This window comes from Adiantum capillus-veneris, chromosome 19 (genome assembly GCF_014529385.1).
Source record: "Adiantum capillus-veneris isolate H3 chromosome 19, ASM1452938v2, whole genome shotgun sequence".
Lineage (NCBI taxonomy): Eukaryota > Viridiplantae > Streptophyta > Polypodiopsida > Polypodiales > Pteridaceae > Adiantum > Adiantum capillus-veneris.
The window spans coordinates 81,507,442-81,612,441 of record NC_140949.1 but is presented as its reverse complement, the minus strand read 5'-3'; the positions used below and the strand labels follow the sequence as shown (position 1 = coordinate 81,612,441).

At 43.7% G+C, this 105,000-nt stretch overlaps 4 protein-coding genes and 1 long non-coding RNA gene across 12 annotated transcripts; 3 read left to right on the top strand and 2 right to left on the bottom strand.

Annotated features, from left to right (window-relative positions):
• Positions 1–15,526: 15,526 nt before the first annotated feature.
• Positions 15,527–20,558, bottom strand: LOC147434325 (uncharacterized). Of its 8 annotated transcripts, none has more exons than XR_015185357.1 (4): positions 19,989–20,555; positions 19,851–19,869; positions 19,672–19,763; positions 15,527–15,767 (listed from the first exon to the last, which is right to left on the bottom strand). It is a non-coding gene; the product is annotated as an uncharacterized LOC147434325 (long non-coding RNA). The 8 variants fall into 8 exon arrangements; XR_015185353.1 differs by having other exon boundaries at positions 19,672–19,778; positions 19,989–20,553; XR_015185352.1 differs by lacking the exon at positions 15,527–15,767 and adding an exon at positions 19,071–19,518 and having other exon boundaries at positions 19,989–20,558.
• LOC147434326 (MFS-type transporter clz9-like) lies at positions 15,774–19,519 on the top strand. Its single transcript, XM_086490849.1, has 2 exons — positions 15,774–17,675; positions 17,768–19,519. Exons 1-2 carry the CDS (start codon positions 17,579–17,581, stop codon positions 18,148–18,150), a joined length of 480 nt encoding a protein of 159 aa, XP_086346975.1. The 5' UTR covers positions 15,774–17,578; the 3' UTR covers positions 18,151–19,519.
• A 426-nt stretch (positions 20,559–20,984) lies between the features above and the next one.
• On the top strand, positions 20,985–78,146 carry LOC147434324 (putative E3 ubiquitin-protein ligase XBOS32). The gene is made up of 10 exons (XM_086490847.1): positions 20,985–21,889; positions 22,058–22,117; positions 22,799–22,870; positions 22,944–23,116; positions 23,227–23,387; positions 55,531–55,589; positions 55,711–55,757; positions 55,852–55,995; positions 56,072–56,163; positions 77,123–78,146. Exons 1-10 carry the CDS (start codon positions 21,713–21,715, stop codon positions 77,641–77,643), a joined length of 1,506 nt encoding a protein of 501 aa, XP_086346973.1. The 5' UTR covers positions 20,985–21,712; the 3' UTR covers positions 77,644–78,146.
• Positions 78,147–79,444: 1,298 nt separating this feature from the next.
• Positions 79,445–79,971, bottom strand: LOC147434323 (uncharacterized). Its single transcript, XM_086489616.1, has 2 exons — positions 79,799–79,971; positions 79,445–79,637 (listed from the first exon to the last, which is right to left on the bottom strand). Exons 1-2 carry the CDS (start codon positions 79,969–79,971, stop codon positions 79,445–79,447), a joined length of 366 nt encoding a protein of 121 aa, XP_086345742.1.
• A 10,701-nt stretch (positions 79,972–90,672) lies between these two features.
• On the top strand, positions 90,673–91,367 carry LOC147434322 (uncharacterized; the record flags this gene model as incomplete). Its single annotated transcript, XM_086489615.1, has 3 exons — positions 90,673–90,804; positions 90,848–91,282; positions 91,314–91,367. Coding segments are annotated over 3 exons (621 nt in total), but the record flags the coding sequence as incomplete, so codon positions are not given.
• Between the last annotated feature and the right edge of the window lie 13,633 nt (positions 91,368–105,000).

Here is a 105,000-nt window from a genome sequence, read left to right as displayed (position 1 = left end):
AGGTAGAAGCTCCCAAACAAAGTGATGCGAGGTGGTTTGGATACATGCCAATCTGTCATAAACCAGTTAGTGTCCGCTATTATGGATACGTAAATAGATAAAAGGTCAGTCACAATAGTTTTTGTTGCCATAAAATTCTGCCAGAATCATAATAGGTATTCTAAACCAGAGAAAAAAGCTTTTGTGCCATATTTTCTCAGAGTTCACATATTGAACTTAGAATCACCTTAGAAGCGCATGCCAGCTCCCGGGTCATATCAGTAGCCGACTTCTCATATTAGTCTGCCCAAAACAAATCAGTTGACATAGATTGCTAATCCACAAGAAACACAAACCATGAATCAGTTAGAAGGGAAAGGCAGCTAGTCCTTTTGTGTACATTGAGGAGGACAGTCATGTCCTACTATAGCAAACATGACACTTTATTATAGAGTAACCTGCCATACCAAAAACCAGCCAGAATAAGAGTAACATAGCAAACTAATTTTGTCTCTTACAGAGGTTTTTTGACACTAACAAACTGCATACATTTGTGTGTCAGCAAAGTAGAATGCACCCAAACAAGAGGTATTTATTATGAAAGAGCAAATAGGATTAGTAGTTGTAGGTATTTCCTCAAAAAAAGGGGTCATTAATAACATCTACAAAACATGCAGGAAAGAACCTATATATTGGCATGAAGTTAGAGTTATTAGCCCCAGCCATATTGGGCATAGCATTAACGCCTCTGAATATAGCAATAGGCAACAACTTGCAACACACTCAAGCAACAAACCATAGAGCAATGATAACATGCAAGTCAACCCTAGGTTAGTATGAAATAACAGTTGTTAGTGGTAAGTAGAGGAACCTACATTCGTCCAAAAAAAAATACAGGTGGTATTTTTGCCAAATGTAGTGCATAGTAGGGGGCTACCCAGAGCTAGCTTATGCTCATTACCAAATAACAGAGGTGTTCCATAGCCCAAGCTACGGCCACCATTCCTCAAACAAACCAAAGGAACTGTCTGCTAACATTTGCTGTAGATTTAAGTGGTAACTCTACTGACCTTTAAGTCCTTACCACAACTAGATGAGGAAAAATCCGGCTAACCATAGAAGAATCATCTTCCAGGGAGCCTTTTTTGATTTGGCTACAAGTTAATGTCATTATGAAGAGCAGCCAATAGTGGCCATCTTCAAAAAGGAACCCACCCATACTACCAGAGACCATCATATTCTCAAACATCGGTCTTAGAAATATAGTTTTTTCTCAGTAAAAAGGGAAAGCAGACATCTGCATTTCCTCCATGATACATCAAACCACACAGTAGGGAAAAAACTTACTGGCTATGTAAAAGAAGAAGAAACGGGGAATAGAGAGACACCAAAAAGGTACCGGCCAGCACCTATAATCACTAGAGGATTGCCTTAACTCAAAAATCCAAAAGATTCAACTATACAATAGTGAAAAAGAGCACCGGTATGCAACAAATACTATCTGTTTCTTATCCATCAACATTGTCTGCATCCTATACCCCAAGACCAAACCATGCAATAGAATTTTCCAAGAGGCCATTGATTTATGACAATTTTGAAAAAACCAGTAACCGAGTATGATGCTACCTCAGATGATTCAGCAGTGGCTTTTTTGCTGGGGGCCATAGAGCTTGAGTGCACTTTGATAGGGGAAGGGAGCCGAAACAGAGCAACAGACACTACCAAGGAGCAACCAAAGATATATGCTGAATGAAAACTAAGTGAGCAAGTGCTCACCTTATGTATAGATTGCAAAAGATCCCATTCTCTTTAGTGCCACCCCCAGCTGGCCTTGGAGCCCTGGCCTTGGAGCCCACCATGAAAACAGCTAACCAGGAAGCGGGTTCACCATAGCAGAGCCCTCATCAAACTCCACCAAAACCCCATAAATCCGGGCGGTGTTACAGCTTAGAGAATGCCCAAAAGTAGCGCGCGTCAGATTGAGAAGAACCCCTCATTCCCCTCCATAATGGCATTCAAGACTAACCCGTCACGCCTGGCAAGTAAAATGAAAAAGATTTATAATGAAAAAAGTATATTATAAGGCAACTATAGCCAAGTGGCTTTTACCACCTTAACCACCAATTGCCATGGTTGGATGCTCTATTGAGAGCAGGATCACAAACAGGTGAATCAATTCTCATAGCCAATGATTCCAAAAGGTGAAAGCAAACCCTCGGATGAAATAGGACCTGCCCTCTAATAAGTACCCCATGGAAAAAAGACCTTTGGGAGTGGATAGCACAAGCTACAGAGCTCGATTATCATTGTCAGAGCTAGATACAGAGTAAGAGAGAGAATCCAAAAAGGGGGAAAGGGAGTCAAACTCGGTCAGAGGTAATTTAAAGGAAAAGAGTTAATTCAGTATAATTAGTCTAACATAGCTTTAGCATGATGCATACACACACACACACACACACACACACACACACACACACACAGAGAGAGAGAGAGAGAGCGAGAGAGTGATATAGAGAGAGAGAGAGAAATAGAGAGAGAGAGAGAGAGAGAGAGAGGGAAATAGAGAAATAGAGAGAGAGAGAGAGAGAGAGAGAGAGAGAGAGAGAGAGAAATAGAGAGTGATATATATATATATATATATATATATATATATATATATATATATATAGAGAGAGAGAGAGAGAGAGAGAGAGAGAGAGAGAGAGAGAGAGAGAGAGAGAGAGAGAGGGAAATATATATATATATATATAGAGAGAGAGAGAGAGAGAGAGAGAGAGAGAGAGAGAGAGAGAGAGAGAGAGAGAGAGAGAGAGAGAGAGAGAGAGAAATAGAGAGTGATATATAGAGAGAGAGAGATAGGGAAATAGAGAGAGAGAGAGAGAGAGAGAGAGAGAGAGAGAGAGAAATAAGATGCATTTGGGCATGGCAATGGATGGAGTCAATCCATTGGGCTTGAGAAGCTCGTCATGGAGCCCTTGGCCTGTGTGCCTTGTCAATTACAACCTCCTGCCGTGGCTTGCCATCAAGAAGGGTCATTTGATATTAGGCTTGATTGTGCCTGGTAAGTTCAAGGCAAAAAACATGGATGTTTATCTAGCACCACTAGTTGATGAGCTCCAGGAGTTATGGCATGGGATCTACATAGCAGATGCGGTTGAACCAGTAGGACAACAACATGCAAGGATCCATGGACTTCTTATGTGGACTATGCATGATTGGCCAGGATACGATGAATCGTCTGGTAATGGTGGATGATTTACAAAATTCTCGCTATTTGCAAGCACTTTGTGTAGTACTGAATCATGCTTGAATAGATGCAGGGCTTACAACTTCGGGATACAATGAATGTCCAATTTGCGGGCCGTCTTTGGATGTGCGCTATTCTGCCTCGCTTCGAAAGACAATTTCTCAAGGCCACCATCGTTATCTTCCAGATGGCCATCACTTGCGCGAAGGTCAGCTTGGTCGCGTCGAATGTCGTCCTATGCATGTACAAGAGTGGCGTCGCCGATGGGAGCAACATGAGGGGCAACCTGTTCCAGGAATGAAACATTTGTCCATTCTCCATACGTTGTTGTACTGGGGTGATCTACTAATTAACCATTTGCTAGATCCAATGCATATATTCAAGAATGTGGGAGAGCTCCTCTGGAAGACAATCATGGGAATGAAAGACAATCGAGCTTCACGAGATGATTTGTAGTCAGTTGGAAAGATGCCAGAGCTGTGGCCTTTCACCAATGCAGCGGGCCAAACAAAGCTTCCAAGAGCGCCATGGGTATTGCTAAAAAGCGAGGAATGACAAGTCAAAAGGGTGATTTCAGAGTTCAGGACGCCAACAGGATGCATGCGGTGTCTCAAGACAGCATTCACCTGTGACGATCAACTGTCAGGATTGAAATCGCACGACTGGCATAAGTTCTTGCAATTTATTCTTCCAATTGCAATCAAGGGGTGTTTAACGGAGGAAGTGTGGTCCTGCATATACAAGATTTCAGAGCTAGTGCGTTGGATCTCTTCCAACGAGATACGAGAGGAATCCATTGCAGTCGCAAGGGCTAACTCCATTGAGGCAGTTTGCATGATTCAGAAGTATCTACCCACGAGCTGCCTAACTATCCAAATGCACTTTCTCGTCCGTGTAGTAGATGAGGTTGCAGTGGCAGGTACAGTCCACAGTCGTTGGATGTTCTTTCTAGAGCGGTTCATGAAAACACTTAAGGGTTTTGTTCGCCAAAAAGCGCGTCTAGAGGGGAGCATGGCAGAAGGATGGCTGGTGCAAGAGTCTCTTGTCTTGACGATCGAATTTCTATCCGTTTCTGACCCAGAAATGCCTCGACTATGGAGCGATGAGGAGGATGCAAGATTGGTGGGAGAGAAGCCGCAGGGGCAAGGGGTGACGAAGAAAATGGATGGTGCCATACGAGAAAAGATCATGAAGTTCTTAATACTAAATTTAGAGCCAATGCAAAAATGGCTTGAAAGGTACGAAGAAGAGAAAGAGAGACGCAATAAGGAGCGACACGATTTCAGACGAAGCCGAACGACTAGAGGCTTACCCTTGCCAGACCATCTCGCTCCTCTACCTGAATTCCCTACAATGGCATGGTTGAACAAGATAGTGAGAGCAGCTCGACAGATCGGAGAACCCATATCTCCAAAAGAGGAAGAGATGGCTATTGGATGTGACTGGAGATATCATACATACATGGCACTGTGGTCGCATGGAAATCATTTCAGAACATAAAAAATTGACAGCAGAAGAAACACATTTGACAGTGGGGCAATGGTTAGTTTCATGCAAAAGAGCAGGGCCAATGCCAGAGACACGAATGAGAGCACTAGCAACCTGGATTACTATGGCCTGGTGTCAGATATCTTGAAAGTCAGCTTTAGATGGTTTGAAATGTTTTTGTTGGATGTGAAGTGGTTCAAGGTGATTACTTTTGGTCACAATGCAACGGTACACAAAGATGGAAACAAGCTTTTGCAGATAGATTCTACAAAGGTTTGGACAGATGCGAGCGACACGTTTGCTCTCCCCGAACATTGCGAGCAAGTGGTCTTTGTACCGGACCCTCGAGAGCGACAATGGTGGTTTGTGGTTCAGGTTGCTCCAAGAAATAAACAAGTATTTGAAGGTCAAGAGCTCCTGGAGGAAAGTTGGCCAGACGACGCAGATACTACTGTGACATTAGATGAGATGGACGAAGGTATGGCAGAGGAAGCTGACAGATATACGAGGGATGACACAGACGAGGCAGATATGACATTTGTAGATGAAGATGCAATGGATGAAGACAATCCACTAGAACGAGTTGGGACAGAGTTATGTCTGCAGTTAGAGATAGACGATGATACGATGCAAGATCTTATCGATGATGCCTCACTAGTTGAGGCCTGTAAGTTTTTGTGTGAAGACGTTGATTAAAATTAAGCTCTTTCATAATTTAAACAAAGGTGTTATGACACTTTCTTTTACTTTCTATGTGCAGGACTTTAGTATGGCAGACCAGTCGCCAGATCCCGCTTCTATGAGTGCGGATGCATTTATGGGCTTCATCACACGGATGACGCTCACTCAGATGGTAGATGTGTCTCAGTATTGGATAGCCAAAGGTACGGGTACTACGCCTCTGGGCTTCACACCCGAGGGTCCAACGCCTATGGGGGGGACGCCTATGGGTACGACGTCTACGAGGTCTCTCATCACAGCCGCTTCGACACCTAGGGGTACGGCAGAGGTGGGTACGTCAGCATCTCTGCAGCATAGGCGCACTCGCCGATCTCGGCAGTCGTCAGGTGGAGGTGGTGGTTACTGTGGAGGAGGGTCCACAGATGCTTCAACCCCTCCTCGCTCACGACCCTCGTCCTACCCAGGCACACCTCTCAACACACCTCTTAGCACACCTCGGACACCTTGGGGGGCACACGATCCTAGTGCCTCCAAGGTCTATACTGTACGGCCAGATGGACAGGTTGACATGGATAGTGTCGGGACTGAGATGAGACAACGGGTTCGTCAGCTCACGGAGGTGCAGTTTTCTAGCACCATCATGACGTCTTGGACTCATCAGGATCACAGCAAAATCAATTATATAGTGGAGACCGTCATGAGAGAGTATTGGCCTGCTTCGGGTTCAGAGGAGCTTCTGAGGAGGTGGATCACGAATGTTTCACGGGACACCGTGAAACATCCTCGAGATGCAGCTCGTCGGGCTTTCAGACAGGGCTCGCCGAAGCCTTCGGGCATCTCACATGAGTCGTGGCAGCAGATCACGGAGGATGAGGAGACAGTGGACATGAGGTTCAGACAGCAGCGTCTCGCCACGGAGGTACGTAGGACGACCAGGGGCACATCTCATCTTGGCAGCGAAGGCTTTGACACCTTTCGCTATGAGTTTGTGAGTTTTCAATCCAATCCTAGCTATGGCGTTTTTTTTCAAGAGCGATGAATCATGTATTCTTAATTACTTTGGTTTTTGTATAAACGCAGAATCATGCAATGCATCGAGCCTCGACACGCCAGGAGGAGACAGATGGATATCGGAGAGGCATTTATGAAGTATTGAATGATATTGTTTTCGCATGAGAGCCTATAGACTAGGAGGCCTTAGAGTCTCGCTGATCAATTGAGGTGAGACGTTTGATCGAGACAAATAATATGTGTGAGTTGACTTAATTAATTAAGTATATGTGAAGTAATATCATACTAATTTTGTGACTTGTCTCTTTATGTGCAGGTTGTGATGCGCGAGTCATCAGTGGATTTCTATATATGTTTTGTGAGACATAGACACATCTCTGTGTTTCTTTCTTGTATAGACATGGTTATGGTTATTGCTTATTGTTTATGGACGTTATGGTTATGGTTATTGTTTTGTTTATGGTTATGGTTACCGTTATGGTTTTGATCAATATGGTTATGGTTATGGTTTTAATTTGGTTATGGTTTTGCACAAAGTTCGTTTCATTTCTTCCATCAAGTTGTGCCTTAAATCTCATGTGAGATCCTACATGGATATCATGTAGAAGGCGTATACATATGGTTTTTTTTTTAAATTTATGTTAAAACGAAGGGAACTCTGCCGAAATTTTTGCGGGAACACGGTTGATTTTGGTGCTACTCGCTTTCTTGGGCAGAGGACATGCAGTCTGCTATAGCTGTGTCCATCTTTTCACTGGGCACAGGCAAGCTGCCTATCCTCTGCCCAAGAAAAAAAAATTCTGATATGGTCGTCGAAATACGCGTTGATACAGGCATCAATACGCGTCGAAAACAGGTTCCTTCGACGTAGATATCGATGCGTATTTTGATTGTTTTTCGATGAAGTTTTCGACTGTTCGCGTCAAAATCTGCGTCGAAGGCACCTATTTTTGTTATAGTGGTTCTCAGCATTTGTCCTTTTGTATTCAATGAAGTATACCATGATATAAACTTTAAGCTCTCTCTATGTTGACATGGCATTTCTTACAAGGTCCATATTTGACTCCAAAATTATCCTAATGTCTGCTGTAGGCAAAGCAACACTAGCGGTAGAAGCAAAATTGCTAAAACCTGCACCATTATCCATAGAATCTAGGAGTACATCATAACCTTCAACAATGTTCCATACACCCTTGGAAATGAGTATATTCTGCATCATGTAAGCCCGCATTGGAAAGTTGTCTCCATCCAATTTCTCATCAGTAGACAACATCGTTGGTCTCATCCATAGTGAAAGACTGAACTTGATGTAGAAATGCCCAAACTAAGTAGAAACTGAAGGGAAACTATATGTGTTATATAGCACAAACCACAATAAATTTTTGAAGACTTGTTTTGCAAAAATTTGTAGTGGAGAAAATTCTGCACAAAAGGACAAAATTGCATGTGCAATACCTGTAGTAGTGGAAACAGAGGGCAAAATGAGCTTGAATCCAAATTTTGAGGAAACCAAGGTCTACAAGATTACTTAAAGTATTTGTTGACCTACTGACGCTCACCAAAGCTCACCAAAATCAGAGAAAGTGAGCAAGAAGGTGTTGGTGCCCTTGCCTCAAAGGACACAACCTACTCTAATACCAATTATTGGAGTTAGGGTTGCAAGGATGCACACACAGCTTGGAGATGGAGTAGAAGCTCGAGGCACACAATAGAGAATATATTATTAAGTGTGCAAATACAAAATAAAATAACAGCTTGGAGATGGATTACTTAAAGTATTTGTTAGCCTACTGACTCTCGCCAAAGCTCACCAAAATTAGAGAAAGTGAGCAAGAAGGTGTTGGTGCCCTTGCCTCAAAGGACACAACCTACTCTAATACCAATTATTGGATTTAGGGTTGCAAGGATGCGAGATGGAGTAGAAGCTCGAGGCACACTTAGAGAATATATTATTAAGTGTGCAAATATAAAATAAAATAACTGCATATATACAAAGCATGGGGGAAAAGAACCTCCTAGTGAGGGAAAAAAGTGCCCATGCGGTCATAAGTGTATTCACACACATAACTACAATATACACAGCAACATCTAACAAGTACCAAAACCATACGATAGACTCCTCATTTGCACTAGACCCGGTTAGTATGAAATACCTGAAGAAAATATGTATTCACGTTTGAAACAAGACTAATGCAAACTATTGTATAAAAATTTGTGTGTTGAAAATCACGCAAATAATTTCACCGATGTGATAGTAGCATGCCAAAACCTTGAGTCTTAGATTATATCATTAAAATGCAGTTGCAAATATTATTTTCTCTTTCCCACTTATTTTTATTTAATACAAAGCACACATGCCTACTACTCATGTTCTCTTATGATGTGCACTCTCACCATTCCAAGCTTCATAACTTGTACACACACAACTTCAAAATTCGAGCTCCAACCAAGTTGAGCAAGCAAGCTCCAAGTCCACAACATATACAAGAATCACAACTCTATTACCACTTGTTCGCAAGATGCGGATGTGAGAGCATAGAGAGAAAGGAGACTGTGAGAGAAAAAGAAATGTAGAGATGGTGGAGCTCCCATAGTAATGTTTTGCAACTACATATTGGCGTTATCTCTATAGACGACACAATGGGTTCAAGGTTACTAGGAGTCCAAATGCGACTGGCACAAAGGCGTAGAGACCTTTGTATCTGATAGTGCTAGCATACAAATATGATTACAAAGTATACTCTCCACACATGTTTACATGTTAGCAGATTATGCCTTATACCCTATAGTGTATGTGCACAACTATGGTTACAAATCTTCCGACATGGTTTGTAGTGTAAGCGTACAAATATGGTTATAAAGTTGGATCTCAATATGGTTTACATGTACTTCACCTTCTATTCACACAAAAGTTGTGCTCATGTTGCGCACATAGTTGACACTTAGATGGGGTTCATATGAGGTGACAACAGAGCAAGGTGCGGGGGACATACTCCACGTCTTACGTCTAGTTAATAGAATAGGTGGAAGATGGTTTTCGGACCCATGAGATCTGGTTTCCCCCCCAAAAAAATAAATTTGGTGTTCGTCCATCCAATTTTTTGATGAGAAAAGAAAAGGAGGATCTTTGAGCTTGAATATAATTGAGGCGCCTTTTTTAAATTGCTTTGCAGTCAATGTGCATTTGCCTCCGCCTCAAAAAGATGGAAGCAAGAACACAAGGATTTTTGCTAGCGGCCTTGCCTAAATCCACAACCATAGTCCACAATGAGATTACATTAAGTTAGTGCTTAAATGTCGTTCAATACACATGGGATCAGATGGCTTGCACAACTATTTGATCAAGTTGTGGGGCGGCCAATTCATGCCACCAAGAATTCTCCTCAAATTGTTAGTTGGAACTTGGAAGTGCTCTAGAGAGACGAGCTCATGCGACCCGCCTTCAGCGGGTCTCGTTTGCTCTTACCAAGGGGTCATCTTATATAGTTTTTCAAGCTCAAAATGTGAGTATGTACCTAAGTGTGTATATAAATATGTGTGTGTGCGCGCGTGCGTGCGTGTGTGTCTATCCTTATATATCTTTATAGCACACACATCACATTCTCTCTTTCTCTCCCTTGCAAAAAAATAGAATTCAATGAAGTCAACTTCAAGTAATTCATGTATTGTACAACATCTTGCACTATAACATCATCATCTACGTAATTGAACCATAATTAATAGTTTTTTTCTCAAACCATAATTAAAATCAAGCAAGGAGTTTGTCTGTAGAGAGGGAGAGGGAGCGTGAGAGAGGAGTACATTCTAAGATGTGTGTCAAGCTACATAAATTCCAACACTCAATGTATGTCATGCTACATAAGTGACCATCACCATCAATAAAACAAGGTCTTGGAAGCATCACTTGGTGTCCACACTATCCAAGGTCCAATGCGATGCACACTTTGCCAAAGGCGTTGAGGAGGGTGACCCAACACATATATGTCTATCCTCTAGCCGAGACAATTGTCACCATATGAATATCGCGTATTAAGAGGGAGTTGGTCCCCACCTCTTGAATACTCACATAGGCATGACCATTATCATGTTCACCTAACCTTTGACCAATGTTAGAAAAAAAATAGGGTCTAGTGTATTTTAACCAACTGAAATTGTAAAATCCCAATTAAATCTTGAGCTTGCCTTTAAGAAAATCGGGAGAATTTCAAGTTTTTCTAACCCTCCTTGTGACTTTGATGACTCCTTGTGGGTATAAAACCCCAAACTAATTGAGTCTGATTCCTTGACTCATTGTTATAGAGGCTACTACCCTCTCACCAATTCTCTGTAGGTGTTGCCTCCCAAGGAATCCCTCCCCTTGCGCTCTTGAGCAGCCTGCCCCTCCATGCAATAGAGTAGAAAAGATTCTGAGTCAGACTCCGAAGAGAGAGCAAGCCGAGTGTGCAGTGTGCTCTGAGCATAGGCTACTCATGCATGGAGAGAGAGCAAGTCGTGTGTGCACTTAGATATGAATGGAGATAGCAGTGCCAACGCCAAGAAGTGCACCTAGAAGCCAAGGTAACCGTTATAACTTATTAGGCGATTCGCTCGTCACCCCATCCTCCTGTCCTGCAAAATTTTTCTAGCCTCCACGTGGCATGCCAGAATCCAGTTCACCATCAATAAAATCAGGTCCTGGAAGCATCACTTGGTTTCCGCACTATCCAAGGTCCAATGCGACGCACTATTAAGTGGGAGTTGTTCCCCACCTCTTGAATACTTACATAGGCATGGCCATTATCATGTTCACCTAACCTTTGACCATGGTTAGAAAAAACCCGGGGTCTAGTGTATTTTAACCGATTGAAATTGTAAAATCCCAGTTAGATCTTGAGCTTGCCTTTAAGAAAACCAGGGGAATTTCAAGTTTTTCTAACCTTGCTTGTGACTTTGACAACTCCTTGTGGGTATAAAACCCCAAACTAATTGAGTCTGATTCCTTGACTCATTGTAATAGAGGCTACTACGCTCTCACCAATTCTCTGTAGGTGTCCCCTCCTAAAGAATCCCTCCCCTTACGCTCTTGAGCAACACGTCGCTCCATGCAACAGAGTAGAAAAGATTCTCTCTCTCTCCCACGTTCGCCTAACCTTTGTAAGTTTGTACCCTCACCTCTCTCTCTCTCTCTCTCTCTCTCTCTCTCTCTCTCCCCCCACGTATGCTACCTCTCTCTCTCTCTCTAGAATCTTTGTCATGTGCCTTTGTGTGTGTCTTTCCAAAATTCCCTTTGCCATAGCTCTTACTTCCCAAGGCCCACATCTTCCTCTCCCCACCTTGGCCACCAATTCCGCCCGGTTTGAGTGCTTCTTCTTGTTCGTGAGCTTGATGGGGCAGGTCGACTCAACTCAAATTCTCAATCATTGAGGGCTACCAGTAGAGCTAGTGATGGAGTCCCACACATTCCAAATATGAAGTTGAGAGAGAGAGAGAGAGAGAGAGAGAGAGAGAGAGAGAGAGAGTACCCCTACACCTCCACACACACACACACACACACACATATATATATATATATATATAGAGAGAGAGAGAGAGAGAGAGAGAGAGGGGGGGGGGGGGGGGGGGGGGGGGGGGGGGGGGGGGGGGGGGGGGGGGGGGGGGGAACTTTGTTGCTATGTCAAGTGGTTATTTGAGTGAGAGTTGAGGTGTTGGTTGGGACTGAGGTTTTTACTGCCATAGAGTGTTAACACCATGCATTTTCATTCATCAATTTTATGTGTGCGTATGTGTGTGTGGATAGAGATGGCTTGATTGTGCAGGTGTTTGTGCCATGGTCGAGGGACAGCCCGGATTCTCTCTCTCTCTCTCTCTCTCTCTCTCTCTCGTGTGTGCTTCGCTTATAATTGAAGGAGCTTTCTTTGTGTCTATAGTCGATCGCATCGTCACCATAGAAGGAGCATGGCTACTGGTATGTGGAAGAGGGGTGGTAATGGCATCGACATCATTGCTTATTTTATTGGTGAAAAACTAGGTGATGAGCAAGGATAAAAGTAGTAACCAACTCGATGTCATGAAATAAGGAGCACGTAGGCTACTACCAAGTGCAAGAGGTGGGGCGGTAATGAGAGAGTCTGCTTGAGAGCAAGGTGATATGGTGCACCGAATCACTAATCCGTGACCTTGCGAGCAGGTCCATCACTCCATGGGAGGTGATGTTGTCTCGCAAAGTGATGGAGGGCATGACGATGATGGTTTGGTACCATGTGGCCCGACATTCCCATATTCCAACTCTCCTGTTTTGTTGCTCTTCTATATACGGCAAGCCCATCGAAGGTATTGCGCGACCCCTATTAACCACAACTTTGCTCCACCGTCTTTCCCTCCCAACCTACCATAGCTACATCAACCCCAACTCCACCCCAATCTGAGGCATGAACATGCCCAGTTGCGACATCATTCGCAGGAGGGTCTCGCTCGATAGCAAACAGTAAGCGAAATGCTTTATTTCAGGCTCGATAGTAGTTGGGGAGGATTCCCAGCTTTATGCTCATTGAAAACAACCCACTCGCTTGAGCTCTTCCTTGCCCATGCCATATTGTGGACACATGGATACAATGCGAGCCTTGCGTAGAATGCCATCCGCAAATAGACATGCCCATCTTCGACCCCAGCACCTCCCCTACTGTACGGTACATCAATATACTCGACGTTCACTGCGTTGACCAGCTTGGCCATTGCTATGCCTCCGACAGGGCCCCACCCTTCACCTTGTGTCCACCCTACAAAAGAGCCTACACCGGTGGCGCGTCATCTCTGGCCAGCTTGTGAGGGACACTCTCACTTTGTGTTGTAGAGATAGCCTCCTCACCATGCCCTTCAGCTGCACCACCACCGAAAACGGAGGGGGCTTCATCGGATTGCTAGGCCTCAGCAGCGGCCCTCTTGGATTCCCCACCCAACTCCAACGCAAGGGCTACTCCAAGATCTTCTCCTACCACCTGCCTGGCGTGCATTCCTCTGACATCTCCGCTCTCACCTTCAACGGGCCCATCGCCCCCGCTATCGCATTCACTCCGCTATTGCATTGTAAGAGATGAAATCCCACACAAAAATCATGCCAGCTGCGCATTCTGCTTACTGTATGTCGATAGTTGTGGTAATGGCGTGTGACCCTCCTCCCCCCCTCCTCTTCGCCACCGCCTTGCTCCACCCTCTCCCTCTGCTTCACCACTTCCTGCTCACCTTGAGGCGACCCCCTCTTAATTACCCTACCGGCCCTTTTAAAACCATCGCAGGTGGCGCCCTCTTCTCTATTGTATCGCATCACCATTTGTTGCGCTCCCTCGTGCAACAAACATTATATACGTTGCCATGAGCAACTGTGTATAAATACTGCTCCCATCCAGCAAAACTCCCTCATGCAGGTGCGAAAGTCGCCCGGAGCCCAGCTTTGCAAAGACCCCGGGGGGGGGGGGGGGGGGGGGGGGGGGGTAAATACCTAGGAAAACTGGATGCCAACATGCAGCTCGTACAACAGCTCGGCTCAATAACAACTCAACTCAACAGGCACACTTGTATAACAACTCGACTCAACAGCAGCTCTCTGATCAACAGGTCGCCAATAACAATGGACTCCCTCTCTCTCTCTCTCTCTCTCTCTCTCTCTCTCTCTCTCTCTCTCTATCTATTCTAGAGGGCACTCCCCAACTTCCTCCAAGACGTTGTTGCATGTTCGCCTTCCTAGAAAGCAGCCCCGGCACCCTGGTTGCACCAACTCCGCTTCAAAAATTTCCAAAATACCCTTTATCTATTTTGGTTGGATTATTCAAGATTTTCTAATCTTTATTCTTTTTTGACAATTGAGATTCGTTTTTGGGTGCTTAGCATGTAATTTGCGACAAATTACCTCGCAAAAGAGCAATTATGTCTAAAAATAATGAAGCGATTCATCTCCAAAGCCCTCATAACCAGCTCAAATTCTAGTTTTAGCATCTAGTATTGATAGACAATGAGTCTTCTTATGAAAAGCTACAAATTCTTTATCTTTGGAGAAATTTAGTCTCACAATTAGGGGTATTTTGAAAATTTTGAAAAATTTGAGGGACATTTTGGGAAATTATGACAAGATATTGGGGGTATTTTAGGAATTTCCTTAAATCAGAGGGGTATTTTGATCATTTTCCCAAAAAATATTTCTATATTTTTCCTACATTGTGCAATATGGCCGGTTGTGCTTGTGCTCTCTCTCTCTCTCTCTCTCTCTCTCTCTCTCTCACATGAGAGGGAACTCTCTCTTTTTCTCTCTGGTCTACCCCAAGTTTCAAAACCTTTCGACTACTATCAGCATTTGAGTGTTTGTTGCACGTGCTCATCCCTAGAGTTCCCCCAACTTCTAAGGTAAGAGATTATGAGTCAAACTCCGGAGAGAGAGCAAGCCGAGTGTGCAGTGTGCAGTGAGCATAGGCTACTCATGCATGGAGAGAGAGCAAGTCGTGTGTGCACTGAGCATACAAATGGAGACAGTTGACTCCCCATCAAGGCAGCAAGCCGGCTCTCTCTCTCTCTCTCTCTCTCTCTCTCTCTTCGTGTCTCTCTCACACGCACACACATGAGAGGGACCTCTCTCTTTTTCTCTCTAGTCTACCCCAAGTTTCAAAACCTTTCAGCTACTGTCAGCCTTTGAGTGTTTGCTGCACGTGCGCATCCCCAGAGTTCCCCCAACTTCTAAGGTAAGAGATTCTGAGTCAGACTGATCCGAGGAGAGAGCAAGTCGAGTGTGCAGTGTGCACTAAGCATAGGCTACTCACGCATGGAGAGAGAGCAAGTCGTGTTTGCACTGAGCATACTAATGGAGACAACGACGCCGACGTCAAGGAGTGCACCTGGAAGCCAAGGTAATCATTATAACTTATTAGGCGATTCGCTCCTCACCCCATCCTCCTATCCTGCAAAATTGCTCTAGCCTCCATGTGGCATGCCTGAATCCTGTTCTCCATAATAGAGTAATATAGATTATGAGAGAGAGAGAGAGAGAGAGAGAGAGAGAGAGTACAATCCCAAGAGGCCTCACAAAAAGATGTAACCGAAGGAGTTTGAACACAAGACATGCCAGGGTAAAGGGGCCAATAGGGGAAGAGGTACCAGTGATGTAACATTTTTAAGTGACTAGAATAGATCAAAAAAAGTAAGAGAATGTTCCAGTAAAAGAACGAGATTACAACGTGGCTTTCAAAAAGCCTTGAGAAGAAGCTCATAAATCAAAACAAACAACCGAGGCCCTCGGCAAGCCCTTCATTGTACTACAACAAGATTCTGTGTCCGCTTTCACACCCCTGCCAGTCATTACAGCTAGCGAGCCTCTTCTAGTTATTATTACCACTTGCACCTGCACTCAACAAGGACGGATGAGCAATCAATAGAATCCACACATGTCAATATTTCATCATAACCAGTCATGCACATTAAACGAAGAATGGCCTTCAAAAGAAAATGTGATCAATCCCAATCAGTCAGCTTTCCCTCCAAAATCACCTTAGCAAGAAAGCGTTACAACAAACAACTATAAAAGGTCACTTAGCCATAAACCAAACTGTTTCGTTAGCAGACAACTCCCACACAAATCACCTCTTGCAAGCACTGAAGCAAAAAACACCTTCTCACACATATGATCTCCTACAAGCATTGAAGCATAGAACACCTTCTTCACACAGAGAACACCACATTCACACACTCCATCATACATCAACACCCTCATTCCTGGGTGCACCAAACACACAGACATCAACATCCTCACACATAGAGCACCCTCAAACACAGACATCAGCACCCACATTCCTAGGTGTACCACTTTGCCCCTATGTTGTTGTTGTATCTGCAAATCCTCAGAAGGACCAAGGTGCAGTATGCTTCAAATAAAGAGATGGCATCTACATTGCCTTGTGAGTGCAAGGCTTGCTTAATAGAGCGACATTCACAACTAGAAGGATTGCTTTGCACATCTCTGTTGTTGCACAAAAACGGTGGTCATGTATGTTGTTGTGGCAAGGTACATGTACTTCCCATATTTTTATGCAAAATACCAAGAAAGAAGCCTCCCTTCATTAGTCCAAAACCATCCTCATCAAACACAGCTCCGAAGGTCAAAAATTCAGAGAAAAACGCTCCCAAACCACCACCAAAGCGAAAGTTCTCAGTTAAAGAGTACTCTAATCTACTTTCCTACTTCCAAGGCTGACTATTCAAAGGTAGAATATCCTCAAACATGGTTCTCACTACCCAACAAAAGATTCAATGATGCTTAGTTAAGACACTTATTACTTATACTTAATCTTGCTACATCATGTATGCAAAGTACATGGGGAAATCAAGACAAAAGATGCTAGCACCAGGGCAACTACAAATGAGAAGACTATCCAAATAAATCTCTATATGGTGCTTGCGGTTAGTGTCATCTGGAGAGCTAGATCAGAACAATGGGAACAGAGCCGAAACATCAAAAAAGCGCTCTTCAAGAGTGAAGAAGTCATCAAGAAAGCCTCCACCTGCTATTCAAGCTAAACCTTCATTTCCCAAACCCAAACCTCAAGCAGAACACCAACTTGCAACTCCTCCCTCAACTTCTCAACATATCCCTGAGGATGTAGAAGCCACAACAACAAAAAGTAAAAAACACACCAATCTATCTTGGACAGAACAAGACATGGCCAAGGCATTGAAAGCTAGAGAAAATGGTCTTTCCTTGCAACAACGCTCGCTCCAATTTGGAACGAGCAGAACATCGATCTTAAATTGGGAGGAGGGACGGACACGTTCAAAGAAAAAAGGGCCACCAACACAATTAACAGCAGAAGAGGAGGTTGCTTTGCTACGATAGATCTTTCTCAAGTGTGAGACGGGTCATGGCGTCTCCGTTTTAGATGTTAAATTGAAAGTAGCTGAAATCTGCCAGACTAGACATACATTATTTTCTAATAGAATACCTGGCAAAAGTTGGTGGAGAGTTTTCATAAGAGAAACCCAAAGACTGTTTTTCGTGTTTTGGAGGGTTTGGATCAATCAAGGGCCACACGGTTTAGACCGGAGATTGTAAGATCTTTTCATAACAACCTCCACAAACTTTATGCAGAGAATAACTATCCACCGACCCACATATGGAATGCTGACGAGACAGGATTCCAAGGCTTGCGTGACAAGGGGATGAAAGTTCTAGCAAAGAAAAGCACGGAGGCAGTCTATGGCATCACATGTGATTCAAGGGAATGGATGACTGTTCTTTGCTATGTAAATGCAGCAGGTAACTTCTTAACCCATCCTTTTATATATAATAATCTCAAAGAATATTATTTTGATGAATTGCACCTGAGTATCACTGTCATTTTAATGTAGGCCATGCAATTCCTTCATACTACATTTTCAAAGCTCAACGACCGAATGGCAACTACATTCAAAATTGTGAAGAAGGAGCTATGCTGGCGTGTCAAAAGAAGGCTTGGATGACAGGCGAGCTGTTCCAAGCATGGTTGGAACACTTTGAAGATTCAATACCGATAAGGTTTGGGAGAGATCATAGACATCTTCTCATCTTGGATGGTCACGGAAGTCATGTATCACTCGAGGTTGCCTCTAAAGCATTTAACTCAGGCATAGATATAGTCACTTTACCGGCACAAGATTCAACCTTTAGACGTTTCTCTATTCAACGTTTAGAAAGGAGAGGGACATTTGGCAACAAAGGGCATCATCCACGCAAGCCACCAAGCAAGAATTAGCTACAATCGTCGCAAAGGCTATGCAATTGTCTTTCACGGAGGGTAACATCAAAGGCGGGTTTCGGGTTGCAGGGATTTGGCCTCTCGATCCTACTGCAATAAAGTTTGAAGGAATGCCATGCAACCACATAAATCTGATTAAAAACACGAGTTTTGTTGATGAGGAGATTTTATCTCAAGTATCAGCTACTCCCGAGCATGCCTCAAATGAAGAGGAAGCAATTGAAGCCTTGAACCGGATGGCTAATCAATTTGAAGAAAGTATGTATGCACGCCTTGATAACCATCATATCTCAAACAAAAATGAAGCTATTGAAGCCTTGAACGGAATGGCTGGTGAGTTTGAGGAAAGCATGTATTCACAACATGAGGACACTCCTGAAGCTTTTTCATTTACTCAGCTTTTGGAAGATGATGTATGCGTTCTAGAAAGCAGGGACGAAATGCAAGCAGCAACACCAAGAGAAAGCAGCCTACTCAATTTTCAAACACCAAAACCAGCTAGGGCATATGTAGTAAGGCCACATGTGTCAACTTCAACACAAGTATTCACAGCTAGCATGCAACAAGGATTGCAAAACTCTAATCAAGTTCCACACGATGTTTCAACCCCATCAACATCACACCCAACACAAGCAGCATTGGGAGGAAGACAACAAACATTGAATCATCGCAATCAAATTCGAAATGTCAATTCATCACCTCCAACAACACAACTATCAGACAAAGAGAACAATCGGATTATTGACATTCTAAGTGTGCCGCCTACAGAGGTCTGCATCGACAAATTGACCGCAAGCCATTTGTAGATTACACGAATAGTTTAATTCTCACATCCGCACAATACATTAAGAGTATAAAAGCCAAAAATTTCAAGAAAGAGGACGTGGCTAGAGCAAAGGAAGAGAAACGACTTGAAAGGGAGAAAAGAAAATTGTAACTTCAAGCAGAGAGAGATGCTACTAGACAATGTCGGACGGAAGCTCAACATGCAAAGCATGTTAGGAAACATTGGGAGCTTCAATAGAAAATTGCAGAGGATCGTTTGCGCTCTATCCTATGGGAAGGTGGGTCAGTACAAGGTCTTGGACTACAGCCACTTCACATCGATCTACCTTATCAAGCCTATGCACGAAGACACCGAATGGAAAAGCTTCGTCAATCCCGTCGAGTATCTTAACCCAATTTTGTCACTGCACTTGCATCTAAACTTTTTGTAACAATCACCTAGCCCATGTAAAAGTCTGCTTCATAATCGCATCTTTTATCTGCCCACGATAGAATCTTTTTGCTCTTAAAAATCCTTTTTGAAAGTATTACCCAAGCTGTATGCAACTTTCTTCCATAATCTACTATTGTTGTGTGCCACTTTACAAGCAAAGTAAACAAAAATCAGAAAATCAAATTCACAAGTTCATTTATACTAGGAATTTCAAATTTCTTTTCTCATGCAATTTATCACTTTTCAACCCCATCAAATAGAAGATGTCTATTGATTGCCGAGTGAGGGAAGGGCCTCACCATAAAACACACATCTGGTTGTACTCCACTTCGACATGGCTTTGAGCCTGGAAAGTTTAAAGGATCCATGTCCTCTATCCCAGGTATGGTTCCTGCATGCAGACGATCTACAGAGTATATCAGGACCACCATAGACACTACAACAAGACTAGTCAATAATGTCTAGCACAAATGCATACCCAGATTGCATATTGAGCCCTGTTCATACACAAACACAATATTTAAGCACTTGGTATGTGTACATATCCCTGTGACAACATGGACTATATCCGGACTACATCAAGCACAAGCACTACATCAAGCACAAGTTCTCTCACAAATTGCGAGTAGTGTTGCTCATGAGGGGGGTGGACGCAGGGCTAGTGGCGTCAATCTTCCATACAAGGACTTCAGTGAGCTGCTGCTTGTAGCAGTACTGATCTGCGCGTGTGTTGCTCATGAGGGGGGTGGATGCAGAGCTTGTGGCGTCAATCTGCCATACAAGGACTTCAATGAGCTGCTGTAGCAGTATTGACCTGTGCGTGTGTTGCTCATGAGGGGGGTGGATGCAGGGTTGGTGCCGTCAATTTGCTATACAAAGGCTTCAATGAGCTGCTGCTGTCATCGATCTACTTGTGAAGCATTTGTGGTGAGCTACTGTTGTTCTGAACGGCACTCCAGTAGATTATGTAGTCTATGTCCTAGGCTTTGACGGGCGTGCCGTGCAAGTGAGGGTTTCTTGTTAGTTGCAGGCAAATGCACTAAGCTTGAAGGTGATAGACTCGACCACTTAGCTTGGTAGCCTGCTCGTGTGCAGAAGAGAGGGACATGGCCGCATGCTGCAGCACGGGGGCATGTAGGTGAGTGAGTGCTCATTGCTTAGCATCGACTGCTGCTGCAGCGTTTTAATGGGCACTCAAGTGTCTACCAAGTCGATAACGCAAGTCCACGTGGGTGCCCTCTAGTGGTCCTGCGATGGTTGTCAATCGAGCTGTTATTGGTGATGGGCCAATCTGCCACACCTTGAGTGTAGACACGTTTGGGGGGTCAGGTCCATCTCCTCATTCACTCCAGGTTTTTTTACATAGACTTCAAGAAAAACTTACAATTGACCCACCTAAATTTACCAGAATCTCATTAGCTTAGTTACCCTTGTAGAGCAACAAGTGGCGCTCCTGCCCAAATGCTTACCTCTTGAAAATTTGATGAAATGACCCCCCAAATGGCCTCCAGAATTAAAGTGTTCCCCTATTGGCCCCCTTACAAGAGAAGTTTCAAGGTCTGTGTAGAGAGAGAGAGAGAGAGAGAGAGAGAGAGAGAGAGCCTTAGCACATGGTGGATTCGGCCATCGGCCCGACAGCTCTTCGACGCAGAAGGACTGGCTGGCTGAAGCTTTGATATTGAGCACTGTAACTGGATGGTGTTTCTCACACGTGGCAAGGGGTGTTCTCATTGGTGCGGCCAAGGAAAGAGTGGCTGGCCGAAGAGGGGGAGCATTGACTCTTTTCGGCCATCCGGCCAGCAACGGGCAACAAAAAGTGCATGCCACGTCGGATGACAGAGCAACCGGCCGGACTGAGCATACTCATGTGCTCATTACAAGAGCTGCTTTCATCTGTGCATCTCCCTCACCCGCTACCAGTGCGCGCAACCACGAACTAGTGAAGCTTTGATCTGACTGCTATTACTCAAAGCACACGCATTGAGAAAGACCGATCATCAGAGACCTTTCACCTGCAAATTTTCCATGTCTTCTCGCTAACAACGTTCTTTTTCTCAAGTCTCCCAATCACCTTCCACTGTCTTTTTTAATACAAATTCGTGCGCGCGCTCGCGCGTGCCCATACACTCTCTCTCTCTCTCTCTCAGACACACACACACACACACACACACACACACACAGTCACAAAGTTACCTTGTCGCTTGACCACACTCAAAACACACGCTTGCCCAATAAACAAACGTGGATCTAAGCTCACGAATGTGATCTCAAGGATTGGAAGTTTCTGCAATCGGCATTGCGGGTTTTGGGGTTCTGCATTTGAGGCTTGCATGTACTGGGATGGGGAACTCATTGGGATGTTCCCCATCAGGGGAGCGGCTTGTGTCTGCCGCACGTGATGGAGATCTGCAAGAAGCTCAGGCTCTTCTCGAGTTTAACCCGCGCCTTGCAAAATACTCAACATTTGGTGTGCGCAACTCTCCTATCCATTTTGCTGCAGCACAAGGTCACAATGAGGTAGAACTTGTGCCAATCAGAATCAGCTAAAAACAGACACTTTGCATGATTTTTGAATGTGATGCATTTATGGGTTTTCCATTCTCTTCGTTGTCTTTCATTTGTGATTGGTTTGGGGTTAGAGCATTTTGGGAAAGGCATTCAGATTGGCAGGTACATTTTGCGCAGATAGTATCTCTTTTACTTGAGAGTGGAGTTGACGTCAACATACGCAACTACGGTGGACAGGTATGCTTCATTGGCTTGCGTGCTTTCTCCTTTTTTGACACCTTCGGTTAACCCCTTTGGGTGTGCAATTCGAAGGTTCGGATATTGACTTAGGGTATTGATCAAGAGTCATAGTCAAAGGTTGGGTAACTGATATTAATCTGACCTGACCACTTCATGCCATCATCCTATGCTTTATATTAGTGCCTTAGATCTTGTTATGACCCACACGTGTTTGTTATGTGCTCTCTCTATGTAAGAGAATTTCCGGACTAATTTACATTTCATATTTGTGATTGTGGGCTAATTCTGCTTCAATATTGTACGCTTGTAATGGCCATGGTAGGAAAGTTTTTGCAATGCCAATGTATGAGCTTACAAAATGCAGCAATCACAATTTAAACATTTTGTACAAGTAGCAAGCATTCAAGTTTTGGTTTCACCAATGCAAGTTTGACTACCAGTGTAGAGGGGACCTCAGACAGTACGATGTAGCAGTCATTGCAACTTATATTCATTCCTTCCGCTTCCAGCTAATTGGACATGACATATGTAGCACTTTATGCAAATTTTAAACATTCCGATGCCAGCAGGACTTACATGCACACTTTTTTACTCAACCTGTTTGACGGCACATATGTGTTTTTGAGAAATTTTATCGACAGTGGGCTTTCTAAGATGCATTGCATCCCACTTTCACAGACTGCCCTGATGCAAGCTTGCCGGAATGGACATTGGGAAGTGGTGCAAACACTAATTCTTTTCAAGGCAAATGTAAGTGCAGTTATATTCAATGCAATTTTATGTAGGTCGCTTGGCTGTATAGATCACAGTGACTGTTGTCTAGGTCCATAGGGCTGACTACCTCAATGGGCGGACTGCTTTGCATTTTGCTGCTGTGAACGGCCATGCTCGATGCATTCGGCTCCTTTTTGCAGATTTCTTTCCTGTTCAATCTCATGACACTTCACAATCGACTAGAGAAGAGAGTTCTCTTGCGAAGTCTTATGTAAATAAAGAGTAAGCATTTTTATAACTTTTATATTTTGTTGCCATTAACTCTGTCTTGCGTAATGCTTTAGCATACATATGCAGACTTTTATATCTTTATACTTGATCTGGCTTTCCAGTCTGACAGCAAGGATTGTGAACCAACCGGCAGATGGTGGGATAACTGCATTGCATATGGCTGCATTGAATGCCCATTCAGATTGTGTTTTACTCTTGCTTGACCTCTTGGCAAATGTATCTGCTGTCACCGAACTAGAGGGGAGCACCATTGATTTGATAGGTATGCATGCTTTGTCGCCTCATGTTGAATTTAGAGTAAATGGTGTGTACAATTGCAAAAGTGAAGTAGGCATTTGGGTGATTTGGATCTGAGATTTGTGTAAAGTTAGTTTATATCCATTTATGTTAAGATGAGACTCTTGTCTTTGGAATCGTTCAGCTATCAGATTAAGGCTATAGAACATCATACATTAGGCTGAATACACACTGTTTGGGATGGGCGCACGTATATGACGCACGGTCTGGACAGTTTACTTCGTGTGCACATCAGAAATTCACTCAGATGCTGAGCTGAACTGTGACACGTGCGTCCAATTGATACCCCGATTCAACCCCGGACAGGGGTCTTCGCTGCCCAGCTCCTTGTCCACCACTGTATTCGTGCAGCCAATCGCTGCTTGCCTTTTGGACTCCACGCACGCGCACACATCTGCTGCCCAAACTTGGCAGTCGGTGTGCACTGTGTAAGCAGCCTTAGTATTCTGATGTATCTGTTTCTACAAGGGAGACGTGACATGTGTTCAATGGATGATAACAAAAGCCTTGTGATGTGTTAACATAGTAGCAAGGCCTGTGTTCTGCACTCCTGAGATATAAAGCATGTGGCTGTAACACTATTATTCCTCCTCTTCCGTCTTGGGAATTCTGGCCCCCTTTACAGAAATTTGGCAGTGGCATGTCTCTCTGTCAATAATTGAAAATTTTTAAAGCTGTGATAGAGCACGTTGAAATGTGGGATTAAAACTGTAATAGATGGAACTTTGAAACCTTTAAAAGACTAAATTGGATGATAACATGTCGTTAGTGGAAGGCACGTGTTTCATCCAACGGGGTAATATGTTTCAATGTTTAAAACGTTTCGCCCCCAGAACTTGCATGATGGCATTTTGTGGTGACTCTGTAGGTGATTGGGACATGGTCTCAATCTTGTTGGCTATCTAGCCTTTTTAGGAAGGCTAGCACCAACACAAGCTTGATTTCAGCAGACTCTTTTAGAGACTTTTGTCCCTTGCGACTAAGGTAGACTCAAGTAGCAGACCCTTGGACATGACAATCTCAACATTGTCATCTTCATCGGTGCATGTAGAAGAAGCCTCTCTACATAATCTCATTGCTCACGTAGACAATCTGGAACTCAATCTTTCGTTCAAGTTTATGTCGGAAATGAATAAAGAGATGATTGACACTAACCACTAGAACCATGATGGTCCATGAAATTAAAGAGTTATAGAGCAGTTGACCTTTAAAATGGAGACATGTAACTGTTGAAGCATAAAAAAGTTTCCTTTGCTTCAAGTCTTCTCAAGTATACATGTCACGTGACACATCCCAACCCTATGTGTCCGTGGACAAGCTACACCACAACAGGGTTCAGTCAGTTCAATCAAGTCTAGATTAGCAGTGATTTGGCACTTTTGTGAGTCTATTCGTAGACCGTGCATGCCCAGTCACTTAGCATAGATGCATATCCTTCGGTTGCACATAGCATGATCATCGGAATTCCCATCAGAATCCATTAGCATCAGTTAGGGGAATTTTCCAGTGCATTTAGCCTATTTTCCTATTTATTGGGATTTTCACTTATTATTTTTAAGTGACTTTCCAACAACAGTAGGTAGGGCAATTTTGCTAAGTTAATATATAAGCAAACCCAAGTTCACACTTTCTGGCAGAAGAGGCAGCAGGAGCTTCCCGCTCAACAGGCAACTTCTCAGCAGTAACCACCCCCCCCAGCAGTAGACCCTCGCCATCCTCCCACTTCCCTTGGCATTTTCCATCTCCAGTAGCCATCGCCATAGACCTCCAAGTGCTTGGCGTTTTTCAGCCCTTACCGGCAGCAGCATTAAGTCATCACTAACGCTAGCCACCCTTGATCACCCTCAGCGATTTCAGCCTCAAGCACATCCAGCCCTGGCGTTTTACTAACGCTAGACAATCAGCCATCTCAGCGTTTTTCTCAGCGTTTTCCAGCATTGAAGCAACCAGCGTTTCCAGCCCTCGACAGGGACATAAAAACGCAGCCAGAACAGGGCAGAAGGTCAGCGTTTTTATTCAGCCCTAAGCCCTGACACAACAGTCCTTTTGAGCCAGTAAAGCAACAAGAAAAACAGTCATTTCAGCCCCGAAACAGTCCAAGAATTTCAGCCTAAAGAAGATCACAGATTCAGCCATCGAGTCGTCGTCGTCATCGGCATAGTCCCATTGCATCAGTCCATTGCATACGCATTGTACACCTTTGTGCAATCAAGTAGACCACTCTCGCCGACGAGAGTGGGGCCTTCGGAGGAGGGTTTTACAACCTCTCGGTGTTGTATCTCTTCTCTCTCCTTCTCTCAGTCTCATTCACTTGCACGCACAATATCCACTCACTTTGTTCGTGACCACAGCACTCTACAAGACGGAAAGCTCTCTTTCCCTAAAGAAACTAAAAGGAACCTTGAGCAATAAAGATCACTAATCTTGAGAAAATACAACATTCATTCCGCTGCACCTTACATTGGTATGAGAGCTTTGGAAGTGTTCTGCATTACTCAAGGAAAGAACCACAAGAATTTTTTCGCTTGTTGCGATTGCACGAACCCAAGTTCACTTGGGCGTGGCGATTCCTAATCGTGTTTTGTTGAAGAGTGACAGGAATCCCAAGAAAGAAGGGCTTCTCCAGCCTCCCCTTGTGTCTCTTTTCACTCATTGAGAGCGGATCGTGCACTTAGCGGCCGGCCAATCGACGTGAGATGGGAAAAAGCAACCTTGGTGTGAGCGCAAGGCCGCCAAGGGGTGCGCCCGTAGAAAGGAGTAGAACTCGGGTGAAGAGAAGATCCTTCTCAAATGCGATTTGCAAGCGAAAGAAAACCTCAAGAACCCCAAGAACCCAAGACCCTCAAGACTCAAGAACCTCAAGAACCTCAAGACCCTCAAGAACCAAGTTCCTCGTGAACTTAAGAACCAAAGATCCTCGTGCATGGTCGTCACCCAAAGCGGCATGGATACTTCGCATTCAGGTGATGAGCATGAGAGAGGCGACGAAGGATTCTCCCCACCCGGAGATTTTTCCAACCCTCCCCCTTCGCCATCTACGCCACGAGTTGTCCTCACTCCTATGGAGATGATGGTCAAGTCGATGTTGGACATGATGGCACAACAACAAGAAACGAATCGAGTTGCATTGGCACAACTCGCAAGCAAAGCAGAAGAACAAGTAGCAAAGGACTGTGTACAAGAAGCCAAGGATCGTGAGCGCGACGAAAGAAACGCAAGATTGGCCGCACAACAAGAAGACAATCGACTTGCTCAGGAACGTGAGCGCATTGCTCTTGCCGCAAAACAAGAAGAATATCGACTTGCTCTCGAACGCGAGCGCGATGAACGAGATGCACGAAAAGCAGAAAAGGACGCCGAGCGTGAAGCTCAAAGGGAGCTTCGCAATCAAGAATTTATTGCCAAAATCCTAGCCTTGAAGACCGAACCACCCAAAGATCGTGGAAGTTCGTCAAGTGGCGCAAGTCACGACGCGGATTCCAACCATCCAGACACATAAAAGTTGACTTTCAGTAAGTATGACGGTAAGATGGATGCTACAGTTATTCATTCTTGGTTGCATCAATTTAGTGCTTATTTTGCGACAACTAAGAAGACAGGAAATAGCAAAGTTTTGACGACAGCTATGTACCTTGTCGGTGATGCCATCAATTGGTACCCCGCATGGCAAGAGGCACAGACTCATGTTGAATGAAGAGCGCAAAGAGGCTTTTCTCTTTGGATTGGACGAGTATATCAAGTACGATGTCAAGGTACTCGATCCAATCGATCTCAACAAGGCGGTAGCGATTGCTCTCGCATAGGAGATGAAGCACAACAAGGGAAAGCCTAAGGAGAACAAGACTTTCACAAGTACCTCGCAGACTTCTCAGAACGGTAAGAACGGTAAGAATGGTAAGAATGATAACTCTTCTAACCAATCTTCCAACAGTCTCTCATCAAAGAATTCTTTCAATGAATCTGAGGGTAAGGCTAACACAATTGCTAAACCTAAGCTTAGTCCAAAGGAAAAGGTAGCACAAGGAATTGTAGGAGGATACATCACTTCGGAAGAACAAAGCACTTATTCTAAGGAAGGTCGTTGTTTTCATTGTCACATTAAGGGTCACATAAAACGAACATGTCCTAAGCTTGACTCGAATGAATCTAAAGGACCCACAACACCCACTACATCTGTCAATGCAATGAATGATAACACGATTGTGCCCAAAGTTTCTCAAGACCCTCCCATTGATAATTCACTCATTAAATGTTATGGTCGTACGTCGGGGCACCGTTTTGTCATATTGTTTGACCCAGGTAGTATGCATGATGTGATCAGCTCCTCTCTTGTTGAGAGAGCCCGCCTCGAAGTTAGTCCGAGATCTCCTATCGAGGTCTCTGGCTTTCGTCCTGGTATGGACACTCTCATCACCGAGGAATGCCTTGATGTGTTATTTGAAATTAAACAGACTGCCTTTACTAGAAGTTTTGTTGTTTCTCCTCTCTCAGGATGTGATGATTTTGGGCATTCGATGGTTTCGTGATAATGACGCTCTCATGGATTTTCTGACTAACACTATCACTCTCAATGCCAAAAGTGATTCTTCTATTGTCATTCATGGAGAGGACATTGCTCATTCTCCATCTCTCATTGCTAATATGCAGGACAAGATTGGCAAGATTCAGGAGAAGGAGACTCTTTCAGTCTTTTTTTCTCCACAGCATGACACACAGGATTTGCATGATTATGAGAAGCATGATGATTTGAATGATAATGATTTGCATGATGATTTGGATGACAAAGACAAGCATGATGACTTGCACGAAGATGATGTGATTGATGATGTGTTAGTGGATGCTTTTTCTAGCGAAGCTAACCTCGTTGTAGATTCGATCAATCATGAAGATCCGATCTTGGCTTTCGAGTCGAGGTCCCCCAGATCCCCCACAAGAAGATCCGATAGATCCCGAAGAAGCGATCTTGGCTCTCGAGCCTTGGTCCAAAAAACCATCACAGGAAGTATTATGTGTTCGCATGATTGATACACACGCATTGTTCGAGTGTTTCATTCGTGAAGGTTTCCTGTATTTTAGTCAGCATCGTTATGTGATCCCTTTTCCTAGGCATGACATATTGTATGTTGAGCACGTTTCTATCATGGATGAGTACGAATATATGCGGATTATTCATGAAAAGCTGAAAAGTTTGTATGTCAGGAAGTCACATTCCATGTCTCTTTCTTGGCATGACACAGTTTCCGAAAGATCACATGATAGTATGAGCACCAAGCATGGGCATTTCCATTGTGATTTGCCACAGTTGATTGATTCCGATCAAACCGAAACGATTCGATCTCATTGTTTGCATATGTTTGATGAACGGTTTGTCACTCCGTCTCTATGTTCATTTACATTGTATACACAGTCTTTAGAGAAGACAAGATTTTTTTCCTTCACTTTACATGGAATGGGTATGTTCATGGTTTTGTGTTGGAGATGGTTTCAAGAATTTTCAGCCATGGAGATTCTTGAAGACGACAGAAGCAGGTCTCTAGACAAAGTTGAAGCAAGAAAGGAGATTCAGAAGACTTTGTGTCGCTTTAAGCGCGGCCCAAAGAAGCAAGCGTTGCAGACCTTTATGAAGTTCAAGTACCGCTCGACCCACACAGTAGAGTGGGCCGGTGAAGAGTCCCTTCCAGGATTTCGGATGCTGTTGGCGATCTCCCTCGACGCCATACAATTCGGTACTAGTACCTCACTTTGAAAAGGAGGGGATGTCACATGACACATCCCAACCCTATGTGTCCGTGGACAAGCTACACCACAGCAGGGTTCAGTCAGTTCAGTCAAGTCTAGATTAGCAGTGATCTGACACTTTTGTGAGTCTATTCGTAGACCGTGCATGCCCAGTCACTCAGCATAGATGCATATCCTCCGGTTGCACACAGCATGATCATCGGAATTCCCATCAGAATCCATTAGCATCAGTTAGGGGAATTTTCCAGTGCATTTAGCCTATTTTTCTATTTATTGGGATTCACTTATTATTTTTAAGTGACTTTCCAACAACAGTAGGTAGGGCAATTTTGCTAAGTTAATATATAAGCAAACCCAAGTTCACACTTTCTGGCAGAAGAGGCAGCAGGAGCTTCCCGCTCAACAAGCAACTTCTCAGCAGTACCCCCCCCCCCCCCCCCCCCCCCCCCCCCAAGCAGTAGACCCTCGCCATCCTCCCACTTCCCTTGGCGTTTTCCATCTCCAGTAGCCATCGCCATAGACCTCCAAGTGCTTGGCGTTTTTCAGCCCTTACCGGCAGCAACATTAAGTCATCACTAACGCTAGCCACCCTTGATCACCCTCAGCGATTTCAGCCTCAAGCACATCCAGCCCTGGCGTTTTACTAACGCTAGACAATCAGCCATCTCAGCGTTTTCCAGCATTGAGGAAGCGGCAGCAACCAGCGTTTCCAGCCCTCGACAGGGACATAAAAACGCAGCCAGAACAGGGCAGAAGGTCAGCGTTTTTATTCAGCCCTAAGCCCCGACACAACAGTCATTTTCAGCCAGTAAAGCAACAAGAAAAACAGTCATTTCAGCCCCGAAACAGTCCAAGAATTTCAGCCTAAAGAAGATCACAGATTCAGCCATCGAGTCGTCGTCGTCATCGGCATAGTCCCATTGCATCAGTCCATTGCATACGCATTGTACACCTTTGTGCAATCAAGTAGACCACTCTTGCTGACGAGAGTGGGGCCTTCGGAGGAGGGTTTTATAGCCTCTCGGTGTCGTATCTCTTCTCTCTCCTTCTCTCAGTCTCATTCACTTGCACGCACAATATCCAGTCACTTTGTTCGTGACCACAACACTCTACAAGACGGAAAGCTCTCTCTTTCCCTAAAGAAACTAAAAGGAACCTTGAGCATTAAAGATCACTAATCTTGAGAAAATACAGCATTCATTCCGCTGCACCTTACAATACAACTTTTTTTGGTGGCAACCATAGGTTGGAGATTGCAAACATAGTCTGATGTGGGCTCAGTTCCAAAGATGCAATTGGCAAGGCCCTTGTACCTACAAATATAGAATTTTGTGGGTGCTCTTCCCTTTGCGGCTCGAGTCAAACTTTCTTTCTTGGCTGTGCATATCTTCAGTTTTATAAGTTTCCTCTGGAAGTTAATCCCTTAAGCTACTTGTCCCTACGTGATCCTTGCTACCTCTTCCTTGGTTGCAACCTGTCCACTTATGGTTGCCTTGTACGGCTCTAGATTTGTCAAGATTTGTTCATTTTCCTCGGCAGCTTTTCAGCATTTGTTGTTGAGGGGATGTATTAGAGCATTATGTTCACCTTCCAGATGGTGTTCCTCTTGCTTACAGGCTTCTCATCACGTGTGCATTGATCTTTGGTTGTGGGTTGGCCACCCATACACTTGCTGGAAAGGGATCTTAGGCACATTTAGGGTTTGCACCAACACTTTGCCCTTCTCAAACTTGTTTTGGCTGTTTTCATATTTTTAGCATAAGGGTTTTTATTTTTTGGTCATTGTATTTGACAGAGATATTTGCTCGACCTTACCTTGCCCCACTATTATGTGACCTTTGACAGAGATATTTGCTCGACCTTACCTTGCCCCACTGTTATGTGACCTAGGGTACTCTCTGGCCTTTGTCCAAAGTTTACCATCTCAAGTAATTGGGTTCCCTAGCCTTCCATCTCTCCTCTCATGTTATTTTGGCCTTTTGAAGACATTAATATAACATTTCATTTCTCTCTCTCTCTCTCTCTCTCTCTCTCTCTCTCTCTCTCTCTCTCTCTCGTGTCATTGTCTCTTTCCTTTCTCCTTCCACTACACACTCTGACACATACCAACTCGAAACAATGCTCAAATAGCACACACCTCACTCAAGAGAATCAAGAGATGAGATTCCTCTGTGAGATGCATTAGCCCTTCAAGTGGGCATCCTTGATGGATTTCTTTATTAAGTTGATGTGAAGCATGACTATAAAGCCGCTCTTTGCCTGAGACCACTCTCAATAGCTAGCTACAACTTGTTCATAGGCTACACTTTCATAGCTCTAGGTGCTAAAAGCCATTGCTAAAAACAAGTAGGCCGTGAAAGAAGCTTTACACAAACCACAAGCATGTTAGGCTTCACGCAAAAGCATATGCGTTGATCTACCTATGTGTCATGTGCACAACTAACCCTATGTGCATGTGGACAAGCTTACTCCTATATCTAGGGTTTAGGACAGCCTTTTTAAGTGTTCCGGCACATTTGTGAGTATGTATGCAAGATGTGCATGTCCAGGCACTCTAGAGTAGTTTCATACATGTCACAAATCAGCCCTTAAAGTGAGGCGCATAACACAAATCAGCTCTAAAAGTGGGGCGCCCTTCTTTTTATAAGCCAAGGGATTGGATAATTGAAAAGCCAAAGGTCGGACATATGAAAAGTTTAAGGTCGGATAAATGAAAAGAAAAAGGTCAAACAATTGAAAAGCCAAAGGTCAAGGGCACTGAAAAGGCTATGCTAGTACCTATATAAAGACCTCTTGGGGGAATTTGTTTTTGGGCGATCTCTCTTTTTGAGCATTTGTGAAGACGACTAAGGCTTTGAGCTTTCTTGAAGATGACGAAGGCTTGAGCACTTGTGAAGATCAAGAAGGCCTTGAGCACTTGTGACAACAACTTGTATTGGCCTTCTTTTGCAATATAAAAGAAATACCCTTGGGGGGGCTCATCTTGAGGGCCAACGCTTCTAGGGAAGCAACTCCATCTTCCTGTGTCTCTTGTGTTTGCTCTGTGTGTGTGTGTGTGTGTGTGTGTGTGTGTGTGTGTGTAAGTTGAAGTGTTTGCTATTGTGATTCACCATCTGTTCTTAATGTACCGAAAGGTTTCAGTGGTATCAGAGCTCAGTCGATTGTTCTTCCGAAGTAGAGCTTGAGAACGACACCAATGAGAAAGATCCTGGAGAGGATCTTGTCTCTGAGGCAGATGATGAAGAAGTAGCTAAAATAGAAACCATGCAACGCAAGCAATAGTTTCTTGTTGCTACTAAGGATCCAAAGCTTTCAAAGTCCATTCCGGCAAAGGATCTTGATACGACGGTAAGCAGTGGAACGCAAACATTCCACAGTTTTTGGAAAGGGCGACTCAAGAAAGATTGGCTGCAGAGCAGAACGAGAAAGGTAGAAGGTCTGACTTAACATGAGGTAAGACAAACAAATTTATGGGGAGACTCTATTTTCTTTGAAGCAGCTGACGATTTGTGTTCGTCTCAAGAAAGGCGAGGTTTCTATGATGCTTATTTTGAAAATCTTGAAGACGAAGCAGGTGATCATATTGCTAGGCATATGGGAGATGAGCAGACTTCAATTTGGAAATGCTTATGGACACACATAGAATAATCTCTGTTATACAATTCCTTTGGATGGATTGAGTCCAGTGAGCAGTTTAGAAGACTACAAGGAAGGAGGGCAAAGTGTAAAGTTTTCCATCTTTGATGGAAAACAAGATGAGAAGAAGAACTGAAGAAGAGAGATTCACTCGTTGAGTACGATCAAATATCTTGGAAGGTGTACTATCCAGTGGCATGTTTTAGACACGTTCCGCTTGCAGAACAGATTGAAAAGTATTGTTGTGGATTTCCTATGGAGCTTAATCACTATTGCTTGAAGCATAAAAGTCGAAGCATTCAAGAGATGATGCGACATGGAGCAAATGGTTTCGCTATTCTAAAAGATAGGATGACTTTTTTTGATGAAGAAAGTTCTAGGAAGTTTAACAAGAATTTCTCTAAGGCGAACTACAACATAAAATTTAACCAAACTAACTTGACTTTCAAAGTTAGCGAAGAACAGAGAAAGCAATGGAGCAAAGAGGGAAGGTGCTTCAAATGTGGTGTTCAGGGACATATTGTCAAAGTCGACGATGCGGAAGCGTAGAGACCAAGGGGAGAGAGAGAGAGAGAGAGAGAGAGAGAGAGAGAGAGAGAGAGTCTCCTAAACCAATCAACCTTGGCAATGAATAATTGAATGTGTATACAATGGAGGCAAGGGGTAGCTTATATAGCAAGCCTAGTAAATTGCTCTACCCAAGACAAATAAATAAAATAAATACCTAGAAGCCAAACTAAATAATGGGATCACATTGGGCAGTTCACTTGAGATGCCTAAACTTTAATACCCCCTTTGCAACTCATAGTGGACATCAATAGTGAGACCAAGTCGATGAAGAAGCTACCAGGGACACCTCAATAGAAGGCCTTGGACTACTAAATACACCTCGGTGTTGCTCTCCTCAACTTTGTACCTGAAAACAATGCCATGACGGGCAGGATAGTATCAACCTCAAAAAGGCAAGAGTTCGCTAGTGAAGAGAATGAATCAAGGGAACCAAATGACAAGTCATCATCGGATTCTGAAGAATCAGAGGGTTCCGACGAACTAAGGAAACCAAATGCAAGTTAATCAAAGGATTCTAGAGAAACAGGAATCAGATGATAGTGCGTCTTAGGGTTCCGATGATTGACTTGGACGTGCCAATGGACAGGGGAAGAGAAAGACGCTACCCGTGCAGGTCCCAAGGCACAAGGAAAGAAAGGAAAAAGGGAATCAGCTGGTAGATCGGAACCTTCCCCAGACCCAGGATAAGATTTTTGAAGCTGACCAAAACACGAGGGACTTGGACACTGCTTTTGCCAAGGTTCGAGAGGCTTTAGAGAAGTCTCAAGAACGACATAAGAAGGTAACAGATCGATATTGTTGAGACTTGAAATTAAAGGAAGACGGCATGCCTAAGGAAATGAAAGGGAAAGGAGTGGCTTTTTCCAAAGCTTAGCATGAGGTATTATGACCCTTTCCAGATTAAAGAAAGATAAATGATGTCTCCTTTTGACTCAAGCTGCCCGATACTTGGAAGATTCACAATGCATTCCATGTGAGTCTTTATAAACCTTTTAAAGGTGAGGTGCCAGTTGATGGGGAGCTTGATGAGCAACCCGAAGTGGAAGAGAGCGAGGAGATACTCGTTCCTGAAAGATTTTGGCACACAAGAAAAGAAAGATCAAAGGTAAAGTGATTCGGCGGTTCTTGGTTAAATTCAAGAACTACCCGACATTAGATGCGAAGTGGATGGAGGAGGACCTAGCAGATACTCCTCAGATTTTGGAACTTTACCTTGAAGCATTCGGTTTAGCATCGTCTACTTTGATAGAACCTCGAATTTAGCAAGATCAAATCTGGTGCAGCAGGCTCGCACAAGAGGGGAGTCACTCCGCTCCTTTGTCAACAGATTACCTCGATTGAATAAGGTCATTGATGTCCCCTTGGAGTTTTAGGGATACTAATGGGTTGACAATATTCTGTTGAATGACTTTATGAACCGGAATTCCCGAAATTGAACATGATTGATTTGTACTCTCTCATTTGACTTGTTTGAGTGTAGGAACTGAAAGACGAAATGACTGAAGCATTTCGGTCTCATAAATCTCTATAGACATGATCGCAATAAGGATTAGTTAATCGGGCATTAGTGATGGATCTAGATGCGATTAAGAAATAGATTGCTAGCAATCATGGTTTGAGATTTGGAATCAATTTTTCTGTGATTGATTTGTCATGTGATGTCGTATGATGTGATTGTCCTTTTTGTACAAGTGCTAGATGTGTCGTGTCTAGTGCATCAGTACTTAGAGTCAGTGTCTGCTGAAATGGTTTATGGCCTCTGTTTGTTTGCAGGCGTAATCGAGGGTGATTACAATTGTTTCAAGAGGGCGGTATGTCACAAAATGATGACATGGCATGATTGCCCACGGACTGAGTGTACGGACGGATGACGTGGTAGCGGGCAGTACGAATTTTCGGGATTTGCGTTGGCGTGCTAAAGTAACAGACAATATGGATTTTCGAGATTTGCACTGACAGTGCTGGCGTGGCAGCCTGTACGGATTTTCGTTAATTGCGCTGGATGCTTTTACTGGTAGATTTGGGAACAATTGCTTTTGGGAGAAGTTTACATGCTTTTGGGGATCTGCTTTTAGCACCCCTTGTAATCTTTATAAGTGACCCCAGGGGGCTCACTTCTTAGAGCATCTGGACGCAGAGTTTGAGAGCGAGCACCCGCGGGAGTTGTACTTTACTCAAAGATTAATATAAAAAGAAATACTGAAAGGGGCGCCTGTCTTTGGGGCCAATACCTCTGGGCTATGTCGGGCCGTGTCGACTCTCTCTCTCTCTCTTCTTTCTATTAAAGTTCAGGGATTATGAAGTTTCTGTTCGTGTGTTGCTATTGATTTCTCGCTTGGAGTGTCCAAGCCGGTTACACCCAACCGCATACTCGAAGGACTTGGCAAGCTTTCAAGACTACTTTTGCATGAAGCTACGTGACCTCCCTGTTCGAAGTCTAGATTTTGTGCGAATGGGGAAACTTGAAAATGCTTGCCTCGGCAACCATGCAAGACTACAACCAAAGGTTCCTCGATGTTTACCTTCCGGTGTCTTTCTCTAAGCTGACTCCCTTGGAGGACCAATGTGAGCGATATACCATTGGAATGCCATCACACTTGCATGAATATTGTCTTTCCAAACAAGTATCAACAATGCAAGAACTTATGGACCATTCAACGGTCGGATAAAAGCTTATGAAAGGAAAGCTTGAGTCTACTACAGAAGGCCCCTTACAAATACTCGGAATCCTCGGCCACTACGAACAAACCCCCAGGAATCTCGTAAAAGCCAACCACAAAGGCCTCGCTTGACACTACAATAACAAGACTCTTTACTGCAAGAAGCCTGAAGACCGATGTTGTAGATGTTTTCAATTAGGGCATAATTTTATAATTGTCCTCAACGGACAAATCGACTTGGAGCGCCGACCCCTACTCCGACAGTCGAGAGATCCTCAGAACCACCTCCGGCTAAGCGAGCTAGATCTGCAATTGGAATCGTTCCTGACATTTATGGCATTAATCTCAAAAGTTCTAGTGAATTGTGCAGAGCTTATGGGAAAATCAACGGCTTCAAAGCAATTATTTTCTTTGATCGAAGAGCCATTGAAAATTTTATCCATCCTGACTTCCTCAACCAGATGGACTTTGACAACGATCCACAAGCTGTAGAACTTGAAGCCGAGCTAGCCACGTGACAAACTCAAAAAGTGGTACCAGTCCTATCCAAGGATACCATGGAAAGGCGGACTTCCACATCATGAAGTATGCAATTGCGATGCTCTCTTGGGCATGCCTTGGCACAACAAGAATGATGCGACCAAAGAAAACCTTGAATGAATTTTACAATTGCTTTGTATTTAGATACTTTTTTTGAACTTTGTTTGAAAAATACTGTCTGGAATTTTCTTGAAATGGATGCTATCTGTTTTGAACGTGTTTTGGTGTCGATTTGAGATTGCTTGATTCTGGTTTTGATGGTGGATTCGATATTATTTGAGAACTCATGGCTCGGGCTTTTGCGGGAAGGTATTGAAGAATAGATGTTTGCGAGTGTTTGAATATTCTCATGGCCCGGACCCTTGTCGTTATTTGCTGGGGTAGTATTGGATGTCCGAAAAATTGGTGTTTTTACTCATGGCCTGGACCTTCTTGATTAATTGCGGGAAGAATATTGAAAAGGAAACAGGATTTAGTATTTTCTCTCGGAACCTCCAAGTGACGCAGGTTGCGGTCTTGGGGGCATTGGTTGTAAAAGGCCTCTATATTTCATGGTCCGGACCTTTTTAGGTTTTTTGCGAGAGGAGTGATGAGGAAGTCGTCGAATAACTCATGGCCTGGACTTGGATGGTTATTTTTGGGGCGAGTGTTCATCGGCGACCATGTGTTTCTGTGTCTTGTAACATGCATATGGACACATCTGTGTTGCATCATGATGTGCCATTCTACTTGAATGAGATTATCTGAGTATGTAATTGTAGTGCATCGAGACACCCGTTACAAATCAACGCGGTTTGGGTGTCATGGCTAATTTTGCTATGCTAGAATACGAAGAGCTTCGATATGGAATGAGCAAACAAAATGACCCTCGAATATTATTTTTCTAACTTGAGTTGTTTTGTATATATAATTGTGGATGATTATTCTTCTTTCAAGAAGGGGGAATGTCACAAACTGCTGACGTGTTAGGTCATTGAAGATCCTAGCCAACTTGCAAACCCCAGCCGATGGGCCTAAACCCTAGCAGAAGCAGAAGAAAAGGAAGTCCTCACCAACTTACAGACCCTTGCCAAGTGGCCCAATTATTAACTAAGGGTTAGGAATCAGGATTAATATCCTAACCCATAACAACTTATGGAACCGTGGTGGATGGGGCCTAACTTATTGAAAACACCCACACACACAAATTATTGTGTTAGAAACTGACGACGTGGTGGCTGTACGAACACCCACATTTTGCGTTGAAGCGATGATGTGGCAGTGTACAGATTTCTGTGAATGCCCATAGCGCCAGCTTTTGGGATCATATGCTTTTAGACCTGAAGCTTTTCATTTAGATTGCTTTTGATGGCCAAGGGCCGTTATATATGAACCAAGGGCTCACTCTGTGGCATCCTTTCTGCGGGAGATGCAGAGCAATGCTGCATGCGTTGTATTGAGTTAAAACAATATAAAGAAATTCCAAAAGGAGCATCATAGTTTGGGGCTAGTTTTCTTTGGGGGTGGAACTACGCCACTCCGTGTCTCCTGTGAAGTGTTTCTCTCTCAGTTCAGCTGTTTGAAGCGTCTAAAGTCTGTTCAGTCTGTTCTTTTCCATCATGTTACATTTCTAATACCCAGGATTGACGACGCCCTTGATTGACTTCAGGGATCAAGTCATTTTAGGAGGATTGACCTTAAAAGTGGCTATCATCAGAGCCGGATTGCTCCTTGGGATGTTCACAAGACAACATTCCATACCACTTTTGGACTCTATAAGTTTTTAGTGATTCCTTTTGGCCTCACTAATGCTCCGGCTCTATTTAACCTGATTATGGACGTCCGACTCTTTTGAGAGCACCGGCAATTTGCGGAGACATTCTTTGATGATATCATTATCTTCTCCAAGTCGGAAATAGAACATCAAGAACATCTCCCAAACTTTGTGAGATCATAAGTTGATTATCAATGGCAAGAAGAGCGAGTTCTTCATGCACGAGATACAGTTTCTTGGATATATTATTTCTCTAGAGGGTCGTCAGGATGGATCCGGCCAAGAGATACACTTTCTTGAATATATTATTTCTCTAGAGGGTGGCTACGATAGATCCGGCCAAGGTTGCAGCTATGGCCACTAGTTACATGCAAGATGTGCATAGTTTCGCGGGGCTATGTTCTTACTACAAAAGGTTTATTTTCAAATTTTCAGAAATTGCAGCACCTTTACATGATTTTGACCAAGGAAGGTGCTCCCTTTTCTTGGAAACAAACACGGATTACAACTTTTGAACGACTAAAAGAAAAGCTTATAATTGGATCAATTTTTGTGCTTCCCAATCTGTAGATGTCACAAACTGGTGACGTGGCTGGCCCCGGACACACACACTGTTGACAAGCTCCGTAAAATGTGTCGACAGGCTGACCCGGCAAACGTACGCCCACAATTTCCACTTACTGTTGACGTGGTAGAATTTTCGCAAAACGCGTTGGTCTGCTGACGTGGCAGTACATACAGATCTCTGCAATTAACGCTGGCCAGCTTTTGGGAATAATGCGTTTGAGTTTGAGAAGCTTTTGAGTAAAACTTTTTAGGGCTTTGCTTTTGGGCATCCCTTGTAAGAATAAATAAGCCTCAAGGGCTCACTTCTCTGGGCATTTGGACGTAGAGATAGAGAGTGAGCACCCGCGGGCTCTTGTACTTTGCACAGATTAATATAAAAAAAAATAACGGAAGGGGCGCTAGTCTTTGGGGCCAATACCTCTTGGCACGGAACTACACCGGGTGGTGTCGTCTTTTGTGAACTGTTTTAAAGTAAATCTCTCTTGTCTCGCGGTAGAATCTAGACTTGGGGTGTCCAAGTTTGTTACAGTGGTATCAGAGTGCGGTCAATTTCTCTTCTCTGGGAAATCCGATTCTTTTCTCGCGACACTTATGGATTCCAACAAGAATCATTCGACTTCTTCTGCATCTGCTGATGCGGGAGGAGATCACGAAGAAGATTCAATCGAATTAACAGAGGAAGAGTACGGGCCACCTCGGCCTACTCAGTACGAACTTCAAGAGATGGAACGTCGATAGCAGGTTGACAAGCGTACAAAGCAGATGAATAAATTTGCGAAGGATTCTCACTTCGCAAAATTTTTGTCTCAGCAATCCATCGTAGAAGTGCACACCCAGTGGCAGAAAGCCACCGAACCACCAATAAAACCGGCAATCGAGAAACCTCCTTCTCCGAGGATGTTTATAGAACAAGAATTACAGGAGGTGGTTTAGACTCAAATCAGTCCGCCTTTGGACGCGAACAATCAATCCAAAAAGCAAGTGAAAAAGCGCAAGAAGGGGACTAACTACCCTGGTTATTTGGGCCGCCAATCTTCTTTTGCATCTGCAAGAAAGCAGAAGAAGCGTGTACGATTTGAAGGACTACCCAGTTCTTCTTCCTCTTCTTCTGACAGTTCTTCTAGCTCTTTTGACTCGAGCAAGGAGGATAGAAAAGGCAAAAAGCAAAGCAAAAAGAAAAGCTTCGGAAGGGGCAAGAAAAAAGCAAAGAAACCCAGATTTTGCCCAGTTTCTGACAGTTCTACAGAGGAGTCATCCTCTGACAGTTTGGACTCCGATGACCACATGTTTTATGCAAAGAAGAAGCATTTTTACAAAGCCAACCAATATGACTTCCTCGAAGACAAAAGCAAGAAAGTAAAAGAATTCAAAGAAGGTGGACAGTCGAAAAAATTTGAATTGTTTTCAGGGTTCCGAGATGCTCCGAGGGCTTTGGCCTTCATTCCGCAGTTTGACATAGCCTTCTCTGGAGGGCACTACTCAGAGCACTCCAAGATTAGGAGGGCTGCATCTTTTCTTAAAGACAATGCTCGAACATGCTGGGCCACTCTTGTTCTGAGGAAGGAAGCTCTAGTCAAGTGGTTGGAATTCAAAAGGCTCTTCATTTCTTCCTGGCCGATTCAAGAGTACGAACGAGATATATGAACCTCTTGGAACCATCTTCGGATGACCAAGGGAGATTCTTTGGACGCTTATTGCGAGAGATTTTGGGACTCTTTTCTACCAACCTCTTCATTTAAGGTGGTCTCTTTTAAAGAACAGATTGAGTGGTTTTGCTGCGGACTCCCTACAGAGATCCGAGATTACTACCTTGAACAAAAGTCAAATTCTATTAATGGGTCATGCTAAACGGGGTTTTTCAATACATTCGGGAAATTTGACTTTCCCCACTGATGAGATTCTGACTCAGAGAACCCGACAGACCTCCAACAATGAAAGTAGAAAGAAAAAGAGTTCTCAAGAAAAGAATGATAAGGATACACGACCCCGGCTCACTCTTTGAGAGAGGGCCAATTATATCAGAGAGGAGAAGTGTTTTGGTTGCGGGGAACATGGGCACATCTCCGCAAAGTGCCCCAAAAAGGCAAAACAAGAACAAACTGAAGACAGGCTAGAGAGTTCGAGAAATGTGGTAGAAAAGGCAAGATAAAAGCAGGACTGGTATCAAATTGCATGGGTACTGACCCAAGCCTGATTGATGAAAGTATAGAACTTTGCCAAGCTTGGAGCAAAGTGAAAGATCAAGAAGCCCCGATTTTCTTCGATGGAGGAGCCAAGGCCAACTCCATTTCACTTGAATTGGCGGCGCGGCTCAAGATGACACCCGACAAGATGGGACCACCAGCTGAGGAAGTTCTAGCGGCCCCCGGACGGGACATAGCCATTACACTTGTCATTGGTAAACTTCGGTTGCATTGTCAGGGGTATTTAGGGCAGGAGGACTTTTACATAATGCCCTTGGAAGGTTGTGACGTTGATAAACCACTTTTGGTCTGTACAAAGTAGTGCGTATATGTATGGTCATATGTACAAAAGGATGTAAATACATGCATTTGGGAGATTTGTAAAGTGGTTTTGAGTTTTAAACGTGGTGCAACGTGTGTACATTGTAAAGGTTCATGCTTGCGTGCTGATAGTTGGGCACATGTACATGCCTAGATAGGGTATCAAGGCCTTGGATGTGGTCCCAAGTGGCTTATTTTGGCTCTAGGGAATGTGTTTGAGCTTTTTAGAATGTAAATAATGCAAGCGAGAAGTGTGGGCACTCTCGGCCGGTCCGGGAAGTTGGACACATGCGGTAATTGTCTATTTGCGGTGCCTGATCTGCGGTGATGCGTGCACCACCCTAGAAGTGGTCAAAAATGGTATATGAGCATGTGGAAATGATATTTGGGTATCAAGGACCAAGCCTAAAAAATTTGGTTGATTTTGGAGTCTGTTTGGTATTTTTCCCGCAAAAAATGCCCACCGCGGGTCAAAACTAGGGCTAAAAAGGTAAAAAATGACCAAAAATGGTGTGAAAATGCTGAAATTTGACACATCACACACGGTGCCGTGATAGTTCAAGATGAGAGAGAACTTTGGAGACCCAATGTCAACACTTTCACCTCTCTGTGTGTGGGAGGAAGAAGGGTTCCTATAGGTGGTTTAATGCAGTCCCGTCGCGTTCGCATCCTATTTTCGAGTGTGTGGAGGAGTGAATGAGAGCTTTTTCTCTTCAATTTTGCACTTGGGAGAGTCTATGGAAGTTTTGAGGTTTCCATGTATGTGTGTGTGCGAGGAATTAAGGGAAGAAGGGACGGCTTTCTGCAAGACTATGTGACTATATCGGTGCCATTTGCTAAAAGTCTGTTCACTGTGCTCTTTTCTATTGACACGTTGGAAAGAGGGAAGGGGGATCAAACCCAGCACACGTCAAACTGCCTCTCTATAGCCCAGGGAATATTCGGTACCCCTAACCACTCAGAAATTCACACACACGCACACTTTTCTGTAAAACTCTACTACCAGGCTCGCCTTGGAGCATCACCGACCACACACACTCACTTAGAAACTCCAAACTCCAACCAAAACTGGCTCGACAACATACAACCATAACTGCTAATGCATAGCACACTCATCCAATCTGCAAACACACAGTAAGCCCGCCCAACCTCTCTCTCCCCCTCTCTCTGCACACACACAAAAAGACCCGGAGCCAACACTACCACGGGTGCTATGCACGAGACGACGAGTAGACGAGAAGATGGTAGCTAAATACCAACACAAAAAAACTGGGTACAATGATGGCACTAATAACAAATATGCTTTGAAGCCTTTACACTTCGCCTTGCTTCATTAATCCATGTGAAAAGACCCGGCAGCTCTTCGGCCCATCTTGTTGAAGGCAATCCTTTTTTTTTTTTCCGAGAAAAAGATCCTTCTATTAGTTAATGAAGACTGCTCGTAGGGTTGTCAGGACATCTCAGAGTCAGTTCCAGCTGACTGGCTCACGCCTCTCGAGCCAGTAGCACCCCGGTGGATGGGAGCCTTCACACGACTGGAGGTTCTCATTTGAGTCAGGGCTTGCTCAGAGACTGTCCCAGCCCTGTTCTTCGAGCTTCAGGGTGGGGGACGACTACAGAGAGTTACAGTAGAGGCCCCGCAGGTAGCAGAGTGTTGTTTCCAGAGGATCCGAGTTGTGGGCATCTGTGGGAGGACTTGCGTCATAGACCCTGACCCAGCAGCTCTTGAGACAGGACACTGGAGGCTATGGGCTTGGGAGTGTTGTCCACTGGCACGAGTACAGTGGGATCCTGGTGAGTGGCTATGGAGGGACCCATTCTCTTCTGCAGACCACCCAGGAGTCCCTTTCTTTCAGTACACCGTTCGGCTTGGACGTCATATACTTGCAGCACAGAGTGAGGCCCGCCCCGCTGCAGCACGTCATTGGCAGGAGGAGGGTCTCACAGTTGAGTTCTTGGCAGCTTTTTGGCAGAGGCTGTGGGACTCCAGACAGCCGAGGCGCGTCACTTTGTTCCAGTGGTTGGTTGCACATAGAGCCTGGTTGGTTGCACATAGAGCCACAACAGTAGGGAGCTGGCTTGTGCATAGTGGTCTCTCGGCCGCATGTACAGCCTGTGACCAGTTGGTGGAGAGTCAGCGACACTGTCTTTGGGACTGTCCGTCGGCCCAGCAGGTGTGGCTACGAGTTCTTCGGCTGATGCCTGCCCTCTCCACGGCTCGACAGTACACTTGGGGGACAGCCGCTTGGTCCACCCTCATGGGCCCGGCACTTCAGTTTGAGCTATCTTCCACCAGCAGGATGATAGTGATAAGGGGGGGCGACCTACACTCCAGCCTGCTACAGACCTTACTCCACAGGAGTGGTGCAGTGAGAGAGATGAGTGTTGGGAGCTCATCAGCGGCCTAGCTCTCTGGTTCATCTGGCGGGCCCGTTGTTTCCGCATCTCTGAGGCTCGCCCTGTGCCACCAGCAGAGACTGTTCGTGACTTTTGGCTAGAGCTGATCCATACTCTCAGAGGACAGCTTGAGGGACTACAGGGCAGCTCCGACCTCTGCAAGAGAGGGCTACAACAAGCATGATGGGGAGACTCTCCCAATGAAAAAACAGCATATATACAATGGGGCTAAATCAAGAGATGGGAGGAGGGAAAAGCCACACAGGTGGACAGTAGTGCCATCTGAGCACCCCCTGGACCATGGTGTAGAAAGGCCTAGGGCGCGAGAGTCGAAGGAAAGCCTCGCGGCGCTCCCGCATGCGGTCGGAGCTGCCGTGTAGTCCCTCAAGCTGTCCTCTGAGAGTATGGATCAGCTCCAGCCAAAAGTCACGAACAGTCTCTACTGGTGGCACAGGGCGAGCCTCAGAGATGCGGAAACAACGGGCCCGCCAGATGAACCAGAGAGCTAGGCCGCTGATGAGCTCCCAACACTCATCTCTCTCACTGCACCACTCCTGTGGAGTAAGGTCTGTAGCAGGCTGGAGTGTAGGTCGCCCCCCCTTATCACTATCATCCTGCTGGTGGAAGATAGCTCAAACTGAAGTGCCGGGCCCATGAGGGTGGACCAAGCGGCTGTCCCCCAAGTGTACTGTCGAGCCGTGGAGAGGGCAGGCATCAGCCGAAGAACTCGTAGCCACACCTGCTGGGCCGACGGACAGTCCCAAAGACAGTGTCGCTGACTCTCCACCAACTGGTCACAGGCTGTACATGCGGCCGAGAGACCACTATGCACAAGCCAGCTCCCTACTGTTGTGGCTCTATGTGCAACCAACCACTGGAACAAAGTGACGCGCCTCGGCTGTCTGGAGTCCCACAGCCTCTGCCAAAAAGCTGCCAAGAACTCAACTGTGAGGCCCTCCTCCTGCCAACGACGTGCTGCAGCGGGGCGGGCCTCTCTCTGTGCTGCAAGTATATGACGTCCAAGCCGAACAGTGTACTGAAAGAAAGGGACTCCTGGGCGGTCTGCAGAAGAGAGGGGGTCCCTCCAAAGCTACTCACCAGGATCCCACTGTACTCGTGCCAGTGGACAGCACTCTCAAGCCCATAGCCTCCAGTGTCCAGTCTCAAGAGCTGCTGGGTCAGGGTCTATGACGCAAGTCCTCCCACAGATGCCCACAACTCGGATCCTCTGGAAACAGCACTCTGCTACCTGCGGGGCCTCGACTGCAACTCGTTGTAATCGTCCCCCACCCTGAAGCTCGAAGAACAAGGCTGGGACAGTCTCTGAGCAAGCCCTTATTGAAATGAGAACCTCCAATCGTGTGAAGGCTCCCATCCACCGGGGTGCTACTGGCTCGAGAGGCGTGAGCCACTCAGCTGGAACTGACTCTGGAACGTCCTGACACATGCTCTGAACCCCTCTCATGCCCTGTAGCTGGACAGCCTGCCCCTCCTCTGACAAACCTGTGAACTCTAGCCAGTCACCTAGAGAGCGCGCTGGACCTGCTGCCATGTGACCCCAAGAAACATGAGGCCTACTCCCAACCAAATGGCCTCTCTGAGTGCTGACCATGGGGTTCCAGACGAGGGGCTGCCGCAGGCGCTCCTCCATGCACGTCGGCTGTCTCTGCTCTAGGCCACGCCGTAATAGCTCCCAAGAACGAAGCAAACTCACAGCGAATCGGTCCTCCAGTCTCCTGCTCAAACCAACTCGGCGCAACTCTGTAAAGATCCATCTGGTCGAAGGTTGCCAAGGGCCTCCTGACTGAGGCACCCTGGCACGAAGCCTCTGCAGCAAGAACTCCTTCCAGGGCTCCTCGCCTGGAAGAAGTCCTCTGACGACGAACTTCCCAAGAAGGGCTCTGCTCTGCTGTGCTGGATCAATGATCCCAAGCCCTCCCTGAGAACAAGGAAGTGTGATGACCGACCAAGCCACCTTGGCTCGGGCAATCTGAGTGTCGCGACTTGACCAAAGGAAGTTCCTGATCAGCCTCTCTACCTGGTTGATGCAAGAACTCCAGAAGTTCCAGCAAGAAGTGATGTACCACATAGTCGCCAACAACACCTGGTTGGCAACTACTACTCTACCAGCCAGCGATAGTCGTGCTGAGCTCCAATGTAACAACTTTCTCCTGATGGACAGGAGAAGAGGAGCAATCTGCTGCTCGGGAGACAAATCCAAACCAACCTGACAACCCAAGTACCGAACTGCAGTCTTTGGAGGAATCCACCTGAAACCCTCTCCTGGCATCCAATCTGGCACAGGAGCACTGCCAACCGAGAAAGCTACTGTCTTTCTCCAGTTGATCAGTGCGCCCGATGCACAGCAGAAGGTCGCCAAAGCCTGCTCACATCTGTGTAGATTGGCCTCCTGGCCCTCTAAGTACAAGGCTGAGTCGTCGGCAAACTCAGCGTCCAGCAGCTCATCTCCCCGTATAGGTAGTGCAAGGCCCCTCAAACCAACCTGCTGAGACACCAAAAATCTGCTCATCGCCTCCGCATAGAATAGAAAGAGAAAGGGGGCAAGAGGACAACCCTGTCTGACCGATCGTGTGAGCATGAAGCGCTCACCTCTACCTCCTGCCAAAAGCACCTGATTGTGAGCCTGTCTGTACAAAGCTGACACCCCTCTAATCCAAGCATATGAGAAGCCCATCCTGCGTAGAGTGCCCTCTAGAAACCATTCCGAGCTTTCAACCAAGAAAAGCTTTCACTAAGCTTATGAACCAACACCCCCTACCCGGTCAGGGAAGACATGGTAGTGCTTTTTGCACAAGTGAATGAACACTCTCTTTACGAGGGAAGGAACAAGTGACGACTACGGCCTGTGCTCGAGGAATCCAAGGGTTGAAATCCTAGTTTATTTGATGAGCGGGTTTTGCTCTAAGATCGAGCCAAGGGATCGTCAGGTTGAGCGTCTTCGCTCTAAGGATCTTACGAAGGGAAGAAAATTTCCCAGGTTCACCGAAACTCTAACACAGCTTAAGAATAATGTACACTTTTGAGTACATGGATAACACACGAAGATACAAACCTATGCCAAGGAACTGGACGAGAGTTTGTTATACTCTCTTGAGCGCCTTTTTGCGCGCAAGGATATTCCGACACGAGAATCTCTATTTGAGATGTGTTCGGTAGAAGGAATTTGAGTTTCTCTACGGAGAAGAGGTTTTCTTATGGTCGTTGATCATTGAGTACGCTATGTGCTTTAACCATTACAGTAGCAACTTTTGGTTGCGGTATATGTCTCTCCATGAGCAGGTCAAGTAGCATTTACATGTTGCTGGAATAAATTCGAACTATTCTGTTCGTAAGAATATAATCCGCCAACCGTTTCAAAATGGTAAGAATTACATATGGGAGAACATCCCTGAGAATCAAAGAGGGTTTGCTTTATTGAGAACCAGGTTTGAACGTACGTTTAGAAAATGCTATGGCTAGAATCCTATCTGCCTGAGATTTTGCAAGTCGTCATTGATGCTCGTAAGGTGAATCACTTTTGATGATTTTGTAAGGAAGAGACGCTAATGGGCGTCGGGAAATCATTGCTGGTGGTAATAACTCGTAGGAGGAAAAGATTGGAAGGAAGTGCCGCCGTGCACAAAGAATCTTCGGATTAGAACCGTCCGCCTACGTTGAGCGATAGCCCGGAACAAGAACCTTCTTTAATGTTATCACAAACTGTGTTTGTGAAAGAAAGACATCGAGCTGAATGCTCTATGACTTGGGTGTTCCCTAGTGGGAGGACACAAGAGGTTTAATACCCTCTGGACTAACAGCGCAGGATTATGCGCAAGGACATAGACCTAGATCGATTTCTAGGAGGATTATTCTTGTCGGAATTGAGAAGGTGGAATTGAGTTAACAGATTCTCGGATGAGGAAACTTCCAATCTGTTGGAAAGACGCGAATGACGAGTTCTTACATGGCTTGTAACTTTAATGAAAGGTGAAGGATATCCTCGAGGTACTAGAGGAAAGACATAAACCGGTAAGGTGAGTATTGAATTATTGAATTATTGTTTAATTTAATTTTTAAGTTCTCTTTTGCGAAAGGACTAGCTCAACTCACCATTGAGCAAGATTTGGAATCTTTCCGGTTTCTCCCCGGCAGTTCAGTTGGACCTCTACAATTGAGGACAACTGTTTATAAGTGAGAGGGATGTTGCTAAATTGGCTTTATCTGACAGAAAAATAATTCTAAATGAATTATTGGATTTATAAGTGAGAGGGTTTTCTCGCTTGGAACACCAAGGAAAAATAATTCTAAATGAGTTATTGGAATTGTAAGTGAGAGTTTTTCTCACTGGAGACATCCGAGTACAGAGTATCCCTAGTGTGTCATTCAAAGTAATGACAGGAGCACTGTGAAAGGGAATAACTGTAAGGCCACCAAGAACGGGTACTTCTGATGCGTCACAACGGATGGGTGACAGGGAGCATCAGTAAGAAGTATCCGACCATCCGGGAACGGACATCTCTGATGCGTTATAGGATGGGTGACATAGAGCATCGTGAAGGGGATTGTACCGTAAGTTCGGTAGGAAAGGACTAGGTGATGGGTATTCCTGATGCGTCACAAGGTGGGTGATGGGTGCATCGGAAAGGGGATAACCATAGTCGAGAAGAAATCCGAATTGGAAAGAGGAATACGCGTAAAGACGCAAGCACAAGAATAAAGATGGGTTCTGAGAAGCTTTTCTTAAAAAGCGGAAAATTTGAACGAGTTTTCCGGGAAGAGCAAACGCTTTCCCGCGAGGAATCTATGTCTGCATTGCATTTGTGCATGTGGTTGCATCCAGGGACGCCTGGGAAGTGCTGTGAAAGCATTGTTTTTAACTTATAAGGTTTTATTGAGTTTTTGGGCGGATTTAGACTATTTTTAATATACGCCGGCCGCCCATTTAATAAGTGGGCAGCCATCCGATAAATAAGACAACAGATCAGCCAGCGTTTTCTCTTTCTCTTTTTCTGGCAGAACAACGAAAAAAAAATGATTTTTTTTTTGAAAAAAAAAAAAAAAACAGCCACGATCTCTACGCGAGCAGCTATTCGTGCTGTGGCGAAGAAGCTATAAAAGCACCACATGCCCTCACTGAAAGGAAGTTACCAACGTTAGCAAGAGAAGACTCTGCCGCCAGATAACGCAAGAGATCGCGAGACTACGAAGCACGGAAGTCACTTTTCCCGCGCAAGAGCGACAGGTATCTATTGTGGATTCTCCATACGAATTGTTGTCGCGTGTTTGCGTGTGTGTTTGCAGGTACTTCATTGCGAAGGAGAAGCGAGAAGGCTTCGGTCTACGCTTGGGAATTCTGGGAACGGAATTCGGAAATTGTCTGTGGAGTCTCGACTCCGAGTATAGACGGAAAAAGGATTGAGAGCTCGTCTCTCGGATTTCCCTTACGGGAAGGAATGACCATCGAGTCAGAGAATTAGAACGGAGGGGTTTCCTCCGGTTCTTGTGCTTGTAAAAAGATTCTCCCTAATAAAGGATTCTCTATAAGGGGGGGGACCAACCCATCTTCTGGTCCCCAGTACTGTGTCGATCTTCCACTCTCTCTCTCTCTATTTATTTCTCTCTATATCCTTTGGCTTCAGTATTAAGTGATAAATTCTATTTATCCGAGTATATTTTATATTGTTATGCGCTCCCGTTTGTGACAACGGTAGTTCCTGGTCGGTGAGATCCCAGTCGATCCCAGTCCAAAGAGACGACAACCGCCATGATCATCACAAACTTCGAGCTGGTTGATCTTGTCCACCGATTAAGCATAGCTTCCTCTCAAGAGCTGCACAGGGCAAGCCGTAACACCCAAACCACACAGCATATCAAAAGCCACCAAAAATATCATTAGTCCTCGCACTTGAGGCATCCCGACCAATAGAGCTCAAATCCATGACTCAATCATCAACATATCACATTTGTCATACACATCACAAGAACACCCGTTCCCATCTACATCTAGTACGTGCTCAAGTATTCAGATATCCTCCTGCAAAGCTTCATGCACCTGCTCCTGGCATTTCCATGAGCCGACCATCTTCAGCTGTACTAACGTGGTGCCCGTCTCGTGACCATCACTCCGCTCCTTTGTCAACGGATTACCCCGATTTTGAATAGAGTCACTGATGTCCCCTTTGGGTTTCAGGGATACTAAAGGGCTGAGTAGTATTCTGCTGTATGACTTTATAACTGGAATTCCCGAAAATGAAAATGATTGATTTGTACTTGACTTGTTTGAGTGCAGGAACTGAAAGACGAAATGATTGCAGCATTTGGGTCTCATAAATCTCTATAGACATGATTGCAATGAGGATTAGTTAATCAGGCATCCGTGAGGTCTGGAATGGATCTAGATGAGATTACTAAATACGTTGCCGATTGATCATGGTCTGAGTATTGGAATGAATTTGTTTGTGATTTGTCAAGTGATGTCAAGTAAAGTCCTATGATGTCCAATGATGTGACTGTCGTCTTGTACAAGTGCTAGATGTGTCCTGTCTAGTGCGTCAGTACTAATAGTCAGTGTCTATGCAAGGTGCAGCGGAATGAATGTTGAACTTTGCTCAAGATGAGTGTTCCGAACTGCGCTCAAGGTTCCTTATACTTACGGAAGGGAGAGCCGTCCGTTTCTTTAGTGAGAGAGTGCAATGGACACAAACAAAGTGGATGAACACTGTGAATGAAGTGCATGAGTCTGAGAGATAGAGAGAGAAGAGAATACGACACTAGAAAGTTGTCAAACCCTCCTCGGAAGGCCCCACTCTCTATGGCGAGAGCGGTCTACTATTGATTGCACAAATCTCTACAATGCTTGGACTTGCCGACGATGTCGACGACGATGGGGACGACGACGAGACGGGCCGAAATCTGAAAACTCCTAAGGGCTGAAATCTGCAAATCTTTACTTGCTGAATTCTGACTCTATGTCGGTGACGATGTCGATGACGATGGTACGACGATGACGCTTTGCGGCGAGGATTTGTTGCGGGAAGGTGAGATCTGTGAGGTTCGGGGGTTGTTCTACGGTGATTCTATGCTGAAAACTGAAAACTCTAGTGTATGGGCTGGTTCTGTCGCGATGGAACTGCAAAGCGCTGGATGTCCTGCTGCTCCAAAAACGCTAGGGCTGAATTCTGTTGCTGGGGAAAATCTACTAACGCTAGGGCTGATTTGCTGTCGTGAAATAATTATGCTGTGTCTGCTAATGCCGAAGCTGCTCTGCAATGCAAAAACGTCAAGGCTGATCTGTCTTGCAAAAACGCTAGCTTTGATGGTGTGTTGCAAAAACGCTAGGCCATGCTGTTGGGGTTCCTTCTGAGAAGGTGCGTGTTGAGCAAGTGCTCCGGCTGCCTCTTCTGCCAGAAAGTGCTAGCGCTAGGTTTCTTTATCTACTTGGCTATTGAATTTGTCCTACCTAGTTCCCAACAAAAGTCACATAAAAATAATAAGTGAAAATTGGCTAAAATAGGGAAAATAGGTCTATGCATTGTAAAAATGCTCCTGATGGGTTCTGATGGAAATCTGATGCTCATGGTGTGTGCAACCAGAGGTTATGCATCTACTCCAAGTGCTTGGACATGCATGGTCTGCGAATAGACTCACAAAAGTGCCAGATTACTTCCTAGTCTAACTGAACTGAATTGAACCCTTGCCATGAAGTAGCTTGTCCACGTACACATAGGGTTAGATGTGCACGTGACATCCCCTCCTTTTCAAAGTGAGGTATTGGTAACGAACTGTATGGCGTCGAGGGAGATCGCCAACAACCTGGGAAGGACTCTTCGTCGGCCCACTCTGATGCGTGGTTCGTGTAATACTTGAACTTCATAAAGGTCTGCAACGCTTGCTTCTTTGGGCCGCACCGAAAGCGACACAAAGTCTTCTGTGGCTCCTTCGATGCTTCATCTTTGTCCATAGTCATGCGTCTACCATCTTCAAGAATCTCCGAGGCTGAAAATTCCTGAAACCACTTCCAACACAAAAACTTGAACATACCCATTCCATGTAAAGTGACTGCAAAAATTCTAGTTTTTCGAAAAAAGTGTGCATGCAATGCATATGAACATAGAGACGGAGTGCCAAACTGTTCCTCAAACACTTGCAAACAATGGGGTCGAATCTTGACTTTCTGATCTAAATCAATCAACTGTGGCAAATCACAATGGACATGTCCATGCTTGATGCTCAATCTGTCTTGTGCTCTTTCAGATACTGTGTCATGCCAAGGAAGAGACATGGAATGTGACTTCCTTGGGGGCAAACATTTCAGCTTTTCACGAATAATCCGCATACATCCGTGCTCATTCATGAGTGAATCGTGCTCATCATACAATATGTCATGCCTGGGAAAAGGGATCACATAAGGACGGTGACTAAAATACAAGAAATCATCACAAATGAAACACTCGAACAATGCGTGCTGACTAATCATTCAAACACATAGTACTTCTTGGGGCGGTTCTGTGGACCTAGGCTCGAGAGCCAAGATCGGTTCTTTGTTATTGATCATCTCTACAATGAGGTTAGCTTCACTAGAGAAAGTATCAACTAACACATCATCCTTGTGAACAATCACATCATCTTCATGAAAATCATCGTGCTTGTTAGTATCATGCAATTCATCATGCTTATCATTATCATTCAAATCATCATGCAAATCTTCATGTTTTTCATTGTCATTCAAGTCATCATGCTTATCATAATTATGCAAATCATGTATGTCATACTTGGGAGAAGAAGAGACGGAGAGAGTCTCCTTTTCCCAAAGCTCTTGCATCCGTGCCGCACTTGAGAAAAGAGTCGCAACATCTCTTTCATGTGTCGGTCGTTCATTGCTTGTCTTGCTTTGTTCTCGCGATCAAATGCTGCTTCTCTTACTTTGCGTTCACGATCAAATTCGGCTTGTCTTACTTTGGCTCCCAAGCGTGCTTGCTCGCGCTCACGCGCTATGGCTGCCATTCTTTCTTCGCAGTTGCGATCAATTTTTGCTTTTCTTTCTACTGTTCGTGCTTCGCGTTTAAACTTCCTTGCTTCGCGTTCTAACTTCCTGTCCATAAACATCTGCTCCAACTCCTCCATAGGAGTTAGTGCAATCCTTGGCGTGGATGGGGAAGGGGGAGGGTCAGAAAAACCTTCTGGTGGGGAAAATTCTTCTTCGCCAACTCCATGCTCATCACCTTCATGTGAAGTATCCATTCCGCTTTGGGTGATGACCATCCACTAAAGTTTTGGGTTCTTAAGTTCACGAGGAACTTAGGTTCTTGTGGTTCTTGGTGGTCTTGAGGTTCTTGAGGTTCGGGAGTCTTGAGGTTCTTCTTTAGCTTGCAATCTATGTTAGAGAAGGATCTTCTCTTCACCCGAGTTCTTCTCTTTTCCGCGGGTGCACCCCTTGGCAGCCTTGCGCTCACACCAAGGTTGCTTTTTCCCACCTCACGTCGATTGGCCGGCCGCTAAGTGCACGGTCCGCTCTCAATGAGTGAAAAGAGGCACAAGGGGAGGCTGGACAAGCCCTTATTTCTTGGGTTTCCTGTCGCTTTTCAAAAACACGATTAGAAATCGACACGCCCAAGAGAACTTGGTTGACGTGCGACCGCAACAAGCAAAAAAAATTTCTGTTGTTCTTTCCTTGAGTGATACAGAACATTGCCAAAGCTTTGATACCAATGTAAGGTGCAACGGAATGAATGTTGAACTTTGCTCAAGATGAGTGTTCCGAACTGTGCTCAAGGTTCCTTTTACTTACGGAAGGGAGAGCCTTCCGTTCCTTTAGTGAGAGAGTGCAATGGACACAAACAAAGTGGATGAACACTGTGAATGAAGGTGCATGAGTCTGAGAGATAGAGAGAGAAGAGAATACGTCACCAGAAAGTTGTCAAACCCTCCTCGGAAGGCCCCACTCTCTATGGCGAGAGCGGTCTACTATTGATTGCACAAATCTCTACAATGCTTGGACTTGCCGACGATGTCGACGACGATGGGGACTGCTGAATTCTGACTCTATGTCGGTGACGATGTCGATAACGACGGTACGACGATGACGCGCTGAAAACGCAGATGCTGAAATCTACGTTTTCCGGGCTGAAACTGCAAACTTCGTGGGATCTGACCGTGCAGCGAGGATCTGCTGCGGGAAGGTGAGATCTACGAGGTTCGGGGGTTGTTCTACGGTGAGTCTATGTTGCTGGTGAATGGGCTCGTTCTCTCGCGATGGAACTGCAAAGCGCTGGATGTCCTGCTGCTCCAAAAACGCTAGGGCTGAATTCTGTTGTTGGGGAAAATCTACTAACGCTAGGGCTGATCTGCTGTCGTGAAATGGTTCTGATGTGTCTGCTAATGCCGAAGCTGCTCTGCAATGCAAAAACGCGAAGGCTGATATGTCTTGCAAAAACACTAGCTTTGATGGTGTGTTGCAGAAACGCTAGGCCATGCTCTTGGGGGTCCTCCTGAGAAGGTGCGTGTTGAGCAAGTGCTCCGGCTGCCTCTTCTGCCAGAAAGTGCTAGCGCTAGGTTTCTTTATCTACTTGGCTACTGAATTTGTCCTACTTAGTTCCCAACAAAAGTCACATAAAAATAATAAGTGAAAATTGGCTAAAATAGGGAAAATAGGTCTATGCACTGTAAAAATGCTCCTGATGGGTTCTGATGGAAATCTGATGCTCATGCTGTGTGCAACCAGAGGTTATGCATCTACTCTAAGTGCTTGGACATGCACGGTCTGCGAACAAACCCACAAAAGTGCCTGATCACTTCCTAATCTAACTGAACTAAACTGATCTGAACTGAACCCTTGCCATGAAGTAGCTTGTCCACGTACACATAGGGTTAGATGTGCACGTGACAGTCTACTATGCCAGTTAATGGCCTTTGTCTGTTTTGCAGGCGTAAGCGAGGGCGATTACAATTCTTTCAAGAGGGGGGTATGTCACAAACTGGTGACGTGGGTGGCCCCCGTACACACACACACACACACTTCTGGCAGGCTCCGTAAAATACGCCGACAGGCTGACGTTGCAAACTGTATGGACGCCCGCAATTTCCGCTGATTGTTGACGTGGCAGAATTTCCGCAAAACGCGCTGGTCTGCTGATGTGGCAGTACGTTTGGATCTCCACAATTAATGCTGGCCAGCTTTTGGGAATAATGCGTTTGAGTTTGAGAAGCTTTTGAGGAAAACTCTTTGGGGCTTTGCTTTTGGGCATCCCTTGTAAGAATAAATAAGCCTCATAGCTGAATCCAGAAAGAGCCCAAATACACCGATGGAGGAAAGTGCAGCCATAGACTCATGACAATCACCTATAAGACTATATAATCGTCAACTTCATCATGCATAGTATTGATTAAATACTACAACATCCCCACTAATGTCATCAGTGCCCAATAGTGGGTGTAGATCTAGGTACTAACATATGCTCCCAACACACAACACAACGCACACATGAGCATACATCAACAGAAAGGTCACAGTACTAAGTTTCTGTCCAAGACTCTGAAGATCAAGGGCAAACTCAACCACGACGAAGCCTAGTACTAGAAAGAAGCTTAGATAGAAAGAATTAATGCACCAAAAAAGGTAGTTAATAGCTGAGCATGACCTAATACCTTGAATGCTAGTTCATGAACTTGACGAACATAAGGGCAGATTCAAGATTTGGGATGTGCTTCATCTTCATATTGCAATTAAAGTTCATTCTTTTACAGGATCTGGCAGCAGTGCTCTTCATTATGCTGCTTGTGGTGGCAATACAGCTTGCTGTCAGGTAATGACAGATGTTCAACCTTATTTTTTAAAGTTGGATCACAATAAGAAATTTCTTTTATTGCGTAATCTGCTTGAATAGTCATAAAAGGAGGTGCTCAGGTTTTTACGTTGTCCTGTAGATTCTTATTTCAAGAGGAGCTGATTGCACTCTTCAAAATGCAAACGGGTATGGAAGTTGGATCAGGTTCTGTTTTATGAGCTTGTTTCACGTGTGATAACTGCTCTGGGCGGAACTTAGAAGCTGATGCTTTTTTGAACAGATGGACACCTTTACATGTTGCACGTCTTTGGAGGAGGCATTGGCTCGAATCTTTGCTCACTCCAGATTCCCAAATATCTGTACCAGCTATACCACCTTCCCGCTTTTTAGCACTGCCTTTAATGAGCATTGTCAAAATTGCAAGGTGTGTGAAGATGTGAATATACACAGTTTACCTGAAGTATATGATCTGCTAATGACTGCATAAGCATCTCATGCAGGGAATGTGGTTGGAAAAATCTGGAGGCCTCTCCGGGAAGCACGGATGCGTGTGTGGTTTGTCTAGAACGAAAGTGCACTGTTGCTGCAGAAGGTAAATTTAGCTGTTTGGCCTCTGTCTGCTCAGAAAGCCGCCTGTGATGGGCTGATGACACTGCTGTACAGTGAATTTCACCATTTTTATACGTAGAGGCAGGTTGCTGGTACGTTGTAAGGGGTGTGAAGCAGGTAGATCTCGAGGTTCTCAACTCCTGGAAGGCTGAAAACAGAGAAAAAACAACAGCTTAGCATCTCACAGAAAGGGCCAAAATGGATACCTCGTCCGGTCAAGCACTAGATGCCTAACCAGACGGGAGGGGATGAGATTGGCTTGATCTGCAAGGGAAACTTTGCACTCCAATTGGGATGCCTCCCTAAAACGCTGGGGACTGGTCATAGAAATGCAGCCGTAGCAAAAACGCTACAAAAAGCTGGGGTGTGCAGAGGGGAAGTTTCAACTTCAGAAAGGTTCAAAACCGTTAGGGCTAGAGATATCTGGTGAGATTGCAGCAAGGTCAGCCAAAATGCTAGGGGGAGAAGTTGATCACACAGAACACCTTTGTTGCCAAGGGTGGTCCCAACAAGGCTGAAAAGGTAGGCTGATCCGGAGTGCCTAGGGGCACGAGAAAATGCTAGGCTGATGCTGGAACATCTGATACCATGTGAGAGTGCGGATGTGTGGAAGCGTGTGAGAGTGAGAGAGAGAGAAAACGCTGGAGTCAGAAAAAAAGCAAACTGTGCTAACTCAAAACCACAAGTGATAGCCTATCCACCCTAGGCACTTGTAAAGTGAAGTAGGTGTGGGTAAGGCAATCGCCCAACAAAAACACAGGTGTGGGAAAAACCTAAAAACCACATAAAATGGTTGAAAATGGGAAACCCCACTATCTGGCCCCAAATGACCGGACAAGCATTCTTGTATTGTTAGTGGTGTTCCTGGGGTGGCCACCCCCTCATTCCAAGTAGATTGCATAGCTATAACCTGAAAGAGATGGGATGAATCGCTAACAGAGGAGAAGATTATGCGATGATGCAGTAGAACGGCTCATGTGAGGCTTTTTTGATGGGATAGTCTACTGGTTGTGTGAAATATGCTACCGGCCTCCTCCTTTGATCACGGTTTGTTTATACTTTTACCTTCGTCTTAGACATCTGAATCATATTGCAATGATATAATTTTTCTAGTCTCATAGGTCTTTTAGGCCCTTTGCAGTCGAAAATAAACATTTCATTTCATCTCTCTCTCTCTCTCTAGGCTATGGTGGATAGGCAAGTGAAGCATTCATATTGAAATGAACATAATGATTGTGTTAGATTTGAGAGTGTGTACTCAATGAAAATAGAAATGCTTAATTGATTATGATGATAGATCAAATTACAAGCTAAGCATTATGGCCTTATATAGGCTCAAAGTGGAAGGTGACATTTAATGCTAAAAAGTGATTTTCATCACATGTGGGAGAAAGGTCAAGCAACATGTGGCTATAACGAATAGCATGTTGCTATAGTGAATAGCATGTGACCATAAAGAAGCATGTCTTTAAGGAAATCTATGTAGTGGGATGCAGACATGCACATAAGGGTGCAAGGTTGGTATGATTGGCTTTAGGGGAGTTGGTCACATGTCGAGTGTAAACTAAACGGCTTACCCCAACAGACTCCCCCGTAAGCTGAAGCTGATCAGGGAGTCTTAAGATGGGTCTAACATGGGTTACATCGGGTAACTACATGGGGCTCATAAAGATGGAATCTGATGTAAGAGAGGGTAGGTCTTACCTCCAAAATTTGGGTTTGGGGAAGTGTCTAAAACCCATTACAATACATCCTTATAGTGTTGAGATCTGCTTCTTCTTCTTCAATGTGTACTTTATATTTGGAAACTCTAGGATTCTTTTGGTTCCTAGCATTATCTTTGAAGAAAGATTGATCGTGTGCATGTCCTTTCTTATTGGTGGACATAGTGCTTGTATACGTGTAAATATGGAAGCAATAGTTTTGTTCACAAAATCGAAATACTTGTGCGAATGCATGTCTTGATGATACAAGGGATTTTGCTAATCTTGAGATTAGTTATTCATACATATCACGGCGAGCTTTGTGCAAATGATTCCTCAAGGGATTTTACAAAAATTTTGAGCCAGTGTGAAGTCACTCTTCACTTTTGTGAAGCACCCCTTCACAGTGGTTGAAGATCTTGAAGCTCGAGGCTCATGGGAAAAAGGCTTTAGAGTAATTGTGGAACTTGGAAAAATGCTCGAAAAATCGCATGGGAGAGTGTCCTTAGCCGGGTGAGCACTTGGTGCTATTTGAGATGGTTGTATGTCCTTGTAAATTGTGCTCTTTTCCAAAGTCAAACAAAGCCTTTTAAAAACCAGAAGCTGTTTTTGAATTCTCTTGGAAAAATGTAAAGCTTGACTTCCATCTAAAAAATACTTTGAGCATTATAGCTTTCAATTGCACACAAGTATTCCCTCCAAAAAAAATTAGAGATTGAGCTTAAAGCTTAAAATTAATCAAGACGTTAATTAGCGTAGCTTAGCTCAAAATTTGTGTAGGTGGGCTTGATCAAAAGCTAAAGCCGATGACTACGTACACACATAAGTATGTTTCTTCAATTTGTTGGCGTAGCTTTCAATTGAATGGCTTCAAAACGTGCTTTCGTGGCCTTCAATGGAGTATCTCAGATGCAACGTAACCTAAATGCGAACGCAACCTACACACGCTAATTAATTTCAAATTAACACGAAGGGTAGTGACTCAAGGAGCAAATCCAAGAACGTGCCCGAACATGGATAATCGAAATTGATTAACGGTGCCTATTGCTACATAATATAAAAGAAAATTATGATCAACGATTAAGCTTATGATGATGCTCAATCTAGCATAGAGAGGGGGGAATAAGCAGATTAGGACCAAATAGAGTGGTTAGGAAATGCTAATCACATTGCAAGCTTTGATACCGGTTGAAAAGCCATGGTGGATAGACAAGTAAAGCATTCATATTGAAATGAACATAATAATGGTATTAGACTTGAGAGAGTGTATTGAATGAAAATAGAAATGCTTGATTGATTATGATGATAGAGCAAATTACAAGCTAAGCATTATGGTCTTATATAAGCTCAAAGTGGAAGGTGACATTTAATACTAGAAAGTGATTTTCATCACATGTGGGAGAAAGATCAAGCAATATGTGGCTATAGGGAATATCATTTGACTATAAAGATGTATGTATTAGGGAAATTCATGTAGTGGGATGTATACATGCACAAAAGGATGCATGGTTGGTATGCTTAGCTTTAGGGGGGTTGGTCACTTGTCGAGTGTAAGTTAAACGGCTTACCCCAATAGACGTCCCCGTAAGCTGAAGTTTACACGAAGGAGCATCTAACACGGGTTACATTGGGTAACTACATGGGGCTCATAAAGATGGAGTCTGATGCAAAAGAGGGGGTAGGTCTTACCTCTAAACTTTGGGTTTGAGGTAGTGTCTAAAACCCATTACATTACATCCTCATACAGACAATGTTGATATCCCTTTCTTTTTCTTCTTCCACAATGTGTACTTCTCCTTTGGAATCTCTAGGATTCTTTTGGTTTCTAGCATTATCTTTGAAGAAATACCGGTTAGGTGCATGTCCCTTCTTATTGGTGGACATAGTGTTTACGTGAAAATATGGATGCAGTGATTTATTGAAAATGCGAAAATACTTGTGCGAATGCATGGCTCGATGTTACAAGGGCCTTTACTAATCTTAGGAAGCTTTGTGCAAATAAATTCTCAATGGAATTTACAAAAAAATTGATCGAAGGTGAAGTCACTCTTCACTTTTGTGAAGCACTTCTTCATAGTGGTCGAAGATCTTGAAGCTCGAGGTTCATGGGAAAAAAGCTTTGAAAGCAATTATTGAACTTGGGAAAATGCTCGAAAAACCGCACAAGAGAGTGCCCTTAGCCGGGTGAGCACTTGGTGCTATTTGAGGATTGAAGTGGTTGTATGTTTTTGTAAGTTGTGCTCTTTTCCAAAGTCAAATAAAGCCTTTTAAAAACAGAAGCTGCTTTCACAGGTTGTGAATCCCCTTGAGAAATGTAAAGCTTGACTTCCATCTAAAAGTACTTTGGGCATTACATGCTTTCAATTGCACACACACAAAGCACAAACACAAAAACTTAGAAGTCTTCCTTGTAGAAAAACTAGAGATTGAGCTTAAAAGCTTAGAATTTAATCAAGGCATTAATTAACATAGCTTAGTAAAATTTTTTTGTAGGTGGGCTCGATCAAAAGCTAATGCCGACGGCTATGTACACACATAAGTGTGTTTCTTCAATTTGTTGGTGTAGCTTCCAATTGAATGGCTCCAAAATATGCATTCGTGGCCTTCAATAAAATAGCTTCGATGCAACGCAACCTAAAATGCAACTTACACAAACACGTTAATTAATTTCAAATTAACATGAAGGGTAGTGACTCAAGGAGAAAATTCAAGAACATGCTCGAGGATGCATAATCGAAATTGATTAGCGGTGCTTAGTGCTAAATAGTATAAAGGAAAATATGATTAACGATTAAGTATATGGTGATGCTCAATCTAGCATAGGGAGGGAGGTAAGTAGATTAGGATCCAATAGAATGATTAGGAAATGTTAATTAGTTGCAAGCTTTGATACCAGTTGAAAGGCTATGGTGGATAGAGCTTGCAATGTGATTAGCATTTCTTAATCACTCTATTTGCTTTTAATCTACTCACATTTCTCTCCTCCCCTTTCCTATGCTAGATTGAGCATTATCATATGCTTAATCGCTAGTCATAATTTCCTTTTATATTATGTAGCAATAAGCATCATTAATCAATTTTGATTATCCATGTTCGAGCACGTTCTTGAATTTGCTCCTTGTGTAACAGACTTGGACACTCCAAGTCGAGAATCTACCGTGACACCACAAATAATCACTTCAAACAGTTCACAGTTCACAATCGATTCGACACTGGCCCGGCGGAGTTCCGTGCCTAGAGATATTGGCCCCAAAGACTGGCACCTCTTTCGGTATTTCTTTTTATATTAATTTGCAACAGTACAAGCGAGCCTGCGGGTCTCACTCTCAGATTCTGCGTCCAGATGCTCTCTAGAGTCGGAGCCCAAAGACCCTTTTAAAGATTTTTACAAGGGATGCTAAAAGCAGAGCCCAAAAACTTTCTTTTTAAAAGCTGTCCATAAAAACTGCGTCTAAAATAGGCTTTCAAAAATAAATCAACTTAAAAGAATTAAGCCTGCTGCCTAGCGTTCAATAAAGCAACTTTCAGAATTTACGTAAGCTTTTCCCCAACGTTGGAAAAGCAAACTGCTGTGTGTTGATTTCCGTACGCTGCTGCCACTTCAGCCTTCCGCATTTCGCGTCGGATTTTACGGACAGTCATGCCACGTGTCAATCCCTGTCGTGCAGCCAGCCATGTCAGCAATCTCAGGTCATTTTCCCACAGGGAGGATGTGTGTGTACCGAGCCACGTCACCAGTTTGTGACATACCCCCCTCTTGAAAGCATTGTAATCGCCCTTGATTACGCCTGCAAAACAGACAGAAGCCATAAATTGTCTTAGCAGACACTGACTGTTAGTACCGACGCACTAGGAACACACATCTAGCACATGTACCAATCCACAGTCACATCACACGACATCACTTGACATCACATGACAAATCACATTCAACATTCATTCGGATCTTAGACCATGATTTATCAGCAATGCAGTTAGCAATCGCATCTAGATCCACTCAGGATCTCAAAAATGCCCGATTTACTAACCCCTATTGCAACCATGTCTATTCGAGATCATTCAGACCAAAATGCTGCAGTCATTTCGTCTATCAGTTCGTGCACTTCAAAACAAGTCAAGAACAAATCAGTTTCATATTCGGGAATTCCATTTCAAAAGTCATACAGCAGAATACTGTCAGCTCTCAGTATTCTTGAAGCTCAAAGAGACATCAGTGACTCTAGTATTCAAAAATCAAGGCATCTATTGACAAAGGAGCGGAGTAACTCCCCTCTTGTGCAACCCATTGCACCAGATCTTTGGCCAAGTTGAATTCGGGGTTCCATTTGGAGTAGATAGACTATGCTAAACCAAAAGCTTCAAGGTAAAGGTTCACAATCTGAGGAGTATCTGTTAGGTCCTCCTCCTCCATCCACTTCGCATCCAATGCAAGATAGTTCTTGAATTTAACTAAGAACTATCTTGCATTTACCCCTATTCTTTCTGTCCTCATGTGCCAAAATCTGTTCATGAACAAGGATCTCCTTGTTTTCCTCCACTTTGGGTTGCTCCACGGGCTCCCCATCTTCGGGCACATCGCCTTTAAAGGGTTTCAAGAGACTCACATGAAATGCATTGTGAATCCTCCAAGTGTTTGGCAGTTTCAGTCGAAGGAGACATCATTGATCTTTTCAGAGATCTGGAAGGTCCATAGTATCGCATACTAAGCTTTGGAAAAAGCCTCTCCTTTCCCTTCTTTTTTCTCAGGCGTGCCTTCTCAAAACGTAAGAGCACCCAATCATTCTCCTTCAATTTCAAATTGCGACGATGGCGATCCGCTGCCTTTTTATGTCTTTCCTGAGATTTTTGCAAAGCCTCGCGGACCTTGGCAAAAAGCGTGTCTAAGTCGCACGTGTACTCATCAGCTTCAAAAATCTTATCTTTCGTGCTTAGGAAGGGTGGAACCTTCGCAGCACCTTCAATAATCTCAAATGGCGCCTTTCCCGTCGAAGAGTGTATCGTGTTGTTGTAGGCAAATTCCACCAAAGGTAGATACTTTTCCCATTGAGTCTTCTGATCCGAGATATAAGACTTCAATAAATCTAAAACCACGGAATTGGCAGTCTCAGATTGCCTGTCAGTCTGCGGGTGGAAAGAGGACGAGAACTGCAACCGCGTGCCAATGTTCTCCCAAATTGCCTTCCAAAACAAACTCGTAAATCTGGGGTCCCTGTCGGAGATAATCGTCTCAAGCATGCTATGTAATCTGAAAATTCGGGCCACAAACAATCTCGCTAAGTGGTCCGGCTTGACTATTTTCTTCACTGGGATGAAATGAGCCTACTTGCTAAATCTGTCAATAACAGTCCAGATACCATCGTGACCACTCTATGTTCTCGGGAGATCAAAAATGAAATCCATTCCAATACTTTCCTAGGGGCGGCTGGGTATGGGCAAAGGCTGTAACAATCCTTGTGCTTTATGCCTGTCAAACTTGACCTTCTGGCATACCAAGCAACTGCGCACAAACTCGTCCACATCCTTCTTGAGTCTCGGCCAAAAGAAGTATCTCTCTACTGTAACAGACGTGGACACTCCAAGTCAAGAATCAACCGCGACAGCACCAAATAACCACTTCAAAACAATTCACAGATTACAATAGATTTGCATTGGCCCGGCGGAGTTCCGTGCCTAGAGATATTGGCCCCAAAGACTGGCGCTCCTTTCGGTATTTCTTTTTATATTAATCAGATCAAAGTACAAGAGAGTGGCTAGGGTTTCACTCTCAGACTCTACGTCCAGATCCTCTGCGAAGTGAAGCCCTCACCACTTATTTAAAGGTTACAAGGGATGCCCAAAAGCAGAGCCCCAAAAGTTTTTAAAATAAAAAGCATCGGTTCTCTCTCTCTCAGAGAGTCTTTTCTCTTTTTTTAACAAAAAAAAGCAAGCTCTCTCTCTCTCTCTCTCTCTCTCTCTCTCTCTCTCTCTCTCTCTCTCTCTCTCTCTCTCTCATGGCGTGGAGTCCAAAAAGCAACGCCCAAAAGCTGTCAGCGCAATTTGCGGCGCAAATTCCGAAAATCCGTACGGCGCTCTTGCTGCCATGTGGCACCCCGGCATAAATTAGGGTTTGCTGTTAGAAATTAGGATTTTTGGCAGATTTTAGGGTTTGCAAGGATTTTAGGGTTTCAGCCTGAAATTAGGGTTCAGCTGCCCGTAGCCACGACATCACTTTGTGACATACCCCCCTCTTGAAAGCATTGTAATCGACCGCGATTACGCCTGCAAAACCGACAAAAGCCATAAACCGTCTTAGCAGACACTGACTGTTAGTACCTACGTACTAGGAACACACATCTAGCACATGTACCAAAACGACAATCACATCACAGGACATCACCAGACATCACAGGACATCACATGACATTCAACATTCATTCGGATCTTAGACCATGATTTATCGGCAATGTAGCTAGCAACCATATCTAGGTCCAATCGGGACCTCATCGATGTCCGATTGACTAACCCCTATTGCAACCATGTCTATTCGAGATCAATCAGACCAAAATGCTGCAGTCATTTCGTCTATCAGTTCCTGCACTCACAAGAAGTCAAGAACAAATCAGTATCATTATCAGGAATTCCATTTCATAAAGTCATACAGTAGAATACTGTTAGCTCTCAGTATCCCTGAAGCTCAAAGAGACATCAGTGACTCTAGTATCTAAATCAAGGCATCTGTTGACAAAGGAGTGGAGTGACTCCTCTCTTGTGCATTCCACTGCACCAGATCTCCGGCCAAGCTGAATTCTGGGTTCCATTTGGAGTAGACTATGCTAAACCAAAAGCATCGAGGTAAAGTTTCACAATCTGAGGAGTATCTGCTATGTCCCCCTACTCCATCCACTTCGCATAAGTGCAGGATAATTCTTGAACTTAACCAAGAACCGCCTTTGGACTTTACCCTTATTCTTCGTATCCTTATGTGCCAAAATCTGTTCAGGAACAAGGATCTCCTCGTTTTCTTCCACTTCGGGTTGCTCATCAGGATCCCCATCATCAGGCACATCACCTTTAAAAGGTTTCAATAGACTCACATGAAATGCATTGTGAATCCTCCAAGTATCTGGCAATTTCAATTGGAAGGAGACATCATTTATCTTTTCAGTAATCTGGAAAGGGCCATAGTATCGCATACCAAGCTTTGGAAAAAGCCTCTCCTTTCCCTTTTTCTTTCGTAGCCGTGCCTTCTCAAAACGTAAGAGCACCCAATCATCCTCCTTCAATTTCATGTCGCGCCGATGGCGATCCGCTGTATTCTTCTGTCGTTCTTGAGACTTCTGCAAAGTCTCGCGAACCTTGGCAAAAGCCGTATCCAGATCTCGCGTATATTCATCCGCTTCAAAGATCTTATCTTTCGTGCTCAGGAAGGGTGGAACCTTCGCAGCACCTTCAACAATCACAAATGGCGCCTTCCCCGTCGAAGAGTGTATCGTTTATTGTAGGCAAATTCCACCAAAGGTAAATATCTTTCCCATTGAGTCTTCTGATCTGAGATATAAGACTTCAATAAATCTAGAACCACTGAATTGGCAATCTCGGATTGCCCGTCAGTCTGCGGGTGGAACGATGACGAGAACCGCAACCATGTGCCAATGTTCTCCCAAATTACGTTCCAAAACAAACTCGTAAATCTGGGTTCTCTGTCGGAGACAATCGTCTTAGGCATGCCATGTAATCTGAAAATCTGGGCCACAAACAATCTCGCTAAGTGATCCGGCTTGACTGTTTTCTTCACTGGAATGAAATGAGCCTGTTTACAATAACAGTCCAGATATCATCGTGACCACTCTGTGTTCTCGGGAGATCAAAAATGAAATCCATCGCTATACTTTCCGAGGGGCGGGTGGGTATGGGTAAAGGCTGTAACAATCCCTGTGCCTTATGCCTGTCTAACTTGACCTTCTAGCATACCAAGCAACTGCACACAAACTCTTCCACATCCTTTTTGAGTCTCGGCCAAAAGAAGTATCTCTCTACCCCTTTCATGGCGGTAGCAATGCTGCGGTGACCCGTAAAAGGTGGACAGTGGCATTCAGTCATAACCTTTTCCCTCAACGGCTGTGTAACTAACAACATAGTCTTTTTCATCAAGTAGCCTTCCCGAAGGGAGTATCTGTTGCTAATTGGACTATTTTCTTATTTTTAATCTCTTTTTTTTAGGATATTTTATTATGTGCACTAAGAACTGTTAAAAGATTGTAGCTACAGGAACTGCCATCAAGAACGGGCAACTCTGATGTGTCATTTGATGGGTGACGGTAAACATCGCAAAGGAGTTTCCGTAAGTTCGGTGGAAAGGGCCGGGTTACGAGTGCCCCTGATGCGTCACATGATGGGTGACGGGTGCATTAGAAAGGGGGCATTCCGTAGGCTAAGGAGGAAATCCGAACTGAGTAAGAAAATACGCGTAAGAACGCAAGCACAAGAATAAAGATGGGTTCGATGAAGCTTTTTACGAAAAGCAGGAACATTGGCGGGAGGGCAGATGCTTTCCCGCGAGGAGTCTGTGTCTGCATTGCATCTGTGCTGTGTTCTGCACCCGGGGACGCCTGGAATGTGTTCGTGTAGCATTGTTTTCACTAACCAAGTGAGTTTTTAAAGTTTGAACAGGTTCACACTTTATTTTATAAAGTGGCCGGTCACTTAAGAGAGCCTTTTATTAATAAAATAAAGCAAGGCTCTCTTCTTAAAAATAAGCCAGCGCTAGAAAGCTACGCAGGGGGGCTGAATTTGCGATCTCTCTCTCTCTCCTCTCTCTAGGGGGCGCCAAGTTCTGCTTTTTCGGCTCTATTCTCGCCGGGTGCCAGACCCTATAAAGTAGCAGCCAGCGTTCAGTTTCTGGAACACGTTGGAAGCAGCAGAAGGTGCCAGCGCTGGGATTCTGGAGCACGTGTTGGCGACGGAAATTGCGAGTGTTCGTGTGACGACTGAGTACGGAGGTCGCTTTTCCGAGCAAGGAGCGACAGGTATAAGGTGTCGATACGCATTGAGAATTGTTGCTTTGTGTGGTTTGTTTTGCAAGAATCTCCCGTCTTACGGGAAGGCCCCTCACGGGTAGTACGGCTTCACGCATAAGTCCCTTACGGGAAAGTATGGCTTCGTGCCTAAGTCCCTTACGGGAAGGAACGACCTTGTGTCCAAGCCCTTTACGGGAAAGCACGACCTTTGGGTCTAAGATTACAGAACGGAGGGGTTTCCTCGGGTTCTCGTGCTTGTATAAGAATTCTCCCTGAATAAAGAATACTCTTAACGCGGGGGGGGGGACCAGCCCATCTTCTGGTCCCCAATACTGTGTCGATCTTCTCCCTTCTCTCATGTTTGCAAAGTATTATATTTTTTAGATTTCTAAGTGCTCGTGTACGCTCCCGTTTTGTGACAGTGGTATCAGAGCTCGGACTCCTCTCTTTCTCTGCAAAGAAGGACGATTCCGGGAAGAACCGTGTCGGGCCAAGGGAGAAGCGTTGAAGAGGAGCTTCAACAAGTGCAAGCTCAGCTTGCGGATTTGCAACAAATCTTACTATTGCCAAATGTCCAAAAGCTCTTGGGCGGAATGAAGAAAACGAATGGAACCGATGCAACCAGGCATCAAGACAACACTGTTGGCGTGAGACCACAGGAGGAAAGAGAAGAAGAACGTGCCGAGGTGCACAAAGGATCTTCGAATCGGAATGAACGGCCTACTCCAAGGAAAGGCCAGGAGAAAGCGCTCTCTTTGCTAGACGAGAGCAAGGACATCTCTATCTCATCTCCATCTTACTCTCCTGATTATACTTCTACTTCTCGATCATCTCGTCAGAAGAAGGAAGCCGCTACTACTACTACCCTACATCAACCTAAAGATAAGCCTCGATCCAAGAAGCATGGTCGCAAGTCTCAACATCGCATGAGAGTCTTCAAATCGGGCGACAAAGACATCAAGTTCGAAACCTACAATGGACGGAGAGACATCTCCAAAGCACTGTCCTTCATCAGACAATTTGAAGTCGCCTTTACCAATGGGCACTTCACAGAAAGATCCAAATTACTCCATGTGGGGATGCACCTCAAGGAAACGGCAAGTAATTGGTGGTTAGCCAAGATTCTGGAAGGTTCTCAGGCCAGAACTTGGGAGAGCTTCAAATCTGAATTTTATGAACAATTTCTTCCACCTGACTTCGAGCAGGACATACGGAAGGAATGGGACTGGCTTGCCCAGAAGGAACATGAAAGAGTAACGACTTATGTGGACAAGTATTGGTCGGTTCTTCTGAAGGTCACTCCCTTCATGAAGATTGCTGACGAGGAAAAGAAACGAAAGTTCGAAGCGGGTCTTCAACCGCAGCTTCGAAAGAGTATGAAAGTGTATCCGCATGATACTCTTCAGAGGATGATGGAGTCAGCAATCATTGTTGAGGATTTACACTCAAGACGCCCAGAAAAATGGAGCATAGCACTTACCGTGCAAGACATAGAGGGGTCTACGATGACCAAGGGAGCCAAGGAAGAAAACGTTCTCCATCTAGGGACTATGATCATTCTAAGAAGCCAGAGGGCAATGGCAAGTGAACTAAGTATCTTTCTCCTACTCAACTTCAAACTTTCAGAGAGGAAGGAAGATGCTTCTACTGTGGCGAGAAAGGACATATGAAACCGGATTGCCCGCTAAAGCAGCAACGGCAAGAACAAGCCTCTTTGATGCAAGAGAAAGCAAGGAAGGAACCCGCACCGCCAAGCTCGAACTCAATCCCAGATGTTCAAGGAAACACAGAAACGGAGAAAGGGAAGCGTCAACTTCTGAAGGGCTGGGGGTCTTTGAACAACCAGCGAGTACTGATTCTTTATGATCCAGGATCCACGGATAACTTCATCTCCCTGGATACTGTGGAACGTTTGTGCCTCACACCGGCTCGACTTGGCACACTGGTTACATCCGGATCAGCATTCGAGGGGTTGACAACCAATGCAACTCCCGTGCAAGGACAGCTCAATCTTCGGATTGGCGAGTACAAGGACCGCGAATCATTTTTGATGGCACCCATCGAGGGATGTGATATCATCTTGGGTATGCCATGGCACTTCCACATGACATCTATTCCCGATTATGTGGAAAAGACCCTCACTTTTGATCATGGGGGTAAGAAAATAAAGATTCATGCTGATGTAGGAGATTGGCAGTTCCCAATTGTAAGCCGTATCTCCATTAAGAAAGAAATGAAGAAGTGTGTTTCTGCTTACTTGATTTTTGCACGTGAGAAGGATAAAACTAGTAGGGACTCTCTCTCTAGTCTCGAAATTAAGCGTCTTCAATATATTGAAAAGTACAAAGATTGTTTCACGGAAACACTTCCTGATGAACTCCCTCCGGTACGCCCGGAGGATCACCGCATAGATCTCATACCGGGTAGCTCGCCTCCCAATCAACCCCCTTATCGGGTGAGTCTTGCTCAGCAAGAGGAAATTTTGAAGCAAGTTAATGAGCTTCTAGAGAAAGGGTTAGTACGGCCCAATGCTTCACCCTACTGCTCTCCAGTTTTACTCGTGCAGAAGAAAGATGGCACGTTTCGAATGTGCATAGACTATAGGTCTTTAAACAAGATCACCATCAAGAATCGCTTTCCGATCCCTCGGATTGATGATATACTTGATAAGTTGCAGGGTGCAAGTGTCTTTAGTCGCATAGACTTAAAGAGTGGGTATCATCAGATACGGATCGCCCCTGAGGATGTCCATAAGACTGCTTTCCGCACAACCTTTGGACTATATGAATTTTTGGTAATGCCTTTCGGCTTGACCAATGCTCCTGCGACGTTCAATCGCATGATGGACCGCATTTTCAGCCCGTATCGAGCTTTTACGGGAGTATTCTTTGACGACATACTCATCTTCTCTAAGTCAGAAGAGGAACATCGGAAGCACTTGGACTTAGTGTTTCAAGATTTGCGAAAGCATGAGTTGCATGTGGATGCAAAGAAGAGCGAGTTCTTTCTCTCAGAGATACACTATCTCAGCCATATAGTCTCTCACAATCAAGTGAGTATGGATCCTGCCAAGATCCGAGCGGTAGAAGATTGGTCTATTCCCACTACGGTACATGATGTACGTAGCTTCCTGGGATTATGTTCGTATTATCGAAGGTTTGTCCGAGGTTTTGCTCATGTAGCAGGACCCCTTCATGATTTGACAAAGAAGAAGATTCCTTTCAGATGGGGATCGAGACAACAAGGAGCTTTTGATCGGCTCAAGTACTTGCTAAGCCATGGACCTATTTTGATAGTGCTTGACTTAAGGAAACCATTTGAGGTTCATTGCGATGCTTCAGGCGATTGCATCGGAGCAGTGTTAAACCAAGAAGGCCATGCAGTGGCCTACGAAAGCAGACGGCTTAAGGATGCAGAGTTGCATGCATCAATCTACGAAAAGGAACTCACGGCTGTGATTCACGCCTTATCCAACTGGAAGCACTATCTTCTAGGAGCGGATTTTGTGATCAAGACTGATCACCAGAGTTTGCGGTATTTTCTTACGCAAAGGAAACTATCTGAGAAGCAGATGAGATGGGCCAACTTTTTGTCTATGTTTCACTTTCAGATCCTTCACACGGCTGGGAGTAAGAATGTGGTCGCAGACGCATTGTTTAGACGGCCCAGGGTGAACGCTATCACGTCGGTATATCACCAAGAATTGGAAGCGCTACCGGATTTGTATCCGAATGACCCAGACTTCTCCACCATTTGGGGAAAGCTACATCATGGAGAGAACGAGTTTCCCTATTCCATCCGGGACGGTTATCTCTACCACCATCAGGCCATATGTGTGGCGGAACCATTAAGAAAGAAGATCATGGATGAAGCACACGCTTCGCCTTACGCGGGTCATCGGGGTATTCTCCCTACGACCTTAGCAATGAAAAGATATTTCTTTTGGCCTAGCCTTAAAGCAGACATTGATAAGTATGTCAGGGAATGCTTGGTTTGCCAAAAAGTGAAGTATGATCGGCATAAGACGCCTGGGTTGCTACAACCATTGCCTGTGCCTAATGAACCTTGGGAAAGTATTGCCATGGACTTCATCATGGACCTCCCTAGAACTCCGACTGGAAATGACGCGATCTAGACCATTGTGGACAGGTTTAGCAAGCAATCACACTTTATACCAGTCAAGAAAACGATCAAAGCAGATCATATGGGTAGGGTCTTCTTGGCACAAATCTTTAAGCATCATGGAATGCCCAAGTCTATTGTGAGTGATCGAGATCCTCGCATGACAGGAAATTTTTGGCGTGCCTTGATGGATAATCTTGGTACGAAGCTGAATTTTTCATCTGCCTACCATCCTCAAACGGACGGGCAAAGTGAGATAGCCAATTCCACAGTATTGGATATGTTAAAAGCTTATGTGTCAGACTGGCAATCTGAATGGGAGAAATATTTGCCTCTTGTCGAGTATGCGTATAACAATACCATACACTCATCGACAGGGAAAGCACCTTTTGAGATTCTCTATGGTAAGCCTTTGCTTCCACCCATCCTTTTAACTAAGGATAAGATAAGATCTTTGCAGCAGATGAATTTGTCCGGGATTTGGACACAGCCTATGGGCAAGTTAGGAGAGCTATTCTACGCTCTCAGGAAAAGCATAAGAAAGCTGCAGACAAGCACAGAAGGAATCTAGACTTAACAGTCGGACAGTTAGTCTTACTCAAGTTTGAGAAGGCAAGACTTAAGAAACAAGCGTCTCATAAGGGGAAAGTGGTAAAACTTTCTACCCGTTATTATGGGCCGTTTAAGATCACTGAGCGAGTGAATGATGTCACTTTCCGATTAGAGCTACCGCCTAATTGGAAGATCCATAATGCTTTCCATGTCAGTTTACTCCGGCCGTATGTGGGATCACCTCCAAGCCAGCCTAGTGCTGAGGAACCTCCTGAGGTTGAGGAAACAGAAGAAATACTCCAACCGGAGCAGATAGTAAGTCATGAGGAGCGGCCTCTCAAATCCGGAAAGATAACACGGAAGTATTTGGTTAAGTTTAAGAACTATTCGAATCTTGATGCTCAGTGGATGACGCAGGAGGAATTAGCAGCTTATGCTGAGATACTGGAGGTATATGTCCAAGCACTACAATTGAGGTCAATTGTTTAGAAGCCAGAGGGATGTTGCTAATTGGACTATTTTCTTATTTTTAATCTCTTTTTTTTAGGATATTTTATTATGTGCACTAAGAACTGTTAAAAGATTGTAGCTACAGGAACTGCCATCAAGAACGGGCAACTCTGATGTGTCATTTGATGGGTGACGGTAAACATCGCAAAGGAGTTTCCGTAAGTTCGGTGGAAAGGGCCGGGTTACGAGTGCCCCTGATGCGTCACATGATGGGTGACGGGTGCATTAGAAAGGGGGCATTCCGTAGGCTAAGGAGGAAATCCGAACTGAGTAAGAAAATACGCGTAAGAACGCAAGCACAAGAATAAAGATGGGTTCGATGAAGCTTTTTACGAAAAGCAGGAACATTGGCGGGAGGGCAGATGCTTTCCCGCGAGGAGTCTGTGTCTGCATTGCATCTGTGCCGTGTTCTGCACCCGGGGACGCCTGGAATGTGTTCGTGTAGCATTGTTTTCACTAACCAAGTGAGTTTTTAAAGTTTGAACAGGTTCACACTTTATTTTATAAAGTGGCCGGTCACTTAAGAGAGCCTTTTATTAATAAAATAAAGCAAGGCTCTCTTCTTAAAAATAAGCCAGCGCTAGAAAGCTACGCAGGGGGGCTGAATTTGCGATCTCTCTCTCTCCTCTCTCTAGGGGGGCGCTATTCCCGCCGAGTGCCAGACCCTATAAAGTAGCAGCCAGCGTTCAGTTTTTGGAACACGTCGGAAGCAGCAAAAGGTGCCAGCGCTGGGATTCTGGAGCACGTGTTGGCGACGGAAATTGCGAGTGTTCGTGTGACGACTGAGTACGGAGGTCGCTTTTCCGAGCAAGGAGCGACAGGTATAAGGTGTCGATACGCATTGAGAATTGTTGCTTAAGGAGCGACAGGTATAAGGTGTCGATACGCATTGAGAATTGTTGCTTTGTGTGGTTTGTTTTGCAGGAAAAGGAGGGGATGTCACGTGACACATCCAACCCTATGTGTCAGTGGACAAGCTACAGCATGACCAGGGTTCAGTTCCGTCAAGTCAGTCTGGCACTTTTGTGAGTCTATTCGTAGACGGTGCATGCCCAATCACTTAGTGTAGATGCATATCCTCTGGTTGCACACAGCATGATCATAAGCATTCTGATCCGAATCCATTTGAATCCTTCAGGGGAATTTTCCAGTGCTTTTAGCCTATTTTACATATTTTTGACATTTTTCACTTATTATTTTTAAGTGACTTTTGTTGGAAAGTAGGTAGGGCAAATTGAGTAAGTTTGTATATAAGCAAACCTAGGCTAGCAGTGATTGGCAGAAGAGGCAGCAAGAGCAAAGCTCAACAGGCAACTTCTCAAGCAAGACCCTTGGTGGACTTTCCTCCAAGCAAAGACATCATCGCCTAGCTTCCCTTCCCTAGCGTTTTTGCATCAGATACTCATCGCCATCCACAGTCTCAGCCTAGCGTTTTCAGCAAGAAGATCATCGCTAGCAAAAGCTTCAGCAAACCTAGCGTTTTTCCCAACCTAGCGTTTCCAAATTTGCATAATGAACCATGGCGATTTTCAGCAATGAAGAAATGCAGATTCAGCCCTAAAGAGTAGCAGATTCAGCCCAAAGAAGTTCAGTTTTCAGTCCTAAGACCTGCAGAATTTCAGTGACAAAGATCAGCAGAATCAGCCCCAAAACCAGCGTTTTTGGATTTGTAGCAGATTTCAGCCCAGAGCGTTTTTGGACAGCAGATAAAAGATTGCAGATTTCAACCCTTAGGTCGGTCTCGCCATCACCGTCGTCATCGCCAACATAGCCTAGACTTGCATCAGTTTCATGCATACACTTTGTACCAGTTTGTGCAAGCAATAGTAGACCACTCTCGCCGACGAGAGTGGGGCCTTCGGAGGAGGGTTTTACAATGTCTCTGGTGCCGTATCTCTCTTCTCTCTCTATCTCTCATTCTCATACACTTGCACGCACAGTGTCCATTCACTTGTGTGTGATCATAGCACACTCTCATTAAAGACGGAAGGCTCTCCCTTCCATAAGAACAAAAAGGAACCTTGAGCATAGTTCGGAGCACTCATCTTGAGCAAAGTTCAAACATTCATTCCGCTGCACCTAACATTGGTATCAGAGCTTTGGCAGTGTTCTGTATCACTCAAGGAAAGAACCACAAGAATCACAAGATTTTTTTTTGCTTGTTGCGGTCGCACGAACCCAAGTTCGCTTGGGCGTGTCGATTCCTAATCGTGTTTTTGAAGAGTGATAGGAATCCCAAGAAAGAAGGGCTTGTCCAGCCTCCCCTTCACTCATTGAGAGTGGACCGTGCACTTAGCGGCTGGCCAATCGACGTGAGGTGGGAAAAAGCAACCTTGGTGTGAGCGCAAGGTTGCCAAGGGGTGCGCCCGCAGAAAAGAGTAGAACTCGGGTGAAGAGAAGATCCTTCTCAAACACAGATTGCAAGCGAAAGAAAACCCTCAAGAACCTCAAGACCCTCAAGAACCCAAGTTCCTCATGAACTTTCTCATTAAAGACGGAAGGCTCTCCCTTCCATAAGAACGAAAAGGAACCTTGAGCACAGTTCGGAGCACTCATCTTGAACAAAGTTCAAACATTTATTCCGTTGCACCTAACATTGTCTTTCGACACCTAGTGCGGCGGAAGAAGGCATTTTTGGTTCGACTAGAGCAGGATCTATATCAGCTATTCTTGAGTCAGGACTCGGGTGAGGTATGTCGACTCTTTCACGAGTAGTCCCTCCCTCTTGCCATTAGTTCTATAGAGTCCTGGGGCTAGTATGCATCATCTTTGTACATAGTTCTTGGACAGCGGCCTTTTTTGGACCCCCCCGAGCTATGCCCGCTCACATGTGCTTTTTTCACCACTGAGATGGTGAAGAAGGCCATTGATAGAATGAAATCTGGGAGAGCATATGATCACGATGGCTTAGCGGCTGAGCATTTTATACGTGCCAAGGATTTGCTCGCAGAGCTTCTAGCAGCGATGTTCAACTGTGCCATGTGTGAGGGTCTGCCTGATACTTGGAGTTTATCTACTATTGTACCTATCTTCAAGTCAGGAGACCCTATGGAGATTGGGAATTATTGATTGGACACACATCGGCACGGTTGTACGCATCCATTCTTGAGCAGCAACTGAGCAAATGGGCAGAGAGGGAGGGGTATACGCGCAGCCTGGCAGGCAAGGTTCAAGAGAGGTTTTTCTACTCTTGACCACATTCTGACACTCAGAGCCATTATTGAAGAGGGCAGATCATATGGGAGACGGATCTATTGTAGCTTTGTGGACTTTCGCAAAGCATTTGACACAGTGCCCAGAGCAAGATTGATGGGCAGACTAGAGAAGATGGGAGTACCCACAAAGCTGATTTGGGGGGTGATGGCATTATACAGGTCAATAGTGGGGCATGTACACATTGGGCTATCTACATTAGTTCACTCCACTATCGGAATGAAGCAGGGCTGCCCGCTCTCTCCTACTCTATTTGGTATGTATGTGGATGAGATTTCTGACTATATTGAGAGAGATGGTGATAGAGGTGCACAACTGGCAGGGACATGGATTCCACTATTGTTAGATGCTGATGATATTGTGTTGATCTCCATCTCTCCAGACGGGATGCAACGTCACTTGGATGCTTTGCATAGGTTTGCCCACGACAGTGGTTTGTCTGTCAACCTTGGTAAAACGAAGGTTATGGTGTTTTAACACCTTCCCACAGTGGATCAGGAGATCAGCACCCGCATTCACATACAGCCATGAGACAATGGAGTACATAGATGCTTACACCTACCTTGGGGTGGTCTTTAGTGGACCAGCATTTTCATTGAGGAGAGCAGCAGAGACTAGACTGACCAGAGCCTATGCAGCAATTGGGTGGATTGGAGAGGATGTGTTCGCAGATTCAGTTTCAAGAGCCTCGGACGAAGCTCTGGCTTTTTGACACTCTAGTGGCTTCCGCATTGCTCTATGGAGTTCAGATATGGGGGCCTTCATTGGACCATCATGGGAGGTCGCACTGATGGATGGGGAGACATACTGCCAGGGGCTGGAAGCGTATACTGTGTACCTGTCTTGGTACATGTAGACTTTTAGGGATGCTCGTGTGGGCCTGGCACCAAGAGAGAGTAAAGGGCTGTTAAAAAAACGAGTGTAAAGAACTAAATTTACATTAAGGGGCATGCATGAGGGGGGTGCATATTGCCAAATGATTTTGTCCTCGTTCATACTGATGAAGACTGATGTGCAAGACCACTTAATTTACATTAAGGGGCATGCATGAGGGGGGTGCATATTGCCAAATGATTTTGTCCTCGTTCATACTGATGAAGACTGATGTGCAAGACCACGTCTGAGAAAGGATCTATGATACTCCTCCGCTGCCTTAAAAGAGCTACTGATGTACCCAGTGACTATGCAAAATATGCCATATATCCACCAACACATGAGATGTAGAGAAAGGAGTGGCACTCAAAAACGTGTGCATCTAGCCTTCCAAAAAATCCACGAAGTAATGTTGCAAACCGTGTCGAAGACAACGTTGCGTGGGTGGCATCAAAATGACGGACAGTAGAAGGCAACATGTCTAAATTGCCCCATGGAATCAATTGAATTTGCCTGGAAACCTCTTTAGCATGCAGAACTCCTGTAGAAAACCGTGACGTGTGGAGCTTCCCAGCTCTCTCTCTGACATTGTATCAGATTTATCAGGATTGTGCCAGTTTGGTCTCATAGATCATTTTGGCCTTTTGAAGACGTTTAATATAACATTTCATTTCATTTATAACAGCTCTCTCTCTCTCTCTCTCTCTCTCTCTCTCTCTCTCTCTCTCTCTGTGTGTGTGTGTGTGTGTGTGTGTGTGTGTGTGTGTGTGTGAGACCATACATCCCCTGATGTCAGAGTTTTTGAGAGCTCTCGTTGGCTGTTTAAATAGAAATTTAGTTTTCAGTTTACGAGTAAATTTAGCGTGTGTGTTCTTCTGCCATATTCAGTGTTAACTGATTTAAAGTCAAACTGCCAGACACCTCTTTAAGCTGAGTACGAACTTAAAAGTTTTTACTGATCTACTGATGGCAGGCTGTGCTCATGAACTTTGTACCCGATGTGCGCTGTATCTATGCTCTACGAGTAATTCTGCAACCAGCACTCATGGGCCTGCAGGGTCTATTCCTTGCCCATTATGCCGACATGAAATCACAGCCTTCAAAAGGCTCCCCATGACACCATTTCTTAGAGAAATCAACAAACCCAATTTGTCTTTATCTCTATGTACTGTATGCACTACTCAGGTGGCGGAGCCAACAACACTATCGGGCCCCATTTCTAGAATGGAATTTGCGGGATGCAGTAGTTCACCGGACTCACCAAGCTCGGTTCGGACGGTCCAATGTGTGGGGCTTCCTGGAATCACACTACCCTTTGCATGCGCAGGGGACGCTGACGATGAAGAGGAGCGGCCTGTGGAGCGGAGCACTTCCTTGCGGACGGAGCGGGCTGATCAATGTGTGTGGCTTACACCCCGCAATTCTTTGTCATCTCGCTCACAGCTTGATGGCAGGTGGTGGTTCCAAAATTTGCTCCCAGCAGTGAGTTCATAGCTGGCAGTCAGTTCATTCAATCTTTGAGTTCAAGTGAATGCCTGCAGATGGCAGTCAGTTCATATTCAATCTTTGAGTTCCAAGTGAATGCCTGCTTGAGTCTGTTAGCTCATTCAATCTTTGGGAGTCAAAAGTAAATGCCTGCTTGATTCCATTAAATTACACAGGGAGCCTTCGTGCGAGAAACCATGTAAAATCTTCTGTATATTAGCATAGCATTGACACAACGTGTGTGTCCCAGTTTTGAGTTTGTGCAAGAATTCCGTAACGGAAAAGTATGGCACTCTTGGGCTGATCTGTGCTGCGGGGCTCTTCAACATCTTGAAATCCTGATGTCTAGCGTTGAGAAGATGGTATAGCTCACCATTGGTGCCATGATACATTCAAACCTCTCTATTTTCCTCATTATGTTGCGGATTGTAGTGAAAAAAGAAACTCAGCTTTCCCCATATAAAACGATTTAATGTATGTTTGAAATTGTAATGTAGAATCTGAGTTTCTTATATTGTTTATGGCATGATCTACAACTTATCACAGGTGGAAGGCCTCTAGGCTCTTTGAAAGGCAACAATTATTGCACGGCAACCTGGTGGTATAGATGCCAATTGGATGGGGGAGGGTGCACTTATTAGAAACCATCTATATCAAGTGTCTTCAAATGGTGTTCAGAAAACCCCTCTACTCGCACATTGTGAGGCAAGAAAATGACCTTTTTTTTTTGTTAAACTTAAAAATTTCAACTGAAATAACATTTTGAAGTAAAAGAAATTTTTATGAATTAAAATATCCCTCCTTTTAAATGCATGTCATACACTAAAATTTGAGAGGTACACCTACCAAATTGCCTTTACTTCACACAAGAAGGCATCCGTCTCTTATAGCCTTGGACTATTTATAACACTTTGATTGCTTTTTTTCAGAAAAGTTTTGAGTTTTCTAGCCTCTTTGAATGAGCTATAAGTAGGGTTCTTAAGATGGAAATTTGTCCCTCATGTGTCAGGGTGCATATAATCACATGAGGGAGCCTATTCTCATATAAAGTGGAAAGGTGATTGTGTGGGTTTGTGAAGGAGAGCCCCATGCTTGTTGGAAGGCTTGCTTGACATGGATATCCATGAGTTCAAAGCCCTTCTTCCTTGCTGTGTTTATTGCGGACCCTTGATCTATCCCTCTCAAGCAAATCATATCTTTCTTTTCCTTCCCTTGATCTATCCCTCTCAAGCAAATTGGCTTCGGAAGCATTTTACGTGAAAAATTCAATTTCGCTGAGTTCATGTTGGAGACACAAGGGTAGTCGTTACCTGTAAATCTCGCTATTGGCATCATTATAATACAATTTTGGCAGGAGTCATCAAGCACCAAGGTGTTAGTATTATCAAACCTAGGGAAGAGAAATGCAACCTAATTCCTTGCCTAAGTGCTTGTATGCTTGCATGAGGATTGGAATGGTTGGTTTTTGATGTGCAATGTGCATCCTCAATTATGTGAGTGTTATTATTACAAGGAAGTCATCCAACCCTAAATGAAAGCACCATTTACAAACAAAAATAAGTCTCTTTTAAATAAAAGTTGAAATGGAAGTTACCCGGTCTCTCTCTCTTTCTCTCTCTCTCTCTCTCTCTCCCTCTTGACTAAGAGGTCTTGAGTTCTACTCCTCGTCGGCTAGATCTTTAAGATCTCTTGGGATAGTGTCCCTCTCTTCTTCTTCTTCTTCTCTCTCTCTCTCTCTCTCTCTCCCCTAAAAAAAAATGGGATACATGTAAAAACATGACCAAAATACTTCAAAAATGAGGCAACTCACCTAAGGGTATGTGTAGCACCAAACGACAACGACGCCACCGAGTTTAAGCAAGCGTTGCACGGGCGAGTAGAAAGAGGGGAGGTCGAACCAGTGCACGGCCTGTGCGGCCGTGATAAGGTCCACCGAGTGTGCCTCGCCCACCACACATGCCACTTCCGCTTGCGTGAGGGGGCCGGGGCTGGTGGCGGCGTACCTGATGTTGGGCCGCGCTCACTACGCAGCTGCTCTGTGCTCACGTCGGTCGCGATGATCTCCTCATAGTACTCCGTGAGCTGCACAGGAACAAGCAAGAGAGAGAGAGAGAGAGAGAGAGAGAGAGAGAGAGAGAGAGAGAGAGAGCCGTGTGTGGCTGGCCGTGTGTGTGTGTATCTCCTTACCCCCACAGCCGCTTGCCCGTTTCCCGTGCCTACATCCCACGCCCTCTTGTGGCCCTTGCTCAACGACGCCAACAACTTGTAGAGCTGCGCTGGGTACCGCGGCCTGGCCGCCGCGTAGATGCCTGCTTGCTCGCAAAAGAGACTCGCCATCTCTCTCTCTCTCTCTCTCTCTCTCTCTGAGCAGGTGTCGAGCTCGAACCTTGTCGGACAGGTCTTTTCTTCTCTCTCCGCCTTCAATATACTAGTGTGGCCGGCGGCCGAAGGCCGCCTCTCTCTCTTTGTCTCTCCCCCCCCTACGTGCACACTGTCCTCACTGTAGCCGGATAAAGGAAATTGCGACACATGGCACTGAAAAACCAGTCTCCTTAATATATAGTATAGATATATTGCATACGCATGTCTCACACTCTTCTTTGAATTCTACATACACATGGTCATGCACACCAACATCATTCCTCACGGCAGCATTCTCACCTCCATTCCTTTATCAAGCATTATCTCTAAGGGAGCTTCCACACCTTGCAATCCGGAATCGGTTCTTAGGTATGTGTCACACATGTCCGCCCGAATTGTGTGCAAGTGAAGTGGCAAAAGAGCATTCCCTCTTGAGGTTGTCCACCACTTTGCAAAAAAGAGCGGCATGAACCCTTCGCCTAACATCACCTATCAATGGACATGGCTGACAACTTGCACGGGAGCTTCTTCTATTGGTATCGTGCCTACTATTTCTCCTTGCCTTCAACGATACCATATAGTTGCATAAGCTGGTTCACATCCGAAATTTGTTGCAAAATTCTTTCGACCGCCCGTGTGTGACACACACAACACCCACTCATGGTGTTTTGGCCATGTCTGTCGCTTGTGTGTGACATGGACCTTAAATGGAAGACAAGGTATTAGTGGGGACAAATGTTACACAGATTACCTCTAAACATTACAATTAAAAAGAATATTGCTTTCATGTGATTGGTTAAGAAGAAATGCAATTGCTATGCGACAAAATGGCGCATGCCATGCCTCGAGCTTGGCAAAATCATTTTTTCTAACCAAAGAAAATAAGGGCACACTTAATTCTCTTCCCACTTAATGCTTCAAAATTTGAAGTATTTGTCGCGGTATTTACACTAAAATTTGTAATTTTTTTTTTCTGTTTTCTTCAAGACATGCTCTGAAACTAGTTAAGATTTTGCCAGTTAAAAATGCACTAAACCCTAGTTTATTGCACAGTGGTCATGCCATATCTATGCGCTTATAAACCCTCATCAAGAAAAAATGGTTGAGGTGGGGGATTGATCCTTCAACCTTCCTTCTCGCACACGCAATCCTAGATGGCCCAATGCTTATCGAACTTGTTTCTTGTTTCATGACTTAGAGGAAAATATGGTTCTTTGATAAAAATCCACAAAACGTTTAGCATTTTCACCAAACACCAATTTCAGTTGATTGCTCTAAAGGCAAACTTAAAACTCAACTAACTTTTGGTACGTGTAGCAACTTCGTTTTAGAGCCAAGTCATGCCAAGGCTAGAGGGGCTAATAGAAGCTACTGGTCGTGCCCTGGGAAAGAAAGTTTGGGTTGGGAACATCATTGAAAATAAAATCTACTGATTGGCTAGACTTCGAGAGACTTGCGTTGCTACTACTGCCTTGAAGAATTAGTGGAGCTCTCAGAGGCTTACAATAAACAAGGATGCAACCTATAATTGGATGGTTTTCATGTTTCTTCTCTGTACAAACCCCTTACACTACAAGTAGATAGACCCTACCCTACTTTCATCAAACTTCTTGTGCAAGACAAAAGATGTCATGCTTGTATCCTTCTAGAGACATTAAAAAAAATTTCTCTCTCTTAGGCAGGAGACGTCACATTTGTATTGCCTTCAAACTTTTACATAACCAAAATGAGTGATAGTTTAGCTAGTTTGGTATGTTGTAAATTTGTGGGTTGAAACCCCATTTCAGGTGTGTGACCTTCATGTGTTTTTTTTTTTGGAGAGATACTTACAACTTGAAATTACAATGTACACACCCAACCCCCGTACATGCAGCCCAACCCCTTAAGGTGGAGTCATCTCAGCCAAATAAGGTTGACCAAACCACACAGGAAATGCCCCTAAACATGTCTTTGAGCAGTCAAGGGGTGTTGGACCCACCACCTTTAAACTCATAGGGTAGTATGACTCTTCCAAGTGAACTAACACTCGTTGATGCATGACCTTCATGTTGAAATCTAAGCTATTCACAAAAAACCTTTGGATTTTCTTTAAATGACTATATCATCAATTGACAGTCATAAAGAGCTCATAATCAATGTTGAACAAGGAATGTTTTTCTTAAGCACTAAGAGAAAAAGGACACACCTAAAATGTTTTTCGTTTTTTTTGTTTTGAAATTCAAACATTTTACCGGTTTTTACACGAACATGTGTACAATTTTATTGGTTTTCTTCAAGACAAGCTTGAAATCTTGCAGAGATTTTGGGATTAAAGTCGGTGAAGAATACCATCCTGTCAGTCTTTTTCTTGTGAACACCCATAATAGTAATGTATACATCTGTTTGCTTTGGAAGAAAATGTATCTTTTTATGCACAAATTAATTATCCCTTTAAAGTAAACTCGTCATTTACTACTTTTTGCAAAACCTAACCTACTAATTATCCCTTTAAAGTAAACTCATCATTTCCTACTTTTTTGCAAAACCCAACCTAAAGTAAAGAGTGTCTAGACTTGAGAGTTGGCCTTTCTTTATTTGTAGGTTCCATTGATGACACCTTACTCTAATTCAAAGAAACAAAGATACGAACAATTGAAGTGAGCGAGGCCTCTATCCTTCACGGTCGTGGATATAAGGGTTTTACACCACAAGCCAAATCGACACCCCGGAGATTATAATGAGAGCTAAAATTTATTTTACTCATTAGGGAAAAAAACGACTCAAAAAAGCTTGTGTAAGGAGTTGGTTGATCTACTAGTTAGCAAAGCCGTTGATAATCAAAACGGCTCAAAATTTGGGAGCTTTGGTTATTTAAAGCATATGTATGCAATTTAAAGAGTATCTAGGTACATATCTCTAAATATTAAAAAAGACATCATTTTTTTCACATTTCTTTGCGTTTCACCTCAAAATTTGTTCTCATTTACTTCACTTGGCAGCAAATAGTTGTTTCCACTTTTGAATCATTCAATCTCTCTTTTTTCTCTCTGACCTTTCACGAGCTTTCTCTCTTCTTTTCTGATGCTGGAAGCTCTGCTACTACGTTATCTCCATTATACTTTTTGTGTGCTCTTCATTACTTACAATGAGTAATACATCTTCCATTAGTGAGAATCGCAAGTTTCACTTGAACATTAAGCTAAGCCAAGAATATGCTACTACATGGAGTGTCTATCAAAGACTTGTTACAAATGCAGATGAAGCACAACAAGTTCACAACGAGGGAAAGACACACATTGATCTATGGATAGATAGGAGCTTGTATCCACCGGATCCCAGCACTAGAAGGTATCGATCTTTTCACACACCTCATGATTTGATGAGATTTGTTGGAGATGGGGTTGATGGCTTACTAGGATATAGTTATAAGCTATCTCATTTACATATTAATCAAACACATTACATTCAATATCTCCAAACCGCTTTGCCTTCGAATGCAACAAGAATTTTAGAGTTTGAAAACCAAATAGCGTCTCTAAAACAAGAAAAGCATCAGCTTCATATTTTGAAAGAAACTCCAATAGGATTAAGAGCACGACTAAAGCGAATAAGAGATGTAGTAAACTTAACAGAAGGTTGTGGACAAAGAAAAAAAGGTTAAACATTACTACAGAACATGTGACCAGCTTTTTAGGATTTGATATGTTCAATGTTCAAAAAAGGGTAAGATTCTTGAATGAGGTAATGAACAAGAGTGACATTTTGAAACTTTCTGAAAATCGAACCCAAAAGAAATCGGTATCTCAAAATTTACTGAAAGATATGGGTTTATTGGTCCAACCTTCTCAAATGCAAGAAGTTTGTGACATAGTGGGGGTGAGTAGAAGGGGTTATAGGGCCATCTCTAAACCTGGTTTCAGGTCCTTAAGTATTACAGGATTAAGGTTTTTGGATTGCTTAGACCTTACAATGTAGGGAAAGTAAGGTCTTTTTTAAACGAAGAAATACCTGAACATTTTGGAGAGTACTATCATATAGAGGGAACGATGCCATACGAAAGCCAGAAGAAAAAATCTTCTTTTGAATATAATGTTTCTAATAACATTTGGATGAGTATAAAAAAGTTCAATCTGCTATGGTGAGATACTATAAAATGTGAGAAGTAGATTGTGAAGGAAAACTTATATTTGTTATGAAATTGGGTGAGGCTCAAATTCAAAAATATCAAAAAATGAAAAAGTATCCAGATCCCTAATGAATAGAGTATCGGATTATAGCTAGGGTAAGCTTGATTTCCCATACCACAAAACTTAATCAGAAATAGAGCTATGGTGGATTGGAGCAGCTCAAATACCAATAGAAAACCACGATACATTCAAATGACTCTTTTTGCAGACTGGCATCCCCTCCGTTATACAAGACCAAAGTGCAGGTGAACAACTCCATGTAGATGGCATGGGTGACTTCATTGTAGAATGGCACTTGAGTACCAACCTTAAGGCACTGAAGTGCATTATTGGTGTATGTGGAGGTGCCAATACCAAGTGTCCATGTTTGTATTGCATGGCAAGCACTAGAATAAAAGGATGGCTTGCAGAACATGAGGTTGGAAAACCACCATCGAGAAATAGTGTGAACATCATCGACTATCCATCGTCTTCTATGATTTGGGATCCAATTTAAGCAATAGATTTAAAAAATGTACATTTATGTTAAATGCATGCAAAGATTAGAATCTTGGACAAATTGCTTCGACTCCATCGTGATTATGCATTCTATTAAGCCGAGTAAACTTGTAGACGAGTTTATAGAAAAATGCGAGGCTTTGCTCTCTTGAATGGGTTTCCATGGTGGTCAAATGCACCTAAGAAAAGATCCTACTCTTTCAAAAGGAACGGGTGATGTTTTGCAAGATGTTTCAATGGATGGAGAAAAAGCCAGAAGATTTATAAGCAACAATGACAACAAACAAGTCGGCGCTATGTGGAACTACTGAAAGGATCTTTGTGTAATAACAAACAATGTCAAAAGTAGACTAGATGTAGCCAACAAACGCATGGAAGTATGGAAGAAGCTCAGCAATTTTTTGAAAGTTTTGAGACAACAAGTTAGCTCTATTACTTATGCAGATGACTTTAAGAAGCCAATAAAGCTTTTAATAACTGCTATCATAGATGCTTGGGGAGCAAAAGACATCACATATTACTTGGTGAGTATTCAATTACTTCTTAAAGTCTAGATAGTTTTTTACATTGCACCCTATGAGTTCAACTAACTTTTTTTTGAATTTTTTTTAGCATATTCTGTACCTGCATGGACCATATTTTGCAAAACAAGGACCCCTTGCAACATGGAATACTCAATGAATGGAAAAATCTCACTATCAAGCGAGGACTTCTTTTTTCAGATGTACGAGAAAGGGAGGGGGACAAAGAAGGGGCAATGCACTAAAGGAATTATTCAATTGGTTCTATAGGAGGCAATTACAACGGATGAGATAAAAAACCATGCTGCTCAACCACGAAAGGAGATTAATGCTTCACCTTGAAACTTTGTACCGAGTCTTTCTAAAAAGATCCAAATTCAAAAAATATATTTTTATGCAAAATATTGTCAATTTTACATCAGTTTTTGATTCTTTTGGTATCAGCTTCCACTGCATAACTAGAGTAGCAAAGAAAGTATTCCGCTCTTGACGCATTGAATCATGCAACATACAAAAATATTCTAAGTGGTGCATCTCTCTTGAGTAGCATGATCTTGTTTGCATTGATTTGAAGGGGAGTGTACCCCAAAAACCGTGACAATATCTTCAGGGAAAATTTTGCAAACTCAGGATCTTCAGAATACTACATGTGAAAAGCACAGAAGGTGGCACTATCCAATGTAGGCATGTAGTGCATGAGAGATGAGGCATCCCTTCTGGAAGTACCCTCTATTGCCTTTAGCTCTCCCAAGAAAATTGTCTTAGTCAAGGAGTTCAATCTGCAAAACAAGAAGTAATCTAAACTAACATAATATGGCAGAAGGGGGAGCCCTTTACACCTGTCAAATTCTGCGATATGAAGGATAAACTCCAAAACTGAAATCATCCCCTGTGCACACGATAAAGAGGGAGAGATAAAGAGAGACAGAGAGGCCGCCAAAGGCGGCCGACCGTACTATTGATTAATTAAAACAAACTTGAAAAAAATGAAAGATTATAGGAAGGGAGATCAAGGTGAAACTAAATCTACCTTTTGCAACTCATCCTCGGCAATGAATTTTTTTTTGAAGGAGATTGCATGATCTAGTTGTCTCTCTTTTGTCAACGTCCTTTTCAACTTCCTTTAACTTAAAGTCTCTGCCAAAAGATTGGATACCAATCTCAACAAGCTTCTTCTAAAAAATCCTCATCTTTGAGAGTAGGTTTCTCCTCTTCCACTCTTTTTCATGCACAGAGCAAGTGCATCAAGAGAGCAAGAAGAAATATGTTATCGGATGTCTGTAGATCAAGTGCCAAAAATTCCTCTTTTGACTCTTCTTCTGTATCAATGAAGTCTTTGGCCACCTCAAAAGCTTCAGAAATGGTTGCAATATAGTAGTCCTCCCTGATATTAAGCAAACATTGGATATGGTGGAGAGGGATATACTCTTTTCCATTGATATAGAAGTAGGGAAGGCTTGGAACAGTAAGGGAGGCTCCAGACCTAATTGAGTTCATTTTTACAATAGGAGAAAATATTTCATTGAAGTCAATACCCTTCTTTTGAGAAAACCCTTTTACCACAAACCTAAACTCGTACCTTTTCTTCCCACCTTCTTCTTCCTTCAGCTTATACACCCATTTGTTCTATAGTGCTCACTTACCTTAGGCAGCTCAACCAACTTCCATGTTTGGTTGCGATATAATGAGTCCATCTCCACTTGCATGCTCTTCATCCATTCTTCTTTGGATTTGTGATGCATAGCTTCTTCGTATGATTCCGGCTCTCCAAAATCTGAGATCAAGAGATGGTTGAAGGAAGCAATAAATGTTTTTGGAGGTCTACTTTCTCTTGTAGATCTTCAAGGAATAGATTGAAGCTCCTCATTTGGTTGATGTTGTTATACATTGTCACCGTTTGCACTCCTTGAGTCTTCACTATCCTCAAGCTACATGTACTTATCACCTGTTTATTTTGTTTGTTTTCTTTCCAAGTAATCTTTGTACATATTTTTTCCATTGAAAATTACATCCCTACTTCTAAAGATTTTACCATGTTCAGGATTCCATAGGCGATACCCAAAGTCACTTTCTCCATAGCCAATGAAGAAACACATTTTGGACTTGCATCTAGCTTGATCTTAGGCTTCTATCTATGTGCATGAAAGCCTCACACCGAAACACTTTGAGGAATGAATAATTCACCGGTTTACCTGTCCATGCCTCCTCTGGAACTCCCCCATCCAATGCCATTGAGGGTGACCGATTGATTAAGTACACATATGTAGTTACAACTTTCGTCCAAAGCTCAAGCAGTAGGCCTGCATGTAGCCGCATGCTTCGTGTTCTCTCCATGATTATTCTGTTCATCCTTTTGGAAATTCCATTTTGTTGAGGTATCCTTGGGGTTGTCCTTTGCCTCCAAATTCCATTGCTAGCACAAAAGCTTTCAAAAGCTTGGCTGCAATATTTGGCTCCATTGTCGGATCTGAGGCATTTAACCTTGGTACCTACTTCATTCTCCACAAAGGCTTTCCACCTTTGAAATATGAAAAATACATCGGATTTATTCTTCATGACATAAACCCATGTTTTTCTAGTTGCATCGTCTATGAATGTCAAATAGTACAATGAGCCACCAAGGGATGGTGTACTTGCAAGAACCCAAACTTCAGAATGAACCAAGTCAAGTTTTTTATTTTTTCTTTCATTTCCTTCTTTTAGGAATTTTACCCTCTTTTGTTTACCATAAATACAATCTTCACAGAACTCTAAGTCCACTTCTTTCATACTTGGTAGAAGCTTCTTTGATTGAATAATTTGCATTCCTTTGGCACTCATATGCCCAAGCCTGTAGTGCCGCACCGCACTGTTGATTTCTATAGCTATTGCACAAGTTGAAGATTGCGTGCTAACAGTACACAAGTAAAGTGCACCAACCTTTTCTCCTTTGGCAACCACCAAAGATCCCTTTGAGATCTTCCACCATTTGTTTCCAAATGCATTGTTGTGACCTTCATCATCCAATTATCCAACAGATATTAACTTCTTGCAAAGAGAAGGAACATGCCTAACATCTTTGAGCTTCCATTCATTTTCGTTAGTAGTTTTGACACAAACTGTACCTTTACCAACAATTTTACCATCTCCGCCGAGGTGGCGAGAGACTCACTTCTTTCTCATTCCTTTGGTGGAGGCTCTTGATTTCTCCTTTGGGAAGGAGATGCGTCATCAAGGAGCAAACTTTTGAGCCCTTCATATGGATCCTCTTCTTCTTCTCGAATTGGAGAGAGGACTCTTTTGGAAGTCTCACAAGGAGGCTTCCTAGGTGCTCTCTCGTCATGGTGGGGAGCTTGGAGAATCCCATGAGCATGAAGCTGCCGTTGCACTTCTCTTTGGAGGGATGGATTGCCCATGGCTTGTTGAAGCCTAGAAACAATATCGGGGCATCATTAGTCGCCTGATCATTAGCAAAATCAAAGTTATCAACATTAATTTCACTCTCTTTACTATTGTCAGCCATTCTAACAACTTTTATGTGTACTTTGGAACTTCAAGCCCTAGTTGATACTCCTCTTTACCCCTTTAGAAAAAGCACTCAAGCTACTGTAACCGTGGCTCGAACACCATTAATTGCAAGGAGTAGAAGAGAGGCTCGTTCAACACCAAAACAACACCGGCTCCTGTCAAGCCTCCGTAGGCAAAAGCCGTAGGCAAGCCCTGTAGGACTCCACTATTAAGACCATAGCTCTTGACGGTGATCCCCCGTTAACTACACAAAGGCAGGCGCACTGCAAGGCTAAAAAATTCGTATTCTACTTACTCACATGCAATTAATAGTACCAACCATTTATAGCTAGCTTGAGGACCTCCCTTCTTCAGCAAGAATAGAGAAACCTTGTGCTCTGATACCAATGTAACATTTAATGGTCTAGTAACTTGTGTGTAGGGGAAAATAGCATGAACATAGTGAGCATTTCATTAGAATAGCTTCCTAATGAGAATAACAAGAGTGCTTGGGTGGAGAGAGCAACGAAAGCATAACACCTAGTTAGATAGCATGAATAATACTTCAAAAGAGAGAGAAATTAAGCAATTGACAACAGTTGAGGACCGAATTTTCATGGAGCCGGTCCCCCCTCCAAAAGGCTTTGTATTATGGTTTCTCCCATCAAGAGAGACATTTTTACAATACAATTCTTTGTGCTCCTTCAAGACTAGCTAGTGTAATGAAGATGGAAACTTCATGCACTAAGCAAAACACTTATCAAACACAACATCAATTCCCTCATGGTCTCAGACCCAAGACCTCACACACCTTCGAAGATGGTGAGAGCTAGCGGGGTATGAGAGTAGATTGAGAGGAAGAAGGAGTATTCTTACAAGAAAGATGTACATCTCCTCACATAATCACTCATATTAGCATAGCTTAGCTTAGTAATTAGCATGGTAGAGGAGATGAGCATGCATTGAATCTTGGCTCTTGGTTGGATTTGCATCACAAAGCCAAGAGTTGTTGGTGTATGCCTCCCTTCTCACAAGCTTGGAGTAGGTGGTAAGCTTTCCATTAAAGCTTGAGAAGGAGAGAGAGTCTTCTTTGCTTCACACATGAGATTGTGTGAGTGTGTGTGTGATAATGCCTTGCAAAAATCATCCCCCCCTCTCTCTTGGTCGACCCCCCTTGCTAATTGCTCATGCTACAGCTGTATTGGACCTCCCCAGGCCTAGCCAATGGAAATTAAGCAGCATAAGTGATAGCCTTCTGACATGTGTCCCCCTTTCCCCTTTTGTGAGAGCTTTAGGTAATTAATAAATGCAATTAAACTCTCATTGGACCCCTTTGCCTCCTGGCCAATAGGAATCAGACAAGCCATTGGGCTGCTGAATGCTCATTGGTCCCCTTGGGAGACTGTCCAATAGTCTTCTAGAGAGCTTAATTCTTATTGGTTCTTTTATTAAGATTTTTTAAATTGATTAAACTAGATTTACTCAAGCCTAATTCTCATTGGTCCACCTCCAAGGCCATCCAATAGGATTTGAGTACACCTTGTGGGCATCTGGGCTAGGGAGCTGACATGTGTCCCTCTTTCCCCTTGTGTACAAATGAAGCTTGTGAGTGTGTGTGTGAGTTTCTCTCTCATCCCCTACTTGCAAGGCTCGCCCCCTCCTATGTAGGGATTATGAAGACTTTTTGTGACACACACAAAGCATCCAATTCCCCTAATGTTTGACCTTTGGACACAACCTTTGAATTTTGGAACCTTAGCATTTTGGAAGTCTTAATGGGCTGAACCTTAGGGTCTTTTAAGCCCATTGTTGCACATTGATCTTTTGCAGATGCCCCCCCCCCCCCCCCCCCCCCTTTGGATCCCTATTTTCCCTCCTTTCAATCCCACGGTCTACTAGCTTAACCAATATTCTAGCTTTTTCTCCCCTGTCACTTCCCCATATTAAATGATCAGTTTAACATGAGAAAATCATTTAGGAGAATTAGATATTGATTATTATGACACCCTTCTGTGGATCTACCTATTCTTCATGATGTGATTTCCATAGCGTGTGATGAGGATCATATGATGCAAGTTATGGACGCAATGGATGACGCTCTTACCATGCATGCAATGTCTACACATGTGGAACCTATGTATAATGAACAATTATATGAAGAGGGTCAATGCTTGTCGACACATGGGCTGTCCTCCAAAGTGCAAAGTTGTTGGTAGAGTTGAGCCAAAGGCTCGACATGCTGAGGTGGATTTTGATTGCCATGCCACTAGTGAGGATGTTGAGCTTCATGTTACTACATGCAAAGCTGGCACTAGCCATGCTCGTGGTAAGGGGTACAAGCTTGGCAAGAAGTGGAGCAAAGTGAAAAAGCCTCTTGTGAAAAAGGGCCATCCATCACATATGCGAGAAGAAGATGATTTTGGTGATGAACATGTCTCTATGGGAGAGGAAGATGAATGCGAGGATGAGATTTTGGAGGTTGAAGGGGTAGTTTTGCATGAAAGTGATGATGAGGATAATTTGTCTAGTGTATGCATTCCAAAATGGAGGAGTGGTGACAAATTTCTAGTGGAGCTAGATGGGATGTTTAAGAAGCTTCCCTCCTTTGTGGATATTGTAGGGTTTGACTTGGGACAGATTCCAAGAGGGTTTGACTTGGGACAGATTCCAAGAGGGTTCACTGAAATTCAGCTCTTCCTAGCATTGTTTCCATTAAACTTCGTGGATATGATTGTGCACAAAACAATCTGATATGCATTAGAAAAGAGAGAATGAGATTTATGTAAGCATGGCTCCACGAGAAGGTGGAGTGACCTTGATAGACATGGATTTTTGTGGTCTCTTGGAGTATCTCTTGGTATGGATTTGCAATATATGCCTGACAAAAAATATTATTGAAAAGGGGAGCCATGCACTATCCAAATTATGCGAAGAAAATGGATCAAACAGAGTAAAGATAGATCAAATGCTACTTGCATGTAAGAGATAATTCGCAAAGGTCACTTGTAAGAGGCACTAGAGAGTGCAAGTTGTGGCAGGTCTTTTCATTGGAAGAAAGATTGAACGCTACCTTCCAAATGCATTACAATTGTGGAAAGAATGTAGCTGTAGATGAGTGAATAATACCTTTTGAATGCAAGATGAATATGTATAGGGTATATAATCCCAAGAAGCCACACAAATTTGGCATACATTTATGGAATTTATGCAACTTAAAGACTGGCTATAACTACTCATTTTTGTGTGTATGAAAAGTCACCATGCCCAGAGTTGTCTTATCATGTTGTGTCCATGCTTGTAAATGATTTGAAACAAAAAGGTCATTATTTGTTCTTTAATAGATGGTTTACATCAGCCAACCTCTTGATGCACTTGAAAAATGAGGGCTGTGGGTCACAGGTACATACATGACAAACAAGAAGAATTTTATGGATAAAGACATGCTGTATCTTGAGCGTTGTGAGCATGGTTAGTCTCCTCTTGCATATGATGCAAAGAGAGGTCTTCTTACATGCAGCTAGATGGATAAAAAGGAGATATTTTTTTCTTCGAATGTCTATGGTAAGAGAGAAGGGAAAGTTATGAGGCAAGTTATAAGTGCCTGCAAAGTTTCACTTGATTGTCCAGAGATAGTGATTCAATATAATAAGTGCAAAGCTGGGTGTGATGTCTTTGATAGTATGGTGAGAGGATCTAGGTATAGTCTAGAGACTACTATACATGGCTGAAAGTGGTGGCATGTGCTATTTTAGGGGATGCTAGATTCAGTTTTGACAAATGCATATATTATTTGGAAGGGTATGCACGGTAAGAAATATGTAATCCAATTTGAGTTTATTCTAAGAATACATGAGCAATTGGTTGATAATCATTTTGCAGAGAAAGTTGCACCTAGAAAAGCTATGTATGTGGGTGGTCCAATGGATGGAAATACGTTAGTGAAGATGAGCTCAAAGGTCATCAAGTATTGTCATGTATATGAAATTCTATCCAGAATTCATAATATTATACTCAGATATGCATATGTACATTATGGGAAATATACTTATGTATCTAAAAAATCACAAAATAAATCTCTTAGCATTCGTTCCCACTATGTATGTGCCACAACACGACAATGTCCAATAATCTCATGTGATTTTTTTGTGGGTCTTTCAATTCATGTTTGCTATGTAAATAAGATTGAATTGGGATGATCCTCATAGAAACCTGTTTTTGAATATTTAGTGATGTTTCTTTGGGATGAACATGGGTAGCTTGTGTGTGTGTGTGTATATATATTTTTAACGTTTAGTTGATGAAAATTTAGTTTTCCATATAGATGATGATCTAGTTGTCCAAGTAGACACCAATGTGGTCGACCATATATGCGACAATAAAGATAATGATATAGAAAATAATCTAGAATACCTTATACATAAAAATCTATTTAACCATATAAAGAACCATTTAAAAGGGCTTGGAGCAATCGTATAAGCAACCATATAGAGGATCATACCATCAACCATATAGATGACCATATGTGTGCCTATATATAAGATTGTCTAACTATCCTTATAGACTAGCATAGAACTGACCATATAAACTACCATATGGACTACCATAGACATGTTGTCTATGGAAAAATGATAGCACTATATTGAGATGACCATATGGATTCCAATGTAGAGGACTATATAAATGCCCATGTAGATATTCATAGAGACAATCATATGCTAATCTATATAGATGACAATGTATACGACCATATAGAGGCCAATAAAGATTTCCATATGGCCCACTATAAAGACGACTATATCCTAATACATCATTGAAAGATAGTAATAAAGAGGAAATTATTGATGACATTAGCTGATCATATTGATGACATTAGCCGATCAACCAATCTTTGCAAAGTTAACCATGTATATGTCCATGCAGACAATTGTCTAGATGACCATAGAGACAACATTGTAGATGAACTTGTAGAGGACCATATAAACACCCATATAGAAACTATATAGACAAGAATATCCTAATCCGTTATAAAAGAATACTAATGTAGATAACCTTGTAAAGGTATACATATACGGCCATAAAGATAAAGGTCCACATATATAAAGGATACCAATGTAGATGACCATATAAAGGTCCACATATATACCCATAAAGCTAATCATATAGATGAAAATATAGAAAACCAATAAATATCCATGTACATGGCCAAAGATCCAACCATACCAGATGATCATAACCTAATCCATGATAGAAGAGTTCAAATGGATTGTATGAACCATATGTCCCATTTTAGCACATAGTATGGCCCTTGATCACCCAAACAATATCGGATGGCTGTGTGACTTTGCAAGAGTGGGTGAATGCTAGTCACCTCCACTCATACAAAGTCTCATAGCCATCCAGTATGGTTTGGGCAGTCTCGACCCATACTATGTGCTAAAATGGGTTGCATGCGCCATATGTCCCATTTTAGCCATAGTATGGGCCTTTATTGTCCATACAATATCAATGGCAGTGAAAAATTTCAAGGGTGAAAAAATGGTTCTCACCCCCACTGGTGCAAATTCTCATCGCTATTCGATATGGTTTGGGCGGTCCCGAACCATACTATGCGCTAAAATGGGCCGTATGGCTCATATGAAACATTTTAGCCCATATTAGGGACCTTGATCGCCCATACCATATCGTATGGCTATGAAAATTTTCAAGGGCAGGGAAATGGTTCTCATCCCTACTTGTGAAAATTCTTGTGGCCATCCAACATGGTTTGGGCGGCGGTCCCGAACCATACTATGCGCTCAAATGGATCGTATGGCTCATACGGCCCATTTTAGCACATAGTATGGGCCTTGACCACCCATAACAATTTGGATGCCTTTGAAACTTTTCAAGGGTGGGTGTGAGTACCATTTTCCCACCCATGCAAAGTTTCACTGCCATCCAATATGGTATGGGCAGTCAAAGTCCATACTCTACGCTAAGATGGGTCATATGAGCCAAACATGCCATTTTAGCACATAGTATGGACCGAGATCACCCAAACCATATTGGATGGTTGAGAGACTTCTGAATAGGTGGGGAGAAGTAGCATTTCTCCACCTGTACAAAGTTACACAACCATCTAAGCTGATATGGGCCGTCAAGGCCCATATTATGTGCTAGAATGGGTATGTATGGGTCATACGACCATTTTGCGAATATATGGGTGACACCCAAACATATCAAATGGTTGTGAAAATTTGTACATATGGGTTGTGTACCATTTTCCCCACGTCAAGCTGCACAGACAATTCAAAATGGTTATGGACAGTAAGGACCCATAATTATGCGCTTAAATTGGGCCATATGAGATTACAAACCATTTAAGAGTATAGTATGGGCTGAGAACTACCCAAACCATATCAGATGGTTGTGAAAATTTTTATGGGTGGGGCTGAGCACGAATCCTCTACCCATGCAAAGTTTCATAGCCATCCAATATGGTATGGATGGTCAAGGCCCATACTATGTGCTAAAATGGGCCATACTATGGTCACCTCCACTCGTAAAATTTTTCAAAGCCATCCAATATGGTTTGGCCGGTCTCAACCCATACTATGCGCTAAAATGGGTTTTATGAGCCATATGGCTCATTTTAGCGTATAGTATGAGCCGAAACCACCCAAACCATATTGGATGGCCACGAGACTTTGCACGGGTGGAGGTGATAACTATTTTCCCTCCCTTGAAAAGTTTCATAACCATCATAAGTCGTATGGGCGGTCAAGGCCCATACTATGCGCTAAATTGGGCCGTATGAGCCATACAACCCATTTTAACACTAGAATGGTAACAGGACACTTTTATGTCCTTGGACACTTTTGTGTCCTGTTAAGTGACCATTTTGCTTGAATTATTTGAAGAGTATGAAAATGAATTTCTAGGTTTTATATATCCACAAAGTTGCATTATGAGCTGAAAAAAACTTGACATTTTATTTGGAATATTGATCTCACCATTAACCTTACTCTTGCACAAGATTTTTGAACCTAAACTATGTGGAAAACGGGTCCTGTTTTTGGTTTTTTTTCTCAAAGTTTTGCAACTATACCACTCTAAACTTCACGTTTGTGAGGTTTCAATTGCTAAAGAATAAGCCTTCATAGTTCTCAACATGTTTTGATGCTTCTAGGGAGAACTAAATGTTAAAATTTCAAGTTATGACCAACTTACAAGAATTACATAATCCAGTTTTTTTTTCCAAAATTAGCACTTTTATGATTTTTTTGGTGGCTTTCTTGATATCCAAATTCAATTTTGATTGTGAAAGTGGAATGTATAACATAAAGCTAATCTTCCTTGAGTTTTGGGAGACCTAATAGCTATATAGCATAGTATATGATGATGGTTGAGTTTTTTTATTGTTGAAGAAGACGAGACATTTTAGAATAGCAAGTATAACTTTCTCAATATTGCTAGTTTCTTAGGCCAATTGTGTGTATTTTGTAGGTAGTAACCATATCTAATCATAAACTGCAAACTTGGCTAGATATTGAGTAGTTTCTATGGGTTTCTAGAGGTCATAATGCTAAACCCAGTTTTTTCATGTTTGCTGTATTTAGCACTTTATCATTGTCCCCAAAGTTCCACTTAGTAAGAGATCCAATATCCTTTTGACATGCTCCATGGCTCCTTTTGAATCCAAATTCCCAAAGGAAACTAAAAAAACATGTATATAGTATCTGTATTGAGCGTGACAATAGAAACTTTGATGATAGGTCCGCAGAATGGCAAAAATGCAACTTTTTTGTACCTATTTTTTTTGCCCAAAAAAAAAAATAGCGAGGTAAAAGAAACTATATGTTTTCATCACCAACCCATTGAAGTTAACGGGGCATTTTATCTCATGTCCTACAAAAATCCTCATTCTTACACTACAACAAAAAAAGGTGTTATCGACGTATATAGCGACACTTAACGTCGCTATATGCGTCCCTGTAAAACTGTCGCAAAGAGCGTCGATATAAGCGTGGAAAGGGTTTATTGGCGACGCAGATAGCGACACGTATATAGACGCAGATAGCGACACAGATATCGACGACCATAACAGAAATTTTTTTTCTTGGGCAGAGGGCAGGTAGCTTGGCCTATGCCCAGTGAAAAGATGGACACATCCACCACAGCCAGACTTCCTGCCCTCTGCCCAAGAAAGCGAGCAGTACCAAAATCAACCGTGCTCCCGCAAAAATTTCGGCAGAGTTCCCTTCGTTTTTACATAAACTTAACAAAAAAACCATATCATGTATACGCCTCCTACATGCTATCCATGTAGGATCTCACATGAGATTTAAGGCCAATGACCATAACGAACCATAACCATAACTTAAAGCATAACCATAACGAACCATAACCATAACTTAAAAGGATAACCATAACTTAAAACCATAACTTAAAACCATAACGGCCATAACCACTTTGATCAAAACCATAATGCAGATAACCATAAACAAAACCTGAACCATAACTATGTCTATACAAGAATAGGAGAAATAACCATGTCTATACAATGACAATGACAATAACCATAACCATAAGGAAAACAATAACTGTCTGACAATAATCATAACCATATATATATATCTATACAAAAAAGAGACACAGAAGCGTGTCTGTGTCTCACAAAGCATATATACGAAATTCGGTCCACTGATGACTAGGCGTCACAACCTGCACATAGGACAACTCACAAAATTAGTATTGATATTACTTCACATATACTTACTTAATTAAATCAACTCACACATATTAACGTCGCACCTCAAGCGATCAGCGAGACTGTAAGGCCTCTCCGTCTATAGGCTCTCCTGAAGCATCAAGATCATTCAATACTTCATAGATACCTTTGCGATATCCATCTGACTCCTCCTGACGTGTTGGGACTCGATGCATCGCAAGATTCTGCGTTTATACAAAAATCAAAGTAATAAGAATGCATGATTCATCGCGTTTTAAAAACACCATAGTTAAGATTGGATTAGAAACTCACAAACTCATAGCGAAAGGTGTCGAAGCCTCCGCTGCCAAGATGAGATGTCCCCGTGATCATCTGTCGTATTTGCGCGGCGTCACGCTGGTGTCTGAACCGCATGTCCGCTGTTGACTCATCCTCCTTGATTTGCAGCCACGTCTCGTGTGGGATGCCCGAAAGCTTCAGCGAGCCGGTCCTGAAAGCCTTCCGAGCTGCATCTCGTCGATGTTTCACGGTGTCCCATGCAACACCCTTGATCCACCTCCTCAGAAAAACGTTTGAACCTAGAGCAGGCTGGTACTCTCTCAGGATGGTCTCCACTATGTAATTGACTTTGTCCTTTTCCTGCTCACCCCAAGACGTCAGAATGCTGGTCGAAAACTGTAGCTCCGCGAGCTGGCGAATCTGCTGTCTCATCTCAGTCCCGACTCTATCCATGTCAACAGAGCCATCTTCCCGTACAATATAGATCTTGCAGGCACTAGGATCGTGTGCCCCCCAAGGTGTCCGAGGTGTGCCAAGAGGTGTGTCTGGGTAGGACGGGGGTCGTGAGCGAGGAGGGGTCGAAGCATCTGTGGACCCTCCTCCATAGCAACCACCACCTCCACCTGATGATTGCCGAGATCGGCGAGTGCACCTGTGCTGCGGAGATAAGGATGTACCAGCCTCTGCCCCACCCCTAGGTGTCGAAGCGACCGTGATGGGAGAAGCAGGCGTCGTACCCATAGGCGTCCCCCCCCCATAGGTGTCCCCCCCCTAGGCGTGGGACCCTCGGGTGTGAAGCCCAGAGGCGTAGTACCCGTGCCTCTGGCTACCCAGTACTGAGAAGCCTCTGCCATCTAAGCAGGCATCATCCGTGTAACGAAGCCCATGAATGCATCTGCACTCATAGAAGCGGGATCTGGAAACTGGTCTGCCATACTAAAGTCCTGCACAAAGAAAGTAAAATAAAGCGTTAGAACACAGTTGTTTAAAATAACTTTAAGCTTAATTTTAAATCAACGTCTTCACACAAACACTTACAGGCCTAGGCCTCGATGAGTGAGGCATCATTGATAAGATCTTGCACCGTATCATCGTCTATCTCTAATTGCAAACATAACTCCGCCGCAACTCGTTCTGGCAGATTGTCTTCATCCATTGCATCTTCATCTACAAGTGTCAATTCTGGCTCGTCTGCTTCATCCCTCGTATATCTGTCAGCTTCCTCTGACATACCTTCGTCCATCTCATCTAATTTCACAGTAGTATGGACGTCGTCTGACTGACTTTCCTCCAAGAGATCTTGCCCTTCAAATCCTTGTTTATTTCTTGGAGCAACCTGAACCACAAACCACCGTTGTCGCTCTCGAGGGTCCGGTACAAAGACCACTTGCTCTCAATGTTCGGGGAGAGCAAATGTGTCGCTCGCATCTGTCCAAACCTTTGTAGAATCTATTTGCACAAGTTTGTTTCCATCTCTGCGTACCGCTGCATTGCGACCAGAATTCATCACCTTGAACCACTTCACATCCAACAAAAATATCTCAAACCGCTTGAAGCTTACTTTCAGGATATCTGACACCAGTAATCCAGGTTGCTAGTGCTCTCATTTGTGTCTCTGGCACTGGCCCTGCTCTTTTTCATGAAACTAACCATTACCCCATTGTCAAACGTGTTTCTTCTGCTGTCAATTTGTTGTGTTCTGAAATGCTTTCCATGCGACCACAGTGCCATGTATGTATGATACTTCCAGTCACATCCAATAGCCAGCTCTTCCTCTTCTAGAGATATGGGTTCTCCGATCTGTCAAGCTGCTCTCACTGTCTTGTCCAACCATGCCATTGTAGGAAATTCAGGTAGAGGAGCGAGATAGTTTGGCAAGGGTAAACCTCTAGTCGTTCGGCTTCGCCTGAAATCCTGTCGCTCCCTATTGTGTCTCTCTTTCTCTTCTTCGTACCTTTCAAGCCATTTTTGCATCGGCGCTGAATTTATTATACAGAACTTCATGATCTTTTCTCGCATGGCGTCGTTCATTTTCTTCGGCACCCCTTGCCCTTGCGGCTCCTCTCCCACCAGTCTTGCACCCTCCTCATCGCTCCACAGTCGAGGCATTTCTGGGTCAAAAACGGATAGAAATTCGGTCGTCAATACAAGAGACTCTTGCACCAGCCATCCTTTTGCCATGCTCCCCTTTGGATGCGCTTTTTGGCGAACAAAACCCTTAAGTGTTTTCATGAACCGCTCTAGAAAGAACATCCAACGGCTGTGGACTGTACCTGCCACTACAACCTCATCTACTACATGGACGAGCAAGTGCATTTGGATAGTTAGGCAGCTCGTGGGTAGATACTTCTCAATCCAAACTGCCTCAATGGAGTTAGCCCTTGTGACTGCAATAGATTCCTCCCGTATCTCCTTGGAAGAGATCCACCGCACTAGCTCTGAAATCTTGTATATGCAGGTCCGCACTTCATCCGTGAAACACCCCTTGATCGCAATTGGAAGAATGAATTGCAAGAAATTATGCCAGTCGTGCGATTTCAGTCCTTACAGTTGATCGTCATGGGTGAATGCTATCTTGAGACATCGCATATATCCTATTGGCTTCCTGAACTTTGAAATCACCCTTTTAACTTGTCGCTCTTCATTTTTTAGCAATACCCATGGCGCTCTTGGAAGTTTTGTTTGGCCAGCTGCATTGGTGAAAGGCCACAACTCTGGCATCTCTCCAACTGACTGCAAATCATCTCGTGAAGCTTGATTGTCTTTCATTCCCATGATTGTCTTCCAGAGGAGCTCTCCCACATTCTTGAATATATGCATTGGATCCAGCAAATGGTTAATTAGTAGATCACCCTAGTACGGCAATGTATGGAGAATGGACAACCATTTCATTCCTGGAACAGGTTGCCCCTCATGTTGCTCCCATCGGCGACGCCACTCTTGTACATGCATAGGACGACATTCGACGCAACCAAGATGACCTTCGCGCAAGTGATGGCCATCTGGAAGATAACGGTGGTGGCCTTGATAAATTCTCTTTCGAAGAGAGGTAAAATAGCGCACATCCAAAGACTGCCCGCAAATTGGACATGCATTGTATCCCGAAGTTGTTAGCCCTGCATTTATTAAAGCATGAATCAGGCCAAGGCAAAGTGCTTGCGAATAGCGAGAATTTTGTAAATCAAGAAATATTACCAGAAGCTTCTCCGTATCCTGGCCAATCATGCACAGTCCACATAAGAAGTCCATGGATCCTTGCATGCTGTTGTCCTACTGGTTCAACCGCATCTACTATGTCGATCCCATGCCATAACTCCTGGAGCTCGTCAACTAGTGGAGCTAGATAAACATCCATGTTTTTTGCCTTGAACTTACCAGGTACAATCAAGCTTAATATCAAATGACCCTTCTTGATGGCAAGCCACGGCTGGAGGTTGTAATTGATAAAGCTCACAGGCCAAGTGCTGCATGAGGAGCTTCTCAAGCCAAATGGATTGACTCCATCCATTGCCATGCCCAAACGCAAATTGTGTGGTTCACTCTTAAAATGTGGCCAGGTATCTTCAATGTGCCTCCAGGCCTTTGAATCAGCAGGCACCCTAAATCTTGCGTCAGTGGATCTATTCGTAGAATGCCACCCCATCAACTTTGCAATGGAACCACAACAGAACATACTTTTTATCCTAGGAATAATAGAAAAATGCCGCAACACTTTAGCTGGCACTGCCTCGCCAACTGCATCTTATTTGTAGCGCATTGCTCCGCACTTAGGACACGACAGACAATCTGCGAATTCATTGCGAAAAAGAATGCAATCATTTGGACATGCATGAATCTTGTTGTAGTCCAAGCCAACTGAGGTCAATAGTTGCTTTGCGTCTGGCCTGGAGGGGGACATTTTATTGCCAGCCGGGAGAAGTTGCTCCCGCAACAACCTGTTTAAGCCACATTAAATTTAAAAACTTTTCCAAGCACGTCACCGTTGCAATCGGAAAATCTCTTTTGTAAATTACGTACCTAAACAAAGCAGTGACGCTTGCATCTGACCACCCGTACATTGACTGAAGATTCAAAAACGCCAGACAAGTACGAAGCGTCGATATTTTGGCGCCTTCATAAATTGGTTGACGTGCCAACTTCCCCAACATCTCTTCAGGAGATAGGCACACGACTTCTGGTGCTGCTTCGTTAGCGTTCACCTCGCTTTTCTGGAAGAAGGCATCCAACATATCCTCCATGCCGTCGTCTTTTGTCTGTAAGTCCTTTTCTGCTTCCATCCTTGGCTCTATATTGGTCGGACCTTCACGCATAATCCTTTTTCTCTCTCTCTCTCTCTCTCAGATGTAGGTGCTATGTCGCAAAAATCAATGCCAGTTCCGTAGGAGTCGTATCGTAGATTCTGTACGGTTTCTTTAGCAAACTCTCCGTACTTGTGCACATGCTCATTACATATCCTACGCAATGCAATCTTTTCCTCCATGTTAGTTGATGACGTTGCCATCTACAATGATTATGAATGTTGTTTTAATATATATACTCCTCACAATGTAAACTACCTCGCATTCTCTAGTCTTGCCCAATCTCCGTACACCTCGGTCCAGAGGTGTACGGAGATCAGGACCACCGGGTCAAAATCTCATCTTTATTGGTCAAATCCTATATGGGTAGACACATACATGCACTCCCAGGTGTACATGGCAATGCATGTAGCGGGCAAAACCCCTTTGCCTCTTTTAGTTCCATAGTTTCTTCTAGAGGGAGAGAGAGATAGAGAGAGAGTTTTTGTCCTTTTCACACATGCAATTGGTCAGCCAACCTAACTCTTTCTCTCTCTCTTTCTCTATCTACTATCTATCTCTCTCTCTCTCTCTCTCTCTCTCTATCTCTGTAGCTATCTCTAGTTAATTCTCTCTCTCTCTCTCTCTCTCTCTCTCTCTCTCTCTATATATATATATATATATATATATATATATATCACTCTCTATCTCTTTATTTCTCTCTCTCTCTCTCTCTCTCTCTCTCTCTCTCTCTCTCTCTCTCTCTCTACGTACCCTATCTCTCATTCTTTCTCTCTCGATCTCGCTCTCACTATCTCCCTTTCTCTCTCTCTCTCTCTCTCTCTCTCTCTCTCTCTCTTCTCTCACTCTCTCTCTCTCTCTCTCTCTCTCTCTCTCTCTCTCGCTATTCTCTTTCTCTCGCTATTTTCCTATTTCCCTATCTCTCTCTCGATCTCGCTCTCGCTATCTCCTTTTCTCTCTCTCTCTCTCTCTCTCTCTCTCTCTCTCTCTCTCTCTCTCTCTCTCTCTATCTCTCTCTCTCTCTCTCTCTCTCTCTCTCGATCTCGCTCTCGCTATCTCTCTTTCTCTCTCTATTTTCCTATTTCCCTATCTCTCTCTCTGTCTCGCTCTCCACTTCTCTCTCTCTCTTTTTATTCCCTCTCTTTCTCTCTCTCTCTCTCTCTCTCTCTCTCTCTCTCTCTCTCTCTATATATATATATATATTATAGATATCACTCTCTCTCTCTCTGATATATATATATATATATATCATGATCTCTTTCTCTCTCTCTCTCTCTCTCTCTATTCCCTATCCCTCTCTCTCTCTCTCTCTCTCTCTCTCTCTCTATATATATATATATATATATATATTATATCACTCTCTTTCTCTCTCTCTCTCTCTCTCTCTCTCTATTCCCTATCTTTTTCTCTCTCCTTATTTCCTATCTCTCTCTCTCTCTGTCTCGCTCTCCACTTCCCTATCTCTCTCTCTCTATTTTCTCTCTCTATCTCTTTCTTTCTCTCTCTCTCTCTCTCTCTCTCTCTCTCTCTCTCTCTCTCTCTCTACTACCCCTATCTGTCTCTCTTTCGTTGTCTACTTCTCTATCTCTCTACATACTGATCGAACGAGCGATTGAGCTAGGGAGACAATGAACGCCCACAAATGCGGAGGCCAGACTACACAACATTGACAGAGGCTGCATCAGACGATCCAGGTCACTTTGCTTGACATGCACAACGCCCAGTTAGACTATTGACCATGGAGGAGATTGATGAGGTCCGCCAGCAAGACAGATGCTGGATCTCCTATCATCTACCTATCCCAGCTAGCTGTTTTAGCTGCTTAGTCCACACCCAGCAGTTTAGGATTCCACAATATTTTATTTTGTCATTTTGTCATCTTGTTATTCTGACTTTGTATCAGTCTACCACATTGTAACTTTCTGGTCTCATAGGTCACTTTGGCCTTTTGAAGAGTTAATATAACATTTCATTTCATTTCTTTCTTTAATTTTAATTTTTTACGCAAACCATAATTCTCTCTCTCTCTCTCTAGTTTTAATTTCCTACGCACATTTTCTCTCTCTACCTCTCTCTTTAATTTCCTACACGCACACACACTTCTCTCTTTCTCTCTCTCTCTCTCTCTCTCTCTATTTCCTACACACACACACTCTCTCTCTCTCTCTCTCTCTCTCTCTCTCACTCTCTCTCTCTCTCTCTCTCTCTCTCTCTCTCTCTCTCTCTCTCTCTCTCTCTTTCTTTCCTACACAAAACAAAACACACACACACCACACACACACACCGCTCACTCTCTCTCTTTCCTACATATATACACACACACACACCGCTCTCTCTCTCTCTCTATCTCTTTCCTACACACACACACACACACACACACACACACACACACACACACACACACACACACACGTAATGGCTATTGCCCGCACAGGAGCAATAGGCATTACGGGAATGATTACCCGCAACTACATTATATGAATGTCAACATATAAAAATGACAAGAGAAGGAAGTACACAGTACACAGGCACAGAACACCTTCTTGCTTCATTCATTTGTATTCCAGACACAGAGTTACAACAGTAGTTGCCATGAATATCATAGAGATTGGTTAAGTTACATCAAAAGACAGGTATGCCCCTCCATATACAACCGCTGCTCCAGCGTAGACTGGGAATGGTGCACACACTCCTGTCCCATGATATCTATGAACAACTGCACTACGGCCGCCGCATACCGCACACCCCTGATCCGCAGTGTCCAGACCTCCCCTGTACCGCAGGACCGCATGTGCGGCTAATGCCTTAACATCTAGCACGCACGGTGGATTGCGCGAACCCACACTCGAACCCACACTCAGCCCCTCCGGTTGGAAGGTTTTGGTGGTTGCTCTGCACCCTGTTCTGGTGAAGAGGAAATATCAATATAGCCAAAGCCTCTAAAATGTGCGTATGTGCCGATAGACTATCCAAAAGACGTGGATCTATTCAATATGTTCCGGCCAGGAGCCGAGGAATAAACTACGTTGGCAAAGATATAGATTGAG

Excerpts from the sequence above, each read along its gene's own strand:
- LOC147434324 (XM_086490847.1), top strand. The coding sequence starts at position 21,713 with ATGGGGAACTCATTGGGATGTTCCCCATCAGGGGAGCGGCTTGTGTCT. Across the intron at positions 22,871-22,943 it reads TAATTCTTTTCAAGGCAAAT|GTCCATAGGGCTGACTACCT; the intron begins GTAAGTGCAGTT and ends ACTGTTGTCTAG. Across the intron at positions 56,164-77,122 it reads GTGCACTGTTGCTGCAGAAG|GCTGTGCTCATGAACTTTGT; the intron begins GTAAATTTAGCT and ends TACTGATGGCAG.
- LOC147434326 (XM_086490849.1), top strand. The coding sequence starts at position 17,579 with ATGAAAGTTCTAGCAAAGAAAAGCACGGAGGCAGTCTATGGCATCACA. Across the intron at positions 17,676-17,767 it reads TTGCTATGTAAATGCAGCAG|GCCATGCAATTCCTTCATAC; the intron begins GTAACTTCTTAA and ends ATTTTAATGTAG.
- LOC147434323 (XM_086489616.1), bottom strand. The coding sequence starts at position 79,971 with ATGGCGAGTCTCTTTTGCGAGCAAGCAGGCATCTACGCGGCGGCCAGG. Across the intron at positions 79,638-79,798 it reads AGGAGATACACACACACACG|GTACGCCGCCACCAGCCCCG; the intron begins GCCAGCCACACA and ends GCCCAACATCAG.